This window comes from Phocoena sinus, chromosome 11 (assembly GCF_008692025.1).
Source record: "Phocoena sinus isolate mPhoSin1 chromosome 11, mPhoSin1.pri, whole genome shotgun sequence".
Classification (NCBI taxonomy): Eukaryota; Metazoa; Chordata; class Mammalia; order Artiodactyla; family Phocoenidae; genus Phocoena; species Phocoena sinus.
This window is the reverse complement of record NC_045773.1, coordinates 35,674,463-35,799,903: the sequence shown is the minus strand read 5'-3', so window position 1 is coordinate 35,799,903 and position 125,441 is coordinate 35,674,463. Positions and strand designations below refer to the sequence as shown.

General features: G+C 45.3%; 2 protein-coding genes and 1 pseudogene across 7 annotated transcripts; 1 reads left to right on the top strand and 2 right to left on the bottom strand.

The window, feature by feature from the left end:
* Positions 1 to 24,897: 24,897 nt before the first annotated feature.
* On the bottom strand, positions 24,898 to 51,711 carry TKT (transketolase). 4 transcript variants are annotated; one of them, XM_032648830.1, is made up of 16 exons: positions 46,501 to 51,652; positions 43,433 to 43,472; positions 42,994 to 43,117; positions 42,105 to 42,222; positions 41,174 to 41,287; positions 40,274 to 40,371; positions 35,834 to 36,025; positions 34,056 to 34,174; positions 32,372 to 32,565; positions 31,457 to 31,621; positions 30,137 to 30,293; positions 28,177 to 28,307; positions 27,490 to 27,573; positions 27,289 to 27,382; positions 25,887 to 26,009; positions 24,898 to 25,187 (listed from the first exon to the last, which is right to left on the bottom strand). In XM_032648830.1, exons 4-16 carry the CDS (start codon positions 42,186 to 42,188, stop codon positions 25,012 to 25,014), a joined length of 1,731 nt encoding a protein of 576 aa, XP_032504721.1. In that variant the 5' UTR covers positions 42,189 to 42,222; positions 42,994 to 43,117; positions 43,433 to 43,472; positions 46,501 to 51,652; the 3' UTR covers positions 24,898 to 25,011. The 4 variants fall into 4 exon arrangements, 3 of the variants coding, with proteins under 3 accessions (XP_032504721.1, XP_032504718.1, XP_032504719.1); XR_004352220.1 differs by lacking the exons at positions 42,994 to 43,117; positions 43,433 to 43,472 and having other exon boundaries at positions 25,887 to 26,343; positions 51,462 to 51,711; XM_032648827.1 differs by lacking the exons at positions 42,994 to 43,117; positions 43,433 to 43,472 and having other exon boundaries at positions 51,462 to 51,711.
* Positions 28,316 to 30,128, top strand: LOC116762093 (annotated as a pseudogene).
* An 11,898-nt stretch (positions 51,712 to 63,609) lies between the features above and the next one.
* Positions 63,610 to 124,667, bottom strand: DCP1A (decapping mRNA 1A). 3 transcript variants are annotated; one of them, XM_032648831.1, is made up of 10 exons: positions 124,425 to 124,667; positions 121,479 to 121,519; positions 119,100 to 119,227; positions 94,625 to 94,691; positions 89,742 to 89,880; positions 82,990 to 83,103; positions 72,079 to 72,828; positions 70,049 to 70,114; positions 67,898 to 68,116; positions 63,610 to 67,593 (listed from the first exon to the last, which is right to left on the bottom strand). In XM_032648831.1, exons 1-10 carry the CDS (start codon positions 124,557 to 124,559, stop codon positions 67,513 to 67,515), a joined length of 1,740 nt encoding a protein of 579 aa, XP_032504722.1. In that variant the 5' UTR covers positions 124,560 to 124,667; the 3' UTR covers positions 63,610 to 67,512. The 3 variants fall into 3 exon arrangements, with proteins under 3 accessions (XP_032504722.1, XP_032504724.1, XP_032504723.1); XM_032648833.1 differs by having other exon boundaries at positions 63,610 to 67,548; positions 124,425 to 124,585; XM_032648832.1 differs by having other exon boundaries at positions 72,097 to 72,828; positions 124,425 to 124,578.
* Positions 124,668 to 125,441: the final 774 nt, after the last annotated feature.

Sequence of the window (125,441 nt, the reverse complement as noted above, 5' to 3'; positions counted from 1 at the left end):
GTAAAATGGGGACAAAGCAAGGTGGTACTTGGTGTAACTCCTCATCTCATGTTTGTCCCCGCCCTTGCCACAGAGGAGTCTGTGTCTGAGTTCTAGAATCTGTATCTCAGGAGCTCTTTCCTACCTGGGGACAGGGAGGGGAGCAGGGTAGGAAAAAAAAGTGAGAAAATGCCGAGAGGCCGGGTTGAGGTTGAGAGACTTGCTCAGTGTGCCCGTGTGCAGCGAGGAAACTGGTGGCAGCCGGTGTCCCCCTGAGCGTGCAGCTGTCTGTCCCCACCACTTCAACACCCATTCACGGCTTCCTGTTTCTTCCTCTCCACCTCTCTCTGGGCACAGGCCTCAGGCAGGGCCCTCCCTGCAGCCCCTCTGGTCCAGCCCCTGGCCCTCGTCCCTGGTGGTGAACGAGGTGCCCCCAGCGCCAGATTGGCTTGCCCTGGCATCCAAGTAGCTGATTTCCAGCAAGTTCATTTTTCTGGGCTGAGGTACAAGTTTCTACAGCTGGAGAGGAGCCGGATGAGGGGGGGCTGATGCTGCGGGGATTGGGGGCCAAACTCTCCCCAGAGAGACCTAAGTGTCCCCCTGTCCTCTCTACCTGCCATCCTCTTGGGAAACACTTGAATCCCTGCTCTGCGTCCAGCAGTGGAAGCCCCAGAAGTGGGGCTTTTTCCCCTTGGGCTCACAGTCGGGGGGGAGACACAGCGTGACATGGGCTGTGCTGGGGAATGCTGGGGCTGTGAGAGCCCAGAGGAGGAGCCTGGGGACCCCTGTTCCCTACTTCTGTTGCACAGGCCCCAGAAGCCCCCGGGGTGGTCCAGAGTGTGTTTAGAACAGAACTACAGTTGGTGAGTGAATTCAGAGCCTCTCCCGTTGTCCTGCAGCTCCAAGGCAGAGCCATGCAGCCAGAGCCCATTTCCTCCTGCATGGGCTGGGAGATTAAGTCGTTTTTCAGCCAGAGGCTGTGGAGGGTGGCGGGAAGAACGGAAGTGTGAGTTCTACTCCGCTACCCACACACTGTAACCACCACGAGTTTCTTCCTTAGGCCTCAGTTCCTCATCTGTAAAACGGGACCATTACTCCTTACTGGCTCTTGGAGCTCCCAGCTCTGGGGAACCCCTCAGAGACTGATGCTCGGTACCCCATGGGGCTGGGCAAAGCCTGGGGGATGGGGAAGCAGCTGCCAGGGATTCTGCCAAACTGCCTGGGAAGCTGTGCGGCTCGAGGCCTGTTCCCAGAGTTGCATAGGCACCAGGCCTGATGGATGGCCCAGGAAATGCCTCTCGTGGCTGGGCCCGGAGCCACGCTTTCACTGGGAACTGGGGGTCTGGAAGACGGCCCTCCACCTGCCAGGTAGGTGTGTAGGCAGAGCAGCGAGCTTGGCCTCCACCTGAAATGTGTACCAGGCCTCACACTCAGAGCCAAGCAAACACAGATGCAGGAGGGCCTGGGGGCAGGAGCAGGGCTCTGCTGTCAGATACCCCTGGTTTCAAACCCTGCATGTCCCTAGTTGTGTGACCTCAGTGAGTGACAACCTCCCGGAGGTCCAGTTTCCTTTACTGTAAAATGGGGATGCAGGCAGACTTCATTTTACTGCACTTCGCTGTACTACACTTTGCAGACATCACGTTCTTTACAAATGGAAGGTTCGTGGCAACCCTGCATGGAGCAAGTCGATCGGCACCATTTCTCCAACGGCATTTGCTCACTTCGTGCTTCTGTGTCACATTTTGGTAATTCAATATTTCAAACTTTAAATTATTATTATATTTGTTATGGTGATCAGTGATGTCTGATGTTACTACTGTAATTGTTTTGCAGCACCACCAACTGTGCCCATATAAGAACTTAATCCGAACTTCCCTGGTAGTCCAGTGGTTAGGACTCCATGCTTCCACTGCAAGGCACATGAGTTCAATCCCTGGTTGGGGAACTGAGATTCCACTTGCTGCACAGCGCAGCCAAGAAAAACGCAAAAAGATGAGAATCCACCTGCCAATGCAGGGGACACAGGTTCGAGTCCTGGTCTGGGAAGATCCCACATACCACGGAGCAACTAAGCCTGTGGGCCACAACTACTGAGCCCGCGCTCTAGAGGCTGCAAGCTACAACTACTCTAGAGCCCATGTGCCACAACTACTGAAGCCCACGCGCCTAGAGCCGGTGCTCCACAACAAGAGAAACCACTGCAATGAGAAGCCTGCACACCGCAACAAAGAGTAGCTCCTACTCGCTGTAACTAGAGAAAGCCTGCGTGCAGCAATGAAGACCCAACGCAACCAAGATAAATAAATAAATTTATTTTTTATAAAGGGAAATACATTTCACAAGGCTATAGCTGCCACACATAGTGATTCCTCTGATGGATCTGAAAACTGAAAACCTTTTGGAAAAGGTTTACCATCCTAGATGTCATTAAGACATTTGTGATCCATAGAAAGAGGTCAAAATAACATTAAGAAGAGTTTGGAAGAAGTTGATTCCAACCCTCGTGGATGACTTTGAGGGGTTCAGGACTTCAGTGGAGGAAGTCACTGCAGATGTGATGGAAATAGCAGATGAACCAGAGTTAGAAGTAGAGCCTGAAGATGTAACTGAATTGCTGCAATCTCATGATAAAACTTTTAACGAACGAGGAATTGCTTCTTATGAATGAACAAAGAAGGTGGTTTCTTGGGATGGAATCCACTCCTGGTGAAGATGCTTTGAAGATTATTGAAATGACAATAAAGGGTTTAGAATATTACATAAACATAGTTGATAAAGCAGTGGCAGGGCTTGAGAGGATTGACTCCAATTCTGGAAGAACTTCTACTGTGAGTAAAATGCTACCAAACAGCACTGTGTACTATAGAGAAATCATTCATGAAAGGAAGAGTCATTTGATATGGCAAACTTCATTTTTGTTTTATTTTAAGAAATTGTCACAGCTTCCTCAATCTTCAAGCAACCACCACCTTGATCAGTCAGCAGCCATCAACATCGAGGCAAAACCTTCCACCAGCAAAAAGATTACAACTTGCTGAAGGCTCTGATGATGGTTGGCATTTTTTTAGCAATAAAGTACTTTTTAATTAAGGTATGTACATTGCTTTTTAAGACCTAATGTTATTGCACTTAACAGATTACAGTATAGTGTAAACATAACTTATATGTACTAGGAAACCCAAAATTTTTTGTGACTCGTGCTTTATTTCGGTGGTCTGGAACCGAACTCGTAATATTTCTGAGGTACGCGTGTAGCTATGCTGATGCTTGTGGACTAGGATGATTTCTGTAAGTGCATCCCACGGTCTCAGGACACAGTAGATGCTCAGTAAACAGCAGCCACTGTGACCCCATCCCCTCAAGGGGATGAAACATGCTCAGGATAGCGGGCCTGTCAGCTGCACATCAGAACCCGTGGGCCTTTTGACCAGACTGCAGGAGGGCACCTTGGCAGTTTCAATTAAAACCTAAAATGTGGGAATTCCCTGACAGTCCAGTGATTAGGACTCTGCGCTTCTACTGCAGGGGGCACAGGTTCAATCCCTGGTCTGGGAACTAAGACCCTGCAAGCCATGTGGCGTGGAATGAATGAATGAATGAATGAATCCTAAAATGCACCCACCCCATGATCCAGCAATCCCCCTTCCCAAGCAGAGCTACCCAGAGGAGTCTCACCCACAGGCCCCAGGAGGCTGGCCCAGGATGCCCACCACCTCGTGGACTAATTGGGAAAAACTGGAAGCAAGCAGAACACCCAGCACCTGGGGAGGTGGTTAAATACTTTCCTGATGTGGAAAGTGATGCAGGGCCAAGGGATCAAGATGAGCAAGTTAGAGAACCAAAACTTTAGAGCGATTCCACCCTATGGTTCCACGTGCCAGCTCGTGAGGGCACCCAAAGGTGGAATGAAGGATGAACGAGTGAATGAGTGAATGAATGCGTGGGCTGCGCAGACCACAATCCCTTTAAGGCAGTGGCTCTCACAGCGTGCAAAGCATACTGATAAGACACATCCTTTATGCCAAGTTCTAGCCAGCAGGTCTCAGCCCTGACTATACATAGGAATCCGATGCCCAGGCTGCCCCGCGTCTAGTTCTAGGTGATCTCTGGAAGGGACCCCACGTTAGTATTGCTAAAGTGCCCCGCAGTCCAACGGGCACCAGGATTGAGAGCCAGTTGGTTGAGATCTGGGAATCTGCATTTCACCCAGTCGTCCTGGTGGAGCAAGGAGATGCGGCTGTGAGCGGGCCACACCCTGGAAGGCGAAGTCGCCAGCCCGTACCGCCCAGCCCCTGTGTCTGGAAGGCTCCACCGCTGGACTTTGGGACCCCTGCGTGAGCGCGCATCACAGGCCGAAGATCGGTGGGCCTTAAGGGAGGGAGCCTGCGGCGGCTCCGGGAAGCTACAGCGCCCTCTGGTGGCCGGCGGGCTTGCAGGCCCAGGGAGGACCGTTTTGTGCCAGGTACAGTGCTCGGTTCCTAACCCACCTCCTGTCATTAGTCCCTGGGGAAATATTCCAGCAAGGAGGTGCCCGAGGGCCATTTTGAAGAGATTCAGAGATGTGGAGTTTACACATCAAGACAGCTCCCCTGGCATTAAGAGGGTCTCTGGTCTGCCCCAAATCTCAACCCCATTCCTTAGCATCCATCACACAATTAGAATCCCATTTCCCCAATTTCTTCCTTACTAAGGTGTGAATGACTGATATGAGCTCCCCTCCCCCTGCTCTGGGGGCATGGGTAAGGAGTCGGTAAAACAAGGGTGGCTGCCAATCCTGCCTTGTGACATTATAAGCGACAGGTGACCAAACCCCAGGAACTCAGAAGTCAATGTCCTCCAGCTGGCAGGTGGCACTAGGACATGGTTCAAGAGCAAGACAGCTGTGGCCAACCACAGACCTTTAGAAACCTGCCATCAATAGTATTGGCAAAACCTCTCTGAGCCACTTCCTGGATTTAAATCATGAGTTTAATTTTCATAGGAAAATGAAAAAGGAATGTCTCAAAAATTAAGCCAATTAGACCCACTTTGCATCAATGATAAGTTCAAAATAACTCATTTCACAAAATGCTTGCATTCCATTAAAAATGGATTTTGGGACTTCCCTGGTGGCACAGTGGTTAAGAATCCTCCTGCCAATGCAGGGAACATAGGTTTGAGCCCTGGCAGGAAGATCCCACATGCCGCGGAGCAATTAAGCCCACGTGCCACAACTACTGAAGCCCACATGCCTAGAGCCTGTGCTCCGCAACAAGAGAAGCCACCACAGTGAGAAGCCCATGCACCACAACGAAGAGTAGCCCCTGCTCACAGCAACTAGAGACAGCCTGCGTGCAGCAATGAAGACCTAATGCAGCCAAAGATAAATAAAATAAAATAAAATAAAGCTGAAAAGCCCAAAGAGAAGTCAAACCCAGGCCTTTAAAACTGTTGCCTCAGGGCTCTGCAAAACCACAGCAAGAGGCCGCAGAATATAAAACAAAACTGCTGCTGAAAGCATTTCTACGTGAAAACACACCCTCTGCAAAAAAAAAGAAAAAGAAAAGGATCTTGTTAACTTAATTGTTCTTGAGCGCTCTGTTTGGAAACAAGGTATGTTTAAAAAAAGAAAGAAAGATTGTCTTTAAACCCTGGCTCAGGTTTGCAGTAGCTGGATATCAAATGCTCCTTTTTATATTGGACCCATACTCAGACTCACCTAGCGTGGGCCAGGAAGTGGCAGCGCTGATGACAAACTATGGGATGCAGACTTGGAGTCAGATCTGGGTCTACACCTGCCTGTCCCATCCCTCCACTGTTACTTGCCCTCTCTGAGCCTCAGTTTCCTCCCCTATAGCTTGGGCATAATAATACCTGCTTTACAGTGTTGTTATGAGGCTGAAGCTTGGAAAACTCTTCGTGCAGCCTGGCACACAGTGAGTACTCAGGAAATCTAAGACTATTGTTCTTATTCTTCACTCTGTGAACATCTTCCATGTCTCCAAGCATGTTTGCCTCACAGCAGTGCTGTAGGTACAAGGCATGGCTGGGCCCAGGCTAGTGTCCGGGAATCTTGTAGAAAGGGGACACAATTTTCCTGGTTGGGAATGGAGTGAAGAGCCCTGGACTGCGAGTCAGGAGTAGGTTCCAGACCTAGCAGCAGGGTCCATCTCCGCTTTCCTTACTGTGGGCTTTGGGCCATCAGCCAGCTCCACAGCAGGAAAATGAGAGTCTAAGTCTGATGTGAGTGGCAGGTGGGTCTCATGTGGTTTTAAATTATGAAAAAGAAAAGTTGAATGTCAAATGCCCCAATTCTTGCTAGGTGGGGTGACGTTCAAGCGTGGGGCGGAGACTCTGCTTAGGACCCGCCCAGAAGTGGAGAGGCAGCACATCCAAAGGGCTGCCTCTGGAGTGTGGAGTTCCGGGGTTTGGAGAGTTCCTCCTCGTATCCCCGCCCCAACAAACTGCCAGGAAGAAAGAAGTATGAGTCATAGGAAAATGAAAAAGGAATGTCTCAAATCTTGTACGACTCATTATTGATTTCAGAACTTGAGTTGGATTGAAGAATGAGTACAAATAGAGATTGGTTCAAGATGGCAGAGTAGAAGGACATGCTCTCACTCCCTCTTGCAAGAACACCAGAATCACAACTAACTGCTGAACAGTCATCGACAGGAAGACACTGGAACTCACCAAAAAAGATACCCCACAGAAGTCCACCCACTGGAGTGAAGGTTCTGAGCCCCACGTCAGGCTTCCCAACCTGGGGGTCCAGCAACAGGAGGAGGAATTCCTAGAGAATCAGACTTTGAAGGCTAGCGGGATTTGATTGCAGGACTTCTACAGGGCTGGGGGAAACAGAGACTCCACTCTTGGAGGGCACACACAAAATAGTGTGCACATCGGGACACAGGGGAAGGAGCAGTGACCCCATAGGAGACTGAACCAGACCTACCTGCTAGTGTTGGAGGGTCTCCTGCAGAGGCAGGGAGTGGCTGTGTCTCACCGTGAGGACAAGGACACTGGCAGCAGAAGTTCTGGGAAGTACTCCTTGGTGTGAGCCCTCCCAGAGTCGGCCATTAACCCCACCAAAGAGCCCAGGTAGGCTCCAGTGTTGGGTCGCCTCAGACCAAACAACGAACAGGGAGGGAACCCAGCCCCACCCATCAGCAGACAAGTGGATTAAAGTTTTACTGAGCTCTGCCCACCAGAGCAACAGCCAGCTCTACCCAGCACCAGTCCCTCCCATCAGGAAACTTGCAAAAGCCTCTTAGATAGCCTCATCCACCAGAGGGCAGACAGCAGAAGCAAGAACTACAATCCTGCAGCCTGTGGAACAAAAACTACACTCACAGAAAGATAGACAAGATGAAAAGGCAGAGGGCTATGTACCACATCAAGGAACAAGATAAAACCCCAGAAAGGCAACTAAATGAAGTGGAGCTAGGCAACCTTCCAGAAAAAGAATTCAGAATAATGATAGTGAAGATGATCCAGGACCTCGGAAAAAGAATGGAGGCAAAGATCGAGAAGATGCAAGAAATGTTTAACAAAGAGCTAGAAGAATTAAAGAACAAAGAAACAGAGATGAACAACACAATATCTGAAATGAAAAATACACTAGAAGGAATCAATAGCAGAATAACTGAGGCAGAAGAACAGATAAGTGACCTGGAAGGCAGAATGGTGGAATTCACTGCTGCAGAACCGAATAAAGAAAAAAGAATGAAAAGAAATGAAGACAGTCTAAGAGACCTCTGCGACAACATTAAACGCAACAACATTTGCATTATAGGGGTCCCAGAAGAAGAGAGAGAGAAAGGACCCGAGAAAAAATTTGAAGAGATTACAGTCGAAAACTTCCCTAACGTGGGAAAGGAAATAGTCACCCAAGTCCAGGAAACACAGAAAGTCCCATACAGGATAAACCCAAGGAGAAAAACTGAGACACATAGTAATCAAATTGGCAAAAATTAAAGACAAAGAAAAATTATTGAAAGCAACAAGGGGAAAACGACAAATAACATACAAGGGAACTCCCATAAGGTTAACAGCTGATTTCTCAGCAAAAATTCTACAAGCCAGAAGGGAGTGTCATGATATACTTAAAGTGATGAAAGGGAAGAACCTACAACCAAGATTACTCTCCCCAGCAAGGATCTCATTCAGATTCGATGGAGAAATCAAAAGCTTTACAGACAAGCAAAAGCTAAGAGAATTCAGCACCATGAAAGCAGCTCTACAACAAATGCTAAAGGAACTTCTCTAAGTGGGAAACACAAGAGAAGAAAAGGACCTACAAAAACAAACCCAAAACAATTAAGAAAATGGTAATAGGAACATACATATCGATAATTACCTTAAACATGAATGGATTAAATGCTCCAAACAAAAGACACAGGCTTGCTGAATGGATACAAAAGCAAGACCCATATATATGCTGTCTACAAGAGACCCACTTCAGACATAGGAGCACATTCAGACTGAAAGTGAGGGGATGGAAAAAGATATTCCATGCAAATGGAAATCAAAAGAAAGCTGGAGTAGCAATACTCATATCAGATAAAATAGACTTTAAAATAAAGAATGTTACAAGAGACAAGGAAGGACACTACATAATGATCAAGGGATCAATCCAAGAAGAAGATATAACAATTATAAATGTTATAAATTATTATAAATTATTAATATATATATGCACCCAACATAGGAGCACCTCAATACATAAGGCAACTGCTAACAGCTCTAAAAGAGGAAATCGACAGTAACACAATAATACTGGGGGACTTAAACACCTCACTTACACCAATGGACAGATCATCCAAACAGAAAATTTATAAGGAAACACAAGTTTTAAATGACACAACAGACTAGATAGATTTAATTGATATTTATAGGACATTCCATCCAAATACAGCAGATTACACTTTCTTCTCAAGTGTGCACAGAACATTCTCTAGGATAGATCACATCTTGTGTTACAAATCAAGCCTCAGTAAATTTAAGAAAATTGAAATCATATCAAGCATCTTTTCTGACCACAGAGCTATGAGATTAGAAATCAATTACAGGGAACTAGAGAAAGCCCCTGTGCAGCAACAAAGACCCAACACAACCAAAAATAAATAAACTAATTAAGTTTTTTAAAAAAGAAAAAGAAACAGAGGGGAGTACACCTGAAACTAACGCAGCATTGTAAATCAACTATACTCCAATAAAATTTTTTAAAAAATCAGTTACAGGGAAAAAAATGTAAAAAACACAAACACATGGAGGCTAAACAATACATTACTAAATAACCAAGAGATCACTGAAGAAATCAAAGAAGAAATCAAAAAATACAAATGATAATGAAAACACAATGATCCAAAACCTATGGGATGCAGCAAAAGCAGTTCTAAGAGGGAAGGTTATAGCTATATAAGCCTACCTCAAGAAACAGGAAATATCTCAAATAAACAATCTAACATTACACCTAAAGGAACTAGAGAAAGAAGAACAAACAAAACCCAAAGTTAACAGAAGGAAAGAAATCATAAAGATCAGAGCAGAAATAAATGAAATAGAAACAAAGAAAACAACAGCAAAGATCAATAAAACTAAAAGTTGATTCCTTGAGAAGATAAACAAAATTGACAAACCATTAGCCAGACTCATCAAGAAAAAGAGGGAGAGGACTCAAATCAATAAAATTAGAAATGAAAAAGGAAAAGTTACAACAGACACCGCAGAAATACAAAGTGTCTTAAGAGACTACTACAAGCAACTATATGCCAATAAAATGGACAACCTGGAAGAAATGGACAAATTCTTAGAAAGGTATAATCTTCCAAGACTGAACCAGGAAGAACTAGAAAATATGAACAGACCAATCACAAGTAATGAAATTGAAACTGTGATTAAAAATCTTCCAACAAACAAAAGTCCAGGACCAGATGGCTTCACAGGTGAATTCTATCAAACATTAAGAGAAGAGTTAACACCCATCCTTCTCAAACTCTTCCCAAAAATGGCAGAGGAAGAAACACTCCCAAACTCATTCTGTGAGGCCATCACCACACTGATTCCAAAACCAGACAAAGATACTACAAAAAAAGAAAACTAGAGACCAATATCACTGATGAATATAGATGCAAAAATCCTCAACAAAATACTAGCAAACAGAATCCAACAACACATTAAAAGGATCATACACCATGATCAAGTGGGATTTAACCCAGCGATGCAAGAATTCTTCAATATATGCAAATCAATGGATGTGATACACCATATAAACAAATTAAAGAATAAAAACCACATGATCATCTCAATACATGCAGAAAAAGCTTTTGACAAAATTCAACACCGATTTATGATAAAAACCTCTCCAGAAAGTGGTCATAGAGGGAACCTACCTCAACATAATAAAGGCTATATACGACAAACCCACAACAAACATCATTCTCAATGGTGAAAAACTGAAAGCATTTCCTCTAAGATCAGGAACAAGACAAGGATGTCCACTCTTGCCACTTTTATTCAACACAGTTTTGGAATTTCTAGCCACGGCAATCAGAGAAGAAATAAAAGGAATCCGAATTGGAAAAGAAGAAGTAAAACTGTCACTGTTTGCAGATGACATGATACTATACATAGAGAATCCTAAAGATGCCACCAGAAAACTACTAGAGCTCATCAATGAATTTGGTAAAGTTGCAGGATACAAAATTAATGCACAGAAATCTCTTGCATTCCTATACACTAATGATGAAAAATCTGAAAGAGAAATTAAGGAAACACTCCCATTTACCATTGCCACAAAAATAATAAAATACCTAGGAATAAACCTACCTAGGGAGACAAAAGACCTGTATGCAGAAAACTGTGAGACACTGTTGAAAGAAATTAGAGATGAAACCAACAGATGGAGAGACATACCATGTTCTTGGATTGGAAGAATCAATAGTGTGAAAATGACTATACTACCCAAAGCAATCTACAAATTCAATGCAATCCCTATCAAATTACCAATGGCATTTTTTACAGAACTAGAACAAAAAATCTTAACATTTGCATGGAGACACAAAAGACCCCGAATAGCCAAAGCAGTCTTGAGGGAAAAAAACGGAGCTGGAGGAATCAGACTCCCTGACTTCAGACTATACGACAAAGCTACAGTAATCAAGACAATATGGTACTGGCACAAAAACAGAAATATAGATCAATGGAACAGGATAGAAAGCCCTGAGATAAACCCACGCACCTATGGTCAACTAATCTATGACAAACGACGCAAGGATATACCATGGAGAGAAGACCGTCTCTTCAATAAGTGGTTCTGGGAAAACTGGACAGCTACATGTAAAAGAATGAAATTAGAACACTCCCTAACACCATACACAAAAATAAACTCAAAATGGATTAGCGACCTAAATGTAAGATCGGACACTATAAAACGCTTAGAGGAAAACACAGGAAGAACACCCTTTGACATAAATGACAGCAAGATCTTTTTTGATCCACCTCCTAGAGTAATGGAAATAAAAACAAAAATAAACAAATGGGACCTAATGAAACTTAAAAGCTTTTCCCAAGCAAAGGAAACTACAAACAAGACGAAAAGACAACCCTCAGAATGGGAAAAAATGTTTGCAGACGAATCAACGGACAAAGGATTAATCTCCAAAATATATAAACAGCTCATGCAGCTCAATATTAAAAAAACAAATAACCCAATCCAAAAATGGGCAGAAGACCTAAATAGACATTTCTCCAAAGAAGACATACAGATGGCCAAGAAGCACATGAAAAGCTTCTCAACATCACTAATAATTAGAGAAATGCAAATCAAAACTACAATGAGGTATCACCTCACACCAGTTAGAATGGGCATCATCAGAAAATCTACAAACAACAAATGCTGGAGAGGGTGTGGAGAAAAGGGAACCCTCTTGCACTGTTGATAGGAATGTAAATTGATACAGCCACTGTAGAGAACAGTACGGAGGTTCCCTTAAAAACTAAAAACAGGATTACCATATGACCCAACAATCCCACTACTGAGCATATACCCAGAGAAAACCGTAATTCAAAAAGACACATGCACCTCAATGTTCACTGGAGCACTATTTACAATAGGTAGGTCATGGAAGCAACCTAAATGCCCATTGACAGATGAATGGATAAAGAAGAGGTGGTACATATATACACTGGAATATAACTCAGCCATAAAAAGGAACAAAACTGGGTCATTTGTAGAGATGTGGATGAATCTAGAGACTGTCATACAGAGTGAAGTAAGTCAGAAAAGGAAAAACAAATATTGCATATTACCGCATATATGTGGAACCTAGAAAAATGGTACAGATGAACCGGTTTGGAGCGCAGATATAGAGACACAGAAGTAGAGGAAAAAATGTATGGACACCAAGGGGGGAAAGCGGCGGGGGAGTGAGGGTGGTGGTGTGATGAACTGGGAGATTGGAATTGACATGTATACACTGATGTGTATAAAATGGATGACTAATAAGAACCTGCTGTATAAAAAAATAAATAAAAGAAAATTCAAAAAAAAAAAAGCCCCAGTCCTTGGATAAAACTAAAATCAAATGACATGAAAGGTAGTAATTCCCACTGTCACAAAATTCCATTGCAAGTTGCCACAGCAGCAGAAGGAGCGACAGATGCCTGGAGGTCTCCCTTTCTCCACCCCCTCTTGTTTGGTCTTAGGGCCACACTAAAACCTCTCCCTCACTCCTCAGGACCTTGCCCAGCATGTTCCAGAGGCAGAGCTGGAGAGCCTCCTGGGAGCACCCAAATCACATCCAGGATGCAGATACACAGGTTGGGCTGATGTTTCTTGAGCAGCTACTAAGGTCAGATCCTGCATTGGAGGCTTTTCTAGTGTATTTGTGGTCATGTCTCTGAAATGAAGGCTGTACTCGTCAGTTCACTCTGTGAGCATTTAGTAAGCACTGACTGCATGTCAGGGCTCTGCAGGATGGTGGGAAGCTGTGCAAATGAGGAACAGGCTTGTGGTCTCCTGGGGGAGGCAGGTCTGTAAGCAAATTACAGTACAAGGGAGGGTGGGGGTCAGGGTGTCCGCTGGGGCTGTGGGTGGACAGAGGAAGTACCGGCTCTTCCTGGGAGGGCAACAGGGACTGGAAAGGCCTCCTGGAAGAGGAGACATTTAATCCTGAGATCCAAAGAATGAGTAGGTCCCGCTGTCGGACCTGCAACACTTTTAAAGTCTGCTAATACCAAGTTTTGCTGAGATGCAAAGCTGCAGGTCCCTGTTAGCAATCGTGGGAACATAATTGGCCTCATTCCTCCAGAAGGCAACTTGGCACCCTTTGGGACTGCTGAAGACCTGGCCTTCTTGCTGGAGAAAGTCTTGGTCGCAACACTGCGAGCCACACAGGTAAGATTGTTCATTGCCACACTGTAAAGTGCAAAATTGGAAACAACCGAATGTCCACACAGGAGACTAAATGGAGAAGTGGAGGTGAGTTCGTGCAGTGGGTATGGAGCCTCTGCCTTCACAGTGGACAGGGCTGCCAGCTTCAACACCGACTGACTCTCAAACCCACGTTAAGAGGAAATGTGGAAGAATATGTGTGGGGTGATGAAATAGGGCAGCACAGAGCTGCACGAGCTCAGGGATGCAAGCTTCTGTGTGAAGCGCCCAGAACTCCAGGAGTCAGAGGGTGCAACCAGGACGCAGGATGCTGGGTCCTCTGAAGGGTAGGGGTTGGGGGAGACCTGGGCTCCAGAGACTACCGCAGGGCTTGGCTTCTGTCTGTAATGCTTTACCTCTTTCAAAAAAATTTTGAAGCATGTACAGAAAACCACCAGCGGTTCATAGAGCTCGGTGGAGGGTCTGCAGATGTTTATTTTATTCTCTGTGCTTTATGCTCAAAACGTTTCATAATTTTTAAAAGTATTTTTTTAAAGAACAGGTAGGTGTTCTGTCTCTTGACCTGACTGCCGGTTACCCAGGTGTCCCTTTCTAATGATTTGTTACACTGTACATTTGTGCTATGTGCTTTTCTTTACAGAGGTGACATTTCACAGTTCTTTAGAAATTAAAAAGAATGAGTAGGCAACAGGGTGGGGTCGGGGAAGCGGTCCCAGGCAGAGGAACTGGCAGAGCCAAGGCCTGGGCGCCGGGCAGGGCCCTGGAGTCGCTCCCTAAGGATGCGTGGTCCCCTGAGCACAGCCCTGCTCCCAGCCCCCACCCGTGGGTGGTCGGGCTCTCTGCACTGGGGGGCCAGGCTGGCAGAAAGTGAGCGCTCAGGCTGGGGCGCCAGCTGGAGTGAGAGGACAGGCTTGATGAACGGTTTAATCCCCGCCTGGTGTGTTAAGAGGTGGGCGTGCGGCCCACAGGTGTGGGTTATCATGAGCTTGACATTACTTGTTGGAGGCTGCGGGCGGGCTGCAGCTGAGCTAGTGCGGGAGCTCGTGGCGGGGGCGTGGCGGCCCGGCGGGGCTGCGGAGAGAGTGATGCGGACAGTGGGCGTGGGTGCGGAGGAGCAGCTATCCCGCTGGGCCCGCGAGGTTCCGCTGACTGCAGCCTGCACCAGCTCGGTAAGATTTTCTGGGGCTTTGGGAAGGTTGGGGGAGACGCAGCACGGGCAAGTGTGGTGGGATAGTTGCGCTTTCCCAAGGGAAGCAGAAAACAAGCTTCAAGGGTTGTTTTTTTAAACTCTCCGGCGTTCTTTCTGCATCAGAGATGGGAAGTCAGGGTCCGTGGGGCTGGCGTTCGCTGTGAGGTGCTCGGCCTGCGCAGGGATGGAGAGGCACTGACATCAGGCGAAATGTGGGTGATTTATCTGACAAGTAATCTTATTAAGAAAGCTCGTAAAGGGACTTCCCTGGTGGTCCAATGGGTGAGACTCCGTGCTTCCACTGCAGGGGGCCCGGTTGGATCCCTGGTTGGGGAGCTAAGATCCCACAAGCCCTGTGGCCCAACCAAAAAAAAAAAAAAAAGAAACAAAGCTCTTAAAGAAAAGTGTAGAGATAAAATTGCCACCCTTTGTACCTCGCACCCTCATTTCCTCTGCATTCTTCCAGAGGGAACCAGCACCTGGTTTTAGTGTGTGGACCATTTCTCTGTACCATAGGCAACCCTGAGCATAGTCTAGAGAATTTTTTTTTTTTTTTTGCTTTAATTAGTTAATTTATTTTTGGCTGTGTTGGGTCTTTGTTGCTGCGTGTGGGCTTTCTGTAGTTGTGGCGAGTGGGGGCTGCTCTTCGTTGCAGTGCGCGGGCTTATTGCGGTGGCTTCTCTTGTTGCGGAGCACGGGCTTTAGGTGTGCAGGCTTCAGTAGTTGTGGCTCACGGTCTCTAGAGCGCAGACTCAGTGGTTGTGGCGCACGGGCTTAGTTGCTCCGCGGCATGTGGAATCTTCCCGGACCAGGGCTCGAACCCGTGTCCCCTGAATTGGCAGGCAGATTCTTAACCACTGCGCCACCAGGGAAGTCCCTAGAGAATTGTTTTGCATGTTTTTAAACTTAATTATAAACAGTGTCTGTGCACAGGAGGATCCTTCTGCCGCCTGATTGCCCACCCCGCCAACCCATGCATGTTTTTGAAATTGACCTTTACTAAGCCCTGTAGCTCAAGTGTATTTCCTTCCTTTTGTGAGAGCTTTGAGATATAATTCATATACCATTCACCCATTCAAAGTGTACAATTCAATGGTTTTCAGTATGTGCATAGAGTCGTACAATCATTACCGCAATCAACTTCAGAACAGTTTCATCACCCAGAAAAGAAACTCCATACCCTTTAGCCTTCAGCCTCCCACTTCCCCCATATCCCCAGCTCTTGGCAACCACTAATCTACTTTCTGACTGTATAGATTTGCCTATTCAGGATGTGTCATATAAATAGAATCATACAATATGTAATCTTTTGTGACTGGTTAAGGAATCCGCATCAGGGTTGTATGATATCCCATATTGACCACACGTTATCCAAATAAATGATGTAGAATCCTGCTTTTATCCTGCCAAATGGAGTAGAAGGGACTATATTTACCTTCCTGTCCTGCCTGAGGAAAAAAGAAAAAAAACAAAAGCAAAAACAAGATAAAATCAATGAAACAACAGTTCTCAAGATTCTGGACATGAGGTAACAAAGGGCAGTGTTCCCTGAGAGATGGAAAACATGGGAGGTGAACCCCATGTTTGCCCAACTTACTGCCTGGAGACAGTCTTCAGGCTGAGGCTTAGGGAGGGGAAACCAGGTGGTGCCCCGTGGACTCCCCAAGTTGAGAAGATGAAACTGGGAAATCAGGCATGCCAAGGGGGCTGGAATTCAGAATGTAGCCTATTGGAGATGAGAGAGAAAGGCCCAGAGGTCTGCAGAGAATCCTGGAGTACTTGGCTAAGCACTCATCAGGGCATGTGTGTGAGGAAATGCTCCAAGGTGAGAAAGTATTACCTGAGTGGATAAAAGGGAGCAATCCTTAGAACTCACAGGGTGTTGGGAACAGTGGCCATTCTCAGAAGCCATACTGGAAAACCTCATGATTCAGGGTCATTATGTAGAGTACCCAGAGTTCACCACATCCTAGAAAAAAGCCTATTTATGGGAATATAAAAAGTATCCAGCAACCAATCACATAAAATCCACAATGTCTGGTATCCAATCAAAAATTACCAGGCATGACTGCTGGTGGGAATGTGAATTGGTTCAGCCACTATGGAGAACAGTATGGAGGTTCCTTAAAAAACTACAAATAGAATTACCATATGACCCAGCAATCCCACTACTGGGCATATACCCTGAGAAAACCAAAATTCAAAAAGAGTCATGTACCAAAATGTTCATTGCAGCTCTATTTACAATCGCCCGGAGATGGAAACAACCTAAGTGTCCATCATCGGATGAATGGATAAAGAAGATGTGGCACATATACACAATGGAATATTACTCAGCCTTAAAAAGAAATGAAATTGAGCTATTTGTAATGAGATGGATAGAGCTAGAGTCTGTCATACAGAGTGAAGTAAGTCAGAAAGAAAAAGACAAATACCGTATGCTAACACATATATATGGAATTTAAGGGAAAAAAAATGTCATGAAGAACCTAGGGGTAAGACAGGAATAAAGACGCAGACCTACTGGAGAACGGACTTGAGGATATGGGGAGGGGGAAGGGTGAGTTTTGACAGGGCGAGAGAGAGTCATGGACATATACACACTAACAAACGTAGTAAGGTAGATAGCTAGGGGGAAGCAGCCGCAAGGCACAGGGATATTAGCTCAGTGCTTTGTGACAGCCTGGAGGGGTGGGATGGGGAGAGTGGGAGGGAGGGAGACGCAAGAGGGAAGACATATGGGAACATATGTATATGTATAGCTGATTCACTTTGTTATAAAGCAGAAACTAACACACCATTGTAAAGCAATTATACCCCAATAAAGATGTTTAAAAAAAAAAAAAATTACCAGGCATGGAGACTTGCCTGGTGGTGCAGTGGTTAAGAATCCGCCTGTCAATGCAGGGGACATGGGTTCAAGCCCTGGTCCGGGAAGATCCCACATGCCGTGGAGCCACTAAGCCTGGTGCCACAACTACTAAGCCTGCGCTCTAGACCCCTCAAGCCACAACTACTGAATCCACGTGCCATAACTACTGAAGCCCGTGTGCCTAAAGCCCATGCTCTGCAATAAGAGAAGCCACTGCAATGAGAAGCCCGCACACTGCAACGAAGAATAACCCCCACCCACCGCAACTAGAGAAAGCCTGCGCACAGCAACGAAGACCCAATGCAGCCAAAAATAAATTAATTAATTAAAAAAAAATTACCTGGCATGAAAAGAAACAGGAAAAATACCAATTGAAACTGACCCAGAACCAACACACATATTAGGATTTGCAGACAAGGACATTAAAACTAGTTATTAACTAAATAATTATTATAACTATTCCATATTTCAAAATGTTAAGTAAAGGATGAATAGGCAGAGCACAACAAATGTTTAGGGCAGTAAGTAAAACTATTCTATATGTTAATGTATTGATACATGTCATTATACACTTGTCCAAACTCATAGAACGTATAACGCCAAGAGTGAACCCTAATGTGAATGTGGGCTTTGGGTGATAATAATGTGTCAATATAGGTTCATATCAATTGTAACAGTTGTACCACTCTGGTGGGGGATGTCAATAGCTGGGGAGGCTATGCATGTGTTGGGGTAGGGAGTATATGGGGGCTCTACCTTCCACTCAGTTTTGCTTGTGAACCTAAAACTGCTTTTAAAAATGAAAACTATTTAAAAAAAATAAACAGAAATATAGAAGATACAAAAAAAGACCCCAATTGCACAATGATGTCTGAGATTTAAAAATATGCTGACTGGGATTCACAGCAGATTAGATATAGCAGATAAAAATTTAAAGACATAGCAACAGAAAGTATCCACAATGAAACCCAGAGTGGGGGAAAAATTAACAGCACCAGTAAGTCATGGTACAACCTCAAGCAATCTAATCTATATCGAAGTGGAATCTCTGAAGGATAAGGGGATGATGGTACAGGAAAAATATTGGAAGAAGTAATGGCAGACAGTTTTCTAGACTTGATGAAAACTATAAATCCATAGCTCCAAGAAGCTCAATGAATCCCAAGCACAACAGACACAAGGAAAATACACCAAAGCACATCATAATTAAATTGCTAAAAAGCAGTGATAAAGAGAAAATCTTAAATATATCCAAAGAAAAAAGTCATGTTACAGGCAGAGGAACAAAAAAAAATAAGGATGACAACAGATTTCTCTTTGGAAACAAGGCAAGTGAGGAGACAAGGGGGCAAGCCTTTAAAATACTGAAAGACACACACACACACTCAGAATTCTGTGGCCAGCAAGGGTGTCAAGAGTTTTTCAGACATCCAAAGCTAAAATAATTCATCTCCAGCATTTACAGAAAATGTTAAAAGAGGTCCATCAAGCAGAAGGAAAATTATTCCAGCTGGAAACAGGGATCTACACAAAGGAACAAAGCATACCAGAAATACGAACAGTATGGATGACTTGGTATAGTAATGAAGCTTTGGTGAACTGTTTTCTGGAATTGCACATGCAGGGCAATTCGTTCCAGAGGTGACATGATTTAACATTTCTTTATAAAAATGTCCTTATTCCTCTAGGGGTGGACGCAAGGCAGGAAAACTATTTCTACAGATAATGAAGGGCAGGAAATGAGCAGTGCATCTGCATACGCCTTTCCCAACCACCACAGTGAAGTTTTTCTCAGGTTAATTGTACTCTTTTGCTACTCATTTCTCATTTACCCACTTTGTTGGACAGCTATTCATGTGCCATCTGCCCCATGCACAACACTGCAACTGGCTATGAGGAGAAAAAGAACCAGAAAATTACCCAGGTTTTAAGGATTTCACAGTCTAGAACCAATTGCCATAATAGCAAGTAATAAATACAACTGCCTGATGAGAGGAAGAAATATAGAAGAGGCAGGGAGGGATTCCTCCCAACCAGAGATCTAAGGAAGGCCACTTCCTAGGTAACCCTCCAAAGCGTGAGAATTTAGAAATATTTAGTTAAGAAAGGCTGCAGCTTATCTGTCAAGTGTTGGCAGCTTCTGATGAAAATATTAAATTTCTGGTTAAAATATAAAATTTCTCCTCCTGCTTCATGCCCCTGCCTTCTGTTACTCTACTGTGTTTGAAACTGGAGGAGCGTGGAGGGGGAGGGGGAGGGGGAGAGACACAGAATGGATGGTGAAGCAGCAAAGTGGAGGAAGATAGTTTTCACCACCAGAATATCTTGATGATCTCCAAAGGCCGCTGGTAGCAGGGTGAGTGGCCTTGGAAATTACGACTCTAATTTGGGCTTGCTTGCAGATTTCTCAGGTGTGTAGGGGGTGTGAACAGAAAGACGACCTTTTGGTTTGGGAGCTTTGGAATCTGTGGAGAAGTGTGATTAATTTTTCAAGCACTCTATGCGTTGATATCCTTTTTGTTTTCTCTTGGTTTAGTGGACCCTTTCTTGAGAATTTCAGCCCATCTTGTCTTTGCTAAGGAAAGCCACAATTCTGGGCCTGGGACTTGACGTGTGTGTGGAAATCTCCCATTCTGTTCATTAGCCAGGTTTGGGGAATCACTGGCCCAGAGGACATGAATTAGGGCTGGTCCAGCTTTGGATTCCTCTTTTCACAGGACCCGGGCCATGGAAAACATTCAATAAAATATTGGTTGGAGAAGGGAAAAAAAAGAAGTTCCTCTTCCTGTGAAAGTAAAATTGGAAGTCTTTTCAGGCATAGTTGAGATCCAGATTACTGACATTAGCATTCAAGGCTGCTTTCTTCCTCCCCCAGCCCCCCACCGTGTGTGCCCTCTAGTTACACTAGGCATGGGCTGTCACCCAGATAGGCTGTGCCTTCCTTCTGAGAGGCCTCTGCCCCCCAACCCAAGCTTTCTCTTCCTCCTCCTCAGTCCCCCTGTTTTCTTCCTGTTGTCAAACTGCCTTGTGTTTTTCTCAGCACTAAGTGATCGGCACCATCGCAGCCTGGGGAGGGGGTGGGAGGGAGAAGAGGAAGTGGGAGAGACCATGGAGGAAGTGACAGAAGCCCGGGAAAGGAGCATTTGGTCCCTGGCTGCAGTGAGACACCTCACATTCTGCCCACCCTGTCCTTACCACAGAAAGGACAAGAAGTGAAGGCCTTCAAGTCCTATGAAAAAGACAGGAACTGGTGAAATCTGAGTAGGGTTTGTGGTCACCTGAGATGTTGTACAAACGTGCATGTCCTGGTCTTGGTGATGCACAATAGTTATGTAAGATGCCACCACTGGAGAAAGCTGGTTGAGGTCATGAGACCTCTTCTTTTTTAGCAACTTCTTGTGAATCCACAATTATCTCAACAAAAAAGATTTTAAAAAATGGCAGACCCACAGAACAGGAGAAAATATTTTCAAATCATAATTCTGATAAGGGACTTGTATCTGGACTACATAAATAAAGAACTCTTACAATTTGTCTCAGTTTGGGCTACTGTTATAAATTACCATAGACTGGGTGGTTTAGCCAACAATTATTTATTTCTCATAGTTCTGGAAAGTCCAAGATCAAGGTGCCCTCAGATTTGGTGTCTGAAAGCCCTCTTCCTGGTATGCAGATGGCTTTTTAGTTATGTCCTCACGTAACATAAGACAGATCTTATTTGCTTCCTCTTTTTTTTTGGCTGTGTTGGGTCTTCGTTTTTGTGCGAGGGCTTTCTCTAGTTGTGGCAAGCGGGGGCCACTCTTCATCGTGGTGCGCGGGCCTCTCACTATTGCAGCCTCTCTTGTTGCGGAGCACAGGCTCCAGACGCGCAGGCTCAGTAGTTGTGGCTCACAGGCCTAGTTGCTCTGCAACATGTGGGATCTTCCCAGACCAGGGCTCGAACCCGTGTCCCCTGCATTGGCAGGCAGATTCTCAAACACTGCGCCACCAGGGAAGCCCCTTTTGCTTCCTCTTTTAAAGGGGCATTAATTCCATTGTAAGAGCTCCACCCTCATGACCTTATCCAACCCTAATTATCTTCCAAAGGCCCCACCTCCAAATTTCATCACACTGGGGATGAGAATGTCCACATATGGACTTTGAGGGGATACAAACATTCAGTCCATACAATTCAATAAGAAGAAGAAAAATAACCCAATTTTAAAAATAGGCAAAGAATCCATATAGATATTTCTCCAAAGAAGGTGTGCAAATGGCCAATAAGCATATAAAAAGATGTTCCACACCATTATCCATCGTGAGAATGCAGATCAAAACCATGAGATACCACCTCACCTGTAATAAAAAAGATAATTACAAGTGTTGGCAAGGGTGAAGAGAAATTGGATCTGTTATGCATTGCTGGTGGGAATGTAAAATGGCACAGCCATCAGCCTTGCAGTTCCTCAGAAAGTTAAACATAGATAGTTACCAGCAATTCCAATCCTAGGTATACACCCAAGAGAAATGAGAACATATGTCCCCCCAGACCACAAATGTTTATAGAAGCATTACTTATAGTAGACAAAAAGGAGAAATAACTGATGAATGGAAAAATAAAATGCGGTATAACCATACAATAATATATATTATTTGGCAATAAAAAGAAATGAAATTCTGATACATGGGTGAACCTTAAAAACATATGGTAAGTAGAAGAAGGCAGAAAAGACCTGTATTATTTTGTCAGGCTCACCTAGCTCAGCCTCGCCTGAGAACCGAGAAGTCCCCAGGGCACCCCTCACCCCTGTAGCCATGTCACATGCACGGCTGTGGGGTGGTACAAAGAAAAGTGGTCCCTGGCCTCCCCTCCCTGCCAGCTGGGCTGGGAGGCCCTTCACTGGTGCCAGGAGTTTGTCCTGAGGCTGTTGTGGGGCCCTGGAGCTGACCCTCCCCAGGCCATACTGACCTCCCACTCAGCTGCCTAAGCCATGAGGCTTGGCCAGGCCTTTCTGGCTGGGAGGTCAGGCCAAGGAGAGCCTTGGGCACTGTGTCCTGGCTTCTCATCCTCCCTGGCCAGGGGCTGAGGAGGAAATAACAGGTTCCTCGGACTCTCATGAGGGCCCAGCTGACTGGGCTTCCTGCACATGCTTGGCCACACCGCACAGCATGTGGGGTCTTAGTTCCCTGACCAGGGATCGAACCCGCCATCCCTGCAGTGGAAGCACGGAGTCTTAATCGCTGGACCTGTAGGGAAGTCCCTACCAAGCATGTTTTATACTATGTCTTCTCAGCCAAAGAGAGGAAGCAGGGTTTCAAAGGCTCATCATGGGCTCTGGGTCCATAAGTGTCCCAGTTTCCTGTGTCCCTGATGTCTTAGGACTAGGTCTGGGGCCTTGGGAGTATTGTCACTTCCTTCATATCCTGCCTAAGCCCCAAGGGCCTGCCCGCCCAGGCCTTTGTCTTTTCCCTCACAAGCTGTGTGGGTTTTGAGAGGCTTAGCAGGCTGGGGTGTTGGGGCAGCTGCCTGTCCTGTCCCTCTGCTTGGATTATCCAAGGCTGCCCAGGTCCTTGGGGCCATGGCTGATGCATATAGATGGGCCCAGCAGGTCTACCCCAGCCTCCCTGCAGGCCTGGGCCTGTGTCCATGGCTCACGTGTCCTTTTCCCACCATTTGCTTCTAGAAACTTACGTGCATGGGCCTTAGGCCCCAAGGACCACAGGTGGCTTTGCTGATAGCTGTACAGAATCTGAGCTCCAGCGTGCTCTGTCCACGCTCCCCATGGCCATGGTCCTGCAGGACCCAAGGCCCTTCTCCAGGTGCCCGCTGCACAACCCCTTCTCCAGGGGGCTGAGGGTGCAGAGGCTGAGGTCTCGGAGTGAGAGAGAACCGGGTTCCAATCCCAGCTCTGCCTTTTACTACTGTGCTGGAGTAACTGGTGTCTCATCTGAGCCTCAGTTCTACCTCATCTGAAAGATGGGGATGATCCAGGTGGAAGGGCTAAATAGATGTATACACATAAAGCGCTGGCTTGCAGGAGGTGTTCAGCAATGTCACCTTCACCTCCCACTCCTCTGGTCCTGGCTGGCTGCAGCCCAGTCCTGGGACAACAGCCGCCGTCCCACTCACTCCTCGTCTCAGCCCCACCTTGGGGATCCATTCCAGGCATCACAGTACCAGGGATGACCACCAGGTGGCACCCACCCCAGCTCCCTGTCCCCAGGCTGCTGCTTTGCAGACCTCCATGGATTTCCTTACTCTTTTTTTCTGGTTTACTGTAGTTTATTTTGGATTATACAAGAAGGGGCATCAGAGTTGTGTCAGGACCCAGAGCTCTGGCTGAGAACTATCCTCTTCCCCCCATCCCACTGGTCCCAGGCGGGAAGAGAGGGCTTGCCTGCTCCCCTCCTCCCCCTACCCATGTGGGCTTCCTGCAGTGCCTGGTGCCAGCCTCCCTGGTGTTTGCCCTGATGTCCGCTTCTGGTGCTTAAGTTGCCTCCAGTTGGTGCCAGCAGGCTGATAAGCCCTGGCTCAGGACTCCTCCCCGCCCCTGCTCTTCCTGGCACCCTTTGGAATTGGTGTTAAACACAGGCACACAGCCTCTGGTCCAGCCAAGCTGGCTGAGTAGCCTTGTGAGCTGACTGTGGGTATAACTGCTTCATACTGTCCAGGTTGTTGGGCGGACAAATAGACATGTCTGTGAGTGTCTCATCTCCCCAAGGGCTCCGGATTTCCTGGGAACCCCACCAGTGGCTGGGAACACCCAGCTCTCTTTCCCTGGCATCAGTTTGTCCTAGGTCGGGATAAGGTTCGATGCATTTGGCTACAGGCAAGGCCTACCGTAGCTGAGCCCAGGGAGCAAGGGAGAAATAAGCTGTGGTCACGGGGGTGAGGGAACCAGCCCCACGTAGAGGCTGGAGCTCGGGCCTGGACAGCTTTCTAAGTGTGAGCAGAAGCTCCTGGACCAGCTGTCAAATACAGAGTCCGGCCCCAGAGGCAAGGCCCAGGAAACTGCATTTTCACAAGTCGTGGGGAGGCAGTTCTGCACACTTGGAATTGAGGACTGCTGGGTCTGTGGTGCTGGGTGGGAGATTCTTGTTTTTCTTGCTGCCTGCAGCTCTGATGCCGACCTGAGAGCTTCATTCTTTCTCAGGATGGGGCTACCCTGTTTGCCTCTGCTTCTCTGAGGCTGCTGGTTAAGAGGGCATGGGAAGGAACTGGAGCAATAAGCGAGTGCCCTCCCTACCCCAGGAGACCTCGGACCACAGGGGTCAGACTATGAGGCAGCTCCCTAGACCCCTGGGGCCGGGCCAGCTGAGGGTGAGAGCTTCCGCCTCTGGGCTGGAAGGCAGGTTGCAGGCGAACCTGGTGGTGCTTGGGAAGCAGCAGCAGCAGCTCAGAACCGACTGCGCCAACCTCCCTCCTTCTCCCTCCACCCTTCTTCCTCTGAACCAGCACTGGCTGCATTTACATCAAAGAAAAAACATTTCAGGAGCCAATTCATTTTTCTCAAAACATATATTTATGACTCCTCTCGGCACATCTTTGAGCACCTCTGCCAGGATCTCAGGAATGTGTAGAACTCACTCCCACGCTGTACCCCACACCCCCCACTAGGCCTTGGTGACCAGGCCCCGCACGGCTTGCGCGATGGCGTCCTTGTCAATGCCGAACATCTTGAGCAGTTCTGTTGGTTTCCCGCTTCTTGGCACATGGCTGACAGCCAGGCGAGTGACAGTGACGCCAGGCTCGCCCATTACTGCAGAGGCCACTGCCTCACCTATGCCACCTGGACAAAGGAAAGGAGGTGAGTCAGGTGATGCAGCCTCAGGTGAGCAGTGGGCGGGTCCCCAGAGCCCCTAGCTGCCCCCCCAGGCCCTGAATCAGTTGGAGTTTATTCCCTTTCCCAAGGGTGGGGGGATGGCATATATACCAACCACCGTGCCCTACGCCTGTAGCCAGAGCAGACATCATCAATCACAGTACTTATTTTTTTCATAAGCCCAAATATGGCCTCTGAATCACATTTAACACCATCCTCTGGGCAGCTGTCATCAACCGACATCTGCACTTGACCTCAGGGTCTAAGCCCGTCTATTCCCCTGGGGCCTGCTTTGGAGGAGAGAGTAGTGTGTATTTGTAGAGGATGGCTTTGTGAAAAACTCATTAAAGCCAGAAATTGTGTCGCTTTCCCGGTTTGATTCTGCACAACAGCCTTAACGTTCAGGTACTTCAGGGACATGACCACTGTGTGCTCTTAGCACGGCTGGAACCCTCTCGGGCTTCCTGGGTCAGGCGGGGATCCAAGGAGCCATTCCAGCCATTGAGTTCAAGGGTCCCCAGGCCAAGCCTGAGGTCTGTTAAGAGGCCAAGTCCCAGCTGCTCTGGGTTTCCTGGGCCGCAGCTACCTTCCTGGGGCTGGGATAAAGGAGGACGTCCAGCCCTATGCCCCCAGCCCTCCCAACCTGTGTGTCCCTGGCTCTCTCACCTTCATAGTAGTGGTCCTCCACGGTGACGATCCTGCCCTTGGTAGCACGGGCACTGTCGAGAATGAGCTTCTTGTCCAGGGGCTTGATGGTGAAAGGGTCCAACACGCGAATGTTGATCTTCTCTGTGAGGGGAGGAGAAGTGGGGCGGGCTGAGGGGAAGGAGCTGGGCACCATGGGTCTGCCCTTTGGGGGCCTTTGATGGGCACCCTGCAAGGGGGCCTGTCACACAGCTGCCCACCCCCAATGGCTCGGCCACCTCCTCTGTTGATCTGTGATGCCCGTGTCCTCCACACCCACCCCTCCACCTCGGAGCCTCCCTGGCCTGACAGGAGCAGCAGGTCTCATGCAGGAAGAGGAGCGCCTCCTCTCTCCCCTCACGCCCTGGGCTGCAGTATCTTGGCCTTTGGACTGACTGTCAGGGAAAGCCAGAGGGACGGCCGCCTCCCGGGGTCCACCCTGAGGTAAAGTGAGGGCATGTGGGGTGGTGGGGAGGGGAGCTGTGGCTGCAGGCAGGACAGTGTCAGGTCAGGAGGATGGGTCAACCCTCCCCCTGGATCTCCAGCCCGTCTCGCTCCTGCTCTGGCCCTCCCCCCAGTTCCTCAGAGCTCTGTTCCTTCTGCCTGGGCCTCTTCGATACCCTCTTTGCGTATCAGTTCCTACTCACATCTGAGGTCATTTTCTTCTCTTTTTTTAAATTTATTTATTTTTGGCTGCATTGGGTCTTCGTTGCTGCGCACGGGCTTTCTCTAGTCGCCGTGGCTTGTCTTGTTGCAGAGCACGGGCTCTAGGCGCGTGGGCTCAGTAGTTGTGACTCCCAGGCTCTAGAGCGCAGGCTCGGTAGTTGTGGCGCGTGGGCTTAGTTGCTCCGCGGCAGGTGGGATCTTCCTGCACCAGGGCCTGAACCATGTCCCCTGCACTGGCAGGTGGATTCTTAACCACTGTGCCACCAGGGAAGCCCTGAGGTCATTTTCCTAAGGACACTCATGTCCACCCTCTCCTGGGTGCTCAGCACGGCTGCAATCTGTTGTGATTCTACTGCAGGGGAGGCTAATGCCTGTCTTCCCTACAGCTAACACTTGTGAGCTCACAATGATAATAATAATGCCAGGTCACGTTTATTAAATCCTTAGGACAGCCCCGTGGGGAAGGTGATAGTACCTCCATCATGGATGGGGAAACGAGGCACAACGATGCTGAGTAACAGACTTAATTAGCAGCCAGCTAAGTAGATTCAGGCTCCAGGGCCTCTGATCTGGCCACCATGCTGGGCACACAGTGAGTGTTCCAAGCCTGGCTTTTAGTAATATTCTCATCATTTAATTAGACGAGATTTTTCTTCACCCAAGACTGGGTCTGCAGTTAGCACCCCATCTAAAACTTTGTGGGTCCCACCCTCCTTACCTTTCTTTAGCAGGTCAGCAGCAGCCAAGGCCTCATGCAGGGTCACCCCAGCCCCGATCACAGTCACCTGGTCGTCCCTGCTCTTCAGGACCACCTGGGGGCAACATGGGGGCCAGTGAGGCTCAGAGTCTGATAGACTGGGGTGGGTCCCGACCTCAGGCTCTCTCTGTGGGGTCTCATTGGGGCATAAACCACACTGACCTTGGCCTGTCCGATTTGGAAATCCTCATTGTTGTTGTAGATGATGGCGTTTTCTGGGCGGCTGGTCCGGATGAAGCAGATGCCCTGGAATGAAACAGAATAACTGAGGATTTCAGGATGCAGGACTTCCAACCTTGAGGACTGGAGTCTTTCCTCTGCAGCACGTGCCTCTCCAAATACTCCTTCTGCGTGACAGCCAGCCCCAAGCCCCAGATGGAAGATAACTTCTCCATCAGGTAGACTGGCCTCCAAGGACTGCACCCCCCCACCCCCCACCCCAGAGTGCTGTGGCTCACCCCCTGCCCTCAGAGGGACGAGAGCCATGTGAGACATTCCAGTCAATGGCAGCGTGGCTCTTGTTCAGGACTCAGTTCATTCCGTCTTGGAGAATTCAACTCAGGGAGGGCAGACAGGCAGCAACTGCTGGATCGGCAGGGGCTGCCAGGATGCTCAGTGGTGAAAGAGAGCGGTGATCAATTAGCAATGTCTGCCACGCAGCAGGAAGGGTGGTGTGTATTTCATTTTTCCTGGTCTAACTCCTCCAAAGCCACAACACCAGTGCAAGGTCAGGAGATACCACTCTGGGGCAGCAAATTATCAGCTCTGGGCCTGCATACTGGCCTCCCTTCCCGTCCCTTTAGGGAAGCGCTAGCTGCCAGCTGAAGAAAGAACAGTTAAGTGACCTACCTTTCTATTGGCTGCTAATTCCACTGCCTTCTCCGTAGACACCCCATCACTTGGGTAAAAGACGGTTGACATGGGGACAGACCGAAACATAGCCAGATCTTCCAGGGCCATCTGGGAGGGCCCATCTTCCCCTGGGGTGTGGGAAAGGATATGCTGAAGTAAGACCTCATGCGTGGAATGGAATCCTGGCTCCAAACCCTGTTTCAGAAGTCCGGGGACAGAATTTCGTGCCAAGCTGGCGGGCTATCCCTGGCAGTGTGACGTGCTAGCTCGGAAGTGTTTTCTGCCACCGTCATGGTTCGTCTGCTAAACTGCATTGTCGCTGTGTCCCAGAACATGGGCATCGGCAAGAATGGGGACCTGCCTGGGGCCCCTGCTCAGGTAAAAAGAATTTGGTGATTATGGGTGGGAAAACCTGGTTCTCCATTCCAGAGAAGAATCGACCTTTAAAAGGACAGAATTAATATAGTTCTCAGTAGAGAACTCACGGAACCTCCACAGGGAGCTCGTTTTCTTGCTAAAAGTCTGGATGATGCCTTAAAACTTATTGAGCAACCAGAATTAACAAATAAAGTGGACGTGGTTTGGATAGTGGGAGGCAGTTCCGTTTATAAGATATCCAGGTGTTCCTTCTGATGTCTAGGAGGAGAAAGGCATTAAGTACAAATTTGAAGTATATAAAAAGAACAATTAATGTGAAAGTGATTTCTGATCTAAAGCCTCCTCCCCCCCCCAAAAAAATTATGTATTTTTTGTTGTGGAGAGTGTTGTTGACTTTAGATCTATGGATAATTATTTCTGAGCTAAGTACTTTTTTTTTAAGCAAAGTACTTTTATTCCCCATTAATCTTAACTAGACTGTATCAGATACCATTTGTGAAACATTTCTTGCTGTAACTGCCTGAATGCCCATCAAGAGTCAAGAATAGGTGACCAGCACGTGCCTAGGGTAGAACATCTACCAAGACAGCCCGAAGTGGCAGAGTCCCCTGGTAGCATGAGCTGAAACCAGAGCCTATAGAGCTAGGAGCTAGGCAGATGGGTCCAAAGGTCAGAAATGGATTATAAACAGAAGAGTTAGCATTCAGTTACTAAAACTAGATGAAAAAAGGGACTGTGAATTACTGTATATCACACTTTTGAAAAAAAGTCTGTTCACTTAGACTAGGAGTCAATAAGTTGAAAACTCCAGGATACTCCACAGAGGTAGTAAAGAGGCAGGTACGAGACTACCGTTTTGGTGGTTAAAGGAGAAGGTCTGAGACCTTAAAAAACTTTGTTTCTGATCTTCAATGAGATTGCATGGGATGTTACAATGATAGAATAAGAATTGGCTGCTCTTTACAAAAAAGAATAACCTAATATCAAGCATAATGGCTAAAATTAAAAATTCAAAGAGGTGAAAATTGAGAATGAATATTGCTAGAAACCAAAATTAGTAAGTTAGAAACTAAACACAGAATTAAAAAATGAAAATTAAAACATGTTTTACCCATCACTTTAGCAAAGATTTAGATTAAGTATCAAAAAAAAAATTAGCATTTTCTGCCTTATAAATTGGTACAACCTTTTTAGAGTGTAAGTTAGCAATATCAATTAAAATTCAAAGTATTCTGGGTTTGGACCCAGAACTTCCACTTCTAGAAATTAATCCTGAACAAAGAAATGGACCCAAGAGTATTTCTTGCAACTTTCTTTTTCAAACTTGGAAACAGCCCAAATGTTGATTAAAAAGAAATAACTAACCAATATGTCTATAGAATATAACATCTGCAGCAGTTAAAGAGAATGAAGTACTGACAGAAAAATGCCAAAAATTGCTAAGTAAAAGAAGCAAATTGTGTATAATACTCAAAATGTTTAATAAATGTTCATGTGTGGGAAAAAGCAAAAAAATAAAATAAAATAAAAAGAACTCTGGGGACGTCACAGGTGTGAGCACCCGGCCGCAGCTCCTTACCGATGGACACGCCGCAGTGGGAGCCGCAGAGGTTGATGTTGCTCTCGGAGATGGCTGCCATGCGAATCTGGTCAAAGGCCCGCGTAAAGAAGGCTGCAAAGGTGCTGCAGAAGGGCACCGTCCTGTCACGTGTGGCACAGCCCACAGCGATGCTCACCTGGGGGCAGAGTGGGTGGTGTCAGCCCAGAGGAGGGAGAGGGTGGCCAGGGGGCCCAGGACCCCCAGGGCCACCTCTTGGGAGGTGAGGGGTCCGTCATCCTAGTAACTGTTAATTCTCCTCCTCCCATGCAAGTGATCCTGTGCGCTCACGGACTCCACAGTCTGTTTCCAAACTCCTTCAACTTGAAATCGTAATTTCACAAGTTCTCTTAAAATCACCCTCCTGGGGGACACTTTTCTAGCAAGAAAAGCCTTTCACAGAGCAGGCCAGTAAGCTTGAGCATGGATGGTCCATCCTTCCCAGGCCTCTGCAAGTCTCCTTCACCATCTCCCTGCCACCCCAAGGCCTCTGCAGAGACCAGCCCTCGCAACCCCTCTGTATGCCCAGAGGCCCCAGGCCCCAAATGCTGGCCCAGAAGCACTGAGTGCAGGCATACTGGTTCTAAATTGGCATCACCTCCACAGCTCTGAAACCCACCAGCTGACAGGAGCCCTCCTTCCCCAGCCCCCCACCCCCCGGCCCTGGCCCCTCCAGCTGCCAAGGCTGGAAGCCAGAGACAACTTCAGGTTCAGGTGGAGGAAGAACTCTGGATGCAGCAGAGTCAGGCGGTCTCCAGGGGGAGGAAGCTCCCAGTTCCTAGAAGCCTGCAGGCCAGGCTGGGCTCCTCGGCCAGGATATTTTGAAAAACAGGACAAAACACTGTTCCTTATGTAACAACCATAGATCCTGACAAGGAGCTGTTAACCTAACTGTGTGCATGACAGGGGTCCACAAAGTTCTCTCATCTCTGTATTCCACAGGGTGGCAAGGGCCAAAGCCTTGTGCATAAAAGGGCCCAGCAGACTTTGGCTGCTAGTTCCAGCCTCCTGGCTGTGCCTGCCCTTCCACCTGGAGGGCCCTTTACCCCCAGAGAAAGCCCATCCACCACAACGACTGGCCTGCGTGCAGCATCCCCTGCTCAGCTCCCCGGTGTGCACTCACCCAGCCCTTGGGTGTCACAACACCCCTCCCCCACCAGTTACTTGAGGTCAAGGGTCAATGCTGGGTCCTAGCTGTTTCTAGGGCCTAGCAGGCACCTGGCACTGCCAAACACAGATGCTCAAGGGAACAGGAGGGGTTCAGCCCTGCCCCTGCACCCCTCAGACCCCAGCTGCACTCACCATGTTCTGCTCAGCAATGTAGCACTCGATGAATTGGTCTGGGTGCTCCTTTTTGAAGAGTTCTGAGAAGGTGGAATTCTTGGTGTCCCCATCCAGGGCGATGATGCGGTCGCTGGCGTGGCCCAGCTTGGCCAGGGCCTGCCCATAGGCCTTGCGGGTGGCTATCTGTGGGGAGGAGAGTGGGAAGGCTGAGCACCTCGGGGGGCATGTGGCCTGGAGCCCAGCTCAGCCTCTGGGCCATAGCTTCCACCAGGGAGGAAAAGGGTAAAACAGCAGAAGAAGGAAGCCCAGCAGCATACGGCCCTATGGAAACTTCTGTAAGGGTGCCAATAAGAACTTAAAACGATGAATGTCTTGGGTGCAGCCTCTTGTCTCCAGCCCGGCTATGAACCATCTGAGCTGGAAAAGATGTCCTAACACCCCCATTTCCCCAGCCCTGTGAAAGAGGCCTGTGAACGCGCCCCACTCTGCACGAGAATACACTGAGGGCCCGGGAGTCAGAAAGCCTGACTCAGGTGGCACTGATGGGTCCACAAGGGGGAGTGCCCAGAGCCGGGCAGGCCTGCCCTTTGCCTTTGCCTGGCCAGAAGTGGGGGAGTCCTGAGCGCAGGCCAAGGCCACGATGGACCGGGGCTGGGGTGGTGGTGGGGGACTCAGAAGCTGTCAGCTTTGATCCCAGTAGCTTGCTGTGTGACTATGGGCAAATCCCTTGCCCTCTCTGAGCCTCTCTGCATGTAAATAATTCCAGAGCTGGCTGGCCCCATGAAAGAACTGGCAGGAGCAACATCTCAGGGTTCTTCCTCACCCAGAACTAATCTAATCTCTCTTCTCTTTCCCAGCCCCAGCCCTGGGGAACCAGAGAACCGCTGCCACCCTAGCCCAACCAGTCCAGAAAAGTGAGGCCCAACTGGGTACCTTGTCCCCAACTTTGTAGCTGGGTGGGGTGGGCATTCTGATGTTGGTAATGTCCACCGAGGGGGTGTCCTCCTGCGGGGGTTTCGCCAGGATCTTCTTTTTGCTCTGGATCTGGCTGTAGATTTCCTGGATGATCTGATCAGCCATGTTTTTGGGGAGGGGCTTCCCATGCCAAGACTCCTTATCTTCTATCCCTATGGGTACAACGTAGGAGGGCAGAGGGACAGGTAAGGTGAAAGCTCCCAGAGGGCCAGGAAGCTGCTCGAGGGGGCCTAACCCTCCACACGTCAAGGGCAGGCCACTATGGGGGTCAGGGAAGGAGGACCATGGTGACCAGCACTCAACTGCAGGCCCCTGTTGAGTAGCAGCCCAGTCCCCCAGGAGCTCCCAGTGGGGAGGGGGCATGTGTGGTAGATGAATGTTGCTGGCATGCCACCCCATCCCATTCCCCTTGCATCACCTCCCCACCCCAAGCCTGCACAGCGTGGGGTCTGCTGTAGAAATCACACTCAGTTTGTTGCATAGGTTGGGAGAGGAAGCTGAGGCCTAGGGCAGGGGGAGCACTGCCAAGGTCACCTATGCATCAGTGAGCAGCAGATGGGGCTCTGTAAGCCCCCAGGTGCAACCCCCGTGTGGCAGGGCATCTTGCCGTGTGGGGACCAGTGAGACTTAATAACCTTCTCCTCTAAGGTCACCTCAGATGTCACCACAGCCTGGAGAAAGCCAAGGGCTAACCCTCCCAAGCAGCCCCCAGGAGCTGAGGTTTCCAGATCCCACGTGGTGGTAACACCTGAGGAGTCAGCATCAGCGGCACTGAGGCCATGACTGTATCCCAGAGTCCTCTCCCAGAAGGTTCCAGAGCTGTGTACTTCTTCCCAGATACCAGTGAATATCCTCATTTACCTCAAGTCCACACAGGCAGAGGGGGACGTGACCCCTGGTGGGCAGGGGCAGAGCCGGACACATGGCACAGTGAAGCCAGCCCAGAGCCTGCAGTTAGCCCTTTTAGTGCCAGACTCCCTGTATCCCTGGGCAAGTCCCTGGCCACTTCTAGCCCCATCTTCCCATCGTTACAATGGGCAAGGGCCATCCCAGCCCCAAGCAAGGGTCTGGAGCCCGTGCCTAGGTGCTAGGGAGGGGCTTATGTCTGCATGGCTCTCAGGCCAGGCACAGGAACCATCTTCCAGACGCTCCTGGGCTGCCCACCTGCACAGGCCTCTGGAATCACTTTTCCATTGCATGAGGGGTACCCCGCTTGCCTCCTAGGGAAGAATCTAGGTCTCCCCAGGCTTTCCTGGGGCTCCCGGCATGGGCTCCCGGCATCAGCCCTTCGGCTCAGGGCAGACAGCTGGAGCCGTCAAGGTCGCTCTGCAGATGCCAGGCAGGGAGTGTCTTCTCTCCTTACCCACAGTCCTTCCCAAGTCCTCCCTCTCCTCCTGCCTACACATGACCCCCAGTCGAGACCAGCCAAACCAGGCTCTAAATCCCAGCTCAGCCACGCTGCCCAGCAAGTCTCCTGCTCCCCCTTCCCTGGACTGGGTGCACTCCGCTGAGGAAGCAAGCGGCTGGCTCAACCCCAGGCACGGGCTCTCAGAGGCATATGCCTCCTAAACCACCCCCTCTTCAGTCAGCCGCAGGGCCCGGTCCCGGGGTGGTGGGTGGGAGGAGACTCGAGCATACAGACCTGTGATGCCTCGACCCTTGAAGGTCTTGGCAATGATGACCGTTGGCTGGTTCTTGACCTGCCCAAAAGCTTTGCACAGCTCCTCCACGCTGTGTCCATCTACGATGATAGCGTGCCAGCTGGGGACAGAAAGAGGGCGTGAGGGGTGAGGGCCCTGAGAAGGGTCCTGGGGAAAGGCCCTGCCCTCGCTGCACTGCACGGCTGCGATCTGGAAAAGAGCTGGAGGAGCTGGGGCGCCTCAAACCTGCCAGATTCCGATTTGCGTTTAATTTTCTCTTTTCACATTGTTTTACTTCCTCTTGTTTGCCTTTGAACAGATTTTCCTCCTCTCCTAAGTAATGCAAAGCCTAGTTACTTATTGTCTTTCATTCCTGAGCTATTCATTTCCTACTGAAAGCTGCTTTTAGGACAATGCAGTGGGTTTGCAATCTACTGCTAGATTTTTGATGAATTTTTATTTAAGGGACACATCCGATCACTCTGTAGATGGTGGACGTGGTGCCGGAAACTTGTATGTCCGCCCGCCTGCAGGGGACACGGGTTTGCACCCCGGTCCGGGAAGATCCCACATGCCGCGGAGCAGCTAAGCCCATGTGCCACAACTGCTGAGCCTGCGAGCCACAACTACTGAAGCCCACGTGCCTAGAGCCTGTGCTCCCAACAGGAGAAGCCACCGCAATGAGAAGCCCGCGCACCGCAACAAAGAGTAGCCCCCGCTTGATGCAACTAGAGAAAACCCATGCGCAGCAACGAACACCCAACGTAGCCAAACATAAATAAATAAAATAAATTAAAAAAAAAAAGAATAAAAGCAAATTATTAAAAACAAACAAAAACCTGTTGTTGTCCCCATTTTATAGACATGTAAACTGACGTACTGAAGGTGGAGTAATCTGCCCAAGGCCGCAAAGCAAGTTAAGTGATGAAGCCAGGACTTAAGGAATCTGGCTTCGTAGCCACAAGGTTATGGACACAGACCCAAGGATGCTGCCGGGGTTATACTCCAAGTCCCCAGCCCGATGTGGCCTTGAGGAGGTCTGTCCCTGAGGCATGTTGTGGCTGTTTCTTCCCCTGTCCAACAGAGAATCTTTCTTCTCTTCATTTTCTCCCTCTGTAAGGTCACTCAGGTAACAGCCCTGTGTCTGCTGTGTGATCAGGTACTGCAACTCCAACTCAACTTTCCCTGGTCATCGGCTCATCTATGAAGGGTGGCCTTGAAGGCCCTGGGCCCTCAGAGCCCAAGTGCAGAACTTGTATTTGGGGTAGGGGAGGGACATCAAGGTGAGGCCCTCTCTGGCTGACACCCGCCCAGATGGACCTCCCTGCTTTGTAACACGTGACTGAATTCACAACCATCCAAGGCCCATGGGGGAAATCTGGAAATCCTGTCTCCCATTTCCCTATGAGAGGCCTGTTCCTCCTCCTGTCACAGGAGGTAACCAGTGGCCTGACGTACTGAGCGAGCCTGGTCCACACCGTGCACCTCCTGCCTCCTCACCCAAGAACAAGGTGAGGATGTGTGAGATCACGTTATGTGGAAGCTCTGAGAGCCATCACACCACCCAATGTGCAAATAAAGGAACTTGCTCAGAGCTGGGCCTCAGCCCACAGATCCATGGCACTGGCCAGGGCGGCCAAATGCCCTGTGAGTCAGACCCTGAAGGGAGACCTTCTTCTGATGGGGCTTAACCTCTGGCTTCAGCCCCTGCGTCTGCAAAGCTTTTGGTACAGAGGTATCCTTTGCTATGAGGGTGCTCAGGCCACAGTCTCGTACGTACCCGAAGGACTCGCAGCGCTTCTGGTAGACGTCCATCTGATGCTGCAGCGGGGTGGGGTCGCTCTGGCCCAGGCGGTTGATGTCAAGAATGGCGACGAGGTTGTCCAGCTTGTAGATGGCCGCAAAGGCCATGGCCTCCCACACGGAGCCCTCTGACAGCTCCCCGTCTCCCAGCAGGCAGTAGACACGGTAGCTGTGGGGGGGGAGGTGGGGGGGGGTTAGAGACCGGCCCCCCTGCCTGGCCCACGTGCCCCTGGCCTTTCCCTCTGGGACGTGCAACAGCTGTGCCCACCCCAAGTCCACACCCAGTGAGGAAGGGGCTGTGAAGGAAGCTGTCAGGAGCTCCAGAAAGTAGTACCAGCTGCCAAGAAACAGCTCCAGACAGCAGCGTGGAGTGGTTAGGGCATGAAGAAAATGGTGAGGTTCACAGGGGCTAACTACTCACGCTGGGCGGGAGGGCCCTGAGCCGCCCGCTGCCGGGGCACACCCACTTCTCTCCACCCCACCGTGAACCAGGACTGCTGGGGGAGCCCTGGGACTCGCTAAGTGGGCCAGAGAGACAGAGCACCTTTCTGCTCAGAGGAGCTGGGCCAGGGAGGCCATCTGTGATGCACCCTAGAGGGAGGCTTCAGGTGAAGATGAGCACGCACGAGGGGCCTGAAGGCCGGGATCACGGTGTGGGCAGGTGCCTCAAAGGACGGTCTCCTCCCAAACTTCTGGGGCTGGTTCTTACCCAAGACTAGAGCTGGGCCTAGGCTTTCTCCACCCCAGGGTCTATCTCTTGCCATCAAAACAGGCAGCCATGATTGTTCCAAAGGCAGTGTGACACAGTAAAAAAGAGCAATAAAGTTGGGATAAATTACCCAGAAACAGAACCTTCCCTGGCTGGGGAGGGTGGAGCCATGGGGTGAGGCTGGAGGCAGGGGGACCAGTTCAGGGACCTTGACCCCAACCCCCAACCCCCCAACTCTGCTTATCACTGAGTAACCCTCTCAAAGAAGGTAAGTGCAGTTGTTATTCCCAAGAAAACACACAGACAAGGAAACAGGCTCAAAGGTCAAGGCACCTGCCTGAAGATCACGCAGTTGGGGAGCAGCTGAGCGAGCATTCAGACACAGGCCTGACTGCCCGGCCCAGACTGTCCACTCCTTGCTGACTAGGATCGCACACAGGGGTAGGGGCAGCAGGATGCCGAGACCCCCTTTCCCCCGCCCAGCGCCCAGATGCGTGACCCCAGGGAGCGAGGCTGGTGCCTGGATGGCTCGGAGGGACGCAGCCGCCCTGTTGCTGAGTGGGTTGGGCCTCCAGGCCTCCCTGCTGCAGGGCCAAGGCAGGGGGAGCTGAAGAGAGGTGGGGACGGCTGTGGTGCTGCCAGCATGACTCAGCACCCCTGCAGGCCTCCAGGTCAGGGAGGGCTCCTGCATCCTCCCCTTGCCACGCCAGGCCCGTACCTTCGCTTCTGCGGCCTCCAGCAGGCCAGGCCACTGGTTCCCCCACAAGGAGCAGAAGGTCCCACTCACAGAGGCTTATCTGAAGCTGGGTCTTGCATGCTGCAAGGGGGGGCCCAAAGACACTGCAGGGGTGGGGTCTGGCACAGCAGCTCCCGAAAATGACCAGTCTGATGGGGCTAAGCCAGAGAAACCTGTAGGGAACTCGACTTCCCCAAAAAGGGATTCCAGGGAAGCAGACTGGCTGCCTTCCCAACCCCACACCCACTTCCAAGGAACCTGAACCGGGGCCAAGCGTGGAGTTCCAGCATAGCCTCAGACTCAAGTCAGGAGGGCGGTGTGGGGAGACACTGGGGGTGCTTGTGAACAGGAAAGGGGGCCCTGCAGAAGCCAGGGCCAACCCTGAGGCCGCATATTTCCTGAAGCTGTTAGATTCAGGGTAGGGCTACAAATGCCCACAGTCCTGAATTACCATAAAGAGAAGAGACCTTAACGAGAGGGCCAACATTTGCTGCAGGAGTTGGGGAACCACCTCAAATATCCAACAACAGATGACGGTCTAAACGTGTTACAGCATCCCCATAAAACAGAACAGTATCAGTCATTAAACCTAGCTCTTGGACTTCCCTGGTGGCACAGTGGTTAAGAATCCGCCTGCCAATGCAGGGGACACGGGTTCCAGCCCTGGTCCGGGAAGATCCCACATGCCGCGGAGCAACTAAGCCCGTGTGCCACAACTATTGAGCCTGCGCTCTAGAGCCGGGAAGCCACAACTACTGAGCCCGAGCGCCACAACTACTGAAGCCCGCGCACCTAGAGCGCGTGCTCTGCAACGAGAAGCCACCGCAATGAGAAGCCTGTGCTCCGCAACAAAGAGTAGTTCCCACTTGCCGCAACTAGAGAAAAGCCCACGCACAGCAATGAAGACCCAACACAGCCAAAAATAAAAATAAAATATACAAACACTAGCTCTTGACAGGGTGTGAGAAAGTGTTCAGATTTTTCTAAAAAGCATGTAAAATTGTATAAATACTAGGATTATAAATCCATTAAGTTTTTTCTCACAATAACATGGAGGAAATAGGATACACTGTTAAGTGAGACTGAAATGGGGGAGAGGTGGTTAAGAATAAGGAAGAAGTTTCTTTTTTTTTTTTTTTTTGGCCACACCTCGCAGTATGCAGGACCTTCATTCCCTGACCAGAGAGTGAACCCATGCCCCCTGCAGTGGAAGCTCAGTCTTAACTACTGGACCGTCAGGGAAGTCCCTCGTTTCTTTTTAATGCATTCCTGTATTTTAGATTAGTATGTATTTTATAATAAAAAAATTATTTAAAAGAGAAATGGGGAATTCCCTGGAGGTCCAGTGGTTAGGACTCAGTGCTCTCGCTGCCAGGGCCCCAGGTTCGATCCCTGGTTGGGGAAGTAAGATCCCATAAGCCATGTAGTGCAACCAAAAAAAAAAAAAAAAAAAAAGAAAAGAAATGGAAGAGACCCAATTGGATGTGTGCTCCCTGGTTGATGGCTGGACAGACCTGACTGGAGGCTGGATCCAGGACCTCTGGCAGCTGGTGCAGCCTGGTAATTCCCTTAACCCCTCAGCCTTAGCCAACCCTGGCCACTGAGAACCCAGCTAAACGCTATCTCCCTACACTGGCTTTTCCCATTATGTTAAGGTCAGGAAACGACCCTTCACGAGGAATTATTTCAAGCAACTGTAGAGAATAATTAACTCACAGCTCTGGTTCTGTGCCAAATAAAATACTCTTAAACACACATCCCATTCTTTGTGACTTTCTTCACTGCAAAGTGAGTCACTTCTGGGTGTAGCTGAGCCTGGCCCCAGAGCCCAGCCTGGGAGGCTATCCCGTCAGGTAACACTGGCCTGAGTCTGGAAGGCCTCGCAGCCCCAGCCCACCTCCTGGAGAGCTGTCTCAGGAGCTTGCCCTGCACACAGTAGGTGCTCACTGGGGTGGAGCATCCAGTCAGGCTCCCTGTAGCCACCTGCCGCCTGCAGGCCAGACTCCCTTGGCCTCTCCTCTGGGAAGCTTCCCGCCCACAGAGCTCCCCGAGCCTGCTGTGCTTCCCTCAGGCCCCTCAGAGCAGCCTGGGGACCCTGAATATGGACTCCAGATGCACACCCTGGGTTCACATCCTGCCTCCACCATAAGGCAAACACCTTACCTCAGTTTCCCCACCTGTGAGAGGGGCAGCTGTACGCACCTTATCACCTCATCAAGGTGAAACCCTATAAAGCACAGAGCACAGGGCCCTAAACGGTAAAGGAGTGAAGAAACCACTCGGACGGTAAAGGAGTGAAGAAACCACTCGGACAGCCTGCAGCCGACACCCCTCCCCTCCGCAACAGACACCTGTCTGCAGGCCACGGCGGATGGCCTTGCAGCTGAAACCTGCCTCGAGGAGCTTCTCTCCCAAGCTGCCTGGTGCTGCAGCAGCAAACCTCTCTGACCAGGCTGCTCACCCTCCACAGGCCACTCTCTCCAGGGTTCATCTCTTCCCTGGCTGCCACGTGGGGGTCAGGGAGGCCCAGAAACACCCCCGGAACACCCCATTTTCTCCTTTCCCGAGGTAAAGGCGAGTGGCTCGGGCCTGGGTTCTCGGCACCTAGTCAGGCATTGAGAGGTGGGCCCACCTAAGACTTCCGGGGTCCAGGTGCCAGGCTTGGGGGGAACACGGGAACTCATGAGCCAAAGCGCTCTGGCCAAAGAGCATGTGACTCTGGACGCAAGGCTGGCCCTACCAGTCGCTATCCAGGGACTCTGGGCAGGTCCCTTCACTCCTCTGAGCCTATTTCCTCATCTGAAAAGGGAGCTGGTCCTGGTACCAGCCTCATGCCACACATGCATGGTTAGTTACTCAGCTCTACTCCGCCCTGGGCAGGCCAGGAGGTGCTTGGAGCCAGCGAGTAAAGCCGGGCCACCAGGACCCCTCCCAAAACCATCGTGGGTGGGGATGGGGAGTGGGAGTGTTACCTGGCTTTGTCCAAGTATTTGCCGGTGTAGGCCATCCCGCAAGCGGCCCCGAGGCCTTGGCCCAGGGAGCCCGTGGCCACGTCGGTGAAAGCTTGTTTCTGTCATGACAGGGGGCTACAGTTACCACAGGCAATGTTTCCCAGAAGTGCCTCCCAGGATTCTAGCCCTGTGGCCTTGGGAGCCTCGAAGCCACACCCCACCCATACCCGGGGTGCAGGCAGGTCTGCAGAAGGCAGTGTGTGACTTCTCATTATTCCCCTACAGCAGTAATTGTGGGTGTGGTTCAAATACCAGCTCGGCCCATGGGGAGCTGTGTGACCTCAGGCCACGGACTGAATCTCTTTGGGCCTTGGTTCCTTCACCTGTAAACAGAGCCCACATTATTCACCTCACACAGTGGTTGGGAGAATTCATGACAAAACTGAAGTATTTGGCCTTAGTGGGTGCCCAGATGGGGCGTCACAGTTTCCATGGTAACCCCATGAACTCCAAACGTTTGCAGCGGCCCGAGGAGCACACCGGGCCCCTTCCGTGGGTGTCACCAGCATCCTGCTGTGACCCCCTTAGAGAATCCCTGGTGAACCTCTTCGCCCAAGCTGTGTCTAAGTGGCCAGGGAGGCCCAGCAGGGAAGGGAAGCCGGTGTTCGGTGCCTGGGGAGAGGCCCTCCCTGCAGTTGACCCAGAGTGCCCTGGGCTGGGGCCTTAAAAGTCTCACCTTTCAGCACAAGCTTGGGGTAAACAGCGTGTCCCCAAACCCCTGCTTCTTCCTCCCTTTAATGCCCTCCTCTGCCCTCCAACACCCTCAGCTCCTCAGTGGGTGCCCTGCCCCCTTCCCGCATGCCTTGAGAAACAGGAAGTGGAAGCAGAGGCCTGGAGAGGCTCCTGGTGGGGTGCACTTACCGGGACAGGGTGCCCGTCCAAGTCAGAGCTGATCTTCCTCAGGTTCAGCAGCTCTGCCTCGGGCAGGAAGCCGGCTTCAGCCCAGACGGCATACAGGATGGGCGCTGCGTGGCCCTGCAGGGGATGGACGGTGGGGGGATGGGTCAGATGAGGAGCTGTTCCCACCACGCCCCGAAACCCAGGGCCTGGCCAAACCGAACCTACCGGCCTGGGTATCCCTTTCAGGAAAGGAAGCAAGTGAAGGCTACCTTCCCTCCTTTCATCCCTCTCCAGCCCAAGGCTCCCACAGCCAAGGCGGAGCAGGCCCTAGGACAGGTGCAGGGGGAGCGCAGCTGTGAGGACTGAGGCCAAAACCCCAGCAGGCAGCCGGCCGCCCTAATCCCTGGGTTCTGGCATGTGAGTGGACTTGGACAGACTTCTAGCTCTCATGCCTACCCCGAGAGACCAGAGGCCATGGAGCCAGGCCTGGGTACAGGTAGATTTCGGGGTTTCATGGCAGTTTGTGGCTATGGTTCTCAAGCGGGGCGGCGGGGGGAGGTGGTCAGTGAGCCCCATCCCAAACCCTACTGCAGGGCATCACCACTCTTGAAGGAGCGAGCATGGCCTGGGTACTGGCACAGCAGAGACGCGTGTAGAAAGCCACAAAGCTATATCCCCGACCTGGACTCCAGTCCTGCCTGTCAACACCAAACATGGGTGGAACACCCAGAACCATTTCCATTATCCCCTACTAATTTGGTTGTTTATTCCTTAGCTTGGGGTTAAGCTTACCAGCTGGGTCAGCACAGAGCAAGACACTGAGGGAGGGGCCAGGCGGAGCAGCTGGAGAAGAGTGGTGAGGGGCTGGGTTCACACCAGGGAGGTAGGTCCCCTTCTCACCGTTTCAGGGCCCGCCCAGCCCCAGGTGAAGGACAGAGGGCTGGCCTCCTACCTTGGAGAGCACAAAGCGGTCGTTGTGAGGGCTCCGGGGGTCCGTGGCCTTGTAGCGCATGGTGTGGAAGAAGAGGACAGCCATGATCTCGGCGGCGCTGCAGCATGACGTGGGGTGGCTGCGGCCCAGGAGAAAGACAAATGCATACGTCACAGCCCTGCACCCCTGATCTACGGGGCTTACCTCACGCCCACAGACAGGGACCTGGAGGTGCAGGTCCCAAGGAGCCACGGGCTCCTCCCTCCTGGGAGGGTTACATGGGGGTCTCAAGGAGGCACTGCTGGCAGCATGGGGGTTGCACCCTCCCAGGGGCCAACAGTCTGGACCCTCAGAGTCACGGTAATTGAAGAATCCTGGGGCTGGACTAGAGTCAGAAAGGAGGAGGGGTCCAGGAGACTGCGGTGGCCCCTCTATGAACAGTTAGCTAAGTCCCCGTGGGACTGCCCAGGACTCTGCCCACTTGTCGGGGCAACTTGGCGTCCCAGGCCCCCAGGGGTGCTGGGCCTCCTACGGCCCTGGGCATGGGCTAACGGACGAAGGCTCCCAGCAGCCTCCACCCGCAGGGTTGGTAGTCTGAAAACTGGGCCTTCGGGCTCTCCAAGAGCGTCACTGGGCTGCTCAGCAGGCTTTTAATGGGCATTCTGAGGGCTGGTATCGCCACCAGAAACCATGTTTCTGCACAGAATTTAACAGGCAAAGCAATCTCTTATCTTCTACAAAGGCTACAATCCTAGAAAAAATAAAAACTCCTTCTGCCTGAGACAGGGCTGGGCTGGCGCTGACAGCAGCAAGCGCAGGCTCAACGGTCTCCCTTTTTCAGGCTCTTGTTCTATTTGCTGCACAGTTATTTGAATGGCTACTGGGCAAAGGACTTAACCGGAGAACGTACAAGGATTATGTCTTAGAGATGCGACATATTCAGGTTTCTTAGGACCCACTTGATTGATTCAGCCCCAGCGCCCAGGAGTGGAGACTGGAGTTCCTGGCAGGACAGCTGTGATTCCTGAAGCCCTCTGGTCCGAAGTTTGATTACAATGTCAGCCTCAGGGCACGTGCCTCCCAGCCGCTCCCTCCATGCAGCTCAGCCAGCTCAGCGCAGCCTTCTGCCGCTGCTCTGAGGCCCTTCACACTAAAACATGCCCACTGCCAAACCCAAGGGCACATGCACCACCTGGAGTTCAGTGGGCCTCCCTCCTCCCTGCCAGCCGGCTCCCACCATGGGTTAGGGGTGAGTCACTCCCAGAGCAGACACATTAGTAGAGAAATCCGGAACTGTCCATGCTGGTTTAGTACCCACATCCCCAGCACACAATCGTCTTATACTTAACCATTTCTACGAACTCCTGGTCATGGGGAAAGACACTAGACCTGAAAGAGGGAGGTGAGGAAATGTGAACGAGAAACCTTTCCCCGCCTGGCAGGAACCCAACTCCCTTGTCGCTAGCACAGAATTCAGCTGGAGGACACCCCCGTCAACACCAGCCAGGCTGACCTCCTGCCCTTCCCCTCCTAGGGCAGCCCCATCCCTGAGGAACCCCTCTTTCAAAAGTCATGACCCTGTTAGGAGAACAGTGGGGGAAGGATGTGGGTGGAGAGCAGGCCAAACTGCTCCAAGAGAAAGAACGCAGACAGGGACGGGAGCCTGGCCTGCCCTGCGCACCTGGCGGTTCCCAGGAAGGGGCTTCCGGGAGAAAGGGCTGTGACACAAGCACTTTTTGCACATGGTGGAGGTGTGCCTGGCCCCGGCAAAGCTGACGTGGTGGGAGGGAGGTCACCCACGAAGAGACACCAGAAGTTGAAAAGTAGTCGATTTGAACCCTTCCTTGTGAGACCCATGGGGGTTGAGCCTGTATTTCCTCCAAAGCCTGCATCCTGGACACACTACTAGCCCTACCTTCATACCTGCTAAATAAAAACATACAGAATAAGGGATCCTTGGGGGCCAGGTGTCTGCTCCACCGCACCCCAGAGCTTCCAGGGAACTCCCTCTGAGAGGTGTCCCAGGTGGGGATATGGGCCACTCAGGCTGTGACTTCAGCACATGCTTCACCTCCCTGAGGCTCAGCTTCCTCACTGGTAAATGGGGTGCTGTGTGGGGATGGCGGGGGGTCCCTAAGACAATGAACTCAAAGTGCCCAGGTGACCATCGGCCACCACCACCTGCTGGAAGACCAGATGCCACACTTCTCAGGGCCTCCAACTCCTCATCTGCAGGCTGGGACCGCGACCCTCTGCGGACCACGGGGCAGGCAGGAGGGAAGAAATGAGCTGAGAATTGAGATGACGCTCTGCAAACCGTAAACTGCTGAACACACAGGAGACAGTTACTCTTAGGTGCAACTTACTAGAGGAACTTCAGTGTACAGAGTCTGTGGTCTGAGGGCCTGAGATTCTCCTGTAACCCCAGCCTGCCCTGGGGGGACAACTGTGGGCGGGGGCCCACCCCAAGGGGCTGTACAGGACAAACCCATGAATGTAAACTGGCAAGAGGCAGGGAGGGGTGTGGGCAAGGTGGGAGGCTGCAGGGAATTTTATCCACCACGCAACTCTTTGTGACGCATGGGGGTTATAAGTTTGTTCCAAAACCTGTCCACTTACTCCTAATTAGTTCAATCTATGAAGGTGGTGCTGAGGCCTTACAGCTGGGCCTAGGTAAGGCTCCCAAAGGCCCCCCACCTCTGGGAGGACATTCTTCCAGATGTCCCCACCACCACCCTTCCCTTCAGCATTCACTCTGCTTGCTCACAGGTTTCCCTGCAGAAAAAGTGCAGAGAAGATCCCTCACCCCCTGGCTGGGCTCCTCTCCATTATCAGCAGATAATGCTGCCAGCTGCTGGAAGATGGCCCTTCTCCCACCCTACACATGCCATACACATGCCTCAAGGCCTCAGAAAGTGAACCAGGGAGGTAAGCACTACCAACAGCCTCTCCCATGCTTAAAAATACAAAGAAAAATAATCTGTTATGAAGAAGAAATAAGTCCCCGAAGGAAAAAGTAAGAAATATGAGTTGAAAACCAACAGTTAAGGTCCAACCTAAAACGTTAAAAAATACAGTGAGCTCAAAGACACTAGAAAGATAAAAAATGGAAATTTATGAAATAGGAAGCAAATGTACAATTTTTAAAAATCGAAGTCAAGAGTTAGCTCTTCAAAAAAGAAAAAAAAGGGACTTCCCTGGTGGTGCAATGGTTAAGAATCTGCCTGCCAATGCAGGGGACACGGGTTCGAGCCCTGGTCCGGGAAGATCCCACATGCCACAGAGCAGCTACGCCTGTGCACCACAACTGCTGAGCCTGCGCTCAAGAGCCCACGAGCCACAACTACTGAGCCCATGCACCCCAGAGCCCGTGCTCCGCAACAAGAGAAGCCACCGCAATGAGAAGCCCACGTACCGCAACGAAGAGTATCCCCCGCTCGCCTCAACAAGAGAAAGCCCGCGCACAGCAACGAAGACCCAACACAGCCAAAAAGAAATAAAGAGGATATTTAATGACAATATATTCCTATAATGGAATACTATGCAACAACCTCAACAAGATCTCACAAATACAACACGTGAACAAAGCACACTGCTGACAGATCTCTACAGCAGGGAAGACCACACTCTTTATGAATTTATACAAACGTCTTAAGACTATAATAAAACAATAAAATGCAAAACTCAGTGTACAGTTCTTTCTGGGGGAAATCCTCCTTCTGTGAGGAGGGAGAGACACCCAGCAGGTTCTAAAGCACTATAACGTCCTAGTTCTTAAGCCTGGAGGTAGGTACACCCAGGATAGTTATTTATAACATGTACATCATTTATATTCTTTTTTAGGTATATATTAAAAAAAAATACTCAGGGGACTTCCCTAGTGGCATTCTTAACTAGTGGTTAAGAATCCGCCTGCCAATGCCGGGGACACGGGTTCGATCCCTGGTCTGGGAAGATCCCCCATACTGTGGAGCGACTAAGCCTGTGCGCCACAACTACTGAGCCTGTGCTCTGGAGCCTTCGAGCCACAGCTACTGAAGCCCGCGCGCCTAGAGCCCGTTCTCTGCAACAAGAGAAGCCACCACAGTGAGAAGCCCACGCACCACAACAAAGAGTAGCCCCCACTCACCGCAACCAGAGAAAGCCCGCGCACAGCAATGAAGACCCAACGCAGCCAAAAATAAATAAAATAAATAAATTTATATATTAAAAAAAAAATTTAAGAAAGAAAATACTCAGGCAAGAGAATCTCAGGATGCCAGGACACAAGCCATCCTTGTTCTTCCTGTTCCTAGAACCACTTGGGCTGGCTCCTGCCTGGAAGGACTGCCTCCACACCTCAGACTGTGAAGAAACAGAGCTATGCCCCACACCACTCTCTCCGAGAAGCCCTCCCTGACCACACTATCTAAAATACCTTCTTCAAGACTTCCCTGGTGGTCCACCGGTTAAGACTCTGCGCTTCCACTGCAGTGGGCTTGTGTTTAATCCTTGGTCGGGGAACTAAGATCCTGCATACTGCGTTAAAAAAACAAACAAAAAAAAACCTTTTTCCCCTTACTCATACTTGCCGCCAACTGACATTATGTGGCTATTTGTCGCCTGTCTATCCTAGGTGCAACTCCAGCTCCAGGAGGGCAGGGAGTTTGAGCCTTTTCACTGTTGTAGCCTCCGGCCTGAAGAGCAGCTGGAACAAAGAGTGCACAAATAAATGATGTATCCTGGCTCCAAGACTCTAGGGATGTGACCTCTCTGAGCCTCAGTTTCCTCAATGGAAAATGGAGACAGTAGCAGAATCTGACTGAATGAGGTAGTATTTGTGTGTCAAGAGCTTGACACAGTGCATAGGAAAACGGCAATTGCTCAGTAAATATCAGCTCTAAAAATACCAGATACAAAGTCGAACCTCCTTCTCATTTTGAGGATGGGACCACCAAGGTCCACGGAAGGGGGAAGTACCTTGCCCAAGGTCACACAGTCTACCATCAGAAGAGCTAGGAGAAAAGCAAAATGCTAAGAGAAAGTGAAGAATGGATAAACAAAATGTAGTATATCCAAACAATGGACTATTCAGCAACAAAAAGAAATGAAGTACAAATTCATGCTACAACATGATGACCTTCCAAATATTGTGCTAAGTGAAAAAAGCCAGACCCCCAAAGACCTCATTCTGTAGGATTCCATTTATATGAAATATCCATTAGAGTTAAAATGGGAAGTGGTAAATTCACTAAAACTTACTGTAAATCACTGTCGATATACTAAATTTACTAAAAGCCACTGGACCATACACTAAGAATGTTATGATATGAAAATTATACCTCACTAGAGCTATAAAAGGATGATCTTTAAAAGGAAGAAGGTGCTCAGAGCCCAGCAGAGGAAATACTTGAGCAGCCACACTCCCTTACCCAGTTGTGCAGCCCTCAGAGATTACAGCCAGGCCATGGGGGAGACTGACTTCTGAGCAAGAAGGCCAAACAGTGCAGGCCCCCGCCAGCTAGACCCACATGCTGGGGCGATCGCCCGCTCCCACCAGCCCACCCCACGGAGTGGACTTCACCTCACTGTTCAGGGCAGGAGCACAGAGTCTGCCTAAGGACCCAGCGTCCAGGGCTGGTAGCTGTGGTCTGTGGCAATAAGGGAGTTCCTGATTTTGTGAGACTGGGCTCTAGTGACAACAGGCCTCTGCCTAAAGAGGCAAAGTGAAGGGGAGTAAGAGCTGATGGTCCAGGGGCCACAGTGTGGTCAGCTAGCTCACGGGAAGACAGGAGAACACCTCAGACCCTAGCCAGGTGGCTGCACCAGGTTCCCAGCTTCAGGAAGCACTGCCCATCGGCCCTGCTGAGTTCGGAGGCAAAGAACAGGGTCATCGCGGGACAGCCGGGTGTCCACACACAGAGTGGGGAAATGCTGCTGCTGGGGTAACCTCAACGGGCTTGCTCTTGCCTCACTCAGGGCCAGGCTGGGGTGAAGAAAGCAGGCCCAGACGGCAGTTATCTGCCCAGAGACAGCACTCAAAGCGTCTCAGAGTACCAGAGCTGGGTAGCAGGGAGGGATGTACTTCCAGCCACTTCAAGGTCACGTGAATCCCCCAGGACATGAAACCCACAACAGGAGGTGGCAGGACCCCAGAGCTGGCTCATTCTGGTCCCCCAGCCCCACCCTGGAGAAACCCAGTTCAAAAACCACCTATCTGTGAACTTCTCCTTTAGAGATGGGGAAACTGAGGCCCTGGGATGGGAAGGGTCTTTCTGACAAGGGCACAGCCAGTCGGAACACAGCCAGGGTTAGATTCATCTCCCTGTGCCCACCAGCCAGGCCTGGCCAGACCTTACGTTCCTGAGTATCCACCCCAACACTGTGGGTCAGAGTCCCGGGGACTTCTAGGCACAGCCTGCACCTCCAGACCCGGGCCTGACTCTGATGGCGTCCTCAGATGACACTCAGCACTGTTTGGATAATGCCAGTCTAGCCCACTTGGTGAGAACTCAGAAATCTCCACCATGAGCCTCAGCAGGAAGGGCCCCTCTGACAAGGCCATCAAGTCTTACCTTTTAAAGCCTGGATGAGCTGAACCCTTGCCACGGCTGCCACAGCTCCCCCAGCACGCGGAGGGAGGGGCAGGTGACCTGGAGAAGCTGTGGGTGTTGCCACAAGGAGCCCTCTGTGCAGGCTCTGTCCCTCAGCTCCTCGGACACAGAGGCCAGTGTCCTCACTTCCCGGGCCTGGTGACGTCCACTGTCACTTGGTCAGTGATGGCACAGGAAGGGGAAAGCTACCGAGATATCAGGACTTCACCGAATCCTGAACACCACGGCCTGGTCCTCACTGATCCAATGTCAGTCCAGCCTCTGCGGTGACCATGAAAAGACTTTGGCCTAAGTGCTGTTTCACCACCGGGGCGTAAGCTCCCCCAGAAAGGAGACAACCTGACAGGATGGTCACTTTGGCCGCGACTGCGCAGAGCTGGGGCCTCTAAGCTGAGCCTTCACTCGATGGACCGCACCCATTGCTGTGAGGGAGTAGCCGTCCTCAAAACCAACATCTGGAGACCTGTTCAAGTCTTCCTTCACTGTTTGTTTGTGTGTTGTGTGCACACAGAGCTCTTGGCACATGCCTTTCAAAATCCCTTGTGAAAGAGGTAGTAATCGTAATGTTACTTCCTTCTGGAAAATTAAGTTTTTTCTAAGTATTTCTTTTTTTTTTTTTGGGCCTCGCAGCATGTTTTTTCCTAAGTATTTCTTTCCTGCACTTTTTACGCATGCTTAAAACGAACAAGAATCACTGTATCTTGCACTTTTTCTTTTTGTAAATGGACACTTTGAGTTCAGTGAGTTCCTCCCTAAGGCATTACAGTGTAAACCTGGGTGTAACTTAGTTGCCAATCCAGTATCTTGTCCCCATAGAAATCAGAGTTTAACTATCTAACAAAGACCCAGGAGACCCGTTGGACACCCTCTCCCTTTGGGAGCCCCCCTCCCCCAGCTGTAAATGTTATTTCATTTCTTTCCAAGTGCCTTCAAACTGACTGAGATCCCTCATCACTGTGCCTTATCTTCCCCTTTCAGGTTTCTCTCCGTATTCTGGCCTGGTGCTGCCTGCCTGCCCAAGAAGTCTTCTTGGTTAATGGGAGCCCCTCACTGGACAGCATGGAACAGCTACCAATGACCAGCTTGGGCAAGTCACTCAACACACTGGCCTCACTCTCCTCATCTATAAAATGTGGTATGACAGCATCTGTCTCATAGGGTTATTCTCAGAATCCATAAGATTATATTAGCAATAGAGGATGCTCTGTGCCACACCAGGGATACTTATCGACCACTCAGGATCCCTGTAATTGTCTACAGGTTTTATCTAGACCTGTAAGATGCTCAGAAGTGTAACACTGTTTTGTGTCCCTCCAGCTAGATCGTCAGGAATCTAGCTAGAGAGCTCCTAGCATACAGCAGGGCTCAACAAGGTTCTGCAGGGCAAATGATCCCCTGAAGTGGTCAAGGGAAGGGGATCCAGTAGTACTTACCAAGCGATATAGGTGTGCAGACCTACTGTGTGCCAGGCAGGGGAGAGGGCACCAAGAGTAAGCCAGATCCCTGCCTGGCCAAGGGGTACCCCACATAATCGGGTATCAGCCAGAAGCAAGAAGACTTGGCTAGGAAGGTTTCTGGAAACCATCCCCCACCCACACTTCAATATCATTTCATGAACCCATCACATGCTGTCTGGGCAGCCTCATGCCCCGCCCCAAAGGGCTGGAATCCTGAAAACCACTCAGTGTGTAGGCGCTACTACTGTTCCCATTTTACAGAGCGGGGAAACAGGCTCTGAAGCGACTCACTAGCTGACCCTCTCAACTACCCCACCTGATGCCTCCAGCTGCACAGTGGCCAGTTATCATTACTGTCCCTTGCAACTGGCCATCTTCAGAGAAGGCTCCTTGGGATGGGCAACAGCCTTTCTCCATCTTCTGAGCCATTAGGGCTGACAGGAAAGAACGCTGGGGGATGGGGCTCTGACTTGAGGAAAGTGCACCTGGAGGCTGGCCCTGTATGTTCACCCCAAGGCCCTGGGGCTTGGTTCTTGGTTCTCTTAACCTTCCAAGTCTCCCCTCTTCCACCCCATCCCCTCCTCCTGCCCCCACCCCAGAGGAGATCTTAGACCTTCCCTTCACAAGGGATGCCAGGGTTCTGCATCCACGTGGCCACCTTCCTCCTCACTCTCCACTCCTGGAGTCTCAGCACCCCTGCTCCAAAGCCAAGAGTGGCAGGAATGTGACTCTGAACAGGAATGTGAGGTGGAGAAGGGGACGGGTAGTTTGAGGTAGGGACAAGGCCGGGGCCCCCAGGCTCCTCTGCAAGATGAGGGGTTAAAACAGGTGCTCTCGAGTTGGGCAGCACAGGTTCAAATTCCAGATCTCGCCGCGTGCGACCTCGGGCAACTGACAAATTCGGAGCTTCAGTTTCCTCACATGTGGGTGGAACGTTACCAGTTACCAGGGAGGAAAGGGTCCTGGGGCCGCGCGTGCTGAGGGCACGGTACAGGGCTTGTCTCTCGGCGAGTGGGCACTAATGGTGGCCTTCCCGGCACGGCCGGCGAGGGGCCTCCGCAGTGCGTAGCCGCGCGTCCCCTGCGCCTTTGAGCAGCGGGGAATGAGGGGCCGAGCCGGCCTGAGGCCTGCTGGGAGCCGGGCCCCAGCGGGCGGAAGCCGGGCCGAGCGAGGGCGCGGCGGAAGGCTCCTCCGGCGCTGACCTGCGAGGCGCGCGCTCCGCCATGTGACCGCGCCCCCGGCCGCCTCCCTCGTGGTGGCACCGTGCAGCGCGACACGGAGCCGGCGTGCCCGCGGCCCCGGCGCCCTCGCCCTGCGCCCCCACTCACCCCGAGCCGGCCGCCGTGGTGGCCTGGATGGAACTGATGCGCAGGCGGTTGGCTGTGTCCTTCAGGGCCTGCAGCTTCTGCTGGTCTGGCTTATGGTAGGCCTCCATGGCGCGGCCGGGCGAACGGGCGGGTGGGGAGGCCGAGGACGCGGAGACGCAGCGCAGCGCAGCTGCCGGCAACTTGCTAAGGCTGGACGCAGCGCGGGGTGGCGTTAAGAGTGCCGGGAGCCGCCCGCAGGGGCGGGGCGCCGGCATCACCCCAGGTTGCCCCGCCCCGCCCCGCCCCCGGACCCGCGGAGGCAGCCCCGCCCCAGCCCTCCGGCGCTGTTAGGGAACCGAGACCGTCGGGAGCCTGGGAGTCTCTGGACCCAGCCCGATGCTGTCCACCCGCCTAACCTCTCCGTCCCTCTTTCCTTCCCTGCGGGGCAGCTGCGGGCTGCCAGGCTCCTGTGAGTCAGGCTGCACTGCCATGCCGGGATTAACCACAGACACAAATAATGTGATAATAACTGCAGGTTCTAGGCCCGGCTCAGGGTTCTTCTGTTGAATCGCATCTTCACTGCAGACCGCTCTCCTTCCTCCACAAAGCCCTGGAGTGAAACTGAGAGGGGAGGCTTCATTGATTGTACCTTAGTAAAAATGAGCAAACTGAAACTGGCAAGGTCAATTAAGGTCACAGGGCTGGTGCGTGCAGGGGGCTCTGCCCTAGCAAACACGCCCTATCCTCAAGCCCCAGCCCCAGAGAGGGACCCCAGGGCTTGAGGAGCCTGTAGGAGGATGAGGATTATGAAAATGAGAATACATATTAGTAGTAATGATAATATCAGTTAATGTTAACTGAGAAATTACTAGAGGCAAACCCTTCATAAGTTATTAGGGCCTAATAACACTGTTGACTCTTAGGGACATCACTAGATTTGGTTTCCAGGCCTGTAAGGACAGGAGAACCCACCTCTGCTCTTACCAGGTCCCCTGGCCCCCAGGGGGACGAAGGTCCCCCGAGTGGGAGTAGGGAGGGGACCGTCATCACAGATGTTGTCGGTGGAGTTCACCCACCCCACATGCCCCAGGAGGCTGATACCCTTTACCACGTCTTATACAGGAAGAAGCTCCATTTTACAGAGGACAGAGAAAGGTATCCCCTCAAATCAGTGGCTGAGGAGGGGGCTGCATGAGATCTGTCTGATGCTGAGCCCCTGAGCAAGCTGAGGGAGGCAAGCAGCCAGGCCTTCCTTGCCTGTGTCCCCTCTGTGTCTTTTGCCAACACTCAGAGCTCTGGGTCATGAGGGACAATGGACTGAATGTGACTGAGTCCCCCACCCCACTTCTGGGTGCTCCTTGGCTGTTCCTCTGCTGGCCTGGCTCCCAGATGCCCAGCCAGACCCTAAGCCAAGTGCATCTCATAGCACTTGGGTCCTGCTGGCCCAGCCCACGGAGGCCTGCCCACCCAAGGTTGGGTCCAAAGCTGGCAAGGGCTGAAGGCTGGAATGGAGTGAGACAGCCCCAGGGGTATGCCATGTCAGAGACCTGACATGTGCCTCTGCCCTCAGTCTGATAAGAAAGGACATACCTTTGAAACCCTTTGGAAGCTCTGTGCCTTCCAACTCTGGCCTTTAGAGCAGTGTTTTCCTGTTCCAAACCTCAATTTCTCCCTCTGCCCAATGGGACTAATCCTTGCCATTCTGCACCCACCCTGGTCTCTAATGGTGACACAGTTCTCTCCATGGCTCTGGGGATCCAGCAGTGATGGAATAAAATGCCCCTCCACCTGCCCCACTGTGGGGCTCTAGGGACCCCTGGGGCAGCTTCTTGTCATCCCAGGATTCCAGGTGAATAAGACCCAGTTTGGCATCACCACAGCCTTCTCCTCCTGCCCCGCTCCCCGACCCCCCTGGCCTACAAGGTCTGGGCGCCTTAGCTAAGGCACACTGCAGAGCCAAGGTCTAGCTCCTCCTGCTGCTCAGACCTGGGCACCCAACTAGACCCTTGGACATGAAGACCTCCACAGTGCTCGTGCCCTTCCACTAGGAACTCTGTGCCTGGGAGATGATGTTGAGGGAAGTTCCATGGGCAAGCATGTCTGCAATGGCAGCAGGCAGGGGCTGGTGGGGCCCTACGTGGTCATTTCACCCAATCGGTGTGAAGACCAAGCCTCCTGAGAAATGGGGATACTCTAAAGTATCCCCATTTCTGACTTGTGGACAGAAATTGGAAGGGCCCGTGGGGAACTGTAGCTCCTAAGGGAAGATCCCAGACATGACAGTCCCCTAGTTGGCTGAGTCATAAGAATTGCCTGAAACAGTTATTCTACACACGAATCCCTGGTCACCACATCTAACCTTCTGAATCAGAATCCCTAGGGTGGGGCCTGGGACTCTGCATTTCTAAGAAGACACTCAGGCAATTCTGTTTTGGGGCTCTGAGAACTCTCCATAGAAAAACATCAGGGAGACCTGGACAGACCTGAGTTCAACGCCTCGCTGGTTACGCCATGGGGCTAAGTGAAGCACTGAAAGTCCAGCTGTGGTGGGGAGATGTCTGTGACATGTAAACAGAGTAAAGCAAGGTATAGAATAGCAGGTGGAGTGTGATCCTATTTCTGTCAAAAATAAATTAAAGTGTGCACACGCATGTGTGTGTGTGTGCATGCATGTGTACCCATGCATGTGTGTGTTCGTAAGTGTGTCTGGGCAGAACAGAGGCTGCAAGGACAGACTTCAAGCCATGGGGGACTTTGGAGGGTTGGACTGAGGGAGACTTTGGGTTTCTACTTTACGAATATCTCTTTGGCTGGAATTTAGTGCTAGTGAACACTGTTGACTTTTATAATCCAAAAAAAAAGCAAAACAAAATTCCGTCTTGAAAAAAGCACTGTTGAGATTGTGAGATGCATTTTTTTAATTTTAATTTTTAAAATTAATTAATTAATGGCCGCTTTGGGTCTTCATTGCTGCGCGTGGGCTTTCTCTAGTTGTGGCGAGCATGGGGTACTCTTCGTTGCGGTGCGCGGGCTTCTCATTGCGGTGGCTTCTCTTCACGTGGAGCACGGGCTCTAGGTGCACCTGCTTCAGTAGTTGTGGCTCGCGAGCTCTAGAGCACAGGTTCAATAGTTGTGGCGCTCGGGCTTAGTTGCTCCGTGGCATGTGGGATCTTCCTGGACCAGGGCTCAAACCCATGTCCCCTGCATTGGCAGGTGGATTCTTAACCACTGTGCCACCAGGGAAGCCCTGGAGATGCATTTTTATGAATGCGCTTTTTCTTGTAATTCTTCATGATTATGTAAAGTTGCCTCTGTGTTTCATAAGCCAGGCTGTTTCCTTGGATGTTTTTGAGTTGGGAGCAAACCTCCAGGCGGTGGGTGCTCACCAGTGGGAGGTCCCTCCTGCCCTTGCTCTGCTATCTACATGAAATTCAGGGCAGAGCTATCCTGATGTGCTTCTGCACATCCCCTGAGTGGACACCAATGAGGCGTGAACAGGTCCCGAGCAGCTGTGTTCCTGAATGACAGCACTGGGCATCACTTTGGCAGGTCTGGCCCACGTGCGGCTCCTGGGTCAGGCCTGGGCTAGTGCTGGGGGCCCTAAGTCAGCACTGGGCTTGCAGTGGAGGTAACACCCCAGTCTGGGTCTTCAGAACACTGTCTTTGACTCATATCCGGGGCTCAAAGCCTGTGGGGGCCTGGGATGGGTCCTTGTGTGAGGATGTGTCCAGCCTCGTGTCCACCAATGCGTAGCAGAGGGCCCACCCTTGGACACTCTCTAACGGGCTTGTAGGTTGATGAAGAATTCAGTTTTAATAAATCCATCTCTCCTCTCAATGCCGGCAATTTCCTTCCAGAGGCATTTTTGGGGTAAAGTTTCTTTTGACAATGTTGCCCCCAGGGACGTGAGATGACACACAGTTCAACTCACAGAACCTCTGATTTTTCTGATTTAACTTTTGTTTTTGTTCTTGTTTTTTAAAAACACTGCCCCCCCTCCAAAGGTAAAAGTAAAGTACACTCATTGTAAAAACCTGGAAGGTATAGAAAATTTAGAAGTAAACTAAAATTGTATGTAATGCCACCCAAAGAGGACCACTGTTAAAGTCATTTGTTCGTTTGACAAATTTTTTTTTTTTTTTTTGGCTGCACCACGCTGCATGCAGAATCTTAGCTCCCTGCCAGAGACTGAACCTGTGACCCTTCCAGAGGAAGCTCGGAGTCCTAACCACTGGACCGCCAGGGAATTCCCTCATTTGACAAATATTGATTTATTACAATTGTTTGAAGAAAATAAAACAGGGTCAAGGGTCAGGGAGAGGGGCTGGAGAGTAGAAGTGGGGGTCCCTTCAATAGGTGTTTGCTACTATAGTTTCTTTTGTTTTCTTATTGTCAGGATCACATAAAATTTTTCATTTACATTTTCCCATTAGCATTCCCAAATTCTTCAAAGACATCGTTTTTACTAGCTGTGTATTGTCCCATCATGGAGCTATGTCCTCATTATTAACCATCCCTCAGTGATGAGTATTTGGAGTGCTTCCAGGTTTTCACCAAGATGTATTACCCTGCAGTTAGGTACCCTGTGGTACCTAAATCCTTGTCCTCCTGGCAGCTTAGCTGGGAGTTTTCCCAGAGTTTTCAATGGGAAACTGCTAGGTCAGAGGGTGGCAACCCTTCTAAAGCCCTTGATACACATTTGGCAATCAGCTCTCCAGGAAGTCTGGTTGTGACTCAGTCACCTCTGCCTCTCAGCCATGTGCTTGGGGGAGAGGGCAGAGGGAGGGAATCCAAGACCTGCATGGCCTTGAGTGGATCCCTGCATGTTTCTGGGCCTCTGTTTCCTTACATTTGTAAAATGGGCTCATTCTCACAACAAACAGAGGTTTCTTCTTGTTTTCCCTTTCTCTGCCTGGGGAAAGCAAATTCAAGGTGGGGAGGCTACCCTCATTTTCACAGCTGTAAGCTCTTCCTGGCAGTGGTATGTAGGCAGCAGGAGGTATTAGACCCCCTTGGCCAGTGAGCAAAGGGAAAATCAATGAGAAGAGACAATTCTGAGATGAGTTTTATAGATGGTTTTCTCTAGGACACCTGCAGACTCTGGGACCGTGGGCACTGGGCAAGAGCCCCATGACAGGGAGGCAGCGGTGGGGAATGGGAACCTGGACACAGGGGATAACTCACCAGCTCCTCGACTTTGCTAGAAGTCAGCTCTAACCCAGGTGCACATGGCTCTCTCTCCTTCCTTTCTCATTTTATTGCTTTTTAAAAAAATCACAACTTGGGAATTCCCTGGTGGTCCAGTGGTTAGGACTCAGTGCTTTCACTGCTGGGGGACTGGGTTCATTCCCTGGTCGGGAAACTAAGATCCCATAAGCCGCGTGGTACTGAAACTGTGCACCTCAGATTGGGACTTGAATCCACATGCCGGGACTCGAACCCAGCTTAAACCCAGATTGGGACTTGAACCTACGCGCTGGGACTCGAACCAGTCAGGGTTTGCTTCTTTACTCCCAAATCTTCTCTCTGGATTCACTTTTCTTCTTGCAGAAATGTATCTTTTAATAATTTTTTTAAATAAATTTATTTTTATTTTTGGCTCCATTGGGTCTTTGTTGCTGCACGCAGGCTTTCTCGAGTTGTAGTGAGCAGGGGCTACTCTTTGTTGTGGTGCACGGGCTTCTCATAGCGGTGGCTTCTCTTGTTGCAGAGCACGGGCTTTAGGAGCGCGGGCTTCGGTAGTTGTGGCACGCAGGCTCGGTAGTTGTGACGCCCGGGCTCGGTAGTTGTGGCGCACGGGCTCGGTAGTTGTGGCGCACGGGCTTAGTTGCTCCACGGCATGTGGGATCGTCCCAGACCAGGGCTTGAACCCATGTCTCCTGCATTGGCAGGCAGATTCTTAACCACTGTGCCACCAGGGAAGCCCATCCTCTTGTCTTTTTTATTTTAACTAGCCTTGTAGGTGCAAAGTGGTATCTCATGGTGGTTTTGTCACTTACTGCTTAAAAAAAAATTATACAAATAACAACACATGTTCTTTGTAGAAAATTTCAGAATATAGCAAAATACTGTGATAGTCTGTTTTATATGTCATTCTGAAACCGTGCACCCCAAATTGGGACTTGAACTCACATGCCGGGACTCAAACCCAGCCAAAACCCAGACTGGGACTTGAACCCACATGGCCGGGACTAGAACCCGGACCAAACTTCCAGTCTTCCAACTGAGATGGCACACCTGGTTTCAGGACTTAATGAAGCTCAGGTTTTTGATGTCTCATTGCAGAAAGGATTCAGTGAGACAAAGTAATAGGTAAGAAGTGAGAAACACTCCACAGACAGAGTGTGGGCCATCTCAGAAGGTGAGAAAGGCACCAAGGTATGGGATTGTCAGTTTTTATAATGGTGGGTAATTTCATAGGCTAATGAGTGGGAGGAGTATTCCAGCTATTCCGGGAAGGGGCGGGGATTTCCATGAACTGGGCCACTGCCCACTTTTTCATCCTTATGGTTGGCCTTGGAACTGTCATGGCACCTGTGGGTTTGTCATTTAGCTTACTGATGTGTTACAATGAGCGTATACTGAGGCTCAAGATCTAGTGGAAGTCCACTTGTCCACCATCTTGGACCCATTTGGTTCTAATCCATTTATGTCATGTCCTCGGGCTATGTCATTCTTTCAAAGGTTGTGCCCTGCCTCCCTTCCCTCCTGTTTCAATTCAGCTAGGCTGTGTCCCCAATTATTCAATCAAACACTAACCTAGGTGTTGCTGTGAAGGTATCTTGTAGATGTGATTAAATCCCATAATCAGTTGATTTTAAGTAAAAGAGATTATTCTAGATAGCTGGGTGGATCTGATTCAGTTGGTTGAAAGGTTGAAGAAGAAAAGTGACTTCTTCTGTGGCAGCTCCAGCCTCCTCTGCAGTTTGTGACTTACCTATCAGTCCCCTCGGCCCACCACCTTGGAGCAATCCAATTCTTTGCCACAAATCTTTAATATAGACCTACAGGTTCTGCTTCTCTGCTTGTATCCTGCCTGATACACAAAGAGGAAAACTTCATCCCCCATAATCCACCATCCAGAGGTCACAAAGGACAACATTTTGGTTATTTCCTTCCAGCCTTTTTTTTTCTTTTTCATCCATGAACATGAATATTTTAAGTAAGGTCATGATCCCTCTGGTTTATATCACCGTGCATCTTAAATGCTTTCCCGCAGAGTCCACATGCTTTTCTCCCCCAGAATTATTACTGGCGCAGAGGAAGGTCATCCACTGTCCCCACTTGGTTGGACGTTTACGTTGCTTCTGCGTTTATACTGTGTCAAACAATACTTGTGATTTCACTATAGCTAGCACTTGCTTCTGGGAGAGAGGGCTTCTTTTCTGGTCATCACTGTGTGTCCTTGGCCAATCCCAGGACCAGATTGGGTGGTCGACCCTCTGAGTCACCCCCAAAGGCCGGGGCTGCAGGCACCTGGCACTCCTGAAAGGTGAGCACCAGCATGGAGCCCAGCGCAGCCCTGCCAGGCCTACTTTCTTTGCACACAAAGGAAAAGTGCCTAGTCATTGCAGCTTGCGGTTTGAGTAGCAGAGCCTGGGCACCTCCCTGGGTGGGGAGTAGGGAGCTGCCTCAACAGCCCCCATCAGTTCCTGTCTGGGTGTGCCATGCCAGGCGGGGCTTGGGCAGTGCTATTGACAGTCAGGGCACTTCTAAGGGCAGCCGGGCCCGCCTGCATGGCCTGCGGCACAGAGTGGGGAGAGATTGTCACCCTGTTCCCTCTTCTGGTATCTCCTGGTTTCCTTGAGCAAGCTGGGTGGTAGAGGTGGCTTTTGTTCCTGTGGATATTAAAGATGAACATTTTTGTTTTGTTGTGGGGAGATTAAGTGGATTTTCTCCTGGGCAGTTGTTGAATAGCTGAAGTGGTGGTTATTTAGGGTAGGGCTGCAGCAGTCTGGAGAAAGGCATGGAGAGGGATCCTTTCCCTGTTTAGAGCCACACGGCTCCTCCTGGGAAACATGAAGCCGTAACAGTGTTTGGCTGGGAGGAACAGTCAGCAACCACAGGAAGTCCCAAACCCAGGTTGGTTGCCCTCCAAACACAATGGCTTTTTCTCCCCACCCCACCCCTAGAATTAGCAATGACATCTAGTCAGCCTTCCTTCTGGTGACTTTGATGAGGCCTCAATTGACCCTTTGATTCTCTCATGAATTCACTCCTTTGTTGCATTTACCAAGGCCTGTGTGCCAGCACTGTGCTAGATGTTTGGGGAAGAAGATGATCCTGTCTTGGTTCTCAGATCACAGGTCACAGGTCGGCAGGGGCCACATGGCCCTGTCCTGTGATCTGTATAAGGAATTGCCTGCTGAGACTGCAGATCAGGGAAGGCTCCAAGGAGGAAGTGACAACCGACAGCAAATTTTGAAATAACAGTATTCCCTGCCACCAAACTGTACCTGTGTCATGCTGGCATGGGTGATGGGAATTGAGACTATAAACGCATTTCAGATCTGGACCTCGGCTTCCCAGCTCGGCCAGTATCCTGGCAGGATGCCTCTGAGCCACTCCCATGCACCCCCCACCCCCCCACCCCCGGCCTAGGGCTGAGAAAGCCCTCTGAAGAGCCATACCTGGGTGGAAGGGATAACAACAGGTGACTGGCAGCAACGCCACTGTCATTTCCAAACGTGCTTCAAAATTCTCCAGGGACCCGAGAGCTTTTTCCACGTTCCACAAACCCAGAGGGAGGTTTGAACGGAACACTTCCAGGTCAACTCTTGCCTCTGCTGCCCCCTAGCTGGGTGAACTTGGATGGATGGCCTTCGGCAAATCACTCAGTTGTCAGTTCCTTCACCTGGAAAACGAGGCAATGACATGTGTCCCCCAGGTGGTCAGGACGGTCAAAGTCACTCTATTCCACAGAGTGACGTGCATCCCTGCTCCCGAAATCGCAGTTTACCACGGAGCCCAGGCTAAGGGGACAGGGTAGGCGTGTGTGGGGCTGTGCCCATAGTGTCCAGCACTGAGTCTGGGACAGAATAGCTGCTACCCCCAGCCCCAAGGGTCAGATGGGGATCAACAAATAGGGTGTGTGTGTGTGTCTCTCTCTCTCCCACCTTCCCTCCTACCTTTCTCTGAGGTTGACGCACTGGCCCATCAGTTAAGGGCTCCAAAGTCCTTGGGAAATGTTAATTAATAACCTTGCCATCTTGGGCTGGAGCGCAAACAGCTCCTCAGTCTCCTTTTGGGCAGGAGCCCAGTGAGTCAGGGCAGGCGATGGAGCGGGGCGGGAGCTGGCTCCCAGGTGTGTCAGCCCTGGACGGGCCCTTTGTGGGAGAGCGGTCGTCTTCTGGGTGAAGGGGAGCTGTGTCAGAGTGAAGACCAGGGCTCCTATTTACGGGGGCATTCTGAGAATTTGTGTAGTCATGCCCAAGCATTTCCATATTTAATATGGAACATCTGATTATAAATTACTTTAAAACTTCTCCTTTAGATCACAGTTAAGGTCTTATTTAAAAATTATGTAGGCATAGGTTACATTCTCTATGAATTCTAGGTCAAAATGGTAAAGGTGAAATGACAAAATATTTGTTTAAAAGGGGGTGAGGTGCCTGCTAGGGTGGAGACCACACAGGAAATGGGGGTGTTGGCCGGCAACATTGCTAGCGTCCCCTTTCCCATCAGGGGGCCTGTCGGGGTAAGGGTCAAACACGGTGCCAGCAGGACGGGAGAGGATGTCAGCCCTTCTGTCCAGGGGAAAGACCCCTGCCTGGGAGAGGCTGGGAGGGGCAGTCTGTGGGGGCAGGAACATGTCAGATATAGAAACAACAAAACGGGGCTTCGTTAGCAAAATGTGTAGGGGTCCAGATTTTTGTACATGCTTCAGAAGCCAGGGCGCTATTGCCAACACTGAGAAATTCCACAGAACATGGCGGGCGGTTTGCTGGGGGTGCCTCTAGAGCTTTGCCAGGGCTCAGGCAGTACCAGACCCATCTTTCTGGAGGGGCAGGAACGTAGTAAGCAAGCAGCAGTTCCTGTGGACTGTGGCCGCCTTCTCAGCTCCAAATTCTGGGGCCCTTTTTAGACTGATGGGCTGACGTCAGTCTAACCACAGCCAGGGCCTCTGCCCCTTCCCAGGATGACAGGAAGCTGGTGTCGTGAGTGGCCCTTTCCCAAGGCTGCACTTTGAATGGCCTCCACCTCCGAGGGATGTGGGGAGGGTTAAAGAATACACATAGAGCACACAGCACACAACAAACGTCGGTTATGATTACTTGTGGGACTGTACTTCAAATATATTCCAACTTACGTGAAAGAAGTGCCTGTGAAACATGATGTGACTGTCATGCGGCCTTTGTATCACCTACTTCCGAGCCATTCTACCGCCGGGCATAAGAGATCTCTTAGTAGTCAGCTTTACTTTTAGCTAATTTGCCTGGTGAACCTGAAGAGATATATGTAAGCCCCATCTGCCCGCCCGCCCTGCCATGGGTTCCGTCTGCATGAGCGTGGCAGCAAACTTAGACAGGTGGAGAATCTTGAATTGATCTAAGCCCTTTAGAAACCTGTTGGTGTCTTCCCATTACATTTGGGGGTAGCAGAGACCCCAAAAGACACGGCCTGAAGGAGAGAATGCAGGCTGGGCTCCAGCGTTTGCTTGGTTTAGTGACTGTTTCGCTGCTCTTCCCTTCAGCTTTCCAAGAACCTGGCTTCATCTTTAGAGGAAGCCCCATGGCCGGATTTCTAGCTGCTCATCCAGGAGAGACAAGCTGGTTCTTGTAGCTCTGACAAACACAGAAGCCTCAGCAATTTCTAACTCATACACTTACTCAAAGACCAGGTATTTTTTAAAATTAATCACTTAATTAATTAATATTTACTTATTTTATTTTTGGCTGCATTGGGTCTTTGTTGCTGCATGTGGGCTTTCTTCAGTTGCGGAGAGGGGGGGCTACTCTTTGTTGCGGTACGTGGGCTTCTCATTGTGGTGGCTTCTCTTGTTGCGGAGCATGGGCTCTAGGCACGCGGGGATCAGTAGTTGTGGCTCATGGGCTCTAGAGCGCAGGTTCAGGAGCTGTGGCGCACGGGCTCTGTTGCTCTGCGGCATGTGGGATCTTCCCGGACCAGGGCTCGAACCCGTGTCCCCTGCACTGGCAGGCGGATTCTTAACCACTGCGCCACCAGGGAAGCCTAAGACGAGGTATCTTTTAGCAACAGCATGAACCAGGATCCATAAACGGTGAGTGAAAACATCATTAGAAACAACCAGGAAGCCTAAAATCCCAAACCCTATGGCTCTTGTTCACGATCCAGTGGCCTTAGTTTTTCACGAAATTCCAATGAACCTGGTTACCTGGTTTCCTAGGTCATGACAGCTGAAAAGCAGCACGTGAGTAGGTCACACTAGCTTTTACTAAACAGTGGTAATGTGTGACCTAAGGAATTATAGAAAGCAAGCTAGAATAATTTATCTTGGAGGCGATGGAGTCAAGAAAGAAGTTCTAGACCAGCCCTCTGGTCTGCTTGGCTTCAGGTCCCTAACTCAGTACTGGCTTAATAAGCAGCAGGTCCTGTCACTCTCGGCTTCAACTCCCTTCTCCCTAAAATGGGTTATTGCGAAGATCAGGAAAATAATGGACAGCAATGCTTAAGTGCTGGATGAGCATGCATTAATGATGACTGGGGTGTGTGTACAGAAGTCATAAAGCAAGGGTTAAGCATATGCTCTGCTCTAAAAAAGCAGGCAGGTATAACAAACATTTTAGAGAGAATTTCATTTGGAAACACACTTAATGTGAACAATTACTAGGGAGATATATGATTAACACTTTTTTCCTTTTCCCTATGTCCCATAATGATGACATTTTTCTTTCTTCCCTCCCTCTTTCCTTCCTTATCATCCTAGATGCCTGGCACATATGACAACTCAACACACATAAACTGAGTGAATTTGGGAAGTGACCTGGAAGGTTAAGTCCCCTGTAAAACAGTGTTTTTGGTCATGATTAAACCTGTACCCTCCATCTGGGGAAAACTCAGAGGAATAAATGGAGTTGTTTTGTTCTCTCACCTCACTCCCTCTCAGCAGTAGGAGACTCTGGAAAAGTGTAGCAACTCATTCAAAAGTTCCTATTTCTGTAAATTCAATAAAAACACAATTAAAATTTAGTAGGTGCTAAAACTTGGTTTTGAACTTTTATTAAAAAAATATATTTGCAAACATATAAAATTTAGGATGAAAAATGCTCATCTGAAAACAGGTAATAACTTAATATTTGCAAACATACACGGATGGTATAAAATCCATACCATTAAAAATGTTAATGATGCTGTATTGCGCTCATGGAACAAAAATCTTGCTGTAACCCCAGAGCTTCTCATGCTCACATTTCAGGGTGCTGAGACTCTGGTACACTGAAGGTCATGAGAGCCACATGGCCAAAGCAGGAATACAGAATAAAAAACCATTTAGAACACATACTGTTAAAAACACGTTTCTTTAGGAATCACACAGATAAAAGGGAAACACAATTTTGCATTTTCCCCATTCAAAGTGAACGATATTGCATCATAGCATTTCAAATGAAGATGTCAAACACAAAACTGAGTGAAACATTGCACACATCTCTCCTGCTGAATTTGCTGAAAAACAGGCTCCTTGAGGCCCCGGCCCACTCAGGGAAATGTTCTCAAGCACAGCTTTAAAAAGCTCAGTGTAAGTTGCTTTACTTGTTTCAGATCTTAACGTTTTAGACACCTGAAAACACAGGGCACTATTGGTTCCAGAAGGCCCTTTGAATACAACTGAAGAAAACCAAAGACAAGTAAGAAAGAAACACGTGCTCAGCAGCAAACGCGCAGCAAGAATGCAGGACACACGTCCCTGTGATTCCTCATCTTCACTCACGTGGACTGAGCCCACTCGTGCCTGTGCTGCCTCTCATTCCTCTGTGTTTCATTTTCCCCAGAGTTACAGTATGATGGCTAATTTTGTTTTTTAAGCAGTTAGGCACCTTCAATTTCATGTTGCATTGTTAGTAATACAATGGCAGTTATGGCCTCTACTACCAAAATGAGAAAATTTCAAACTACATTCTTTGGGGAGGAGAGTAATAAAGCTGCGTGGTTTAAAAATATTTACCTAGTAGAAGATTTGATGGGGTTTAAAATTTTTACAAGAAAACATGGGTGGAAAAAGAACAATTCTTGACATGCAAAATCGGGTCATATTCTAAACTTAGCCTGTGCATCCTCCGGCAGAGAAGGACCCAGGTCAACTTGGGCTCTTAACAAAACCCCACTCCCAAAAGCCTTCCAAAGTAAGCCATGGACACTCACATTCACATGCAGACGGCATGAATGCTTCTGAAACTGACAGTCACTTGAAAACCTAGGATTCAAAGTCACACCTTACAAACCTCGGGAGAGATGCACAATGAGGAGGAGCTTCTTCCTTAAAGGAAAGGAGCAAGGCTGTTTGGGAGGTGGGAGTCCATTCAAAGACACCACATTAACTACAACTAAAGAAGAGTAGTGCCACCCACCCAGGTGAGGTGGGGGGCATACAGACAGTCACGGTGACCTAAATGCAGGTCACCTGAAGTTCTGCAAACCTAGCAAGAAGCATCTCTGTTTTGGTGTCCGTTTTGATTCAACTAAGGTTTAAAACTAAGATTCCAGTAAAGTCACTGCAGCAATGTAAACATGCAACCTAAACTAGCATGAGGTTCTGGACAGAAGCCTGAATGAGGAATAAGGCAACTGAACTGCGACTTTCGGGCCAGGGTCATCCAACTGCAACTGTTCAGGCTTGGCCTGACTTCTCTAGGGACTCATTCTGGCCTGAACTTCCTAGTCATCATGACGGGGGACTTCTGGCTTCTGAATTTTCAAAATGCTTTGAATACATAAATCTGGGAGTTGAAACAGGTTTACCCTTTTCAAGTCTCCATGACTTGGGCACTTAAAAATTTACTTTCACACTAAGGAAACCTTATCACAGATTCTCTTTACTGTCTGTCATATTCATTCCTTGGATTAAAGGGTGAAAATTAACAGGTTTGATTAAAGACCCTCTTCAGGATATTCTCTCAACTCTCTCGTAATATTGTCCATACTCAAATCATCATTTCAATTCAAATGTCTATCATAACAAGAATCCCTCGATTCTTCCGCTTACCAAAGCCCACTGAGACTACACCTGGGATGCGAGCAAACCTGCCAGGGCAACTGTTTTCTGAGAACAGTCATGTGGCTCCCTGGACACCATCTCCTGGTGTCAGCAACACTTCACGTCTTACTGTAACTTTCTCTTTCCCAGGTGACACGCAAGCAATTCATTTTTGGTTGCTGAATTTACACACTACCTTTGAAAACAAACTATTCCTAATGGAGTATGAGAACTTAAAAGCTTCCCTGACTTCTGCGCAATTCACAAATAACTAGGTAAATGCAATAGAAGACACTAAATTGGGAAGCAGAAAAGTGGCCCAGGAAGCATGTTTAGATTAACAAAAGCCAATCAAGGTATTCTTTATGCTAAAAAACTAAGAGCAAACTAAAACAAGTATGTAATTCACAAGTAATTTTCTAAAATCTCAGCTAGAAAAAAAAAAATCTGTGGACTTATGATTGAGTTACCATTAAAGCTTAAATGATTGTTCCCGAGGAACCATTACATCTGTCAGCATTATTCACAGCTAATCCTTATGCTAGCTGGTTGAGCCAACTGGGTTTTACCCCATCATTAAATAGTGCTCAGAAAAGTAAGCAGTGCATCTTAATTGGTTAAATACTACAAAATGACCTGTATCATAGAAACGAAGACATTTTCATTCAAAGAATATCTTAAAATTACTATTGCTGAAATAAATCAAAATCTACATTAAAATATTACTAATCACCATTACATGCCATAAAAGAATAAATATAAATCATGGCAGATCAATAGCAGCATAACAAAGCATCTTTACATATTTTCACACTTCGGGCTGCAAAAGTACTCACAGCCTAGGAATACATTGGTAAAGTTCTGAATTTCACACTTTGTTTTTAACTCCATATTCTATAATAAAGTAAGGGCAGTGTGAATAACAGCTCCCTTTTCTGCATAGCTTTAAAACTATTCTCAGTAGACTTGAGGAATGGAACCAGAATGGCTTTGTCAGATTGGTCCACTGGTCCTTTTGTCAAAGTGTTAAGGAAAACAATTAACAATGACTTCTCACTGTGTTTAGACAGAAAAGGAAAATAAGGCTATGATTCACACACAAATGTAACATTTTCAAAACCACTGGAGAGTAACTTAAAGTGAAGATTTCTGATAGAATTCGGGCCTTACCAGTCCCAGCCTTTATTTCAAAGGTGTGCCACGCCTGCTCCCATACCATGACAGGGCCTGCAGGGCCCGATTCCAATGTATCCCCACACTGGGAGCCTGCTACATGGCAGCACTGGGGACACTTAAAAACAAAACACAATTAAGAAATTTCAGAACTTTTAAGGCCCAAGTGAGGCATTCATATAAAACATACTTCACTTGAACAAATCAGTCCTAATTTGCCAGCTTAAACTCTGACCCTTAAAACACGAAGCTATTTTGCACAGAGCTGACTTCTGCTCTGTTCTGAACTTGACTACCAGCCCAATGCTCACGTTTTTAGGGGGGGGAGTGGAGGGGAGAGGGGTGCAGACTGGGCTGAACTCTGACTGCTGCAAGGCTGGTGACCCCTTTTCCCTAAGACCTTGAACGTGAAAGTGAGTTGAAAATCAGATTCCTTATTTCACAAACTTGCTTAGATCTGATGAAAACACCCACACAACTCAACACAATGGTCTTTTTTTTTTTTTTTTTTTTTTTTTTGTCAAAACAAAGGTCTGCTGGTGATGCTTCACAGTGAAACCTCCATTATCACTGGGAACGTCACTTGAAAAACATTCTTAAGGAATGAGTCTCTTTCTCATAGGCTCAATTTCAGGATTCTCAAAACTCAATGTTCTGTTTAGAAGTTTCCATGATGAGGCCTATTGTTTCTGAGGTCGCCATTCTGCCTTCGGATCGACTCTGCTCCAGTCATAGGTTGTGGCTGTCTTTGTTCTTGGTCAGAACCTGCAAGTAGACTTCATGAAGCGTACTGAGGAAGCTGGAATCATTCTGGAAGAGATGGTAATGTCACATTCACCTCACTAGAGCTTACTTTCTTGATAACTGCTTAGGAAGAAGCTGTATACATGATTTGTATAACTAATTACCCAAAGAATCCCACCACCCAGAGATAACCATTAATATTTTGGAATTCACTCAGATCTTTTTCCACCTGGAGCATATGCCCAAGAAGAGAGAAACACTGGTTCTGGCTAGTCTTGAATTTTCTTTATGAGCTGATTTTCTAAGAAGTCATACAATTTTTTTATTTTTAAAGAATGAAATTCAAAGACGAAATTGATATCCTACATACCTTAATTAGATGTATTAATGTATCCTGGAGCTGAGACTTGCTGAGGATAATGGAAGGCTTTCTCTGATTTTCTGATGTTCCAACAGTGAGAGGAGAAGGGGAGCTTGCTTTCCTCTCAAGGTCTGAGGACCTTGTAACTGTCTGCTGGAAAACACTTGGGGACAGCAGGACTGAGGACACTGCTGAAGTTGTTGCAGGAACCAGTGGGGGGCCTGCCACCTGCAGGGGAACAATGGTCATTTTGCACCGAAGTGTGGAAGTCAGCAGCCACGTGGAGTAGTGGACGCCTGATAACAAGCATAAGCAGCAGGAGACTGGAGCCCAGAGTCCAGTGCTAACTATCTGGGGTTCAGATAAACATTCAGGAGCAGCATCTGGGCATTTTACGTCTGGTTAGGAAGCTTGTTAGCTGAAGGATAAAGAGTCCATTTACATGAGAAGGATGCCCTAGAGTTGTTATGAGAAGCCAGGCCCGATCATCACAGAAGGGGGACCTGATAAATAACAGCAGGGTATGCACAGTAAGAACAGTCCTGTGATACATCAAACATGTAAAGTTTTTCCATGAGGGGCACAGAAATGACTGGAAGAGGGTGTGAATGAACTTCCTGAGGTGATGGAAATGTTACATACCTTGGCTGGGTCATTACCCAAGGGATATATGTATGTTAAAACTCAATTAAAAAATCTGCATGTTATTATATATAAGTTTTATTCCAATAAAAAGAGAATTTAAAAAACCCAGTTATATGAAGCATTAGTTTCTTTCTTTTAAAAAATATTTATTTATTTGGCTGTACTGGGTCTTAGTTGGGGCATGCGGGATCTTTTAGTTGTGGCAGGTGGGATCTAGTTTCCTGACCAGGGATCAAACCTGGGCCCCCCTGCATTGGGAGTGCGGAGTCTTAGCCACCGGACCACCATGGAAACCCTGAGCCTTAGTTTCTTTGGTGGTGTTCAACGTATTTATTATACCATTACAGGTATCAAAGATATATATATATATTTTTTGCGGTACGCGGGCCTCTCACTGTTGGGGCCTCTCCCGTTGCGGAGCACAGGCTCCGGACGCGCAGGCTCAGCGGCCATGGCTCATGGGCCCAGCTGCTCCGCGGCATGTGGGATCTTCCCGGACCGGGGCACGAACCCGTGTCCCCTGCATCGGCAGGCGGACTCTCAACCACTGCGCCACCAGGGAAGCCCCCAAAGATACATTTTTAAAAACATAAATCTAATACCTATCTCCTTTCATTTAGATGTACTTCTGGGCTAATAACGGCTAACCATTAGAATACACAAAAGAGTAATAATTAGTATTTTAAATAATTCTCACATTTTGATACAATCAACAGAGAGCTATATATTTTTTTCCTCCTATCTGTCACCCTCCTCATTTACAAATAGCCAAGAGCTTGCCATAGTTTTGAGAATGTGGTTTCTGGGTTCTGAGCCATTTGGTTTGTTTTTTTGGTGCAACACCAGGCTGAGAGCTTCCGCCAATCACCATGCAGCAGGACAAGCTACAGAAAAGACCCGTTAACAAGACCAGTCAGAAGCTGGCTATACTTTAAATTCTGAGACTTGAGGAGCGGTGTAAAGGCTCAAAGGCAAAAGGAATGTAAAAGTTTAAGAACTGAAAAAAATTAGTGTGCATGTCAAGGCTGGTAGGTAATGGAAGATGAGGGCAACTTTTAAAAAATGAGGCAGGGGAGACACAGCAAGACCCAGAGCACACAGGCCTGGGAGGCTTTGTCGTCAGAGCAACGGGAAGCCAATGAGAGCATCGTAGTGATGCTGCCCTCTGTTTACTGAGACACCACAGCTCTTCCAGGGCAAAGACAATCTCCTACTCATAGGCACCAGGCTGACTTGCTCTCAGCAGTCGCCCATTCACAAACACTGAGTGAGTGCCCCTGCTGTGGCCCACCCTGCCCTCCCATACACACAGTCAGGGAAGACATCACTGCAGACAGATGCCTTGAGGCCTACAGAAGCCACAGCAATGAACTCTGCCTAGGGGAGCAGGAGGGGGCATCTAAGATGGGCCTAGGCTTGAAAGCTAAAACTTTTCACTCAAGTGACAGTGTTTTACTTCACACTCAGCAGAAGAACTTAAACATACTGTGCTCTTCAGAAAAAGGGAATCCTTACCGGGATGGCACTGGATAACATCAGAGGCTGGGCAAAAACTTCAGGATCCTGGTTTTGCTGCATAGACTGCAACGTTTACAAAGAAAAGATGAACAGGTGTAGCAAGTTTCAATTAAGATTTCTTAGTTACTGTGGAAAAATCCAGGTTAGCAGCAGTAAGGAATAGTTCAGACATGATCTGGTTCCTAGACTCCTGAGGGGAGAGGCTGACCAGAACTTGTGACGATGCAGGGTGAGAGCTCTGGGACAGTACCCGACCCCCTTCAGTTCCACCCGAGAACAGGGGTGCGTGCAAAGCCTTGAAAGTGTCTCTAAGGAAAAAGCTGAAACCTGTGTCTCTTATAAGAGCTGGGACAGCCCAAGCCTATTTTTGCTGTTGAGGCTGTAGAGATGCAAGATCCTGGCAGTGTGATACCTCCTGATAAGGTGATTTAAACTTTGGACAGGTGGCACTAAATAGTCTTCATACAGAGTCACAATTCCACATGTTAAATTTTATCCCCATTCACTGGGAGACAAAAAACCTCCTGTGCAGAGCAAATATATTGGAACTCAATAAAGCCCAAGGTCCTAAAATTCAATACTGCCACATAAATGAAAATGTACATGTTTATAAGCTTCCTTTGCAAGGAGGCATGCTGGAGAGCAGGGTGCCATCCCAGAGGGCAAAATCTGGAGGGGGTGGCATTCACCACTGCTGGTTGTACTTCCAGAACAACAGGAACAGTGGCAGCAGACACACTGCAGGGGTGTGATACCTAACTGTTAAACAGAACATTTTCTCCCCTCCTTATACTGCAGATAGAAACGGCAAAAAATGACAATTTAATGATGTAACCGGGACACTAGGTTTCCTCATTTTCTGTACAGAATTTCAATGGAATGGAAAAAATACTCCATTAACTAAGAAATAATATTCAATTATTATGATGGGCTCTTCTATATAATATTATTTGGTAAAATGTTAAGAGTTGGGGATTATAATTATTAAAGGGCATGAGACTAAAACCCTGAAAGGTTCTACCCCCTTTCAGTTCTGTGACCTTGCACAAGTCACTTCCAACTCTGACCTGACTTCCTCATTTGTAAACTCACCGACCTTATAAATTGAGGGACAAGCCTCTTCTTCACCCCCACACCCACTTCACCACTAAGTCCCACTGACCCTGCTTCTTAAAAAATCCACGGGTCCACACTCCCCAGTGCAGGCCCCCACCAGCTCAAGCCTGGGTGACTGCCCCAGCCTCCTTCCTGATGGGTCATTCTACTTCCATCTTCTCCTTTCCCGGCAAGCCACCCTTGGCTCAAAGCACTTAAAAGACTCCCCAGGGCCCTTAGAACAAACCTCTAACTCCTTGACACAATTTACAAAGTTTTGCTCATCAACAAATACCTGCTCCCCTACATTTCTTCCCATGTAGATCCAGCCACAGTGCAAGTTCAGCAAATGCCCTCTCATGTCCAGGCCTCTGTACGTGCTATTTTCCTTGCTTCCACATACTCTTCCTACCTCTAGAAGAGGTCTGGCTAACCTCTACTGAGTCTTCAGATCTCAGCTGAACATCAGTTTCCTGAGGAAACTTTATTTGACCCCAGACCTCCAAATCTGGGATGGTCTGATGGCAGCCCTAACGCTCCTGGCACAAGGCAGGCACTCAGTGAGAGGTACTGAGGGAGCCAGGGATGGAACAAAGATTGGGATAATCTGGATCCGTGGTCCCGAGTCAAATAAGAACTTCTGGAACTGTTAGGCAAAAATAAACAAAAAACCCTAAAATGTACACCCGAGAAGGAAAATACAAATACTGTTTCTTAGCTTTTATCAGTTGAAATAACTTTGGGAAGTGAATTGAGTTACACCACCAGTTACCAATGGTCTGGCTGATCACTGCAGGGCTTCTCTCTCCTTTCTTCTAGCTCCTGACACACTCAACAGCTGTCTCTTTAAACAACTGTCTCCTGTCAATTAAAATCCAGGTCTTTGCAGTTTCATCCCACCCAGATACAGCCACCCACCCTCCTGCCAGTACCTGAAGGGGAGCAAGCACCATGTTGCTCAGGGAGGCTGAGGCTCTCGCTGCTGCTGTCTTCGTGGGAGGCTCTATGAAGCTCTCAGGTGTGGCCAGCTGGCCAGCTGCTGCAGAAAAGCTGGGTGCTACTGCACCTTTCCCAAGTGACTGTGTCTGTATTTGGTCATGCTGTGGGGTCAACCTGAGTTTCTGGAGAAGATCAACGCTTGGGAGGGATGTACTGGCTGTGTTTGTCACACTCAGCGGGGCCCTGAATGGGCTCTGGCTGGCAGTCAGACTGGTGTGGCTCAGCTCAGGGACTGGCTGACTCAGAAGTGGAGACCTCTGTCTAGGTGTGGTCTTCACTGCTTGCATCATGGTGGTGTTTCGGGGTAGGCTTGGGGGAGCCTGTCCAGTAGAAGCTTCTGCTGGTAGAGTAGGACTAAGCACAGGGTGCAACGGGATCGTATAGCTTGGGGCCTGCTTTTCGCTGGACTGTGTGATGGAGGCAGGAGTGATTAGCACCGGGGTGGTGACTTCAGGCTGGACTGAGTGGTGGGCAGCAGGATGGACACCCAGGTTTTCCGACTGAGGGGCCCCTCCTGGCTCAAAGGAAAATGGTAGGAACGAGCTGGGCTCTTTCTGGGAGGCATCTCCTGGCAGCTTCTCCACTTCTTCTGAATCCAGACCCAAAACTGTTGGCTGTTCCTTTGGCAAAGAGGTTCCAAATAATTCTTCCACTGTCAGATGTTTGTGTCCAGACGGAGCAGACTGAAAAACAAATCAAACCACCCAATGAAAGAAATCTCTTGCAAACAAGCGCATCTAAACTTCCTTTCCATCAACCAGAACAGTTTGCAGAAGCAAGGTTGGGTGGAGTCTGAAAATAGGAAATGGAACAAACTGAAGATGTCCTCAGGATTAAGGCCTAGGTACATCTATCTGGTCTCCCCAAGGTGGTGGACAGAAATCTGCATTAGTAGTAAAATTCCAATTTTCCGGACTCTAGGTGGTAGCTTAGAATTCACCTTTTTTTTTGTTGGCAAACAGATATAAGGTGAAGGGGCAATTACTTTACTTCAAAGTTAATTGTGCCTAATTGCCCTATGTCAGTCACACATGGTAGGGAAATTACACTCAAGAGGACAGAGGGACCAAATGCTGATCAAGCAATCATACCTTTATTTTCATGACTTTTGACTAAAAGGTAGGCACTGCACCTTGAGGACTAGGCCTCAAATACCAGAAAATAAAATTAACTATTAAAGAAAATTAAAGTATAGCTGATACAACATTATATTAATTACAGGTGTACAACATAGTGATTCAATATTTTTATAGATCGTACTTCATTTAAAGTTATTATAAAATATTGGTTATGTCCTCTGTGCTGTACAATATATCCTTATAGCTTATTTATTTTATACATAGTAGTTTGTACCTCTTAATCCCCTACCGTGATCTTGCCCCTGCAATTTAACCATTTTTTAAATAGCTAGCCATTCCTCCTTCCTACTCCCGAATCACAGAATCCTTAAGAAAAAGCGAAGCATTTAAGCCTGAACACGTTACATTTACATATAGTTTAGTGATCTGGTTTATTGACGCCACTGCAACGACTCAAAGGAGAAATATTCGTGCCTCCCACTTGGGAGCTTTCCTGCCCCTTCCCTTCAAGGAGTATTGCTGAATTCATTTAACCTTCATTTGCTGAGTATGCACGGGGTGGCAGGTTCTGCTCTGACCTGGGCCCAAAGGACATACCAGGAAGTAATGAAAAAGAGTCCTACCCTGACAGAGCTTACATTCTCATGGGAGACAAAGTACTCTGAGAACACAAGCAGCCTCAACTTATGGTTTTATCCCTAAAGTGTATGGACTTCTTAGTTGTTTACATGAAAAAAAATTCACTGAAAACACATGATTTTCAGGGCCCCAGAAAGTCTATAAAGGCCTTAAAGTACACTGCATCTGAAATACAATGATGATAACACTATGGTATGATCCCATTTCTACAGGAAAACCAGCTCAGTTTTCCCCCAATGTTTGCTGCGTCCATTTGACAAATAATTAATGGTGTTAACCAGGTGCCAGGGGCATTGGGCTGTGAAGGGTGGGGAGAAGAAGAGAGAGGGAGCTTCTGGGCAGCAGGCTCTTAAGGGAAGGGGATTAGGGATCCCCTCTGTTGAGAGACAACAGGGAAGGGAGGACTGAGGATGCAGGGGAGCTTACACACGAGGGACAGAAAAAGTTTCAGGGGCGCCGCTGTGCACTTTCTCCCTGGTGTGAGGGCAGAAGCACCTGCTGGGTGAGAGAGAGGTGGCCGGGAGAGCGTAGGTGGTGCGGAATAGCTGTTGTGGAGGAAGAGGCAGAAGCCTCCTCCAGTTGTAAAAAATTACAACTTCGTACCAAATCATTCATTATATCTTAGAAAATAGTCAATGAAGAGAATTCTATTAATATTAAAGCTAACATAATGTATCTTGGCAAGTTAATGTGACGAGAGGCTTTGTTTAGGTGAAGGAACTCTCACATGGCACATTCAGGCCCCCGCTAACAATGCTGTAGTGAGACTAGTAAGACTGTCTTGTCACAACACTTTCTAGCACTTCAAGGGATTTTCCAGATTCAGTCTCACTCTAAATACTAGGCAGCACTAACACCTCATCATAAACTGTGGATGTGAAGAACTGCAAAAGACTTTATATGGTTTAATATCCTTACATTTTTACTTCTGGAAAACTGCAGAGCTTAGGGTCTGAAATAACAAGTACCTAGGTTCAAGTCCCAGCTGTTAACTCGTAAAATTACAGCATTTCTATGTAGTGCGCTCATTTGAAAACTGAGGGCAACTGTGGCTAATTGCCTCACAGAGCTGTTGTAAAAATTAAGCTCTCGATATAATGTCTGGTGCCCAACAAGCATTCAATAATTGGGAGTTGGCTATTATCATCATTATATGAACCCAGATACAGTCTTTTTTTTTTTTTTGCTGCAAAAAGCTTTATTGTTTCCATTTGGTCCAAGGCTTGGGAGAGGGGGTCCAGGGTGGTTAAAAAGCTGCCTAGTGGCTGCAGAGAGGGGCTTCAGGCAGAAGCCCTGACACCAGAGGGGCTCCTCAAAGGCCACTGGGCTCTGGAGGCTCTTAATCATGCTTGAGGGTGAGCCTTTCGAAGAGATACTCGCCCAGCCCAGCCTGGGGACCAAAGAGCTCGCGGAGGTTGGTCAGGCGGTGACTCATCTTCTTCATGAGTTTCACCTCCTTATCTAGGAAGTGGCTCTCCAGGAAGTCACAGAGGTGGGGGTCTGGGGCAGAACCCAGGGCATGCAGATCCAAAAGGCCTCGTTCAGGTTCTTCTCCATGAGAATGGCAGCTTCCAAAGTGTCCTGGGTTTGTACCCCACTCATCTTGAGATGGCTTCTGCATGCCCTCGAAGAGGGCACGGCTGCCACACTGGTTTTGCATTTTCAAGAGATGCTGGGCGCCCTTGCACTTCTTCCCCACCAATTCACAGAAAAAGTGGCCCATGTCCTCCAGAGCCACGTTGTCGTGGTTGAAATAGAAGCCCGGAGAGGAGGTAGGTGTAGGAGGCCCGCAGATGCATGCTGACCAGGCAGCTGATGGCAGCCTCCACCTTGGTGGAATAATTCTGACGAATCTGGGAGCTCAGGGTTGATCGGTAATAAGGAGTTATGCTCAAAAAATGGTGTTAGCTGGTCCTGGTGGCCAAGGATAGCTGAGTGGCTGATTCTGAAGGTTGCGACTGGAAAAAAGGTTGGAGGGTGGTCGGAGGCTGGAGCAAGAGGCGTCCCTGGGTCTCTTCCGTCCAAACACTGCTGAAGCAAGAGACAGATCTGCGGGACTGGTGAGCACATTGCCCCACATATACTCTTAACAGCAATTATGATAAACCTGTGTGTGGATATGTTTTAAAGAATATCAAATAATATGTGGGGATATTAAAAATCTATTAAATCCTTTTAGAATATCATCCCCTATAATGCAAAATAATAACAACAAAACCACTTGATGGGATATGGAGGCTGTGCTATTATAAATCACCCCATTGTTCCCTGAGGCAAGGAGTCATTAAAGACACAGCTGTTTGTTCAGAATTCACTGGTAATGTTTCAAATCCATTCAAAGTAATCCGAAATAGACAATGAATTCTGATATGGGACAGATGTCTCTTTCTCTCTGTCCAGACCACATAACTGTAGTAGAATGCATAGGTTCCAACCCCAGGCTGAACACTGTGATCTACTCACTTTTGGATCCCTGGCATCATAAATGTCTGCTGATGAGCAGAGAGACAATTCCTTCCCCCTTCCCATTTCTAAAAGTTATGGTAAAATATACATAACAAAAGTTACCAATTTAACCATATTTAACCATATTTATACCTAAGTGTAAAATTCAGTGGCATTCAGAATATTCACAATACTGTCGATTTACACAAGTTTTTCATCAACCCTAATAGAAACTCTGTACCTATTAAACAACTCCCTATCTTCTCTCCCGGTCACCCCCAATGCCCCACCCACAGACCCCGGTAATCTCTATTCTACTTTCTGTATCTATAAATTTGCCTACTCTACCTACCTTGTTTAAGTGTAATCATACAATATTTGTCATTTTGTGACTGACTTAATTTCACCTAGCATGTTTTCAAGGTTCATCCATGTTGTAGCAGGTATCAGAATTTCATTCCTTTTTATTTTTATTATTATTTTTTTGGCTGCGCCTCGTGGCTTGCGGGATCTTAGTTCCCCAACCAGGGATCAAACCTGTGCCCTCTGCACTGGAAGCGCAGAATCCTAACCACTGGACCACCAGGGTATTCCCAGAATATCATTCCTTTTAAAGGCTGAATAACACTCCATTGTATGTATATACCACATTTCGTTTATCCATTCATCTGATGATCGACAATTTGTTTCCACCTCTTGGCTGTTATGAATAATGCTTCATAGAACATTAGTGTAAAAGTGTCTGTTTTAGTCCTTGTTTTCAATTCTCTCAGGTACATATCCAGGAACAGAACTGCTGCATCATATGGCAATTCCACATTTTAACTTTTTGAGGAACCGCCAAACTGTTCTCCAGGGCTGCTGTACCATTTTACATTACCATAACACTTGGCCTTTTGTGTATGTTATTTGGAGAAGTTTCTATTCAGCCCTTTGCCCATTTAAAAAATTTATTTATTTATTTACTATTTTTTGGCTGCATCATGCAGCATGCAGGATCTTAGTTACCAGACCAGGGACTGAACCCATGCCCACTGCAGTGGAAGCTCGGAGTCTTAACCACTGGACTGCCAGGGAAGTCACCCCTTTGCCCATTTTTGAGTTGTGTTAATTCCTTTTTCACAAATCATGTTTAGAACAAAATGGTGAAGACTGCTTGGCAAAAGAAGTGCTGGAAAACTACACTAATTCTTATTCATTAATGCAAATTATGTAGTTTTTTTTTTGCCATGCCACACGGCATGCAGGATCTTAGTACCCCAACCAGGGATTGAACCTGTGCCCCCTGCAGTGGAAGCACGGAGTCCTAACCACTGGACTGCCAGGGAATTCCCAATTACGTAGATCTTAACCACCATATTCTTTTATATATGTGTGTGTATATATATATATATATATATATATATATATATATAAACACGCGCAAACCAACATTTAGACATACCTACTTTAAAAAACACAGACCACATTGGGACTATCTTGCAGAAACTTGAGAGTCTTTTCCAGGGAAGAATACTATTTTACGTTATAATAAAAGGAGCAATCAAACAATAGGACATGGAGATGCCTCACCATGAAATACACCTTAGGCTTCATAAATGACATGATCCAGGTAGCAATTTTTACCTATCTAGTGGAACACAAATCAACTTTTGAACAACTAACATTACCCACATTTACATGTGAAATGTTTCTACACTTACACTTAAAAACTGGTATCTCTAGGGACTTTCCTGGTGGTCCAGTGGTTAAGAACCTGCCTTCTGATGCAGAAGACATGGGTTTGATCCCTGGTCAGGGAACTAAGATCCCACATGCTGCAGGGCAACTTAGCCCACGGGCTGCAACTGAGTCTGCGCGCCGCAAGGAAAGATGCCGCATGCCACAGCTAAGACCCGACAGAGTCAAATAAATAAATAAATATTAAAAAAAAAAATCACCTTCCAAGATGATTAGAATGGTGAATGTCTTATGGGGCTTGATGATAATGTTTATTTCAGTATAGAAAAACAGGGCTTACTTTGAAGTATAAATTTAATAAATATTTACTGAATTAATATATACATCTAAGACTGTTGAAAAAAACTGGTATTTTTTTTTAAAGTCTCTCTAAATCCTCCATTTAAAAAAATATATATATTTATTTATTTTCTTTCTTTCTTTCTTTTGGCTGCGTTAGGTCTTAGTTGCTGCACACAGGATCTTTGTTGAGGCATGCGGGATCTTTCGTTGCAGCACGTGGGCTTCCCTCTAGTTGTGGTGTGCAGGCTGCAGAGCTTGTGGGCTCTGTAGTTGTGGCGCAAGGGCGGGCTCTAGCGTTGAGGCACGAGAGCTTGGTAGCCCCACAGATCTTAGTTGGAATCTTAGTTCCCTGACCAGGGATCGAACCTGAGTCCCCTGCATTGGAAAGTGGATTCTTTACCACTGGACCACCAGGGAAGTCCCCCAAACTGGTATTTCTAATGGTATGAAATCTACTTCATATTAAAAAATGGGACTTCCCCGGTAGTCCAGTGGGTAAGACTCTACACTCCCAATGCAGAGTGCCCGGGTCTGATCCCTGGTCGGGGAACTAAATCCTGCATGCATGCTGCAACTAAGAGTTCGAATGCCGCAACTAAGGAGTCTGCATGCTGCAACTAAAAGATCCCGCATGCCTCAATGAAGATCCTTCATGCCGCAATTAAGACCTGGCACAGCCTAAATAAATATAAATAAGTAAATAAATAATGAAACCATATGGTAGAATGCTGAACTCTGACGGCAAAAGCAGCAGAAAGTTTCCAATTTCTCCATGCTGCCTCCCTGCAGCTTCTGCCAGGCCAGAGACAGATTCTCAGACTTTCTCTGGTATAGGGTGTGTGGTAAAGCTTTAGGGTTTCAGAGGTATCTCACATGAGGCAGAATAAATGAGGTTACGAGAGCAATAAGAGTTATCATAGACAGAACGCTCATTACAAATGAGGCCCTGTGCTACACACTTTACACGCATTACTCTATTAATCGGTGAGGGCAGTGTACTATTATTATTGCCATTTTATAGATGATGACCAAGTTACAACAACAGAACCAGACTCCAACCTAGTTCTAACAAGACAGTCCATATTCTTAACCATTATGCCACCATCCTGAGATGTCCATCAAGCAGATGATAGATTACCTACTCAACTGAATGGTGATATGATCCTCTGGGGAACAGAGGTGCAGCTAAGACCTGAATATCTAAGAGGTGGATACAAGTCAAAAGGTACCAACTTTTGGAAATATGTAACTGGCTGAATCAGTCGCAAGAGGCTGAGTAGGCAGAGCATGCGTCTCCACACAAACTCCCCAAAGCTTTATAGTCTCTGAGTTGGACAGGACCCTCTCTACACTTCTCTGCCTCTGACAAGAAAAACTGGCTGCATTCCTCTAGTAGCTGGGCTTATTTATTCATGGATTCATCTTCCATCATCCATAGAAAAGGTGAAATTTTATTCTTTACTCATCTTTAAAGACTGGATTCTGAGTTCTGTAATGCCTCACTTAAATCAAGTTTTAGTCTGACCATGCCCCTGTGAAATGGAATTCAATGAGTGACACCATGTATGGTACTCAAAAAAAATTCTAATAAACTGTATCAGGGGACTTCCCTGGTGGTCCAGTGGCTAAGACTCTGAGCTCCCTATGCAGGGTGCCCGGGTTCGATCCCTGGTCAGGGAACTAGATACTACATGCCGCAACTAAACATCTCGCTTGCCACAACTAAATGATCACACGGGCTGCAACGAAGATCCTGCATGCTGCAGTGAAGATCCCGCGTGCCACAATGAAGACCCGGCACAGCCAAATAAATAAATAAATATTAAAAAACCCCCAAGAAACAAAACAACAACAAAACTGTATCAGGTTTTCCATTGTTCCTTCCTCACCCCATAGCTCTTGCTGTTTAGAGAACTTCATATTTCTGTTTGGATTTATTGTGTCCGTGTCAGATTTCCTACCTGATAGTGCCCTGGGCACACTAGAAGATACGATTATTGTTAACCACAGGAACCAAAAAAACAATACAAAACAAACTAGAGAAATAGTCCCAAGGGAATTTTAATAAGTAAATTATGAAACTGAAATAAAATTTAATACTAGTAAGGCTTGACAGCATTACTTGCTCCTCAGCACTAGATGGCAGTGTTACTAAACCAACATACAATCTGCATGCAGGGCCGATTATGGATTTTAGCTAATTGTAGACATGGCTCTGACAATATCCAGATCTCAATATTTTACAAAATGCTGTCACTTTGGCTATAAAATGGAGTTTCTGGGGGTCCATTTCTTCATTTGGATCTCACAGTAAGTCTGTGAGTTAGGCACTGCAAGAATCCTTAATCCCATGATTCAGAAGGAAAGGGGAAGTGACTGGCCCACTGGCTGATAAACCAGACCAGAAGGAATCTGCTCCTTCCCTTGCTGCCTCTCTTAACATATATTTTTTAAAAATTAAGTTTTATATAGCACTGCTTTTTTCTTTGATTTTTTAAAAACACAGCATTGCTTCTAATATATGTTTGACCTTTAGGATCCTAAGTCCAAATACAGTAAAAATGGAGCAAAGGAATGTGGTATACAAAATGTGGTTTAAATTAATTACCATCTACATACCTAAAAACTTTATAGACACATCGCTGACGGGAATGTAAAATGGTACAGCCTCTCTGGAAAACAGTATGGCAGGGCAGTTTCCTATTCAACTAAAACATGCAATTACCAAATTACCCAACATTTGCACTCTTGGGCATTTATCCCAGAGTAAAGGGAATTTATGTACAAAAACCTATATACAAATGTTCATGGAAACTTTATTCATAATAGTCCCAAACTGAAAACAACTCAGATGTCCTTTAACAGGTTAATGGTTAAAAATGTTAATTCCACTCAGCAATGACAGGGAACTATTGATATACATAACAATTTCAATGAATCTCCAGGAGTTATGCTGAGTGAAGAAACATAATCCCCAAAGGTTATATATTATATGATTCCATTTATAGAAAATTCTTGAAATGACAACATTACAGACCTGGAGACAGATTAGTCACTGCCAGGGGTTAGGGATGCCAGAAGAAGGCTGGGAGGGTGTGACATGTAAGTTAGTGCGATAACAAAAGGGCAACACAGAGGATTCTTGTGGTGATGGAAGTCTTCTGTATCTTGACTGTGGTGGAAGACACACAAAGCTCTACATGAGATAAAATTGCATAGAACTCAATAAACACATGCACATACACACAAATGAATATGAATAAAACTGAGGAAATGTGAACAAGATGGGTATATTGTATCAATATTCTGGTTGTGATATTGTACTGTATTTTACAACCTGTTACAATGGAGTAAATGGGTAAAGGGGACATGGATCTTTCTGTATTATTTCTTACAACTGCATATTAATCTATAATTATCTCAAAATAAAAAGTTTAATTAAAAAACTATGGTTTTCTGGGACTTCCCTGGTGGTCCAGTGGTTAAGACTCTGCTCCCAATGCAGGGGGCCGAGGTTTGATCCCTGGTCAGGGAAGATCCCACATGCCATGGAGCAGCAAAGCCCGTGTGCCACAACTACTGAAGCTTGTGCGCCTAGAGCCCATGCCCTGCAACAAGAGAAGCCACCGCAATGAGAAGCCCGTGCACCACAACAAAGACTAGCCCTGCTCGCTGCAACTAGAGAGAGCCCGCGCGCAGCAACAAAGACCCAACGCAGCCAAAAAAAAGGGTGGTGAGGGACTTCCCTGGTGGCGCAGTGGTTAAGAATCCTCCTGCCAATGCAGGGGACACGGGTTTGATCCCTGGTCTGGGAAGATCCCACATGCCATGGAGCAACTAAGCCCATTCGCAACAACTACTGAAGCCCATGTGCCTAGAGCCCGTGCTCTGCAACAAGAGGAGCCACCGCAAGGAGAAGCCCGTGCACCGCAATGAAGAGTAGCCCCCGCTCATCACAACTAGGGAAAGCCCACGTGCAGCAACAAAGACCCAACACAGCCAAAAAAAATAATAATAATAAATGAATAAATTTATTAAAAAAACAAATAAATAAAATAGGGTGGTGAGAGAGGCTCTCACCTTTATGGAAGACACTAGAGATCTGAAGGAAGAAAGGAAGCAAGCTACTTCTAGGAGGGAAGTCTTCCAGGCCAAAGGAACTGTAAGTTTAAAGGCCTGTGCTGAGGCAGGGGCATGTGTGGCACATTTGTGGAAAGGCAGGAAAGCCAATGAGGCTGGGAGAAAGGCAGAAAGGTAGAGGATGAGGCCAGGGTTAGGGGGGCCAGATCAGGTAAGGCCTTGTAAGCCACTGCCATGACCCTGGCTTTTATTTGAGTGAGATGAGATACCACTGGAGGAAGGCCATGATCTAACTTATGTTATACCAGGATTACTTTGGCTGCTGGGTTAAGAATAGGGGAGGGAGTGGCAAGGGCAAATGCTGGGAAACCAGACAAGAGGCTATGGCAAAATCCAGATGCAAGATAGTTTTACATGGACCAGGGGATACGACATGAGAGGATGACATTACATTGCCGCTTGTACATACATACTTTGACAGATGAACAACAAATCAAACTTGTACTGCATTAAAATCCTTACAAAATGTTGACTCTGTTAGGTTACCTTAGGTGAAGTTAGGGCTTTAGCTGTACAAACCTTATCTTGGGACCCGGATGGCGTCTCTTCTAGAGTCTCGGTGCTTCCCAGATTGGAGATCTGAGTACTTGGCTGTAACCCAGGGCTGGAGATATTTGAATTGCCCATCTGATTCTTAAATTAGAAGGAAAAGTATATCAGGTGAAAAGCTTGCTATTCTTTGGCTCACAAAACAGCATTCAAGGTTACTAGAAATATTATTTTAAAAGTCAAGCATAAAATCCCCCCAAATGTTTGCTCTGGACCTACATGTAAATTAACCTGTACAATAAAATTTCTAGAAAGCCGAGCACCTGATTTTAGACAATAGTGTTAGTAACAACTGCTATTTTTATAACCCCTTTAAGGAAAACCAAATAGCATTACTTTATCATGTACTCTTTTCCATTTTATTTTTTAAGTTAATATACGGTGAAATTAACTTTTGGAGTGCACAGTTCTATCTGTGTACCTATCGCCACAATCAGGATATAAAACATATTGATCACCCCCCCAAAACTCCCTCGTGCTATCCCAATGCAGTCATGCCCTCCCTCCACTCCTGGCAACCAGTGATCTGTTCTCTGGCACTAATTCTGTCTTTTCGAGAATGTCATATAAATGGAATGCTGGCTTCTTTAACTTAGAATAATGCCTTTGAGATTCATCCAAGCTGTTGTATGTATTGGGCTGGCCAAAAAGTTCGTTTGGGTTTTTTCTGTAACGATCTTAAAGTTTTTTAATCATTTACCTATAGGAGGACATTTGTGTTGCTTCCAGTTTTTGGTGACTATGAATACAGCTTCTACAAACATTCATGTACAGGTTTTTGTGTGGACAAAAGCTTTATTTTCTAGAGTAAATTCCTAGGAGTGGTAATTCTTGGTCATATGGTAAATATATATTTCTTCTAAATTTTTGTACTTTTATTTTTTACATTTAGATCTACTGACCCATTTTAAGTTGATTTTTGTATAAAGTGTTACATTTAGGTTGAGGTTCATTTTTTTGGACATATGAATGTACAAGTACTCTAATACCATCATATATTTAAAAAATTAAATTAAAAAGGTCTTTAGGGACTTCCCTGGTAGTCCAGTGGGTAAGACCCTGCACTCCCAATGCAGGGGGCCTGGTTCGATCCCTGGTCAGGGAACTAGATCCCGCATGTATGCCGCAACTAAGAAGCGTGCATGCTGCAACTAAGACCCAGAACAGCCAAAATAAATAAATTAATTAAAAAAAAAAGTCTCTAAACATCACTATCACAGATGACAAAACATTGTAATAAAGTGTTTAAAAATTCCTGTTAACTTGTATCTTTGTTCTTAGAAAGAATCCTAAAAAAATGATCACTAGATGGACATGGAATTTTTAGAAACTTATGTATTTAGGCTATATAATCGAGCATCTAGTGAGCATTATCTGTGTCAAAATAGACACCAAAACCAGTTTAGAACAGTCAAGGGACCGGACTTTTTAAAAATAGAAGCTCCAAACTTTAGTTCAGAGACAGATTAACTTTCTTGACACCATATTATAAAGATATGTGCCTAGTGCAGGAGTAGGTACTGAATGTGAAATGAATGGATAATATGCATTTTTTTCTATTCAAATGACTTAGTCCTTGTATTATTTCAGAACACCATTTACTCAATGTTACGCATTTAAGCAGAGGTGAAATAGTCTGTGAAAGCTTATGAACTGTCTTATCTTCTAACATACCTCTTTGTGCAACACCACCATCAACCAGTATCAACACCTTATGGGGAATCCTTGGAACTGAATTGTATTAGAGAAAATATAATGGGTTGGCCCAAAAGTTCGTTCGAGTTTTTCCACAAAATGTTACGAACTTTTGGGCCAACCCAATATAAACTGAAAACACTGCTCACAACAAGTTCTTAAGATGGAAGGTGCAAATGTTCAGGAGCATCTTTAAAATTGGAAATTTTCACATAAAAATCCTGGCTTGTCATTTTTCAGAGAGAAGCTGAATAATTTGGCACACCAGTCCATTTGGTAATGACTGGTTATAGCTGAGCTGCAACTGACCAGATGACACAGGGACAGGCTCTCTGTTGGTTTTACTTCCACTCTGGTTCACTGTGGGCGCCACTGTGGCCCACCTGGTTTTGGGACATGTGAGTCTGCAATACTTACTTAACTCAACATAAGCTATAAGAGGGGTTGTACTTTAAAAGGTTTCCAGAACTTCAAATATTTTATTACACTTAAGCAGGGCTGTTCTTGGAAGGTTTGTTTGTCTGTTTATTTATTTATTTTGGGTTTGTTTGTTAATGATAGTAACCAGTATTCATAAGAATTGGGGGAAATGGACAATCACAAACAAACATTTTTTTTTTTTTTAATTTTGTTTTTGGCTGCGTTGGGTCTTCATTGCTGCGCACGTGCTTTCTCTAGTTGTTGTTGAGCAGGGGCTACTCTTTGTTGCGGTGCACGTGCTTCTCATTGAGGTGGCTTCTGTTGTTGTGCAGCACAGGCTCTAGGCATGTGGGCTTCAGTAGTTGCAGCATGTGGGCTCAGTAGTTGTGGCTTGCAGGCTCTAGAGTGCAGGCTCAGTAGTTGCGGTGCACAGGCTTAGCTGCTCCGAGGCATGAGGGATCTTCCTGGACTAGGGATCGAACCCGTGTCCCCCGCATTGGCAGGTGGATTCTTAACCACTACACCACCAGGGAAGTCCCACAAACAAACTTTTGGGAAGATAATTTTACAGTATTTGGTAAAAACCTTAAAAATGTCAAAATCCTTTGATTTACCAATCCCATTTCAAGTAACTTATCTTAAGAGAAAATTAATGCTAATTAATAACAAGACAGCTACCAAAGGTATACTTCTGAGTTCTTAAACAGAATTAGAAAAATCTAGGATATTGTTTATATAAGGCACAGAAATAAAAATATACAACTATTAACATCACAGTTTGCTTTTTCAAAAGCTTTTCATTCTACCAAATGAACTCTCCCAGGGACTCCCTGTGAGATAAATACTGTCACAAAAAGATACTGTTCTTTGGAAAAAAAATAGGTTACAAAAAAGTTAATGAAAAAGTAGTTTTAAAACTAGTTAATAAAACTGTGTACTTAAATATTATCACACACATTGGGACATATTTAGACAAATTTGTAGAAGGGTAAATAACAAGGTATTAGTAGCAATTATTTCTAGGTGGTGGAATTATTTTTTTCCCCGTTTATTATAATTTTAAAATATAAAGTTTTCTATAATTAATATGCACTGCTTATATAATAAGAAAAATAAGTGTTCCTATTTTTTTAAGAACAAAAAAATCCCTACCAAAATCTAGGATTACATCCTGTGGCTAGATGTGACTCAGAATGGGCCAACCTTAGTCAAGGCCTGTGTTTCGGCTATCTTTCTTTACATTAAAAACAGGAAAGTTGGGGGACTTCCCTAGTGGTCCAGTGGGTACGACTCCGCACTCCCAATGCAAGGGGCCTGGGTTTGATCCCTGGTTGGGGAATTGGATTCCACTCCACGTGCATGCCGCAACTAAGAAGTCCACGTGCTGCAACTAAAAAGATCCCACATGCCGCAACGAAGATCCTGTGTGCTGCAGATGGGACCCGGCACAGCCAAAATGAATGAATAAATAAATAAATGAATGAATGAATAAATATAAAAAAAACCCAGGAAGTTGGTTAAAACAAACTACTATAGGACTTGGGGAGAAAATGTTTATTATAAAGTGTTTTTATTTTCAAATAGTCTCTATTATAAATTCCTCACTCAAAAGTCTGAAATTTCCAGACTTCCCTGATGGTCCAGTGGTTAAGAATCCATCTTGCAATGCAGGGGACGCCAGTTCGATCCCTGGTTGGGGAACTGAGATCCCACATGCCAAGGGGCAACTAAGCCTGCATGTCACAATTAGAGAAAAGCCTGCACACCACAACAAAGCAGAAGAGCCCGTGTGCCGCAACTAAGACCCGACGCAGCCAAAAAAAAAAAAAAAAAAAAAAAAAGAAAAAGTCTGGAATTTCATTCACTGTATTATATACACTGGACAGGGAAGATTTAGAATTGGGATTAAATTCCATCACTGAGGCCTAGCTTGTACCCCTGCCCTTGAAACTATCAATCTCCCAAGTCTCTACCTAAAGATAAAGGGTCCATCTGGAACCATCGGCACCAGAGAAGAGCCCACCCAAACACTAAGATGTGAATTCATGGGCCACTGCTAATACTAACTCCATTTGATTAGATGATAGGCAAGTGCAGACAAGAAACGAAACTCTTGTTTAAGGACGCGCCACCTATTTATGGACTGTTTTCAAAAATAGAAAGAACATATTATGAAGTAAATATCACAGATTTAACTAAATTCCCAAAGGTTTAGTCTTAATCCAACCACAGAAATTTCATTTATTCCACACCATGGAAGAATTTTCTTTACAACAGTAATTACTGCACTTTCCATATTTTCTACTTTTGCAATGTTTATTAACTAGAAATCGTGTCAGATTTTTTTTTTTTTTTTTTGCGGTACGCGGACCTCTCACTGCTGTGGCCTCTCCCGTTGCGGAGCACAGGCTCCGGACGTGCAGGCTCAGCGGCCATGGCTCATGGGCCCAGCCGCTCCGTGGCACGCGGGATCTTCCCGGACTGGGTCACGAACCCGTGTCCCCTGCATCGGCAGGCAGACTCTCAACCACTGCGCCACCAGGGAAGCCCCGTGTCAGATTTTTATTCTGCTCATGTGACCTAGAGTTCCTTTACAGCTCTGTGTAGAAAAACAAGGCTTTAGTTCTTTCTTTCCTTTGGAGATTACTCGCTTCTCAGCCTGAGGGGAAAGGCGAGCCATCTCCTGGAGTGTCTGCTCCAGTGTACAGTGCCTATACTTCCTATCCTGTGTGGCACCTTGATCTACTCATCACTGGGAAGAGGTGACAGAGCTCAGAACTTATTCGTTACTTGTTGTCAGAACACCAAAAGGTCTGACAGAACAAGGCATCTAAGTAGATAACCCATATCTCATTAAGGATATGAGAGGGAATTTATGGTAATATATGGTAACCTAAAAGTTTACAAACGATTCTTGAATTTAATCTCATCTAGTTTCCGAAGAATCAAGGAATTCATTATAGAGATGACTGCTTTTCCTATATTAATTTTCACAGATCCACAAATTCTTCGTAATTCTCTATGAGACACTGAGGAATTTGGTACAAACTGAAACTTCTCATGGGCTCTCAGTACATTTCTCTGCCCAGGAGGTGGGACCTTTGGTGTCTGAACATAGAAGATTTGTTGTAGTTTATGGTGAATATGACTGTTTTTAATTAGAGGCAACTACCTTCTAGAGCACTGCTTCCAAAGTTTGTTCCCCGAACTCTAGATTCTTGAGATGTTAAAGGGCAGTATGTGAAAAATGGTCCTGTAGTCAAGTCAATCTGGAACTTGAGGTTACTGTTTTGTTTATTGTGGGACATCTCAAAGTCTTGAGCACTGTAACGCCCCAAGAAGATGGGGGAGGAGAAGCCATTCTAACAATGTTTTCTTAACTCATTTGACCAATTAGAACCTCTTTTCAAGGACCACCTGTTAACAATGTAGAGGCTAGTGTTAGAGAACTGTTAAGGGAGCTACAGTCTTAGTGTTTTTCACACCTTGTTCCTTTAACTTTTGGTGAGATGAAGATTAAACAAAAAAAGCTTAACTTAACCCAATGTTAGTAAAGAGTAAGATGACAATTACAATTCTGCTGAAACAAAGTGCAGCAGTGGAAACCTTCCACCTCACTCCAAGGAAGCGTGGGGCTTTGAAGTGCCGATGTCAGGAGAAAAGCCAGGACAGTTCCAAAGCCACAAGGTTTGAAGACCACTGAGGAACTGCCCACTGCTTGGCACATAGTGGACAGTTCATAAGTATGTATTGAATAAGTTAATGAATGCACCACAACTTCCATTTAATTCAACTTTGGGGAGAAAATGTTATTGATTAACTTTTAAACTAAAATACAGAGAGGGACTTCCCTGGTGGTCCAGTGGCTAAGACTCCGTGCTCCCAATGCACGGGGGTTCGATCCCTGGTCAGCGAACTAGATTCCACATGCCGCAACTAAGACCCGGCGCAGCCAAATAAATAAATAAATATTAAAAAAAACACAAACAAAACCCAGGGAATTCTGGTGGTCTAGTGGTTAGGACTCTGCACTTTCACTGCTGAGGGCCTGTGTTCAGTCCTTGTCGGGGAACTAAGATCCCACAAACCATGTGGCGAGGCTTAAATAAATAAATAAACTAAAATACAAAACAGAAAGAAAAAAAAAGCATTCTAGAAAAGCCTCTCATTTGGGTAATATTCCAAATGATGCTTAATGAGGGTTGTGCACCTAGCACCAATTACAGACCATAAATTATACGCTTTGGTATTACAGGGTGCAAGTTATCAGAGTACTTTTCAAAAACTACATAAATTCCTAAGACCTAGCAGAGCCTGCAGGGTGGAAGAAGAGGCGTAAAACCTTTCCAGAACTACCTGCTACAGGCTAACTCCTGCAGTCCAAGATCATTTTCTCCCACAGTAATTTTACAGGAATAGAAAATTTTCTCTAAATTTTCTGAGGTAAGAAAATGTCTTTCCTTATCTTTTAGGCTTAAAATTATAAGACATGTTTTCTTTTTGAAATACTTATTCCCGCTGGCCCTGGAGGTGACTTCCCCAGCCCACGAGCCCCCCGCAGGTCTCCTCCTCCCTTTAGTTCTCCCACTCAGCATGCAGAGTCTCACCCTCTCATACTCATCCTTGGCTCTGCTTAGCATCTCCAGGATGTCGATGGGCCTGTGGTCACTGCAGCCGTTGGCCTGGCTGGGACTCTGCTTATCCCGAGCTGCTTGCTGGGACCGCCGTGTCTCCTCTTCTACCACGCTACAGGAGGAGAACCAGGTTTTAGAAAGACCTCTTTTGATACAATCTGACCCAAGAACTCTTTTGCTGTCCATCTTCCAAGGATACAGGAAGAATGCCACACGGTAACATTGTCCTCACAATACAAAACACAGAGCCTCGGTTACCCCATCCCAGGAGTACTCGACTACCTACTTCGCCACCTCACTCACAACAGTACCAACCAATATATTTCACTGTCAGAAGGCCAAAAATACAGAATTCCTTTCCAGAGTGGGTAGAAGTAGGTACCTTTAAAACTCTACTGAATTATCTCATTCTCTCTCTTTTTTAAAAGTATGTCAAAATCAGTCAAACTAACTGGTGAAGTAAATTTGAAAATGGACAATGCCACCAAGACCAAGGAAGGCTGCATAGTTGAACAACCCCTGGGGAGAGTGTGTATTGATAATGGGGTAGCAAGGAGAAAGATCAGCTTCTTGAAAACGGAGGTCTTGGTGAATCTTCAAAAGTTAACGATAGCACTACAAGCAAACAAAAGATTTCCCTTGTTCTCTCCTTAAAAAATCACTCAGTGGGTGACTGAGGTTAGGGTGACTGTGGTGATGCTCTTTATTTTGATTGGTGCTGCTTAAGCTAATTCTGCACTTGAAAATATATAAAGCATGAAAAGTCAAGGTCTAAGTCGAGGGTTGCGGTCTTCAAATCTATCTGAGGGGTTTCATTTCTTAGGAATATCCTCTCTCCCCTGCCGCATATTAAAGTCTGAAGCAATTATAGCAAAATGTGAGAAACTGAAAGCTGGGTGGTGAGCACATGGATATTTTATTGTTTCTTATATTTTTCTTCAAGCTTGAAATAAAAGTAATAAATTTTAATGAGGCAACTAGTCTTATTTTCTTTTAAAGATCCATTCAGGTTTCAATCCCAACTGTAATGAATAGGCCTACCTGCCATGGGATATTATAGGTACAGCCACAACTTGATAATCATATTAATTGAGAACTTTCAGACAGTGATGATGACAGGCAATAAAACAATTCAGTAGCAAAAGGCTTGTTTTTATGGACTAAGAGGAGTAGAACAACAACAGGCCACCCAGTGTCAGCTTTACTGCTTTAAAACAGCCTGTCCAGGAACTCCCAGTAGTGTGTGTGGGATGGTTCTTTTATTTGAAAATACTGGGTTAAACAATATTAAACAGATTCTTTTTTAAACAGCAAAAACATTCTGAGTTTTTAACATGCTAAAATGTATTACGATTCTCCAAGGATGGGCTTATAGATTTCCCCAAATTTATTTGACCGTAGAATCTTCTCTTGAAGCAGGATTCTTATTTGGAAAGTGCTGCTTTAAGGTAATGGTGTCATTTCTCTATTTAGATTCTTACAGCTCTTAATAGGATTATTATTTATAAAACAAATGTAGAATCATGGACTTGATGGCAGACTGAAAGAAGACAGGCATGTGATATGAGGATCAGACCAATTAGAATATTGTTTCATTTATATCCATACTGGTAATCAACTCTTGGGAAAGAAATACTGTATTGTGACAACTGTGAGGCCTGTTGCAAAGGAAAAAAAGACTAGAGAGATCTACATTGGTTATTTCTTGACGGTAGATTACAAGCGATTTCACTTTCTTTTTTTGTACTTCTCTTCATTTTCCATAATTAACAGGCACTCTTTTAATAATCAGAAAAAAGAGTACTATTAAAAATGACTAATTAGTTAATACTCAGTTATAGGCCACATCAGCCTGAATCCACCTTCTTGCTCTCCTACATAGCTTCTCAGTTCTTATTAACACCTTTTGGAATAAATCAATTTTTTACTTGAAGAATTTTTATTATATTGTGGCTGTCAAAACAGTGATAAGAACTAGATTTAACAGAATGGGCAATAATGGGCACTTTTATTTAGATGCACAATATGCCCAAAAGAATTTTACCTGTATTTCTGGTTAAGAGAGGTGATATTCTGAAATATGTAGCAAATAGAGGCTGTATGCAGGCAAAGTTAGAGCAGAGAAGGATAAAGTAACCTTTTTATCTTTGGTGACCAGAACACCATTTATCACAAAGTTAATGTTAACATTAGGTATTCTCTTCAGCCATAAATAGGCCAGACACTTGAAAACTCACTATCAACAGTTTCATGAGGGCATTCACTAATCAGTTTCAATACCACCCCTGGTTCTAGTAAAACAAGCTTAAAGCTTAAGCAAATGTCCCTCTTTTGGGCATTTCTAGTGAAGGAACCCTGAATGTCCTTCTTTTTCCTTTTTGCTTCCTGTTTCTACTTTCTCATCCTATTTCTAGGCTCAATACAATAGTTTCAGATAGGCCTTCAGTCTTCTGCTTTATCTACATTCTGAAGTCTTGCCTTAGGTGCACCTGCCCTGAGAGAGAAAAAAGCTCAAAATGGTTTCCTGCAAATAGCTGTTAGTTCTGCAAGAGCCAGGTTCTCTCACTTTGGGCCCAAAAGCTCTCAATCTGCAGGAGAAAGTCTATATATTAATATATTCCAAAGCACAGATATTTAAGAAAAATATTCTGGATTTCAGGACAACCAAGAATCAACAAATCTTTGTCTTCGAAGTTATCAGAAGCTGCCTTTGCTGTCACTTTCAGAACTACAAAATAGTCAAATAAATGGGTTTGTAAAAAAAAGTTTATCTTTTTTTTTTTTTTTTTTTAGAGAAGAGTTGTTCTAAAAAGAAAGTCTGGTTCTAGAGAGCCAACAACACATTTTCAAATGAATGACACAAGTTCATAAGGAACAATGTCCTTGGGGTGCACACAGTAATAAACATGGCCTGCCAGTGGCTCATAGCTACAGCAAACAAAGCAGGAAGCAGATAAACATCCAATTGAGACATGTTAGCAGTCCTGGACTAAAACGTGGCCTTAGCCATGTGCACTTCTTTTAAAATGCAAATATACCTGGAACTGAGATTTTGGGCCTAATTATTTACACTTTTACAAGAATTAGTTTAAAATTAGACTGTTAAAAAGAAAATTAAGACTGTTTTCCCCCAGGCATGTAGGTAAAAACCTTGCAGGAGAGCAAAGGGAATTTTGATTTGACAGAGGGGAAAGAGAGGTCTGCATTTCTGAGGAGATTCAGGCAAAAATTGCAAAGGAAATATAAGTGCACCAGAACTTGCCGCCCACTGCATCAGTTTGTCCAGAGCTCTGTAGCACCTCAGGCCCCTCTAGCACCTAAGTGTCTTGGGCTCCCAGAAACCAGAATGGCAATACCAGCAATACAGATAAGCCACATGAGGGGTGGCTTCTGTGGGCCAGTCTGAGAAAGGTCGATGAACCATCCCTCAGAACATCAATCCAATGAAAATTACTTTCCAAATTCCAAGATTCTGGTTTATAAGAACTCTCCTGGAACATAATCCATTAGAGGATTGGGGACTACTAAACCTAGAATCTGTGTCAAAAATAAGTTCTCTTAAAGGAAGTAGCCACGGATGTGTGCAGAAGTTCTCTATCAGTTACTGAACACAGTTCTACCTGCTACAGTGGAAATCTGGAGAGAACCTAAGTCAGATCCACTGCATGTGGTGGTTAGACTGTGCACTGGATATGGAGGATACCCTCTGGAGCTAGGCAGTTCAATGGCTCTAACCACATGTTTAACAGTTAAATTATGATCTGTCTGCAGGACTGAATACAATGCAGTCATTATAAATACTAGAATGCCCTGGAAAAATGCTGTTGACATGAAAAGTAGGATGTACAGTATGATCTTACTTTTTTAAGTGTAAAGAAAAAAGTGTTGCTTGCCATTCCAGTTTAAGAAACATCAAGCCTATAGCTACTGCAGTTGCCCACAGAGAGTGTGCCCTGAGAGGAATTCAGTAATGGAGAAAAACAGGAAACATTCTGTGCTCTGGATATACTGGTCCTTAGATTAAGATGCATATCTAAGGAATCATTTCAATGACCCCAGATTCTTGCATCTTCTCATACATAGAAAAGCACTAAAATCATCAACTTGAGATGTCTGTTCTTTGCTATTGGCAGTAATCTTTTGATGCTTGACTACATGTTTTTCTCAGCAAAAAAGTTCATATATCCTCATTCTTTTGGCATTCCATTCTCTAGCTCCCTTTTTTTTTTTTATTAAAGTATTTTAAAATTCTTGCTACTATTGCTGAGGGTCATATTTTGAATTCTTTTTTTTCTTACCATTTTGGTTTAAAAACAAAGTAGTCTTTAGCTGGTTTCAATTATGTAAATATATTTTTTCCTATGGTATTTTCCTCTTGGTGGTAACGTCTTAAGTAGATGATTTTTTTCTGATGTATATATATTAAAAAAAAGTTCATATATAACTTGGCTCCTCCTTTACCTCCTGGGAGCAATTCCTCAGAGCTCTCTGAGAGGCTATCTCCCAGGCTATAGCGCTCAGTAAGGCCACTGAATAAAAATTAACTCACAACTTTTATGTTGTGCATTGTTCTCTCAGTGGACATAAGAAACAATCACACACATCAACCCAAGGTACATGTAAAGAAAAAGACTGGAATCAAACAGACAAAAACGGTAATGCTAGTAAGTAGTAGGATTATAGATAATTTTAGATTACTTTAAGCTTTGCTGACTTTTTCAAAACTTTGACAATAACAGGAAATCAGGGGAAAATACGAGTTAGTGGACTCCAGTAACAAAGAGAAAGGGGAAAAGTCATTTTTTCATCTCCCATATATCACTAATTAAATCTATGGTGTAAACAGAAATACTTACTCGGCCATGAGTTTGGCTATGCGGTGACAGTCATTCTTGTCATAAAACCAGATACTGTATATTGACACTTGAAAAACAAAGAAAAAAAAATAAGGGGAAATGAGGTTTCAATACTTGGGTAATATGTAAGTAATATATTATCACCATAAAATGTCACAGAATTTACCATGAGGACCTCAAACTGTTAACAGTTACTCTAAAGAAAAAAAGAGCCTCCCTGCAAACTCTTTAATAATAAAATTATTAATAAAATTAGGACAGCTAAAATATTCAGATGAAAATTGCAAATATTTTTGGTTTTAGACATCATTACCAGATCTCATCAAGCTTAAGATGCCACTAAAGTACAAGATAAACTATTATTTTATGTATTATCAAGAAAAAAAATGCTGCCAATTAAACTAAGAATTAACATTGATTGTGTGGAAAGGGAACGTTGCCTACCATTCCAGTAAATATCGTATGTTGCCCTAGCCTGCCATCAAGCCACCAGCCACTGCAGCGCCCCCTACCCCTCTATGGTGAGCCCTAAGGCAAATTCAGTATGGAGACAAACAGCAAACATTGTGTGCTCTGGATACTGGCCCTAGATAGTTGCATATCTAAGATGCCTATCTAAGGAATAATTTCAATGGGCCCAGACCTTGCATCTTCCCATACACACAAAAGCACAAAAATCATTAACTTAAGGTATCTATTTTTTGTGATTAGCAGTAATATTTTGATGTTCAACTGCATGTTTTCAGCAAAAACTCCTACATATCCTGGCTCCTCCCTTACCTCTTTGAAGCATTCTTCAGAGTTATCTGAGAAGCTATCTCCTGGGCAATAGTCCTCAGAAAGGTCTCAATAAAATTTAACCTGTAACTTTTAGGTTTTGTTTTTCTTCACTTGATAATTGTAAAATACTTTCCAAATTGATAGTCAAATGTGGGGGAAAAGGTGTCTTAATTGTTGAAAAACCATGTTCCAAAACCAAACACCAGAACCTTTATGAGTCTCTTGAAATTTAAAAATATAAAATTAATACCACATTACAGTAAAAACAAAGTTTTAAAAAACAAACACCAACTCCAGACCCATCCTATGATCGACTCTATTCACACGTGAAATGGAAGTGCCCAGGCTGAGCTCCATATCACACTTCTTTTCCAATCTTTTATTCCCAGTATGGTGATTACCACTAAGAAAGCCCCCACAGAACACTGAATAATAAACAAGCTCCTGCTGTATAGCACAGGGAACTATATTCAATATCCTGGGATAAACCATAATGAAAAAGATAATAAAAAAGAATGTATATATGTATATAGCTGAGTCACACTGCTGTACAGCAGAAATTAACATCGTAAATCAATTATACTTCAATAAAAAAATAAAGAAAAACACTGGTGAATGGATAGATGAACTTTATAAAGATGACTAAATATAAAACTACTGTAAATACTTTTTAAAAAATATTTATTTCTATTTATTTATTTTTGGCTGCGTTGGGTCTTCCTTGCTGCACAAGGGCTTTCTCTAGTTGCGGTGAGCGAGGGCTACTCTTCGTTGCGGTGCACAGGTTTCTCATTGCGGTGGCTTCTCTTGCTGTGGAGCACGGGCTTCAGTAGTTGTGGCACGTGGGCTCAGTAGTTGTGGCTTGCGGGTTCTAGAGTGCAAGCTCAGTAGTTGTGGCAGATGGGCTTAGTTGCTCTGCAGCATGTGGGATATTCCCAGACCAGGGCTCAAACCCTTGTCCCCTGCATTGGCAGGCGGATTCTTAACCACTGCGCTACCAGGTAAGTCCAAAACTACTGTAGTCCAAAACTGCTTTTTTAAAAAAATTTATTTTCTTTCTTTCTTTTTTATTTTTGGCTGTGTTGGGTCTTCATTGCTGCACGGGCTTTCTCTAGTTGTGGTGAGCGGGGGCTACTCTTTGATGCGGTGCATGGGCTTCTCATTGCGGTAGCTTCTCTTGTTGAGGAGCACAGGGCTTCAGTAGTTGTGGCACGTGGGCTCAGTAGTTGTGGTGCATGGGCTTAGTTGCTCCGCGGCATGTGGGATCTTCCCAGACCAGGGCTCGAACCTTTGTGCCCTGCATTGGCAGGTGGATTCTTAACCACTGCACCACCAGGGAAGCCCCAGATACTTTTTGAATTTATTTTTTTACTTGAACTTTTAATTTTTATACAATTTTTAAAGGTTACTTTCCATTTACAGTTATTACAAAATTTTGGCTGTATTCTCTGTGTCGTACATATAAATACTTTCTGGATAAGGTAGATATACTGAATACATAAGTCAAAATAAACATAGCGATAGGCATGGCTCATTGCTATCATGTGCACCCACTGTGACACAGCACATCCCAGGTTGCAGCCCCTTTCATACTTACTGTGACTCTCTGGCACAGGAAGGGCAGATATGCTTTTATTTTTTTTAATTAAACTTTTAGTTTTGAAATAATTGTAGCTTAACATGCAACTGCAAAAAATAAACAGAGATCCTGTGTGCCCTTTGTTTGTTCCAGTGGTAACATTTTGTAAAACTATAACATAATATCACAGCCAGACTACTGACATTGATAAAATCAAGATACAGAACATTTTGGGACTTCCTTGGTGGCCAGTGGTTAAGACTCTGCCCTCCCAATGCAGGGGGCCCAGATTCGATTCCTGGTCAGGGAACTAGATCCCACATGCATGCCACAACTAAGAGTTCGCATGCCACAACTAAGGAGCCTGGAAGCCACAACTAAGGAGCCCACCTGCTGCAACTAAGACTCAGCAAAACCAAATAAATATTTTAAAAATATATATTAAAAAAAAGATACACAACATTTCTGTAACCACAGGGATCCCTGTTGCCCTTTTATTGCCACAGCCATCTCCCTTGGTACCCCTCCCCCATCTCTGACCCCTGACAAGAACACTAATCTGTTCTCCATTTCTATAACGTTGCCATTTCAAGAATGTATTATAAATGGAAACATAGAGGATGTAACTTTTTGCAACTGACTTTTCTGTCTCAACATAATTCTCTGGATATTCATCTAAGTTGTTGCTTGCATCAATAGTTTGTTCCCATTTTTTGCTGAATAGTATTTCACGGTATGGATGTACTAGTTTATTTAACCATTTGTCCACTGAAGGACATCTGGAGTGTTTCCAGTTTTTGGCCATTATGCATAAAGCTGCTATGTTCGGGTATAGGTTTTTGTGAACCTAAGTTTTCACTTCTCTGGGTTAAATGTCCAAAAGTACAGTTACTGAGTCACAGTAGTTCCATGTTTTTTAAAGAGAAACTGTTAAACTGCTTTCCAGTTTTACAGTGGATGACACATCTAGTCTCTGTGCATCCTTGCCAGCATTTGTTGTTCTATTTTTACCTTTATGCATTCTGATAGGTGCATAGTGGTAACTCATGGTGGTTTTAATTTACATTTTCCTAATGGCTAACGTTACTGAACGTCTTTTCATCTGCCTGTCATCTGTATATCCTCTCTAGTCAAACGTCTGTTTATGTCTTTTGACCCATTGGATTGTTTTTTAAACTGTTGAGTTGAGAGTTCTTCATATATTCAATATACCAGTCCTTTGTCAGACTTGTGGTTTGAAAATATTTTCTCCTTTGTCTGTAGTTTTTTTTCATCCTCTTCACGAGGTCCTTCCAGAGCAAAAGTTTTTAATTCTGACAAGGTGCAATTTATGAGTTTTTCCTTTTATGGATTATGCTTTTGATGTCAAGTCTAAAAACTCTTTACTGACCCCTAGATTCAAAATTTTATCCTGGGCTTCCCTGGTGGCACAGTGGTTAAGAATCTGCCTTGCCAATGCAGGGGACAGGTTTCCAGCCCTGGTCCAGGAAGATCCCACATGATGCGGAGCAACTAAGCCCGTGCACCCCAACTACTGAGCCTGCGGTCTAGAGCCCGTGAGCCACAACTACTGAAGCCTGAGCGCCTAGAGACTGCTCTGCAACAAGAGAAGCTACTGCGATGAGACGCCCATGCACCGCAATGAAGAGTAGGCCCTGCTATCTAGAGAATGCCTGCATGTAGCAATGAAGACCCAAAGCAGGCAAAGGTAAAATAAATAAAATAAATAAATAAAAATTTTTATCCTGTTTTTTCCCTAAAGGGTTTATAGTTTTACATTTAAGATGGTGATCCATTTTGAAGTTTTTTTGGGGAAAAAAAGGTTTAGGTTAAGGTTCTTTTTTCTTTTTGGTGCAACTGTTCCAGTATTATTTGTTGAAAATGCTCTCTTCTATTGAGAGATCTTTTGTACCTTTGTCAAATATGAGTTGGGCATATTTGTGTGTGTCTATTTCTGGATTCTTTATTCTGTCCTATTTATTTGTTTATCCCTCTACCAATACCACATCATCTTGATTACTGCAGCTATATATAGGCTTTAATATTGGGAAGAATAATTCCTCCACTTTATGCTTCTTTTTCCAAGATTGTTTTAGCTTCTAGGGTCTGTGTCTTTCCATATAAATTTTAGAATAAGTTTGTCTATGCCTAAAAAAATCCTTGCTGGGATTTTGACAGGACTTGGGAAGAGCTGACATCTTTAGTATGTCAAGTCCTTCAATGCACAGATATAGCACATCTCTCCATTTATTTAGGTTTTGATTTCTTTCATTTTGTAATTTTCAGCACATATACCCTGTATATTTTTTGTTACGTTTACCCTAAGTATTTAATTTTCTTTGTAGAGATTATGAATGGTATTGTTTTTAACTTGGGCTTCCACAGGTTCATTGTTAGTATGTAGAAGTCTGATTGATTTTTGATTGTTGATCTTGTATCCTCAGACCTTACCAAACTCACTTATTAGTTCTAAGAGTTTATACATAGACAATCATGTCATTTGTGAATAGAGACAGTTTTATTTCTTCTTTTCCAATTTGTAGCCCTCTTCTTTTTTCTTTTTTGCCTTATTGCAGTGACTAGATCTTCTAGTGCTCTGTTGAATAGCAGTGATGACAATGGATATCCTTGTCTTGTTTTCAATCTTAGAAGGAAGACATTCAGCCTTTCACTTATGATATGGTGGATTAGAGTGACTGATTTTTAATACTGAACAAGCTTTACAGATTTGGAATAAGGCCCATTTGGGCATAATTTATATTTCTTTTCTATATATTGTTGGCTTTGCTAATATTTGGTTAAGGATTTTTTTCATCTAAGTTCATGAGAGATACTGGTTTGTGGTCTCCTTTTTTTTTGTACTGTCTTTGTCTTGTTTGGGTATTAGAGTAAATACTGGTCTTACACAATCAGTTGAGAAGAGTTCCTTCCTTTTCTGTTTTCTGGAACAAACTGTAAAATTAGTGTTAATTCTTCTTTGAATTCTCCAGTAAAACCATCTGGGCCTGGAGATTTCTTTTTTGAGAGCTTTAAAATTATGGATTCAATTTCTTTCATGGCTATAGGACTACTCATGTTATCTATTTTATCTCGGTTGAGTTTTGCAGTTTGTTTTTTTCAAGAAATTGGTCCATTTCTTCTAAGTTGTCAAGTTTATGAGTATAAAGTTGTTAATAGCATTCTCTTATTACAGAGGATGTGTAGTGACATTGTAAGCAGATACGGTAGGAGGTCCCAGGAGAAAGAGAACCAGGCACAGCTTTCTTGACAGAAGAGAAGCCATTTTTGGACTAAGACATTTTGTGTTCTAAGCCTGGCCACCATGCTTGCCCCTGAACAGGTCCCAGTAACTAATGATCTTAAGGGAACAAAAGAGTGCAGAAATAAGCTATTATCAGGCAAGAGAAGTAACAATAACAAAGATAACATATCAGTCTTAGACTCCCTGTTCTGTTTCAATGGTTAAGACTAGCCTGAAAAGCTCAACCACCAGATCAACTGAAACCTAAGGAATGATGATGTTGACCTTTTCTGACCCTCAATCAACTGTAGAAGCTTGGACTCTGTGAACCACTCAAGCCCCTTCATGAATATGCATGTATCCTTAGCTTAAAACTCCCCCAATTTTGCTGTTCAGGGAAACCCTGCTTTGGGAAAGCCCAGTAGCTCTTAATTGCTGCAAGTAATAATAAATCCTTCCGGGTTTCCCTGGTGGTGCAGTGGTTGAGAGTCCACCTGCCGATGCAGGGGACACGGGTTCGTGCCCCGGTCGGTCCGGGAAGATCCCACATGCCGTGGAGCGGCTGGGCCCGTGAGCCATGGCCGCTGAGCCTGCGCATTCGGAGCCTGTGCTCCACAAAGGGAGAGGCCACAACAGTGAGAGGCCCACGTACCGCAAAAAAAAAAACCCAAAAAACAAACAAACAAAAAAAATAAATCCTTCCTTCTACTGATCTTTGGCTTGGTTTTGTCTTTTGGCTCGACACCCACTAAGAGGCAAACCCAGTTTCGGGGTAACAACGTCCACTATTTCATTCCTGATATTGCTAATCTGTGTCGTGTTTTTGCTTTTGTTAGTCATTACTAAAGGTTTATCAATTTTATCGACTTTTTCAAAGACCTTTTTTTTTTTTTTTTGCAGTACGCGGGCCTCTCACTGTTGTGGCCTCTCCCGTTGCTGAGCACAGGCTCCGGATGCACAGGCTCAGCGGCCATGGCTCATGGGCCCAGCTGCTCTGCGGCACGTGGGATCTTCCCAGACCGGGGCATGAACCCGCGTCCCCTGCATCGGCAGGCGGACTCTCAACCACTGCGCCACCAGGGAAGCCCTCCAAGAACCAACTTTTTGTTTCATTGGTTTTTCTCTATTTTCATCTTTTCAATGTCACTGATTTTTCTGTTCTCATCTTTGTTCTTTCCTTACTTCTGTATGCTTTGAGTTATTTTATTTTGTTCTTCTTTTCCTAATTTCTTGAGGTGGGAATTTAGTAGACTCCTAGGCAGTGTTGCTTGAAGGGGTGAGAGAAGTTTCCCATGGCTAGGCCATCTGGTATGCCTTTAGTGGGGAGCCTCTGACCTTCAGAGATGAAGACTGCTACCCAGGCCAGGCTGGTTGTGATGTGACTCCTCCCCTGCTCCCACCACACCTTCATGAAAAGGAGGGAACATATTACCCCAGTGGCCACTTATTGTCAGTAGGGCTTCCAATCCTTCCTGCCAGTTTTGCTGGGCTCACCTGGTATTGTTGGCAGGACTCCCATTTGATCTGGGAGAGGAATGAGCCTAACTGGGGCACCCTCCTTTGCTACACTGGAGGTCAAGAAATACCAGGCCTGGGTCCCCTTCTACTGTTGGGTGGGAGGGTTGTAAGACAACATGCTGCTGTGTTGTTCTTTGAGTTCTGGGTCCTGCACCAGATCATCTTCCTCTTTCTACTGTTCAGAGTTTTCCTGATTGTCTTTTGTGTTACTTCTGGTTTTTACAGTTGTACTTAACAGGGTAGAAGCAAAGAAAGACAAATCTATGTCATTTTGTTTGGATCATTAGTCTCATTATGTATGCTTATGGATGGAAAACTGAAGCTCATGGAAAGACTACATGACATTAATAAATCAGAGAAAAATAGCCTTATAACTAGAACTCAGGTCTTCTCATTCCTAGGCCAATAATCCTGTCGCTATACACCCAATGCCTCATTAGTTGAAATAATGTAAAATATTTTGTAGAAACAAAAGAGTTAATGGGCTTCAATTATGCTTGAAGACTAAAGCAACACATAAAAGAATAAAGTATAAATAATTGAATAAGTTAAAAATTATACACAGACTGACAGAATATAAAAAATATAAATGCTAGCACAAGAAACTTTAAATAAATTAAAAATCTTTTTATAACTACGATTTGAATTTCATCAACACACATTAACATATATTGATATTACCAATACACATTCATTTAGGAAGCCACTGTTAATAAAAGCTTTTTTTAAAAAAAAATTAAGGTATAAACAACATATTATATTAGTTTCAGGTGTACAGTGTAATGATTTGATATTTGTGTATACTGCAAAATAATTACAAGGCCAGTTAACATCCATCAACCACACAGTTACAAAAAAATTTTTTTTCTTGTGATGAGAACTTTTAAGATCCGCTCTCTTAGCTACATTCAAATATGCAATACAGTACTATTAACCATAGCCACCATGCTGTACATTACATTCACACGACTTATTCATTTTATAACTGGAAATTTGTACCTTTTGACTTCCCTCGCCCATTTTACCTACCCACCTCAGGCAACCACAAACCTGTTCTCTATATCTATGATCTCCATTTTTGTTTGATTCCACATATAAGTGGGATCATGCGGTATTATTTTTTCCATCTGACTTATTTCACTTAGCATAATGCCCTCAAAGGCCAACCAAATGGAAGGATTTCATTCTTTTTTATGGCTGAGTAATATTCCATTGTGTGTTCAGTTCTCCCAATACCATTTATCAGAGACTGTTCTTTCCCCATTGTGTATTCTTGGCTTCTCTGTCATAAGTTAATCAGCCATACATGCCTGGGTTTATTTGTGGGCTCTCTATTCTGTTCCATCGACCTATGTGTGTTTTTATGCCAATACCATACTGTTTTGATTACTACAGCTTTATAATATAGTTTGAAATCAGGGTGGGTAATGCCTCCAGCTTTGTTGTTCTTTCTCAAAATTACTTTGGCTCAGCACTTCCCTGGTGGTCCAGTGGTTAAGAATCCACCTTCCAAAGCAGGGGACGCGAGTTCAAGCCCTGGTCAGGGAACTAAGATCCCACGTGCCGTGGGGCAACTAAGCCCATGTGCTCTGGAGCCTGCGCGTCACAACTAGAGAGCCTGTGTGCTGCAAGGAAAGATCTCACATGCCTAAACGTTTTAAAGATGCAATGTAGCCAAATAAATAAATAAAATATTTTTTAAAAAGGGGGGGCTTCCCTGGTGGCACAGTGGTTGAGAGTCCGCCTGTCGATGCAGGGGACACGGGTTCGTGCTCCGGTCCGGGGAGATCCCACATGCCACGGAGCGGCTCGGCCCATGAGCCATGGCCGCTGAGCCTGTGCATCTGGAGCCTGTGCTCCGCAATGGGAGGGGCCACAACAGTGAGAGGCCCATGTACCGCAAAAAAAAAAAAAAGAAAAAAAAGATTTCTTTGGCTCTTCAGGGTCTTTGTGGTTTCATACAAATATTAGGATTGTTTGTTCTATTTTGGTGAAAAATGTCATTGAAATTTTGACAGGGACTGCACTGAATCTGTAGATTGCTGTGGGTAGTATGGACATTTTAACGCTATTAATTCTTCCAATCCATGAGCATGGGATATCTTTTTTTTCTTTTTATAAATTTATTTATTTATTTATGGCTGCATTGAGCCTTTGTTGCTGTATGCAGGCTTCCTCTAGTTGTGGCGAGCAGGGGGCTACTCTTCGTTGCAGTGTGCGGGCTTCTCACTGCGGTGGCTTCTCTTGTTGTGGAGCACAGATTCTAGGTGTGCAGGCTTCAGTAGTTGTGGCACATGGGCTCAGTAGTTGTGGCTTGCGGGCTCTAGAGTGCAGGCTCAGTAGTTGTGGCACATGAGCTTAGTTGCTCCGCGGCACGTGGGATCTTCCCGGACCAGGGCTCGAACCCGTGTCCCCTGTATTGGCAGGCAGATTCTAAACCACTGTGCCACCAGGGAAGTCCAATGTGTCTTCTTCAATTTCTTTGATTAATGTCATAGTTTTCAGTGTACACTGAAAGCTATTTTAATGGCGAATTTTTTGTTTCACCCTGAATTCAGGTCATTACATTCTATAAAAGACTTCGTGGCCAATCACAACTTTAACAGTTTCTTTTCAATGGAAATAAAAGTTTAATTGGCTTTTTTATTGCCATTGTAGAGTGAGATAAAACACTGATATACAGAGTAAGTGAATGGTTTCATTTTAATCAATGAAGATCATGAACATGGATTTTTTTTTTTCCCTACTCTGTTCACAAGGGGGTTTCTCTGACCCCACATCTGGCCATGCGTCCTACCATGAGGCAGCTCAGGCTTGCTTTTGTTTCCTGAGCCGTCAGCCTGCTGTGAATAGTTCCCTGTGTTTGGAATCCATTTTCATCGCCCCTCTTCTGTTCACAGAACTTCAAAACACTACCAATGCTTCAAACAGAGTTAATATCCTTGAATAATAGATAATTCTGGAATATTTTATATGATGTAAGTCGACAGATTAAACTTACCTTTGACATCCCAATGGAGGAAGCACAGAAGCAACCCTGTTACAGAGGAGATAATTGCTAAGCATTATCTACCACAGGCTCTTAAGTTATGTTCCTTGCAGCTAAGAATTGCTCCAACATAGAGTAAATTGGATTGGGGTTCTGAAAAGACTTCATATATGGCAATCACACACAACTACCTTTCTCTAAATATGCCTCATCTGACCTTGGCTAAAGAACACACAAAATACAAGAGGCCAAATACAAAAGATACCAATATTTCTCTAATAGACAATCCCATACAACTTAGAGTGATGAGAAAAAAGGATGATATGCAGTACATCAGGCTCAGAGAGGAACACACAATATTACTGGGGGCTAAGCAGAGGCATTTAAGTATGTTTTCATAGGGGATTTGCAAAGCAAACTCTTAAGAAAGAATTCCATATCAATAATCAAAGTAAGTCCACCCGAGCTGTCAACTTACTTTGACAAATCTTTACTTAAGCCCTACCCCCTTTCCTTTGAAGAAATACACTATAATTTAGAAATAAGATGCACACTTTCCACGCTTGTACATTATCAAGTAAACGGCCAAAAAAGAGCCAAACACTTTCAAAGGCATGCTGCAGAAGAAATAAAGATAAGGAAGCCATAATGATAGCTTAATGGGTAAAGGATAAGAGTCACACTCGATTCTGCCAAAAGCAGACGTGTAGAGGTTCAGACACGCATCAAAGAATCAGCTCTGTCTGCCAACATATCAAATGCTCAGTGCATGCAACTGGCAAGGAGGCCCAGGGAGCTGCCACTAAGCCTGTCACTGTCACTGGTGAGGAAAGACAGACAAGTTCACCAGATAGCTAAAACCATGGAAGACCTTGTCTCTAAACCAAAGCTAAGTATTCTTCCCTCAAGAGAACTTACACTCTAAGGCCCAACACATTTTTGTCAACAATTTGCTTGCTGAAACATCTTGATTAATTATACCACAGAGGATTTAGGGATGTGGCAATACCGTATAATTTTGCTATGGTAAATAATAATGGCATCCTGCTTTATAAGTGGCTTTTATCAATATGAAAGCAAATTATTTAGTTATTGGACACCCATCACATATCATGGCTGTTAACCATTGTCCCAAGTAAGTCATGCTGTTACTGAAGAGTTAGGGGGTGTGACAGGACATTTAAATACCTTTATGTTGTACTTCCATAAAAAATAGCAAAGTGCAGAAAAGTATATTCAAAATTAAACATTTCCATTGCTTTTCTTTTTTCTAACTTAAAAAAATTATTTATTTTACTTATTTTTGACTGCATTGGGTCTTTCTTGCTATGTGCAGGCTTTCTCTAGCTGCGGTACATGGGCTTCTCACTGCGGCAGCTTCTTTTGTTGCAGAGCACGGGCTCTAGGCACGTGGGCTCAGTAGTTGTGGCTCGCGGGCTCTGGAGCACAGGCTCAGTAGTTGTGGTGCATGGGCTTAGTTGCTCTGCGGCATGTGGGATCTTCCCAGATCAGGGCTTGAACCCGTGTCCCCTGCACTGGCAGGCAGATTCTCAACCACTGTGCCACCAGGGAAGCTCTCCATTGCTTTTCAAGTGACAGCCCTTTTCTTTTGAAAGTATGAAAAATACAATCGACAAAGATTAAAGTTATTGGATTGTTTAATACTGATAAATTTTAAAAAGCTGAAGGGCAAGACATCCATTTCCCTAGAGAGTCCTGTTTGAGGATCCAGGAGCCAATTATGATTTGATGTTATACCTCATTTTGCTTCTCATCTGCAGTGGCATATGGCACACACAAGATCAAGGAAACCCAAATTAATTTGGAGCCTTTATAAAATCCCTTGAGACTTCTAGAGATTCTGTGAACTGTCACAGAGCTGGGAATCACTCTCATGCACGTTGTCTTTTTATTCATTTATTATTTAGATCTGATCTACTTTCTAAAAGGATTTGAGGAGGCTGAAAATTTTCTCAGTATGGTGCCAAGCAGAAAAAGGGGTTTGATAAAGCTTTTTGGGGTTGAGTTATAAAATTATTATAAAATTTATGAAGATGACACCCACAAAGATCCCCTAGACCGGGGAACAAAAACAAGAAAATGTACTTTCAACATAACCAAAAATATTTACCCTAGAATGAGGAAGACCCTTCTGATTATAAAAGTACTGTTAAGAATGGAGTAGATGATACAAACATAAGCCTGCCCTGACAAGTGAAAAAGCAAATGCCTTGACAGATCATTTCCTTTAAGACAAGAATAAGCCTGGTGGCTCCTTATCAGTATCAAAAGGTTGGTTAAGAAAGAGAAGAGAAAGTCTCTGAGGTGGGGTGGGGTTTAGCACACACACACACACACACACACACACACAGGAAAAGGGGTATGGAGACAAAGATTGCGGACCTGGGATTACGACTGGAGACTGTGGTAGGTGGCAAACAGGCAGGTGAGGCAATGCTGTGAATCTATAAGTAAGGCTGGTAAGTGTAACTGGGTTATGTCAGCAGCTTACCTTTTTTGGACAAAAGAACACACATATTAAAACACCACTGAACACTAACATGGCAGAGAAAGAGCACACCTTCTAAAATTTAAATTATAATGTCCATTTAGTAAACACTGATTAAAAGACTTAGGCCAGGAAATTAAAAATGCTATTTTGCAAGCTCTTTGGTTTGTTTCTAAATTTGGTTCCCCTCTCTAAATTAAATCAAGTCCAAAAATATTTACCAGCAATACTGCTTCCAAAGTCCCTTTTAACACTGTAATTTCAGTATAGGATTCAGACACATGAAATGACCACTGAATGTTTTGGGGGACTAGGAAAATAAACCCCAAAATATCACAACTGATGATTCCTATTTATAAACTTTTTATTCTTTAATGATGGGCAACCCTGAATAAAATAGTGAATCACACTAGGGTTTCACCTCTGCTGTCAGGATCTTTCACCACTATTGCCACACAGTACTTGCCACTCCCTAAGGCAGAGCTTCCCCTGAGCTGCAAGTGATTATGGGTGTGCCAAAATGTTGGATTCATCCAACCCCCACTAGTGGTCTATTCATCCCAGTGTCCCACACAAATCCATATTATCATTTTTATGTATCACAAGGGACAACAAAGGGTGGGAAGCATGGCCCTTGGCTTCCATGCAGCCAAGTTCCTGTTTCCTGGGCTTCTAAAAATCTACACTTAGGGGTTTGGGAAACAGGTCAGACAGTGGTGTAAGAAAAGGGGGAACTTCTTTTCTCTCCTTTCTCTAACTTCTCTCCTACATGTTTTTCTACCAATTTACTAAGAGATTATCCAAACCAGGGTTGTAAGGCAAATGCTGAAGGGGGTATAAGAGACCTCAGGGTGTGATGGATCAGCGAGGCTCCGGTGAGCAGGCCCTACCCAGCGCTCTGCTGACTGTTAGTGCTTGCAGGAATGCAGGTGCTGTGTGGCCATACATGCCATTTTATCATAACAAGAAAAGGTAGAACTCCAGATGTGTGTGTGTAAAATACCCCAATTTTTTTTTTTAATTTAATTAATTTATTTATTTTTGGCTGCATTGAGTCTCTGTTGCTGAACGCAGGCTTTCTCTAGCTGCAGCGAACAGGGGCTACTCTTTGTTGTGGTGCGCAGGCTTCTCATTGCAGTGGCTTCTCTTGTTGCGGAGCCCAGGCTCTAGGCACACGGGCTTCAGTAGTTGTGGCTCGTGGGCTCAGTAGTTGTGGTTTGTGGGCTCTAGAGTTCAGGCTCAGTAGTTGTGGTGCACGGGATTAGTTGCTCTGCGGCATGTGGGATCTTCCCGGACCAGGGCTCGAACCCGTGTCCCCTACATTGGCAGGTGGATTCTTAACTGCTGCGCTACCAGGGAAGCCCAAATGCCCTAATTTTTAAAATGTTGGTAGCAAATGCTTATCCTATGCCTTCCTCTAACAAAAAGAAAAAGTTGAGCATGCCTAGAAGCAGTGACTTTGCAAGTAGCTCAGATCTGCCTGGACCCTCCGGGAGACTGAATGTCAGAGGGCTGTCTTGAGGTTTATTCTGCCCACTCCAGAGTGGCTTCAAATCTTCCTGGACAAGTGGTTACTCTGTTTCAATTTTTCACCTCCACAGTGTGCTTCCCTATATTAACACAAGGTGAAAACCTATACAACACATAGTAAGAAGTTTCTGCCACTTAGCTATAAGTAAATGTTGCTTTCCTTTTTGAGTTCTTGAAAGAGAAAACATTAATTACCTAAAAGAAATAAGTGGAGCATACATGGTTAACTTTTTAAATCTTTACAATTAAGATAACACTATAATTAAAAAAAAATGATAAAAATTGCTTTTCCCCTGACAACACTACTTTGGGCGGGGCGGGGCGGGGGGAAGCCAGTAATTAATTAGGCATAATGAAAAGAATCTGCTTTGGAAATTCTGACACATTCACAGGCTCACGAAGTTAACAAGAAGGTACCTGATGGAGCTCTACTAGAATACTAAGTGGTGGCCTATGACAGGAAGCATTAGAGATTTTTGATATGTCTGACCTAACAGTGTCACCAGATCAGCCTTAGAGTCTAAGTCACTGTTTTCATGGTGTTTTTACCTCTTCAATCTACAAAGGTGGCAACAGCAAGGCTCTTTATCTTGGTTCAGAAGGCCAGACTAATGCAGCGCCACAGATCCTTCTTCTTTCACTGATTGCAGAATCATACCAACCACAGCAGCTGCTGCTGATGGGGGAAGACTGCCTGCCTTTCTTCAGGCTAAGTAAGAAGCAGTGTGCTGGATTCAAAGATCACAAAGAATGAACTGTGTAACTTTAAAAACGGTTTATAAATTCCTCTTTCAGTCTCGACGTAGAACTCACATTTTCTGAGTTGACAAATTGTAAACTTCTCTTGCAAGGAAATTTCCTGCACTGTGCTTTAAGTCTGAAGATTTGCGCCAAATGCCAGCAGCCACCTAGCACCTCTACTGTTCTGAGTCTTGCCCTTGAACTGAGAAAGGACAAGCAGAGACCAAGAAACACACACAAACACACACTACAGTATTTCTCCTACTAAAACTTTCCATTTGGCAGCTACATTTTCAACGCTATGGAAATGAATCTCCCTGCTTTTTCTAGTGATCTAATTTTAATTAAAAATGCTGTATATCAAGAGACTGATGCCCGATATAAAGGAAAGGTTACAAGTGAAACGGAAACGAAGGGGTACTTCGCACAGGTTTTTGGAGGTAAGTTCTTAAAAATATTAAATAGCAATAATACTTTTATATTCAATTGTTTTGTTATGGTGATCTGTTGTTGTTGTTAAGCTGGTTACAGAGTGAAGCTTTGTTGATTTTTTTCAAAAGTACTTCTGGATTATAGAAAACATTTTAAAATGAAAAGTGGCATTCAGTGAGAGATCCATGCCTTAAGGTGTTGGGTGGAGGAAACATGGAGTTGTCCTTGTTAAAATGATTATAGTTCAGTAAAAAGATGTCAAGTCTAACATGCACACAAAGTAAGATAATTGCTTCTCTTCTGGCTAAAACCCCCACCACCACCAACTTGTCTAAGGACAGAATAAAGTTAGGTGTGAGAAGAGAAAATCTAGACTGTATACTTCTAATTCATGAATCAGTATTGCTGTTAAAAATGACCAGGAAAAACAACACGTAAATACCCTCACAATCCCTCTGGTGGATCACATTTTCACTGTAACGAGCTTAATTATTCAAATTGGCAACTGTTAAGTCTCAAATCACAGATCTTAAATCATTAATTTTTACCAGTAATTATCAGGGTTGTTTCAGGAATAAATATACGCAGCATTGGGATTAATATAGTAGCATATTTCTTTAAGAATCTTTACCTTTACCAGACAGGCAGAGGTCTGACATTAAAAGTTCTAACACAATTTAAAGACTTCTGCTTATAATTTTCTAATAAAACAGAATCTCAGAACTAGAAACATACATAAAATTCTTTAAAAGTACACAATACTGTTAATCAAAATGATATACCGTGTGGTAAAATGCTTAGCAAAAGATATTTAATAAACATTAATGAATTAAGATGTGCATCTGAATTAAATAATCACTTTGTTTGTTTAAAAACAAAGCAAAGGACAAAATAAATAGTTTTTGCAAAAGAAAATCATTAAATGCTAGAATCGATTTTACAGAGCTTAGTGGTACCACAAACCTTTATCTTAATATTTTCAATTAACCAGGTCATACTGTGAACTGTCTAGCTGTAACAAAGAAAAACCAGTTTTGCTTGCTTTCACTTTTTTGTTGATTCACATACCAAATTTTGGATTTAAAAAAATTGCTCAAAAAAAAAAAAAAAAAAAAAAATTGCTCAGAACCTACCTTACAAAATGGCCTTGGGGCATGTCATAATTAAGTCTCTCTCTCACACACACACACACACATAAATAACAGATTCCAGGTTGCCACGTTCACCCTGAGAGATACCCACAGAAGTGGAAATCAAAGCACCGCTGACATTGATCTTGGGGAAAAGAACCTTCGAAGAGAAACATACTTAGTGAGGCATGTTTCTTGTAGCAGGTGCTCACCAAATGCTTGAAGGAAGAGTGGATAATAGAAGCACAATTTCCTCACTGTGGAGATAAATGTCCTGTGATAAGATCAGAAATGTATAGATCGTATGGATGCTTTTTCAGAGGCCGGTTGCTATATGGAGAACTACTCTAGTACCATTTACTGAACCTGACAGAACATTCTTCTCAGCATTTTTTAAGATGTGATGGAAGAGATTTTAAACTACTGACCCAGTTATTTTATTGAGTCCATTTATTCCTGACTAAGTTTTGTTACACTGCGTTTTTTCCAGGAAATTGTCCATATAATCCAAGTTTTAAACTTACAGGCAGAAAGTTCTTCATAGTGGTTTCTTATTTTTAAAAAGTTCTTTGCAGTGGTTTCTTATTTTATTCTCTATCTTTAGTTGCTCTCTATATACAGTATATATTATTACTAGTATTGCCTATTATGCCTCTCCTTACTTTTTTTGTTGTTGGATCAATCAAGTTATAGGGGAGAGTTTTTTGTTTTGTTGATTTGCTCTACTGTTCTATTGCAATTCCTACTTTCTGCAATTAATTTCTACTCATCTATATTTTCCTTCAACTTAAAGATTTCTTTTTTCCTCTATAACTTTTGTGGCTGGGTAGCCTACATATGGTATTTTTTATAAAATTCTATACAGACTTGAAAAAAGTGCAAATTCTTGAACTGCTAGAAGCAGGGTTCTTTATATGTCCATTAGATCAAGCCTAACTGTGTTGTTTAAATATCCCATAACCTTATTAAATTATCTGCCTTATCTGTCAATTACTGAGGTGGCCTGTTTAACTCTCCCATTATAATTATGGATTTTAAACATTTGATATGTAATTCTGACAAATATTAATACAAGGTAATACCAGTCTGGAATTGTTTTACCTTGCAGGTTATTTACTCCTTTTGTCATTATGTGGTAACTTTTATTCCTGATGATGTTTCTTACCTTAGAATCTATCATGTGTGATTTACATAGTTACATCAGGCTTGTTTGGTTAATAGTTACCTTATATCATTCTATCCCTTTACTTTCAACCTTTCCTGGTTTTTGAGTTTTAAGTTTTTTTTAAAACAGCATTTTAGGCAAATTCTGTATCTTTATCCAATCTCAGAATCTCTTTTAACTGGCAAGTACAGTTCACTTAACATTTGTTCTAAATACTGATTTATTTATTTCTGCCATTTTATTATAACTGGGCTACTTCCCATGGTTTCTATTTATGTTTTTCCTATCTTGACTTATACTGGCTTAAAATCAAGACATCCTATTTTTTGTTTTGCAGTGATTACCCTGAATCTTTTGGGTAATCACTTGGCTTAAAAGTCTGTTGTTTGGGCTTCCCTGGTGGCACAGTGGTTGAGAGTCCGCCTGCCGATGCAGGGGACACGGGTTCGTGCCCCGGTCCGGAAGGTCCCACGTGCCACGGAGCGGCTGGGCCCGTGAGCCGTGACCGCTGAGCCTGCGCGTCCAGAGCCTGTGCTCCGCAACGGGAGAGGCCACAACAGTGAGAGGCCCGCGTACCGCAAAAAAAAAAAAAAAAAAAAAAAAAAAAAAAAAAGTCTGTTGTTCATCAATTTATTTACCCTCTTCTCAGTCTTGGGACGCTTTATGTTTGGAAAGCTTTTATCTTATATTATTGCTGTCTAGTATTTTTGCTTCACTTTTTTTTTTTTTTTGCGGTACGCGGGCCTCTCACTGCTGTGGCCTCTCCCGTAGTGGAGAACAGGCTCTGGACACGCAGGCTCAGCGGCCACGGCTCATGGGCCTAGCCGCTGCGCGGCATGTGGGATCTTCCCGGACCGGGGCACGAACTCGTGTCCCCTGCATCGGCAGGCGTACTCTCAACCATTGCGCCACCAGGGAAGCCCTGCTTCACCTTTTTAATACCTCTACTCAAACTAGTCATTTTATTGTTTTATACAGTTAATGCTTATTTTGATGTACCTTCTTTTCTTTGCTCATTATGGTTGTTGCTTAAATCTCATTACTTCTGTGTTCAATCTCCTTATTTCTGAACTATAGCCTTTAGAACTGCAGTGGTAAAATTAAATTAATTAAACTAAATTAAGAATTAATTTACAATTAAAAACTCAGTTGTACTAGGCACATTTCAAGTGTTCAATAGCCACATGTGACTAGTGGCTACCATACTGGACAGGATTGCTTTGGAAGTGTATACAACAAGGGTCTGGGGAGACAACAGTTCTGTTTTTGTTGAAAAATGTCTTTATTTTGCTCTCTTGAATTACTGAATTGTTTGTTTTTTCCTCAGTACTCTGCATATATTATTCCCCTGTCTTTCAAATTCAGTAGCTGCAATTAAATATGCTGTCAAACTGGTGCTCTTTGTAAATAATCAATCTCAAGCTTGGTTGCTTCTGTCTTGGCCTTTGATGTTTTACCATCTGTCCAGGTGTGTATTTATTTCTATTTACTTTGCTTGGGGCCTTATTTTACTGCCTAAATCTGAGACTTCTGTCTTTCATGGATTCTGGAAAATTCTCAGTCATAATCTCTTCAAATATTACCTCTCTCTATACTTTATCATTCTGAAATTCTTCTCTGTCATATGTTAAACTTTCTAAGACTTTCCTATCCTATCCTCTCTTTCAAATTTTCCATTTTTTCCCTTTCTGGAATGCATCCTGGATAATTTTCTCAGATGTCTCTTCCAGTTCCCCAATTCTCTTTTCAGTTGTTATAAATTCACTGTTGAGTCCAGGCAGAGAGTTTATTTCAATAACTAAAATTTTAATTTCTAGAAGTTTTACTTGGTTATTTTTCAAATCTACCTATCATTTTATTTTATAATCTACATCGGATATTAATATCCATTAAAGTCTCTATCTGATCATTTCATTACCCAAAGTTTCTGCGAAGGGTTGGCTGTTTGTTTTATCGTAACTTTTACTGACTGAATTTTTTCTTTGTATATATAGTAATTTTGGACCACGAGGCTTGTCAATAAGATGCCTGGGCAATCTGGATTAAGAATATTTCTCTCCAGAAAAGTTTAGTATTTGCTTTTGCCAGATGTTCTAGAGTACTCAACAGTTGATGATCAATTTTATGTTAATTTTTTGGCCTGGGTAAGAAATTATACCAAATGAATGATATAACTTGAATCTCAAATCTGCATGAGACAGCTCATGGTTACAATTTTCAGGGGAGACATTTTCCCTCTAACTCATAGCCTAGACTGAGGTAGATTAGCTTGCCTGTCATCTCCCTAGGTTCGTGGGGATATCTCTGATATCCTTCTAATTTATTAATATATAACTCATTAGGGCACCTGGGTGAACGTTGGTATGTACGTCTCAGCTCCAATGAGCCACCTCGTGAGGGGTCAAGGTCTTGTCTCCTGATCCCATGTAATTATAATGGGGTCCTTATGTTAAGGAACGTTCCCTATCCCCAAGAACCCTTTAACCAGCTGGCAGCTGGTGTCAGCACACAAGCTTCCCACTTTGGCTTTCGGTTTTCACTTTGATGCTGACCCATTAAAATGCCCCCATTCCCTTTCAGGCTATACTATACATTTAATATTTTATATAGCATTTCTAAGTGTTTATAGGAGGAAGATTTTCTGACATCATATTGCTGGACAGGAGTTTTTCTTTGATATGCCTATGCCATAACTCCTCGAAATTCAGAGTTCGCAAGAATGGTTTTATAATCCAGTTAGCAAAATGGATTCTGTTCACAAATGAAAACAGATCAGCAGATTGGTAGTAATGCATATGTTTACACAGCAAAAGAATTATGATTTTTCAACTAATCACAGATAAAATGAAAACTATCATAAGTGTTTTTAAGGGAGATGTGTCCACAGATTAAAACAGCATTACATTATCCTACAAAATTTTAGCCAGGAGGGGGCTGTGTGTTCCAGCACACCATGACCCACTGATCAGAGTTTTAAAAAATTTGTAGCCTCCAAGATTTCTCATCTTTAACACATATTTATATATATTCAACTTATCATACTGCAGGCTGTCTAGTAATTGCCCTTACAACATTTGAATGTAATATTTGTAAAGGTAAACAGAGTTCCCAGCTTGTCATGGTGCTAATCAGAAGGGATGGAAAGAAGCACACTATGGGCCTAGGTTATAAGAGAGCCTGTATAATATTAAAGTCTTTATGATTCTTTCACTAATAAGATCATTTGGCTTAAGTCCAAGATGGAGACAAAGTCTATAATATTTTATATTTGTAAGTGCCTGACAAAAAACCTTTACATATATGGTGCTCTCTTAAGATAAGCAGGTCAGATCAGTGGTTTAAGTGATTTATCCAAGGTTACAGTTGGTAAAATGGCAAAGCCTAGAATAGAATTCTTGTCTGCAAACTAAATTCCACGCAGAAGAATGTTACCATGGCAAAGCCACCCTCAGGGATATCTTCTGCAGCCTTTGTATCTAGAAATCATTTGTAAAATTTAAAAAGGAATTACTAAATGAGAGGCATAAAAATCTAATCTAAAGCTTCCCAACTGCTTGTTCAGTTCAGGTATGGCATAACAAAAGGGTGTGTTTCTACATGGATCCATGCTTTAGACCTCTGTTGTCCAATATGGTAGCTACTGGTCTCGTATGGCTATTCAAATGCAGACTGATTAAATTAAATAAACTTAAAAATAATTTTTTTCTTGGTCACACCAGCCACACTTCAAGTGCTCAACAGTCACATGTGGCTGGCTGGCGATTGCTATACAAGACAGTACCCATATAGAATCTTTCCATCATCACAGAGTTCTGTTGGATAGCACTGCTCTAGAATGTGGATTGATGAAGTAATGTTATCATTGTAGCAGAGTAGAAAGAACATTGGTTTTGAAGCTCAACAGACCTAGATTTGACTTCTGCCTGTCACTTATAACCTCTGTGACTCTTGAGCAAATTTCTTAACTTCTCTGGGACTCTTGTTTCCTCATCTGTAAGTTGGGAATCAGAAATAAGGTGCTAGGAACATCATTTTTGGTTAATAACTACAGAATCTGCAGTCTCCACAACCCTCATTGGGGTCTTGTGGCTGCCCAAAGTCCTTGCACAGTATACAAAAATATACTGCTTCCAAAAGGTTCAAGAGAATCACCAAAGCTAAGCTTCTGGAAGGCATAAGCATTTCCTCTGTAAGATTTTACCTTTCTCTTGGGGTGGTGGGGCTAGGGTGTGTGGGGAGTGTATAAAGAAAACCTAGGGAATTCCCTGGTGGTCCAGTGGTTAGGACTCCACGCTTTCACTGCTGTGGGCCGGGATTCAATCCCTGGTCGGGGAACTAAGATCCCACAAGCCGCAAAGAATGGCCAAAACAAACAAGAAAAACCACTCAAAAAAAAAATATAAAGCAAAACAAACAATTTAGAACTGGAAAAAGTTATAGCTCAATATTCTCTCAACTCTGAAAACTGATTTAAGTGGAACTAGATCTGAGGGTGTAACTTGAGTAAAATGGGTCAGGTGTCTTGGTGGTATTTTCCAAAAGAAAACAACAGAAGAGCAGCTACAGAATCATGTACAATTACCTGTATACACAATCAGACACTAATTAACTTTTTATTTAAAGAACAATCCCTAAACAACTCAATAGCCTGCTGACCTGACAAGACTACTTTTTACTTTTAAGACTAGGTAGACAAAACATATACTCAAGAGAGGCCTGAACACTCCCAGAATCACTTTATGCTGCCTCTGTCACTTCTCCCCGATACAGCTATTCCTTTAAATACTTTCCCCAAGCTCCTCCTCTGGACTGTTTCTAATATATCCACAGTATTGTGCTTGACCTTTTCAGGCTTTTCTTTGGTCTGAAAGCAAACTGATGTGCTCTTGAATTTCTAATTAGCAATATCAGAAACTGTAAGGCCCTTGACATGATTCAGTGCCTCAATTAACCAAGGAAGGGAATGACCTGGTTAAGTGAGTCTTCTGTTTAACTAAGGAAACCTTTGTTTCAACCTCTTGTTGAAAATCTTTCTAAAATAAAAAGCAGTAGTGCACTTTTTCCCTCAAGAATATTCTAATTAATATAAAAAACACTCCTGACAATTTAAGGTCTTATCATTACAGCAAATCAATCTATGACACTATAGTGCGGTTAAAGTTATAGTATTGATCCCAAGTAACACATGAGAAATTTACTAGATTTTCACAAAATAAAACCTAACATTAGCCTGTTTTTTTTTTACAATTTGCTTTCATTTTTTCCACACATGGACTATAGAAATAGTTCCAGATATTTTAGGCTCCGATTAAATTTTGTTTTATCAACACAACATTGTACATCAACTATACTCCAATAAAAATTAATTTAAAAAAATTTTGGTTAATCATGGTTCACTTATATTTGTGTTATCTTGCACTTTCAACTTCACAGGAAACTTTACTCGTTAAAGAAATATAATGAGATTCACTTCAGGCTTATGCTAAATGGTAATCAAGTCCATGGGCCTCTGATAATTTCCCCTACTGACTACTTTACTAATCAAACTTTTCTTAGAGGCAATAGCTAGATTAAACTTTCAGGTAATAAAAAGCAGAATTAAACCAATTTTCCTTAAAAAAAATTGGATCTGTGTTACTTTGCAGAATTTCCCCTTTAACAGAATGGTCAGCGTAAAGAAAACAGCTATTTGAAGTAATTCTACTGTAACATTAGTTTAAATAAATCCACTCAAACCATCTAAGAGAGGTAATTATCTGGACAAATAGTTTACTGAAAAGTCAAGAGACAGATTTTATTTCACTTAAAAGTGAGCTACAGAGAAGAATTTGGGGTTTCTAGCTTCAACACAGACCTTGTCATTTCTCATTCAGGGAATGAAGAGATGCATAATTTCTAGTAGTTTTTTACATTTTATACTGAAGACATTCCCCCCATACCAGTTACCTCCCAGTCAAGTGAAATTCAAACTTTTACTTAAGGAGCAAAGTTATCTCCAGCAATCTCCTTAGATGATGGTTACAGCACAATCACCTTACCACCGTAACCAGTTTTGATATCCCTACCATCAATGCCAAACAAATCACCCGTCTTCTTTCCTCAAACACTCATACTTTCAATACCCATGCTAAAGTACAGGAACCAGGTATACTTTTTAGTGCTTTCCTTCTTGAAAGGGCCACTCTAGCTTTGCTGACCACACCCAACCATTTTTAGAGTCTATAAAATGCCTGAAAGGACCCTGGACTAAGAAGCAGAAAAAAGGGTTACAATCCTCACTCTTCAACTGAATAGCTGCCACTCACCTCAGGGTCTCAGCTGACTTAACTGCCTGCCTACCCCATAGGTTATTATATTATTAACATTAAAGTACAATAGCTCTTGGCCCTGCACTTTTACCTAACAGATACTCAACTAAATAAACAGATCGAAAAATACCACAATCAGGGCAAAGATAGTACTTTCTTTGTGGACAGAAATATCAGTATCTGTCCTGTGTCTCTTAAACTAAGTTCTGTTGCTCAGGGGCATGGGCAGCCAATAATACATGTTACAACAAAAACAAAGGGTGAAACTTATGTTCAGAGAACAAACAATAGGAATATAATGTAATGCTATTATATGGAATAGTATAGTTAACTAAAATAATGTAATAAGTTACTGTATACAAAAGAGTGTTTCAATTTTAGAAGCCCAATTTAAAAGCTCTGATCTTACTAAGAGACTCATTTATAACCACAAGAGTATAGACCATATTTTTTATTGTACCTTTAATTTCCAAGAATAATGTGCTGACAGAAACTGAAGTCACTCAATTTTAACTGCAAACATATGCACTGTAGTTAACAGATAGATACTCACAGCTTGCATTTCTATATAGTAGAAATGGTTCATGGAGCTGAAATTCCAAGTCTTTATTCACTGGTTCAACTAGATTGTGCATATTCAGTCGATTCACAATGGTAAAACCATGGTAAGGTGAAGCTGACCTTAGATTTAATAGAAGAAAAAAAAAATCTGTTATTGTTCATTTGCAGAAATGTTATCTACCTCTTTATTTCCATTTTAAAGAATGAATACAATATTGCATTATATAATATTATTGGCACTTAAAATTGTAAACAAAAAAATCTAAGTCAGATCATACCCCTCCTCCTCTCAGAAGCTTTCTCGGTCCATCAGAGTAAAGACCAAGGTCCTATCTAAGGCCACCAAGGCCTCAGGTGATGTGTGCCCTCTTGACTTCATCTCCTATGCCTCTTCCCTGTTCCTCCTGCTCCAGCCACACTGGGCTCCTTGCCATTCTTCCTACAGGTATGTTTCCACCTAAAGACCTCTGCCTGGGCCACTGGCCTAGAATCTAGAGTTATCCCATTTTCCTCAAGCCTTTGGTAAACTGTCCTGTTCTCACTGAGGCCACTAGAGAACTACCCTTTTTAATGCTCCCAAACTCAATACCTCTAATCCTCCTCTCTCTTTTTCCATACCACTTATTATTTTTTGTATTTATTGTCCTTCTCCACTAAACTGTAAGTTCCATGAAAATAGGGTTGTCATTTTTTTAGATATGTCCCAAGACAGACATATAGTATATGTTTAATAAACATATGCTCAATAAAAATATAATTTATTTTAAATATGTTGCAGGATTGGTTATAATTATTGCCCACCATTACAATGATTTTTCTTACATCAAATGTGAGAACTATGGAAAAACCTGAGTTACAAAGAAAATGCTTCGAATCCTACAATAAGAAACACCCTTGGTTCTCATATCAGGATGATTCAGCATACGATCCTTTAGATATTTCTCACTTGTATACAACACTTTACGGTTTCTCACTTGTTTCTCTGTATACACTTGTTTCACTGAATCCTTTAGGTTTTCTGATTCCAAATCCAGGCTTCTTTTATACTAAGGTCTCTCCAAATCGACATTCTGACATTCTGGTATATATTTATCCAAAGTCTATAAAATGTTCTCACATTTCCCAAATAGAGTTTCTCTGGTCTCCTTTTATTACAATCAATACTGTGTAAGCCTCCATAAATTTCATTAAATCAAGTCGCTCACTAAACTAAATTTCATCTTCTATAACCAGTGGATCTGTACTCTACTGTAACAATAAGGCCAGCAAAGCACTTTCCAAGTACCAACATTCTAACAACAATTGAAGAGCTTCTAGACATTTATATTGGTAATGAAGACAAATAATGTAGGTGAAGGGTAAAGTGTTTTTTTTTTTAAAGGAGAAAGATGAATAACAGCAAACAAAATGTCAAAAAATAAAAAGTAACATCAAAGCATATACATTTAAAGGAAGAAAAAGATCAGTATTTTTAGACAAGATCTCAAAGTTGTACAGCAAAATTTAGAAGAATATTTGACAAATTCTTGTTAATAACCATCAGTGGAGAAATGGAGAAAGGCAATCCATAAACGATAACTCACAATACACACACACAGGAAAAGAACCAGGTATCAGTAATAACTCCTGCTGAGTTCCCTAAGCTTTAGAAACCAAAGGAAGGAACCTACCTCAGTCAGAGCAAGACCTAAGAGGGATCCAGGAAAACAAGGAACTCCAATGACTAACATACCCTGTCAGCTGCCTTTAGGCCAAGAAAGTTGCCGAACAAAACACAAGCTGCATTTACAAACCAATCATTTTTTAAAAAATCATGTTTTAAGATGGTAATTCTCAGAAAAGTTAAAAATAAAAAATGTGCAATTATGAATAATCTAGGCTTTCTAAAGGACTCTCAAACTAAAAATACATATTACTACAGACACTGACAAAATCCAAAACTTTTGGGGGTAGATGGAAAGGGGACAGAACCAGAGTCTTAGAAGATAACTTTTTGTTTAGTAATCACACAACAGCTAGTCCATCTATTCTCTTTTTCTCAACTATTTTTCTCAATGTATTCTATTTTTCTTAATATGGGGGGAGGGAGAAAGGCAACTGCTTTAGACTCATTCTTTACTAGAAAATGTTTTCCATTTTGCTAGGTTCCTAAATAAATTCTAGTTCTGTTTGATTCTGAATCACAGGAAGTGTCAAAGAAACGACATTACTTGGTAAGGATCTCACAGCAAGGGATGGATGAATACTTGAAGGGTCAAGCAGGAAGGTCCCAAAGACAAATATACGATAGGGTTGAATCACTCCATATGACACCATTCACCATCAAATTAAAAAAATAAAAATAAAAAAAAATTTTTTTTAAAAAGCTTACCTTCGATATACAAATAAGGTCCCTTCTATATCAGTCTTCTCCTATAACAGACAATGAGACAATTAGTTTTTTTTTCCCATAATCTAACCCCAAGTAGTCCCAATGGAGAAGAAATACTTCATGTTTAAGATCAACTTATTTATTTTAAAATTAATCACTTTGAACAGGTCAAGTAGGTCTTCTCCACAGACTACTATTACCGGTTTCTTTTGTATCCTTTCTATTCTACTGATGTGTATTAACTGATATGCAATGTTCTATCTAGCAACACGCCTGTATCTGCAGCAATTTCCCTTTCCTTTTTTAAAATTTAAAGGAGAAAAATTCTAGAATTAGCATTCACTTTTTAAAACTAAAATGTTTTAGCCAAATTTCTTAATTTTAAAGCCAAGGTCCTGTATAAAGCAATTTCTTCACCTTTAAAGTTTATCAGTTACTAGGGGAAAAAAAAAAAATTTTCTTATAGGGCACTTTGTTTCATCATTGGGGGATTTTGGTATATTTTTATGAGTAGCAAATTTAGTTAAGAGTTACTGTCAAACACAATTAGTTTGTTATTTTTAAAACTGTGTTGAAGAATCATGAATATTGAAACTATACTCTGTCTTAGTGTAATTCTTACAGGTCTGACAAATAATTAAAAACTGTTTTTTAGCTTAAAGTAAATGTTTTGATTAACAAAGTACAACTCATCATCCTTCATTTGCTGTGACAAGAGCGTATTTAGGTTTTAAACACAGTTACAGGGGCTTCCCTGGTGGCGCAGTGGTTGAGAGTCCGCCTGTCGATGCAGGGGACACGGGTTCGTGCCCCGATCCGGGAAGATCCCACATGCCATGGAGCGGCTGGGCCCATGAGCCATGGCCGCTGAGCCTGCGTGTCCGGAGCCTGTGCTCCGCAACGGGAGAGGCCACAACAGTGAGAGGCCTGCATACCGCAAAAACAAACAAACAAACAAACAAAACCACACAGTTACAATGTTTTTAAAAAAGCAAAAGAAACACATTAGTCTACAGTTCACAGCCCAGATAGGACCTAAATGGTTTAAGGTAATCAACAAACTTGGCAAACTTAAATGTCAGCCATATAAAATTGAATTTGCTGGGATGAAAAAATAATTTAAAAAAATATTTACCATCTTGATTTCTTCCAGGAGTATTGCCCTAGCTTAAACATCATAATGAAACTTTTCCTTACTAAAAATTCAGAGGCTTTTTCTTGCCTTTCAAACTTTATTAGTGCAAGAAATTGGTAATCAACAGTTTCACAATGAAAGAAAACTTGCCCAAATAAACCACTGTGCAAAGTTACAACTCACTGTAAAATAACAATGAGAGAAGAGACTTTGGTTATACTCCATGTGCCATGACCCAAATGAATGATGGCAGCTTATTTTTCAGTTCAGGTTATTATAGCTTGTATTTCATATTTAAAGGTGAACAACACAATTAAAATTCCAAAATATTGTAAGTCTGTGACAAACTAGAGATAAAAGCCTAAGTCCATGCCCCAAATAATAAGTCCATGTCCCAAATCTTCACCATTTGTCTGCAACCCATATTACAAAAATTCATACGTAGAGCAAGAAAAATGATTAAGAACGATTCAAACTAAAGCAATGTCTAAAACAGCCACACTTAAAAAAAAAATCTATAATTTTGTTCTCTTTAGCTTCCCATACCTCCTTCTCTTACAGGAGGTGAAGGAAAGAAGATAAAGTAAAGCAAGATGACTTTGAAAACTCTCTTCATCTGAATTAACTGTTTATAAATGCCAAATGATTTTTCACAAAATTACTAATTAACTATAACCTATGTATCTGCACTATGTTGGAAAGGACATACTACGATAACAATCTTTCAGTTTTGTTAGTATAAAGATTTCAATTCTTACTGAAATGTTAACGTCAATCATTAATTCGATCCAACAAATATTTACGGATTATTTCCTAAGTAAAGCCTATATAGCTGAATGAGTTAATCAAGAAGGTTCAAAATTTTTTTTATGGGAAATTTTGTTACCTTTATTTGTTTGGCCACTTGCATGGCTTGTGGGATCTTAGTTCCCCGACAAGGGATCGAACCCGGGCACCCTGGAGCGGAAGTGCGGAGTCCTAACCACTGGACCGCCAGGAAATTCCCTAATTATGTTATTTAAACAACGGACGAAGCTTCAAACGGGCTAACAAGTCAGTGAACAAACTGAATGCAACTTTTCGGATCCTCTCCCGTGCAAAAAAGACAAAAAGTACTTAGTCTGATGGGTGCATTCAGAGGTGACATCACCAGCAGCATTGCTGAACAGACACAGGGTCTCTTTTCCAAAGGTTTCAAAGTAATCCAATTAACATGGAAGTCATTTTCCTAAGCGCCTTGAAATCTTTTCCAAACTCTGGAAATACAGTGTAGTTCGATAAATGCAGGACTTATCCCCAACCCCTCTCTTCCAATAATTGAAACTAACTGGATTTCAAGCTCTAAATCCAAATGACCTCTGAGAAGGGAGCCCTTATTTATGTCTATTGGGGGGAGAGAAGGAGTGTTTATTTTATAGATTATGTACATATACTTTATCTAATAACGCTCAAAGCTTCAAACACAATCTTTCAGGCATCTTTATGACTCCACCGGTCTCATATCCTCTAACACACCTGCAAAAAAGGCAAGTCGCCCACATCCTCGAACCGGACCCCATGGGACTGATCCTCTTCCAACCCTCCCCTCTATCAGCTTTTCCCCCGGATGTTTGGACCTACTTCTCTCGCTCCTCTCGCCCAATCTCCGGCTCCGCCGACACCCCTCAGGCGCCAGCCGGACTCTTCTCCAGTCCCTGGCCTCGCCCCTGCCGCCCTGGCCTCCCTCATCGGCCCCCACCCAGAACGGTCCCCGCGGCCCCTTTAAGAGGCGGCGGCCGGGCGGGCGACTTCAACGGCCTGGCTGCACTCACCCACTGGTTGGCCTTGGGGCAGAAGGTGTACAGTGCGACCTGGCCCGTGAGGTCTGCGATGCTGGTGATGTAGGGGTCGTGTTGCTTCAAGGCCGCTAGGCTCATCTCTTGCCCAGCTCGACTCAGCGACTCCATCTTGAATTCCGGAACCTAGCCCCTCTGGCGGGGGCGGAGTCGCGGACAGGAAGGTGCCATGGAGCCAAAGTTCCCCCAGCTGCGTCAGCACCCTCATCTTCCGCCTCTCAGCTGGGCCTCGCGGCGAGGCGGTACGTCACCTATTATGCTCCGCTGCGCCCACGCCCGGGACGCTGGGTTCCAGTGTCGTCAGGTCCCAGTGGACCTACCGTCCGGGCTGGCGTATGTCGCCGTGTGGCCGAGCTGGTAGGCCGGGACTCAGTTGCTTCTTTTCCGCTGGCTGAAAGGTCCCGGCGCCCGGATCAAGGCTGCTCGGGAGCTTTCTCAGCGTTCCTGCCGGACTAGGCTCCCAGGGCCGCAGAATGGAAACCTCGCTGTGGCAAGGCAGTGCTCCACTGGCAGTTTAGAAAGCACAGAGAAGCGGAGAGGAAGGAGGGAGGGAACCCCGAAAATTACCCCAGATCTCGGCTCTCTTGGTGTTTTTATGAAGGAAAATTTTGATAAAAGCCAAACTAACCCTCCTGTAACTATACAAGAGTGTCTTTTATTATCCACGTTTACTTATTTTCCTCGTCTGAATCCCACGAAAATATTTCTATCCAGTCTTGGAAAGAGCCCGTGAAGGCTTGAGTTTGTCTTGGATCGTTTAAAGCTTTAAAACAATAACTCATTCTTTTAGCAAACATCTGTTGAGCATTTTAAGGCATTTTAAAGGGCCAGGTACTAGCTGAAGAGGAAAACAAGACTTGTAAGGTATAGGGAGCTCTGCCCCACCGCCGACTTGTTAAAAAAACATTTTCTTATAGAAAAGATACCCCAATGGAATGGAAAATTTTTGACAGAAAAAAAAAAAAGAAAAAGAAAAAGGATAGTTAGTTGTAT

Bases quoted from the DNA above. Each gene is read 5' to 3' on its own strand.
- TKT (XM_032648827.1), bottom strand. From the start codon at position 51,568: ATGGAGGCCTACCATAAGCCAGACCAGCAGAAGCTGCAGGCCCTGAAG. The intron at 42,223-51,461 runs GTGAGTGGGGGC...CCTGGGCCGCAG, and splicing joins ACCACGGCGGCCGGCTCGGG to CCACCCCACGTCATGCTGCA. The intron at 32,566-34,055 runs GTCTGTATGCTC...TTGTACCCATAG, and splicing joins CAAGGGTCGAGGCATCACAG to GGATAGAAGATAAGGAGTCT.
- DCP1A (XM_032648831.1), bottom strand. From the start codon at position 124,559: ATGGAGTCGCTGAGTCGAGCTGGGCAAGAGATGAGCCTAGCGGCCTTG. The intron at 121,520-124,424 runs GTGAGTGCAGCC...TGTCTGTTATAG, and splicing joins GCCCCAAGGCCAACCAGTGG to GAGAAGACTGATATAGAAGG. The intron at 83,104-89,741 runs GTGAGACTCTGC...TTCTAATTTAAG, and splicing joins CCAAGGATGAGTATGAGAGG to AATCAGATGGGCAATTCAAA.